This window comes from Melitaea cinxia, chromosome 27, assembly GCF_905220565.1.
Source record: "Melitaea cinxia chromosome 27, ilMelCinx1.1, whole genome shotgun sequence".
Lineage (NCBI taxonomy): Eukaryota > Metazoa > Arthropoda > Insecta > Lepidoptera > Nymphalidae > Melitaea > Melitaea cinxia.
In genome coordinates, this window is record NC_059420.1 from 3,232,584 (window position 1) to 3,376,762 (window position 144,179).

The following is a 144,179-nucleotide window of genomic DNA, read 5'->3' on the forward strand; positions in this document are numbered from 1 at the left end:
TGCGATAGTTCTGGCAAACGTCTATAAGCTACGGTAATCGCTTATCCTAGCTTATACTTGATCAAATTAGCCGCACGCTTGTTTGCCGACCTAGTTATAATATAAAAAATATATTTATTATTTTATTTACAACTACTGTGCGTTAGAACACCGAAAGATGTATATTTATGATTATATTACTTCACATTTCCTTACTTCCGTAAACTTGCCATGATTGTCACTTACCTTCCGTCAATATTGAGAAGTCGGAATTTAGATTTCAGAATAATTCTATGTATATTTATATTAAGAAATCCTACTAATATTACGAGTATAATGTGAAGGTTTGTGAGGATGGATGTACGAGTATGTTTGTATAAATAAATAAATGTCTTATAACATACACACACGGTCGTCTGTTCCTATGGTAAGCAACTTATTGCTTGTGTTACAGGTAACAGCCGACAGTTATAGCTACTTTTTTTTATAAAAATACATAGAAATAATACATATATAAATATAAATACATATATCACACCCAGACTCAGGCGGGAATCGAACCCGCAACCCACGGAACAGAAAGGGCCAGTACAAACTACGCCAATGGGCTAGTCATATATGTTTATCACTTTATCACGCACGTCAAACTACTGGATCGATTTTAATATATCTTGGTACATAGCTAGAAGTCTAAGATAACATATATGCTCGACAATCTTTTTTTATTTGAAAACTCGCTTGTCATGTGTCATTTAAATTTGATCTAACGAGTTGCTTTCGAGTTACACTTAATAATGTGTATTGTACTATACTCGTCGATATTAATTGAAGTCAGTTTGTTTGGTACTAAGGAACCACGACAAATTTATATATGTATACATATAAAGCCTAACGAGCTGTTAACTAAATGTTAGACTTTCTCATTTTAAAACAAGTAAATGTACTGAATAGCTGAACCTAAACCTGTTGGTTATCTCACTATGATATAAGCCAAGTGCTTGTAGTCTTTGGAAATCTTTATAAAAAGCCATGCGTCGTGGGACACCAGAAAGGAACAAAGTTCCTTATCATAAAATGCTAATTACAAGTTCTATTCGAGGCATAAAGAACATAATTATTCGGGTATACATTTTTTATAATTGTTTATCGATAAAAATAAAAAAACCACCTTACAAAATTATCTTAACACTTTTATTTTATTTACAATGATTTATAAAAAGATATAATAATTATCGAATGGTATAATAATAATAGCAAACTGCGATAATAATAACAGTCATCACGTAGACTATACATTAGACATTATAGCCATTATACATGACTATAGATAAAAATCTTACGCTTTTTTTAACGTTACGAACGAGTTTTGCCGGCTAGGGTACCCCTCCGCAACGCCCCATAAAGAACTTCTTTCCAATAAAAACGCCAAAACTATGTACGCACTTAACAACTGCGTCACGTACTTCGGAATGACAGCATAAAATGAGGAGTTCTAGTTCTGTTCTGTTCTGTTCTCATTTCGATCATTGTACGCTTGCGCCGTATTTATATCTCTTCCAATCGATTGGCCAATGCGTCCGAGCAGATGTTTTGTTATGACATTGTCACGGTCAACTATCGTCCGTAAACCAACTTTACAGACAACCAATTTTTTTCATGCAGAACCTAGCAAAATTAAAACACAAAAATAATCTCGTATCGTATTTATAACTCTGAAGGATAACAATTTAGAACCAAAAGGAAAAAAAAAACAAAATAAAAAGTAAAAAAGTTCGTTTTTGTCTAAAAATGTACATCCCCGACATTGGATTTTCCGTTACATGATAAAATGCAAAAAAATTCTTATCGTTTTCCTTGTCTGAATGTTTTTCCTTGAAATAATTAAATAAATAAATTATCTTATATTCTTTTAGTATGTTTGATCTAATATATAAAATTCTCGTGTCGTGGTGTTTGTAGTTAAACTCCTCCGAAACGGCTTGACCAATGCTTATGAAATCTTGTGTGCATATCGGGTAGGTCTGAGAATCGGCCAACATCTATTTTTCATACCCATAAGAGGGTTAATAAAATATTATAAATTTAGTGTGCATATCGGGGAGGTCTGAGATTCGGCCAACATCTATTTTTCACTCCCGTAAGTTATAAGGGGGGTTGAGAAGGTTAATAAAATATATGGCAATACAACGTTTGCGGGGTCAGCTAGTATTTATAAAATATTGGTTTAATGTACGTGAAAATTTAGAAACCAGAATACTTTATAACTAAATACCTTTTAATTATAGAATGCAATATTACGCTTCTACGTTTCAGCCTGTAACATCCCACTGCTGGCACAGGCGTCATTCTCCATGTAGTAAAAGGATCTGAGCTTAATCCACCACACTGCTCCACTGCGGGTTGGTGGATAATTATATTCCTTACTATGAGTAACGATCGCTATCAGATGTATATGGTATCAACCGGGAGCGACAGCTTAAGATCCTCTCTGAGGCACAGTGGGGAGACTCACAAGGACAGACATCCAAACCGGAAAGAAATACAAATACAAATATCCATCCCGAGCGTGAATCGAATCCGCTAACCGACGGTGTTTTAGGCACCTACATGCACCACTACACCAGACCGGTTGTTTACTTAGCGAGCATTTTAGTAAACACGTATTAATTATAGAATGCATAATTATGTGTGATAAAAATGTTACAAAGTTTTGAAAAAATAATAACAATATTAAGATTAAATTAATATTTAGCATTAATACTGTATTTAATTTTTCATTTCCATTTATTAATTTAAGTTTAAAGTATTGTATTATATAAAGTAGGGAATAGTGGAAAACATTTTGCTAAACATATGGAACAGACCGAATAGAGATGGACTGGACAAAATTTGACCTTAACCACATATTACATCACACATCATAGCAAAATAACCCCAAAGTAGTGTTGTGTGTGTGAGAAAGGTAGAGAATTCCTGGACAGGGACGAGGATAGGGTCAGCAACGCGCTTAGAATGCTTCTGGTGTTGCAGGCGTGTAATCGTATGCTTTTTGCCACCCAAATATTGCAAAACAGGGCATTCTTCAACTACTCAACACAAATACGACGTTCTAATTTTTTTTTTTTATAAATCTAGGTCGGCAAACAGCGTACGGCTCACCTGATGGTAAGAGATTACCGTAGCTTATAAACGCCTGCAACACCGGGAGCATCGCAAACGCTTTGCCGACCCAATCCCCAATCCCCCCCCCCCAGGAGATCTGGTCACCTTACTCACCAACAGGAACACAATACTGCTTGAAAACAGTATTATTTAGCTGTGGTCTTCTGTAAGGTCGAGGTACTACCCCAGTCGGGCTGCTCCATATTTTGAGCAGGAAATTCCTGCTGTGCCCTACCTCAGTTATTTTATTATTTTGATGACTCACTATTTCCTTAATGCGAATATATTACAGCGTTTAGTTTATCTTGCAGATTTAATTAGGGAAGGCAATTGTAAACGAACGAAGTCGGAAGTACCTATTTCTGGAAATTAATTTAAAACTAACACTCAGAACTGACACGTGAAGAGAAGTATGACGTCATCAGAGGTCAAGACAACCGGTTACCTGTTTTCATTGATTCCATAAAGTTATTGTCATTTGACCTTTTAATTTGGGTTTCTGGGTTAAGCAAAAGATTATATTCATATCGACATCTATAAGAAATACTTCATCAGCTGATTTTTTTTTTTGGAGTTTAATTTTGTTCCTATTTAGATAGTCGATCTGCAGGAGTAAATTTCAGTTGTGCGTCGGAGCTGACGCACAAACTTTTTTTATACAACTACATAGGTCAGCAAACAAGCATACGGCTCACCTGATAGTACGATTACCGTAGCTTATAGATATCTGCAACATTAGGAACATCGCAAGCGCCTTGCCGCCCCTATTCCCTATTCCCCCAGGAGTTCTGGTCACCTCACTCACTAACAATAACACAACACTACTTGAAAACAGTATTATTTAGCCGTGATCTTCTGTAAGGTCGAGGTATTACCTCAGTCGGGCTGCTCCATATTTTGAGCGGGAAATTTCCGGGTGTTTGAATATGCGGGTTTTACAAAGACACGAGTATTTAAATTACAACCGCAAATGCAACTTAAGTTAATATCATCATTACAGCCTATACAGTCCACTGCTGGACATAGGCCTCCACAAGTTTACGCCAAAAATAACGTGAACTCATGTGTGTTGCCCATAGTCACCACGATGGGCTGGCGGGTTGGTGACCGCAGGGCTGGCTTTGTCGCACCGAAGACGTCTTCGGCCTGTGTATTTCAAAGCCAGCAGTCGGATGGCTATCCCGCCACCGGTCGGCTTTTTAAGTTCCAAGGTGGTAGTGGAACCTTGTTATCCCTTAGTCGCCTCTTACGACACCCACTATACTGTGTGGCTACGGTACTAAAGAATATAGCCACCCCCTCTCTAAGTTAATATAAATCAAGTTAATTTTTAAATACAATAAATTTATCTAAAATGTTTGATAACTTGACAACAGTGAAATAGATTCACGCGATATCATGTATCTTTCTAATTATATACTAGTGACATCTGTCCGTCCATATTTTTTACACGATAAGTGATCACCAACATATCATATACTAAAATCTTTTCCAAAACACGCTGCATCTTATGGTATAAGTATCATTCCGATTGGTTCAATAATTTTCGCAGTATAACCGAACAATAAAACCGGCTCTCTATTTATTACCCGACTGCCAAGGAAGGGTTATGTTTTTCGCGCGTATCTTGTATGTATGTATGTATGTTTTTATGTAATATTCTTTACTACCTCATATTTCCAGAACCACTGAACGGATTTATATAATTGAGGTATCGTTAGGTTCGCCTTAGCTGCCCAAGTGTTCTTAGATAGGTGATATTAAACAAAAATCAAACGTGGCGGCTGCGCGAAGCCATTGTAGTTAATGAAAAAAAAATTTTTTTCTCGAATACTACAATATGGGTATCAAATTGAAGGACACAATACAAGGATTTTAAAAAGGTATATCATGATTATTAGTATAGATGTACAAAATAACTTAATTACCATTTAATTTACAATAGTTTATAGAGTTATTATACGTGTTCTAAATGGTGTATCAAGATGAAACCTACACCAGTCTTTAATTATAACTACAGTATCATAAAAAGGTAGTTTAAATTCTGATTAAATATAACTAAGGCTGGACTCAGCACGAAATGAGCACGGTGCTCAAAAGCTAAAGCTCGACTAGTGAATTACCTCCCTCTCCACCTTACAGAAGACAAACAATATTGCTCTTAATAAGTGTTGAGTTCCTTTAATGTGTACGGGCTTGGACTTTGAGGGTAAAGTCTTGGTGTAACAGATGTTGATAGGCTATTCGCTTCAGCCTGTAATATCCCACTAGTGGGCCTATAGGCCTCTTTCCCCATGCAGGTGAAGGATCAGAGCTTAATCCACCACGCTGCTCCAATGCGGGTTGGCGGATATATTTCCTACTACATATATTCCCTATTATGAGTAACGATCGCTATCAGGTGTGCATGGTAACAACCGGGACCGACGGCTTAACATGCTCTCCGAGGCACGGTGGGGAGGACCAAAGACTGCACAAACACCCAGACCACGGCAAACACCTGTATGGCCAATACAAATGTTTGTCATGTGCGGGGATTGAACCCGCAACCGCCAGCGCAACAGTCACAATCCAGGGCTATGACCGTTGCGCCAACGCGGCGATAGGCTATGGTTTACCCTTATTCCGACCGTACGCTTGTTTGCCACAATAATGATGTACAAAAAATCACCAAGAGACCACACGACTGAAGTAAAACTCCTTCAAAATGGGTCTGGACTCTATCTTAGATATACGAAACGCAAATGGCTATAATAAAAAGAGAGAAAGAAAATGTGTGCTCGCACCTCTCTCTCTTGCTCCGTTCGCCTTGCCTGATCACACTTTTCGTAATTCTCTTATGACGCATTCATCAGCTTACTCCCAAGTCTAGCGAGCGTAAAAAAACTATCTCATAATCGTCATCGTTTATCTCAATCGTTTCGCTTAAACCGAATATAAAAATCATCATATCAAAAATTTCGATCTAGCGGGTACATCGTTCCATAGCTTAATTGGCTAGAGTGCCGACACGGTCAATCGGAGACGCGGGTTCGAATCCCGCTGGAGCGGTCAATTTTTGATATGATATTCAAAAATGTTTAGAACTATCTCATTTTAAGCTAAAGAATAGAACTTAATCCACTAAGCTAATCTTCAGCGAGGCGGATAAACATACCAACACTTCAATCTCTTTCTCTTTCTCTCATACACGCTCACCTAGTTTTCCGTATTTGTTTTTCTCATGACATATTCTTCTACAAACATAAACAAATGTATGACTGTATGTAGCGAACGAAATAAAACCACACGGTCATTCTCAAGGTCAGCTAACCGGACTCGTCAGAGTTTTAAATCATAACATTAAAATTGTTTGCCTATAATTTTGTTGTCTTTTTTTTTGTTTTTTATCAAAAAGGTTCGATTGTTTTATATGTGTTACCTTATTTTTCGTTTACAAGCGAACGTAATTTAAAATTAAAGATGATATACAGAATCAAATTATGATGAAGACTAAAATTTGTCGCATTATAAATAGTGGCAGTGCGAATTTATATATATGAACAAAAAGAGCAAACGTAATTATTTTTTCGTATGAACGTTCTACAAAGTATTACGCTTCAGCCTGTAATATCCCACTACTAGGCATAGGCCTCTTTCCCGATGTAGGAGAAGGATCAGAGCTTAATCCACCACGCTGCTCCAATGCGGGTTGGCGGATTCCCAACAAAAAGTTCTACAAAGTATTGGAAAAGAAAATAAAAAAAATATGTGGTGTCTAGGGACACCAGGTAGGAACTAGTTCCTTCGGATAGTATAGAAGCAACATAATTTGAAAAAAATATGTTGAATTTTATATATATTTTCTAGTTCTTGATTTTTTTTGTTTTTTTTTTTTATATAAAAGTATTTAGAAAATTTAGTATTTTAAAAAATAACAAATACCGTAAAATAAAATAAATCAAACAAAATAATAATAATAATATGGTTCGCTCACAGCCAGGATGCAGAAGGCGGTGTTACTTGCCTCGGCTAGGATTGTTCGCCGGTTTCTCAACCTACAGCCCTAAGCCCCGGCCGTTTGATCTCCCTGCCGGGGCGAGGCGTATTCCTCCACCCGCTTATATTTATATACGTAAGTATAAGTAAATTTACTATATTATTTATATAAGTAGTTATTATAATATATGTATCTATTATGTATTGGGCGGGCGGAATGACATTCAGTAAAATAATAATAATTCAAACTATGAAGTGAAATAAAAAACATGTGTCTTTATTTATTTTTATCGACAGTATAAAATTACATAAATAATTAAAAAAAAAGTTTAATAGTATTATTTTAGTTTTACAAACATATATTATATATTTTTCTTACGGTTTCAGTCTCACATTTTTCTCAGTTCGGTCGCCCAGCCAAATGACAAGCCTGCCGTAAGGAACTTAGTTCCAATAAACAGCATGTGGTTATTGTTCGAGTTTTTAACCGAATTCCAAAAAAGGAGGAGTTTCTCAATTCGACTGTATTTTTTTTTTTTTTTTTATGTATGTTACATCAGAACTTTTGACTGGGTGGAACGATTTCGACAAATTTTCTTTTAATCGAAAGGTGGTGTGTGCCAATTGGTCCCATTTAAATTTATTTGAGATCTAACAACTACTTTTCGAGCTATATCGAATAATGCGTTTTTACTTGACGCTTTTTTCGTCGACCTACGTTGTATTATACCGCATAACTTTCTACTGGATGTATCGATTTTGATAATTCTTTTTTTGTTGAAAAGGAGATATCCCAAGTTTAGTACCATGATAAGGAAATCAGGATCTGATGATGGGATCCCAGAGAAATTGATGGAAATTCTTGAAAATCCGCAATAACTTTTTACTGGGTGTACCGATTTTGATAATTATTTTTTTGTTGGAAAGGGGATATCCCTAGTTTGGTACCATGATAAGGAAATCAGGATTTGATGATGGGATCCAAGAGAAATCGAGGGATTTTCTTGAAAATCCGCAATAACTTTTTACTGTGTGTACCGATTTTAATAATTTTTAATTTAATCGAAAGCTGATGTTTGTCATGTGGTCACATATAAATTTTATTGAGATCTGATAACTACTTTTTGAGTAATCTTTGATAACGCTCAGTTACTTGACTATTTTTTCGTCGATCTACGTTATACTACTCGTCGATGTAATTGAAGTCGGTTTTTTTTCGTTTGCGAGCAAACACAATTATGCATTTAGCAAGTTATTAAATGAGTTGCTAAACGCGATTAATTTTTTTTAACTGACCTAAAAAAGAAGGAGTTTTTCAATTTGACTGTATCTTTTTTAACCGACTTCCAAAAAAGGAGGAGGTTCTCAATTCGACTGTATTTTTTTTATGTATGTTACATCAGAACTTTTGACCGGGTAGAACAATTTCGACAATTTTTTTTTTAAATCGAAATGTGGTGTGTGTCAATTAAAATTTATATTATTTCCCATTATTACCCATTTAAATTTCTTTGAGATCTAACAACTACTTTTCGAGTTATATCTAATAATGCGTTTTTACTTGACACTTTTTTCTTCGACCTACGTTGTATTATACCGCATAACTTTCTACTAGATATACCGATTTTGATAATTCTTTTTTGTTGGAAAGGGGATATCCCTAGTTTGGTACCATGATAAGGAAACCAGGATCTGATGATAGGATCCTAGAGAAATCGAGGGAAACTCTCGAAAATTCGCAATAACTTTTTACCGGGTGTACCGATTTCGATAATTTTTAATTTTATCGAAAGCTGATGTTTATCATTTGGTCACATATAAATTTTATCGAGATCTGATAACTACTTTTTGAGTAATCTTTGATAACGCGTTGTTACTTGACTATTTTTTCGTCGATGTAATTGAAGTCGGTTTTTTTTTCGTTTGCGAGCAAACACAATTATGTGTTTTGTACCTCATAACGTTGTATGACAGGTCGATGTAATTAAAGACGTGTTTTTTTTTCTTCGTATGTACTTAAGCAATTATTTATATAGATAAATAAATATCATCATACGTCAAGAATTGTATGCTAAGTCATCTATATATGATATATGTACATTAGGATTTATATTATAATATGACATATACATGTTAGAATGATAATAACGTTGTCTTAGATTTCTATACGATACGGACAGAATTATCTCTATAATTTTCCTTGTACTACACTAATTGTGCTATGTATGTATATATGAAAATAGCTATGACTATTCACTTATTATAGAGCGTACTTGGGGAAACTTGACGGCTATAGGCCCGTGGGGCGCCCCAAGTACCGCTGGGAAGACGAGGTACAGAGAGACCTGCGCGAGTTGGTGACAGCGGATTGGCGTGAGATAGCTTTGGGCCGGGATCACTGGAGACTTTTGGTATCGGAGGCAAAGATCCACTACGGATCGCTGAGCCAGAGGAGTAAGTAAGTAAGTATTCACTTATTATAGCTATTAGTATATATATTTACAAGATAGCTACTTAGTCTTCCTTTATTATATGACATAGTCCATGGCCGCGTGGAATGTCTCGAGCTTGTAAGAGCAATATCATATTGTGCACCCATGAATCGTACCCGACTCTTGGGTGCACAATACACCACTCCTATATGCGACCAAATGTAGTACCAATTACTCAGCCAATTCTGTTCTGTCTAGACTGTCGCGTCTATTCAATGAGATGTGTAAGGGCATAGATATATTTGTAAACTCAAAATCTCTGTTAAAAAATTGTTTAATCGAAGTTTTTAAAAAAAGTAAATTAGGATTCTCATAAGCAATCATTATGAGCGAAATAAATGTAATAAGTACATACAAGTTATATGTCTGCATGTGTATGTTGTTGTGTTTGTTATATAACTACGACAAAATTTTATTATCTATACAAATAAATAAAATTGGAGTGTCTGTTTGTAATTAAATATAAAAATTATGTTACAATGGCTATTTGTATACGTTTGGACTCGCTGTACTTATTCTACGTCTTGTTGTTAGTCTGTAGTGTTTAATGTGATGAGTCACGTATCTATTATGTTATTCAAGTGTTTCTTTTATGTTGTTTTTCAAGTCATTTTAATATTGGCTCTCAATACTGCCCTTTTGTAACAGTACTAACATGTATAGATAGGAATACCTATTATTGGCCTTATTATTGTTAATATTATGTTAAATTTTATATACCTATGTACGAAACGTAACGCTGTTGGTTTTCAAATAAATAAATGAAAGCTTTAAGGAATTTTAATACATCCCGTAAGTTATGCTATACCACAAGAGCCGTGTCACTACTAAAAATACGATCGCCTTTGCACTTTATTAAATTTAAAGAAAAAAATCATGATTGTATTTATATATGTGTTATAAAGCATTTAAACAAATATGATTTTGGAGTATGTACTCTTCGGATTCCGATTTTTTAGCAATTAGGTCCGCAAACAAGCGTACGGCATAACTAAAGGTACGCTGTTACGGCCATCCCCAAGAGCTCTCTACCTTACTCAGCAACAGGAACACACCATTGCTTGTGAGCAGTATTATTTGGCTTTGATCTTCTGTAGTTGGGGTATTTTCCAAATCGGGCTGCTCCAGACTTTGAGCAGAATACTTCCTGCTTTGCCCTACCTCATTTATAATCTGTTTTCTGAATCTAAATTCAGAAAAATGATATATTCTAAATTTAACTGAGCTAGGGCTCAGCAGGAAATTTCACGCTCTAAATATGGGACAGCCCGACTGGGGAAGTACCTCGACCTTACAGAAGAACAATATTGTTTTCAAGCAGTGTTGTGTTCCTGTTGGTGAGTAAGGTGACCAGAGCTCCTGAGGGGAATTGGGGTTAGGGTAGACAACGCGCTTGCAATTCTTCTGTTGGTTGGAATTAACCACCAGATCACTTAAAATCAGGTGAGCCGTACGCTTGTTTACCGACCTAGTTGACAAAGATACTAACGATTTATAAGCAAAGCGGGCTGTTTTCTGATAAAAGCGGGCTTAAATCAAAATAAAAAATAAATGCAGATTTATTAAGGCAGAGTTATTAGGCTCGGGTGGATTTTTAACGAAAATAAATTATAAAAAAAACTGTAGTAGTACGGGTTTTCACACGCGACCTTTCAAGACTTGTTCATTGGGCCTTTCCGTTTATTTATATAATGTTAGTGTTGTACATATCTTGAGAACTGCAGCAAATATAGACCTAAATACCAGTTAATCGCCGATATAATTTATCTGTGCCTCCTTTGATAAGTGACATATGTCGAATCCCTTTTTGCTATGTGATCATGGGTATTATCAGAAAAAATAAATTTTTTTTCACAAGTCACGTTCTAAGTGATGTAACTGTGTGAAAAAAATTGTGAATATCGATATTTGTCTAGTTATACTCTTTTGTCAGTAAACAATCAATCTAATATTAAAGTAATATTTGTAATGATGTAATGTTTTCGTGCTTTGTGATTTTAATGCGATTGTATTTAGTTTTCCACGTTTTTTAAGAATACCTTCAGTATATAGAAAAGAAACGGCAAGAAACTACTTTGTTACTCTTTTAGAAGAAAAAAATTTAGAAGAAAGGCTCGGAGCGAACATCGCACCCAGTAAAAAAACAGTGGAAAACAATATCTACGATTTTATTTTTGTGTTACCAACACATTAGGAATTCTAAACATTTTTGAATATCATATCAAAAATTGACCGCTCCAGCGGGGTTCGAACCTGCGTCTCCGACTGACCGTGTCGGCGCTCTAGCTAATTAACCCAACAAACATTTACGACGTTGAGTAGACGTTTTGGTGACAACTTAATGTTATTTAGTATAATCGTATAAACGACATTAGAACGTTTACTCGACGGCATTAGGGCCCATTTTATTCAACTTAAGGCGCTAAAAGTTTCGTGTAACAGTCATATAAATACCTATATAGTCGCATAGGAGTCATATACACGTTGGCGATTTGACTACATGTCATGTAATGATAGCTGTCGCGGCGTGTATTCGACTTCATGTCGAGTAATAGCACACAATATGACGTTTATCTAACGTATTCGTTGTATTATTGTCATTTAAAAATGTTACTTTTATATTGAACGAATGAAAAATTGTAACAGATTATAAACATAATACACACTAATTGAATTTGGCAGTTTTGACAGCTGAGTTAAAATATTGTATTTTTTACTTTGTTGAGGTGATAAAACCATTTCATCAGTTACAAACCATTGTGCAATCAAATTTACTGAATAATGTGAGGTAACTTTGTAACAAATTTTTCATGCGCTTTTAAAATTTTAATGTTTTCGTATATTTTTATTAATAATTTATTAAGTGACTGCGTTATATGACAACTATATAACTTCCCGACGTATATACTGCGTACATATTGTAAATGTGTACGCCATGACAGTTGATTTAGGGATCAATAATAAAATAATAAAACGCCTAGCTAACTTATTTCAAATAATTTATATTTTCAGAACAGAAGAATTTACGAGACATATAACTTAGTTAAGTCTGAATAATACTTTTTTTTTAGGTATACCCCACAATTATGATCCATATTTATGTGGATGTTGATAAGTTTTTATCGAAGATGGACTTCATCGAAATGATATGCGCACATTTGAAATGGCCGTGGTCATTATCATTTTTGTAATACTTTAGGATGTATACAAGTTACACTAGTACACTTATTCGACTTATATATAATGGTTACAAGTACTACGTGTAAACAATTACTATTCGTTTAGCAGATGTTTAAAAGGTAATTATATGACAAAATTAATAGTATTATGACGTTTACACTACGAAAACGTTTACACGACGAAAAGTTGTATATGTAAGTTTTATAGATGTCTTCATAGACGCTATTATATGACGATTGTAAAGAAATGTCGAAATAACGTCTATACGACAATGTTATACGACAAAAAATCTATACGTCTATTTGGACACATAATGCACCATAACATGACGTAGAGTTAAAAAAATACTGTAATATAACTTTAATAAGACTCAAAGTCATATAATTGTTTGATTATATGACAAAAATGTTTGTTGGGTAAGCTATGGTACGATGTATCCGCTAGATCGAAAGTCAAGAGTGGAAAACAAGATCACCACCAATTGTAGGTACTTACGGGCCAGTCAAATACTAACTACAACCTAAACGTCATAAACTAACCACGAACTTGTCAATAAATACTTCAAACAGCTTCGTAGCTCTAAAACAAACTCAGGTACACGGATTTCCCCGGTGACCAAGTAAATACTAGACTAATTACGTCACCATTTTAGTTACGTACAGAAATGTTAACCGGTTTTGCCGGATATTACTTAGTTCGGAAAATCTGATGAAAGTCCGGATTAAGTGATTTGTGTGATTTAAAGATTATACTTGCGTTGTCTGAGAATAAATTTAATTTTACATTTGTATTTTATTTCAAAAGGAATTGATGGCTAAAGCTTATTATTATACGGTGTAGGATTTTTTTTCTCTCAATTATAATTGGATGAAATGAATGATATAGATGTGTGGACTTAACAGCGCTGTATTTTATGCAGGATGTTACCAATATTGTGTTAAAACATAGTTATTTTTTTAAAGAGTAACCGAGGAGTTTCTTGCCGATTCTGTTCTGCAGAATCTACACTCCGAATCGGTGGTAGCTTCACTTATAAAATTTTAACAACATAACATAACAATACACTTTATTATACACTAAAACAGAAAAAATACATATCAGATTGATTTTAACAGAGCATCATAGGGTACAAAGGGCAGCCTTATCGCTGAAAAGCGAAAATATAATTTGTTTTTTGAATTTATATAAAGTTATATTTATTTTGATTTGGAATAAAAATAAATAAAATAAATAAGTTTAAAAAACTTTATTTTTAAGACCTTAGATATATAGCAATTTCCTAGTTTTTTTTTTCTAACTCAGCTATTGTTAAAAGATAATAACGCGCTAATACAATTCTATTGTTATAAATGAATGATGTTTTAATTAAAAACGAGGAAATTAATAACAATTAATTATACGTTTAGTACAAAATTTTAATTGCATAACTCAGTAATGAATAAGTTCGAGTATAAATGGTCAAGTTTGTTTTTTCTATAATTTCCAATGACGAATCGAGGATAAGTAAAATTAGATATTAATTCAATAAATACTGATTAAACTTTGGGAAAATTCCAGAATTTATATGTGAAACTAGCTGACCCGGCGAACTTCGTATCGCCTAAAACAAACTTTATCGTATGGTATTAAAGTTCAAATTGACTTTTAAGTATTATCACAAATCTTTTGTATGGGAGTATAGAAAAGTGTTGTTTTTAGACTTTTCAGGAAATTTCAATTTTTTTTTTTTTTAGAATTTTTCTCTCCGTAAGAACCATCCTCGTACTTCAAGGAATATTTTAAAAAAAGAATTAGCGAAATCGGTCCAACCGTTCTCGAGTTTTGCGCTTAGCAACACATTCAGCGACTCGTTTTTATATTATAGATGGTATACGATAACAACATTTATATAAATTTTAATACTTTTACTCATACGGGACTTTCCTATGACAAGAATTTGACTAGCCCGTTGGCGCAGCTTGTAGTGACCCTGCTTTCTGCTCCGAGGGTTGTGGGTTCGATTCCCACCCCGAGTCTGGGTGTAATATAAATATTTATTTATATATTTATATATGTATTATTTATAAGTATGTTTATCGAAAAAAAAAAAATATGTAGCTATATGTACAGTCGGCTGTTACCTATAACACAAGCATTAAGTTGCTTACTTTAGGAACAGACGACCGTGTGTGTATTGTGTAAATATTTATTTATTATTATTTATTTATAAAAAAAAAAAAAAAAAAAAGAATCTCGTTAACCGTATAAAAACATGGACAAATGCACACCAAATACTAACAACGAGTAATGAGAGGCTATGAGAACTAATTATGATTTTTTTCTCTTTATATTCCGGCGACGTTGCAGACGCCATATTGTAAGCGCATTTGGAAAATCTCTGGACTCTTGGGGATCCTATGGAAGCTTATTTAAAGGAAACTACGTTCATTCGTTTATAGCTTTAATCAGGGACTGACTTACACAAGATTTGTCTTACCCTCAAAATGACTAATTAATTAAATATAATATACTACCTACATTACAGCATTAAAAACAGTTATTTTTTTAGAACTAAGTTGGCAAACGAGCCTTCGACCTGGTGGTAAGTAATTACCGTAGCCTGCAACACTACACGCAACGCAAGCACGTTCCCGACCCTACCCCCCAGGAGTTCTGGTCACCTTACTTACTACAAGAATACAACACTAAAAAACATTTTGGGTCACTAAGCTGATATATCTTATATATAAAATTCTCGTGTCATGTTTGTTAAAATACTCTTTCGAAACGGGTGGACCGATTTTTATGAAATTTTGTGTGCCTATCGGGTAGGTCTGAGAATCGGCTAACATCTATTTTTCATACCCCTAACTTATAAGGGGGATTAAGGGGGTTAATAGCATATATGGCAAAATAACGTTTGCGGGGTCAGCTAGTAAAACTATAAAATGGTAACGATTTTAATGATTTTGATGGCATGTATGACGAAATCATAATACTAATGAATGAAATGATGATTATAATATCCGGTATACAAAGTTTGTGCTGTCATGATTTAACCTGTATATCAAAGATTTTAGGTATAGTTACTATTTTTAATTTTTTTCTAATAAACGGTAAGTAAATAAAACCTTTAGGCTTATGTGCCACCACAGATGTACATATAAAAAATACTGTACCCTTCTCTTAAAAATTAATCTTTATTGTGCAAAAGACTCGTAAATATCAGACAAGTGGATGTCAAAATAACCGGATTCATATAGTTTCTGTTTTTCATATTAGTGACTAACAGACCCAGACAATCTTCGTAACAGTGGCATAACTATAGGGTGGCAGGACTGGCAAAATGACACGGCCCTTGACCCGAGAAGCTTTGAGCTCAGAAGTGACCGTAACATTTTAATAAGATTTAAAATATAAAAGAATATAAATTTTTATAAGTAAGATTTTTCTGAATTTGCTACGAGCCTCAGATGGTATAGTTACGCCACTGCTTCATACCGCTTTTTTGTATTACTTTTAATAAATAGATATATTTTTTTTTCTACAAAACTTGAAAAAAAAACCTAACAACGCCCACAAAAAACTATCTAATTCAGTGTAGTAATTAGGAAACTAGAAACGTTCCATTATTATTGCATTTAAGTGAAAGTATTGATAACGAATAAACAAAAAACGGATAAACTGACTCCCCGGAAATGTATTTAGTTTGTGTAATATTGTTGTATAACAAGTATCAATAACGCCATTGAGCAAATTTAGGTTGGTCCAGAATGGGTGTGGCTTGTAGACGGTGTGGCTCCGACTTAATGTTTTTTTTAATCATTTATCGCGTTCACTAATTTAGCCTAAATTAGCAAGTTGAGGTAGCAGTGGGCTGGTCACCTGTGTCGCAAGACCGATGACCACTGAAGCATACGTGTCCTGGAGTGAAGCCGAGATTTTTTTTTTATTTTTTTTTTTATATTATTTATAAAGAAAGCATACAGTTTGTAATTATACGTATGAATCTTACAAACTAGAAAATACATAAGCCAATTAAGTTTTCAACATTAAAGTTGTACAAATTAATAACACAAATTGTTTTTTTTTAATGATTAATTTTGTGATGAGTGATTGCCAGCGATGGCTAAATGAAGATTGCGAAAAACCGGGATATTTGGCGCGAACTTGGGAAGGTCTAGCAGTGGACTGCGATTGGCTAAAGTGGTCGTGTTCACAATGAAGATATAATATAATTGTAACTAAAAACTATTAAGGTTCCACTTGTGCTACCACATCGTAAAATAATGTTTTTATTCATCATCATCATCATCATCATTACAGCCTATACAGTCCACTGCTGGACATAGGCCTCCACAAGTTTACGCCAAAAATAACGTGAACTCATGTGTTTTGCCCATAGTCACCACGCTGGGCAGGCGGGTTGATGACCGCAGTAGTGGCCTTGTCGCACCGAAGACGCTGCTGCCCGTCTTCGGTCTGTGTATTTCAAAGCCAGCAGTTGGATGGTTATCCCGCCATCGGTCGGCTTCTTAAGTTCCAAGGTGGTTGTGGAACCTTGTTATCCCTTAGTCGCCTCTTACGACACCCACGGGAAGAGAGGGGGTGGCTAAATTCTTTAGTGCCGTAGCCACACAGCACATGTTTTTATTATTTATTACTAACTTCTTAAATGTCAATAGTTTTATGTCTCATTGTTAAAAATTCAAAAACATAATAAGTACTTAAATACAACGACTGCCCCCTTGCAATATTTTGTTATGTAGGTATGCTAATATCAAAATATACATAACACATTAAGTAATGTTATATTCACTTTGTAATTAAAATCTTTAACATAATATACACTCGTCGTCTGCTTCTACAATAGGCAATTTAATCTCTGTGTTAAATGTAATAGCAATAGGTAATTTTCGTCAATGTATCTATAAATAAATATATAAATTACATTCATAGATGGGCTGGAAATCGAGATGAACTCCTGGAGCAGAAAGGTAGTTACCAACGCCAGAAGGCTAGTCTATATAATTAATATTATTAACCTAAATATGAACTACATTTTTCCTTTGTAATAAAATATACAGCAATTTGCAAGCCACGAGACAATTGTATTTGCACATTTTTTGTAGCCATCGTGTACCTCCAAGTAGGAAATCTTATATCTCTAGATTTTTGGATTCCAACTTACTGGTCAGTTGACATTGTTAGTCTTATTACTTTTATTTCACAAGGGTGGCAATCAAACGTACTTTTTGTCCTATGGTAAGCAGTTACCGTAGTATAAACGCCTGCAACACCAGAAGCATCGCAATCACGTTACGGACTCTAGCCCAAACCCTGTCCAGGAACTCTCTACCTTACTCACACAGTATCACAACACTACTTGAGAATAGTGCTATTTAGCTGTGATCTTCTAAGGTCGAGGCAGTCTTGGATTAACCGTTAGGCTATTTAAGCGATTGCTTAGGACATCCCGTCTAGGGGGAGAGAGACGACTGAGACAAAAAACCAGCACACGAAAGTTAAAGCAATTTCAATTAATTATTTGTAGTTCACTTAAGAATAGGGGGCACACAGGGGAAGATTGCTTAGGGCATCATGTTGCTTTAATTCAGCACTGGGTCGAGGTACTACACTAAACCTTGATCAAAGTATCGCCTGGTGTGCCCTACCTCAATAAGTTTTTGATTTTTATGAAATTATCCTATATCATTACATAGTATGAAACAAAGTCGCTTCCCGCTGTCTTTATGCTTAGATCTTTAAAACTAGGCAAAGGATTTTGATGCGGTTTTCTTTAGTAAATGTATTGATTCTAAACGAAGGTTTATATGTATAATAAATGCAATATATATAGTAGAGGAACACAGATAGTTTTGCAACCGCGCGAAGCCGGGACGGGTCGCTAGTTTAAAATAACCTTCAAACAATTCTGTGTTATTGTTTACTATCAAACCCGATTGAATTTTTCGGCCTCAAAGCCAAGGATAATATGTAAACTTATTTTATATATTTTAAGCTTTTATAAAATTATAATTTACAACGGGTTGGCGGGGTGCTCACAGCACTGGCTATTGCACTTGCGGTCGCGGGTTCGATTCCGCCTATGACAAACATTGCATTCGTCTTAAAGATGTTCGTTGTAATCTGGGCGTTTGTGCTCGTGTGTATTGGGTGTGTTTTCGGACCACCGACCCAATAAAACAATTTTTTTAAATCATATTCCACTAGCTTTTAAGTTCTTCAGTCATCATCAATTCAGCCTAATACAGTCCACTGCTGGACATAGGCCTACACAAGTTCGCACAACAATGGAGTGGACTCATGTGTTTTGCCCATAGTCACCACGCTGGGCAGGCGGGTTGGTGACCGCAGGGCTAGCTTTGTCGCACCAAAGACGCTGCTGCCCGTCTTTGGCCTGTGTATTTCAAAGCCAGCAGTTGGATAGTTATCCCGCCATCAATCGGCTTCTCCAGTTACAAGGTGGTAGTGTGGATTATTATATTACACTACAAACAAAAAAAAATCTTTACCTTATTTTTTTTTATAGTATTATAGGTATAGTATTTAAATCAATGAAATTGTATTTACTTACATAATATAGGTGATGGCTACAAAAAATCATTTTTTAATTTGACTTCTATTTTATTTACTAGTAAACAAAGATTTTTTTTTCAGATATAACAAGTCCCGCACAACTATGTAATATTTAATATAGTTATTGTATATTCCTCGGAAGCCTTAATGAAACTTCTAAGTACATAGTATTTGCCCGCTATGTCAACTTAATAGTTTCCGTAACATATGCTGAAGTCTTACACAATAACTAAAACAAATATGATATATACAAATGTTCTTAACAACGACCTCTGTCCGTCCATATGTTTTTACACGACACGTCACGTCACTAACATGTCATATAATAAAACCTTCTCCGAAACACGCTGCATCTTATAAATATCAATATATAAGTATTATTCCGATCGGTTCAGTAATTTTTGCAGTATAGCCGAACAAAAGAACCGGCTCTTCATTTATTAGTATAGATGTACAAAATCACTTAATTACCATTTAATTTACAATAGTTTATAGAGTTATTATACGTGTTCTAAATGGTGTATCAAGATGAAACCTACACCAGTTTTTAATTATAACTACAGTATCATAAAACGGTAGTTTAAATTCTGATTAAATATAACTAAGGCTGGACTCAGCGCGAAATGAGCACGATGCTCAAAAGCTACAGCTCTTCCTGATTATTATTCCGATCGGTTCAGTAGTTTTCGCAGTATAAACGAACAAAAAAAAACCGGCTTTCCATTTATTAGTACAGATATATTACTAAGATCATATTCAGTATACACCCTCAATTTCCATAACCATCTTCAATAAAAACTGTATTCAGAATTTTTTTTACATACTCGTAGTACTTAAAAAAATATCAAAGCCATCGCTTTCATGGGATCCGCTCAGAATGGACGAACAACTTTTTTTTTTAAATTGTTATATAATATAATATATCAATTAATACATTTAATAACAATATGTTAATCTTTAAATTGTTAACAAAATTATTTTTATTCAAAAATAGTTTTTAATAACACTAATAATTCTTAAAAAATATAATAATTAAACAAATATACCTACATTTTGAAAATAACTACAAAATAAAACTTTAACACGTAATGTGATAACTTATGATGAATTATTGAATTATATTAGACAAAGTATATATAAAAACTCATTTTTTTATTAATAAAAAAATCATTAAAATTAACTCACGATTTCCATTCTTTCCCGATCCTGTTCCCAATAACTGAACTAAATGAACACAAACACACAAAAAAATAAAACAAAATAACTTCATTTTGAAATAAATCACAGTTCAAATACCGCCAAAAATTTTCTCTTAAATTTCTTAATACTTATTTTTTATTAACACTAAAGTACAAAACTATACAGCCAAAATGTTACATTAATATGTTTTTTTTTTTTTTTTTATTCGCGTTTTTCACATATATTCAATGCCGTCTTACGACATATCGCGCTACAGACCAGCTTCATACTAATGCGTCAAGGCAAATTAGTAGTTATTATAATATACTTGAATACCGACTTATTTCGAAAGACGCGCTAAAATAAATCTAGTATATATGATAATAATAATTATCTTTACAAATAACAGGACAACGAAAACAGACTTCCTGAGACGGAACAGGTTTAATGGAAATAAAAACAAAAAACTTGGACTCATTACATTCTCGTCTTTGTCTTAATATATGAGGGACTTTTTTAAGAAAAATAAAACTTGAATCATGGCTTAAAAATGTAGGTTCTCTATCAATATGCAAAATCGACATAATACAAAATTTGTTTAAATTAATATTATTAACACATTTAAAAACTTACTATGTACCTAGTTAAGTTTACATTGTGATACTGGACAATAATCAAAAACCTATTAACTTAAAACCTATATAACCTAACTTTTATCGCAAAAATAAGAAATCTACTTGCGATCCGGAAGAGCGTCGAATTAAAAATTACCTCATGTTTTATTATTTATCCCCAACTATTTACCTGCTAAGTCGCATTTAAATCGATTCAATAGTTTTTTGCGGAAAATAGCAAAATATCCATACACACTTTCGCATTTATAATACTAGCAAGAACAGAACAAAACGCTTAAACTAACAATAGTAAGTAGTGCTCAAGTTATTTTAATTAATTTCAATATTTTTTTTCATTCATTCAGTTCAGCCTATTGCAGTCCACTGCTGAACATAGGCCTCCCCAAGTTCGCGCCAGACGGTTTTCCGCAATTCTAATCCAGCCCACACCGACAATCTTACGTAGATCGTCGGTCCAACGGGCCGGAGAACATCCCACACTCCGTTTACCAAGACGCGATCTCCACTCCAGGACCCGTCTGTTCCAACAATATTCGATGCTATAATAAATGTATTTCTACGTAAAGATTAAAAGAATAATAATTGTGTTTCCTCTCAAACGAAAATAAAAACTGACTACAACTTTCTTCGACAAGTAATACAACGTAGGTAGAAATAGTAGATTATTAACCACGGGGATAAAGAGTGTCTTCTGTCGCGGGTGACGATTTAAATCGCGAGCGTAAGACTGAAAGAGCGAAGGACTGGAGGTTTTGCTCCCGAGCGTAGCGAGGGTGTTAAAAACTTAAATCACGAGCGAAGCGAGGGATTTAAGACCAGTCCTGAGTGTAGCGAGGGATTTAAGTTCCTTTTCGTACCATTTGCGAAAAATTAACACAATAATAATATGAGATAAGCATTTATTAAAAATAATGACAATTAAAAGTAAAAGTTAACATTCGAAAGATTGGTCCAATTATTGATACAGAGAGTTTGTTTGGTACAGTTATTGTTGATGAGTTGATTTGAGTATTTCGCAGGTCTTGTGTCTGAGGAACTTGCGTTTCATTGTAGATAGTATACGTCGGAGATAGTGGTGGTGGTGCATCGTGAGTTACGGACGAAGATAAGATGCCGGAATTTGATGGTTGTGGCTCTGATGGTTTAAATTTTATATTTTTGTTAATTTGACTGTTTTTTGTTTAATATGCTTTTATTCGCCATTGAGCTTTCGATATAACCCTCAGCTACTCCATCAGAGCTCCAACCACTGTGTCTTTTTATTGACGTAATATCCGCCCCTGAATCCGATTCCTGATCCGATGAATTTTATTTAATAATCATAACTGTATAATAAATGCGTATTCCTTTTTCAAAAAGATGTATAATGCTTTATATATAAACTCAATGGTGTAAACACAGAAGTAGTTCAGTATAAATTTCGGTAATTTTAAATTTGGAATAAATTTAAATCACATTCTCCCCCTAGAGGATGAATGAAATTCAGTACAATTTTCTTTCCCTGTTTTTAACAGATTAAAAATGACTATTGTTATGTTCGCTTTTTGTGGCATAGAATGTCACTTTTTTGAGCAAGTGGTACGAAAAAAATATTAAAGACCCATTACTGGGGATTAATCTCCAATCCTTCTCCTACGTGGAGAAAGAGGCCTACGCCCAACAGTGGGATGTTACAGGCTGAATGTTTTTTTTTAGGATAACTAAAAAATTATGTGGTGTCATGGGACACCAGGTAGGAACGAAGTCCTTTAGATAGTATAGAAGCAACACAATTTGAAAAAAAAATGTTGAATTTTATATATAAGTATATGAGTAACGATCGCTATCAGGTGTACATGATTGTTACTCATAGTAGGGAATATATCCGCCAACCCGCATTGGAGCAGCGTGGTGGATTAAGCTCTGATCCTTCTCCTACACGGGGAAAGAGGCCTATGCCCAGTAGTGGGATATTACAGGCAGAAGCATATATATAATCTAGTTCTTGATTTTTTTTTAATTTTGTTGATTGGTTTTTATTAAGTACATAAAAGTATTTAGGAAATTTAGTATTTTAGACAATAAAAAATACCGTAAAATAAAATAAATCAAACATAATAATAATAATAATAATTCAAACTATTGAGTGAGATAAAAAACATGTGTCTTTATTTATTTTTGTCGACAGTATAAAATTACATTAATAATTTAAAAAAAAGTTTACTATTAATATTGTAGTTTAACAAACGTCATATTATAACAGTCGTGTGACTGATATTACGTCACTTCCGTTATATATTTAACTTACGGTTTTAGTATCACATTTTTTTCAGTTCGGTCACCCAGCCAAATGTCAAGCCTGCCGTAAGGAACTTCGTTCCAAAAAGTAGTCATCAGATCTTTAAATGGGAAAACACGACTGGCAGCTTTGGATTAATAAACAATCATCAAAATCAGTTAACCCAGCAAATCAAGTAAGAAATATGAAAACAATACATTCCAATTGAGAATTTGTGAATTGAGAATGAATGAAATGAATTATGAATTTTATAATATAATATGAATGTTTTTGTGCGCCCGTGTGGTTGTTCCCACCGTTTCTTGAGGAACACGGTAATGACGTAACGCTATCGCTCGTGGTTGTTATCATAGACAGACGATAGCGATCTTTGCTCGTTGTAGGGAAAATAGAGACTAGGATAAATTATAAATATGCTGTGTGGCTACGGCACCAAAGAATATAGCCACCCCCTCTCTTCCCATAGGTGTCTTAAGAGGCGACTAAGGGATAACAAGGTTCCACTACCACCTTGGAACTTAAGAAGCCGACCGATGGCGGGATAACCATCTAACCACTGGCTTTGATACACACAGGCTGAAGACGGGCAGCAACGTCTAAGGTGCGAGAAAGCCAGCCCTGCGGTCACCAACCCGCCTGACCAGCGTGGTGACTATGGGCAACACAGATGAGTTCACGCATTTTTGGCGTGAACTTGTGGAGACCTATGTCCAGCAGTGGACTGCAATAGGCTGGGATGATGATGATGATGAAATATTAATGTTTGGAATGATTTAAATATATCTATTTTATTTTTTGAATTCGTATTATTTGACTCAACTTGACTCTCTCAACTGCATATACACCTAGAACACGGGAAACATCTGTATGGCCATTACAAATGTTTGTCATTTGCGGGGATCGAACCCGCAACCGTCAGCGCAGCAGCCACAAACCAGTGCTGTGACCGTTGCGACAACGCGTCGTCTGTATCGTATATTAATAATCAATTTCATGCACACATCGAAAATATAGGAAGCAAAACAACTCGGTTTATAAAATTAACTAAGCATGTAAAATGGAGGAAGCGTTGTTTCTGTAACTGTTTATACAAAAACGAATCTTTGAAATGTATGCTCGCGTTTAACTTCCGAACAAAGCACCAAATTGCAGTATTCTTTTTTTGTTGTATTCGTAATTTATAAAGGAATATTTATAAAAATCGAATTATTCACAACAAAGAGATTACGGTAATAAGTTCACGATACCAAGATATTATTTGGACAAATATATCTTTCCGGTTTGTGTCCTTGTGAGTCTCCCCCACCGTGCCTTGGAGAACTGGATTCATGAATTCCAGATAGCGATCGTTACTCATAAGTACTACATAAGACTACTATGTGACTACGATAGTAAAGAATATAGCCACCCCCTCTCTTCCCGTGGGTGTCATAAAAGGCGACTAAGGGATAACACAGTGCCACTACCACCTTGGAACTTGAAAAGCCGACCGATGACGGGATAACCACCAAACTGCTGGTTTTGAAATACACAGGCCGAAGACGGGCAGCAGCGTCTTCGGTGCGACAAAGCCAGCCCTGCGGTCACCAACCCGCCTGCTCAGCGTGGTGACTATGGGCAGAACACGTGAGTTTATGCCATTTTTGGCACGAGCTTGTGGTGGCCTGTGTCCAGCGGTGGACTGTGATAGGCTGAAATGATGATGATGATGATGACTCATAAGTCATAATTGAGAATATATCCGCCACCCCGCAGTGGAGCAGCGTAGTGGCTTAAGCTCCGATGCTTCTTCTACGACGAGAAAGAGACCTATGCCCAGTAGTGGGATGTTACAGGCTGAATCATCGTTGTCGTCATGCGCTGTGTGGACAAGGCTTTTTTTTTTATTTAAAAATTTACATCCACGGGCTCAAAATGCCCATGCATTTTGTTAAACATGCATTATAATTATATTATTACCACAGGCGATTTATCATACAAACTGCAGATTGACAGTCCTGTGACTGCGCTGACGGTTTTTTTTCCCCTTACAAGTACTCTTTGATCACTCATTATTCATTCATTCATAATTTCTGAACATTTTGTACAGGGGTTGTAGGGTCTTGGGTGTTGAAGGCGTCCATTAATAATTATTTACCAACAGCCGGACTCTGTACCTACTTGCCGCCATAGTAGTGTAATAACAGTGACTAATGTAACCCAGTGATTAATGTATGACAATTTAGATAATCATTTTGATTATATTTGACATCGTGTACCTTTTCCAAAGAAACGTAAAAATAATAAGTAAACTTAAGTTATGTAAATATTTTATTAAATTACCTAAATAACAAAATGCTTTATGTTATTTAATTTAATAAGACATTTACTAAATAAAATTATTGAATGTGTGCGATGTGTATGCTTTGTGTGCGGCGGTGTGTGCGGCGGTGTGTGAGCGGTGCGTGAGCGGTGTGTGAGCGATGTGTATGCTGTGTGTGAGCAGTCTGTGAGCGGTGTGTATGCTGTGTGTGAGCGGTCTGTGAGCGGTGTGTATGCTGTGTGTGAGCGGTGTATGCTGTGTGTGAGCGGTGTGTGTGCGGTGTGTGAGCGGTGTGTGAGCGGTGTGTGAGCGGTGTGTGTGCGGTGTGTGAGCGATGTGTGAGCGGTGTGTGAGCGGTGTGAATGCTGTGTGTGATCGGTGTGTATGCTGTGTGTGAGTGGTGTGTGTGCGGTGTGTGAGAGGTGTGTATGCTGTGTGTGAGCGGTGTGTGAGCGGTGTGTGAGCGGTGTGTGAGCGGTGTGTGAGCGGTGTGTGAGAGGTGTATGAGCGGTGTGTATGCTGTGTGTGAGTGGTCTGTGAGCGGTGTGTATGCTGTTTGTGAGTGGCTTGTATGCTGTGTGAGCGGTGTATGTGCGGTATGATTAATTTGAAAATATTAAATTTGAAACATAATTAATTTGAAAAAAGAAAGACAATATACAAAAACAATAAATAATTCATCGTTACGTTTCAAAAAAAAGGAAATATATTTTACTATTTATATATTTTTCGAAAAATATAAAAACAGTACCAATTATGACGGTGCTTTTATAAAATATTTTTGTAGTTTCTTATTTTAGCGCAAATGACAGGAATCATCTATATTTTTTTTTTGTAATGATTTCAGTTATTTTAGCAAAAATAAGGTACTTTTATACCCAAGCATCTATGTAGTCTGTACATGGGCATTATGCAAAAATCGACTGCACAAAATTAGATACAGTATTCACATTTATTCTTGATTCAAAATCTAGAAGTAGATTTTTTTAACAAGTTTTTTTTTTCTATTTCTCTTCATTCTTCTGTTACTCTATAAACAATTGTAATTAAATCGTAACGTGTTCGTTTTGTACATATACATAAAACGGGTGAAACCAAGGGCTAAAGCTAATTTTCTTTAAGTCAATCCATAGACACCATGGGCTCATGGTCCATAGAAGCAAACGTGTTATAACTTGTTACTGACGGGTTACTTGTATCCGGACTGTTAAGTGTATGTACTGAATTTGTAACACTCTCATTATACCTAACTTTTTCTGTATTACTTTGAGGCTTAATCATTATTTTCTTTTCAATAAATCCATCGTTAAAACTACTAATATCATCCATTCCTGTGTACTCATCTTTAACTTGAACACGGCAATGTGTCGGTAATTTTCGTCTTGAATGAGGTTTTATTCGATTATTTCTGGACCGTTTTTTTACACGAGATTTGGTCTCTCGTTCGTATTTTTTCTTTGTAGTTCTCGATTTGCACTTAGGCCTGATGTTTAGTTTCTGGAGTTCAGCCAGCTGTTTTAGTTTTACGCATGCTTTGCATTTAGGTTCGTATTTACAATTTCTATTTGCCTTTATCGCTTTCACCTGAAAATACATTTCCTTTTAAACAACCCTATGAAAAAAAAAACACATAAGCGGCATAGAAGCATCAAACTATCAGACTGAGTTATAAGAGGCTATAAGATCTATGAGAATGGTCTACGTTCATGTTTTTATGTCTCAGAATTTTTTTCATCTTTCAATCTGACGAGATCTAAATAGTATTAAGTAACTACTCATTATTAGTCGTAATTGTTTTAAATAGTATAACGAACTCGAGATATAGATCGCCGTCTGTCCATTTCATCCCTCAGTTTGGGATAAGCGGAGTTGTGGTTTTCCACCCTATCCGTCCAGTCAACGCTCGCTTTACCCATATCCTCATAACCAGCCTGATGTTCTTGCCAAAATTGATCAGCACTGTTGGGTATTTTCTATAGAAAAAAAAACAAATTAAATGAAGTGAAAAAAAATCAGGAAACTATGGTCTTTTAACGAAACTATTTAACACTTTTAATAAATTAAGTACTTTCAAAAATCCTGAAACTGGAAAAAAGTTCACAATTAATTTTAACTTGACATAATGTCCAGCTAATATTATTTCTCTGAAGGATTAGAAGTATAGCTCCAATACAGATTCGAGGAAATAAGTAGATGTAAGAAAATTTTTGACATCATGGAATCGGAGGGCGGTTATCATTTAATTACATGATCAAAAAACAAGAGATACATATTTATTGCATTATTAATTCGAAAATATATTCAAAAAAGAAATTACTTTTGTTGGTTTCAGATCTTTCATCGGTTTTGGGCCATCGTCCATTATATAATTTTATCCTTTGCGATATAAAGGAGGGTATATTTTAACGAGAGAAAACAGAATAGCTAAAACACACGGAACAGTCAAAAGGCCGATATATTTAGTCAGGAGTTTGTAATTATTAATATATATGCTAATTTTGTGACAGTGATCATAAGTTTAAATGTACTTCTTTTATATTATTTTCTGATGTTTACGCGAATTTCACTAATTATAATGAAACAACTTTTTAGGACACTTTTTTTTAAACGCCCGACATTTAGTCCTCTCGTGGCCATGGTTGATGTAAAGTATCCGAAACTTCGGGCATTTAAAAAACTTAATAAGCCGCGACAAAATGCGAAAATGTTGTTTCATTATGATGCTTCTTTTATTCCGTGCAGTCTAATTATTATATTGACGTACGGCACAGCAAGAAATATCTTCAGTGCGCTCGCAATGCTTTTCGTGTTGCAGGCGTCTATATAGGTTACGGTAACTCCTTGCCATAAAACATACCTACAGTATGCTTGTTTCACACCCTTGTACTTTGTTAATGCTGGGATATCCGCTTACCATCAAGCGTTCTACATCAATAGTTTTATTAAAAACAAGTTAAATACTATATTCTACTTTCTTTGCAGATCGTAAGATAGACTACTAATTGCATTAAAAATACAATTTAAATAACTACAAATATTACTTTGTAATCTTTGCTTTTTGTTTTTGCTTCACTATTTTTATTTCACTTATAAATTTTGAATATGATTTTTATACATTTTCAAATTTTTCTGTCAATCGATGGTCTTGTCAACAAGACTTAGATTTAGTTGTTTATATTCTTTATTTAGTTTCTCTACTTAAATATATATAAACTTTTTTGTTTCAAAATCCTCACTAAATCTATACAAATAAATAAAATTGGAGTGTGTTTGTAATATTAAAATAACCGCTTTTTACTAAATACATATGCATGTATACACCTATACACAGTACCTACATATGCCAAAATAATATTTTTTACAATTTTTGCCTGTGTCTGTTTGTTTGTTCCGGCTAGTCTCTGAAATGGGTGCACCGATTTTGACGGAACTACAATAATCTTTTGTATACTAACAATTATTTTTTATTAAAGTCCACGCGCACGAAGTCGCGGGCACAGCTAGTCTTATATATAAAACTAGCTATACCCGTGCGAAAAATTCGCACTAAATAAGTAACTACCGACCGTCAATCATGTGGACGTTGTTTCAAAATTAAATCCGTCATATATGTATATAATTTTAATAATTAATTAATTTACAAAAACAAAAGCAATAATAAATAGTTGTTGATGTCGGTAGAGCAAGCAATTATCTATAAAATGATATTATATAATTAGATATTTGGAGTAATTGTAGTTTTTTTTTTTTTTTAAAGGAGACACATGTCTTAATCTTAGCATATTAATATATATTATGATTCTCGTATCACAATGCTAGTAACCGGTACTAGGTAGGTAGGTAGTAATAGGTACTCTTCCAAAACGGCTGGACCGAATGTTATAAAATTTTGTGTGCGTATCTATCGGGTAGGTCTGAGAATCGGCCATCATTTATTTTTCAAACCCCTAATTTATAAGGGGGCAAGACATATATGGCAAAACAACCTTTGCGGGGTCAGCTAGTAACTTTATAATAATTTAAAATAAATTTTGTAAGGACTAACAAATTTTTTTAACAATTTTGGTTTTTTTTAAGCCAATTTAGTTTTGCTTCACCAGTTGGACATAACGCTATTTGACGGATACACATGATTCTTTTTTAGCATCGAATTCTTCTATATCAATGAGATATTTCTATTTGCATATAGAGTAAGCCTAAAGTTGTAGTTTATTAATTGAAAGTATCAGGTTCTACTGACCTACCGTCTCCTCCCCGGGATGGGTGTCATTTGCTACGCGGATGACACTCTCGTTTACTCCCGGGGACGAGACTATAAGGAGGCGGCGCGGCTGGCTGAGGTCGGACTCGACCTCGTGATCAGCCGCATAAAGAGTTTGGGGCTTCGTGTCAGAATTGAAAAGACCGAAGCCCTCCTCTTTCGCGGGACCGGACGCAAGGGACTCCCACCGGGGGCTACCCTGCAGACCGGAGAGGGGAGGGTCAGGATGAGCTCCCAAATGAAATATTTGGGGCTCATCCTTGACGGAGGGTGGACCTTCGGTCCACACTTCGCTATGGTGGGACCGAAGGTCGTGAAGGTGGCGAGTGCACTGGGCAGACTCCTCCCGAACCTCGGAGGACCCAGCGCCGCCTGCAGACAGCTATATTCCGGAGTCTGCCGGAGTATGGCGACGTACGGTGCCCCGGTTTGGGCGGATCGCCTCACTGCGAAGAATAAGGCCGCACTGCGGTCGGCGCAGAAGATCATCGCGGTGAGGGTGATTCGGGGGTATCGTACGGTATCGTAGGCTGCAGCTACTGCTCTAGCTGGCGACCCCCCGTGGGAGCTCGTGGCGGAGGTCCTTGCCGAGACCTACTCATACGTCTCGGGTAGGAGGGCTCTCGGTGAGAGCCTCACGTTGGACGGGATCCTACGGGTGCGCCGGATGAGGCAAGAAGCATTAATGCGGAGGTGGGGGGAGGACCTGGTGGAGCAGCCGTATGGCACACGCGTAACGGCTGCCTTGCGCCCGGTCCTTGAGCGGTGGATGCGCCGTAAGCGCAAACCCCTCACCTTCCGTCTGACGCAGGTTCTCACCGGGCACGGCTGCTTTGGTGAATACTTGTGTCGGACGGTCCAAAGGGAGCCGACGACTGAATGTCACGATTGTGGCGCGGCGGTGGACTCTGCCCAGCACACCCTCGAGGTGTGCCCGAGATGGGCGGCGCTACGTCGCGATCTGACGACAGTCCTCGGAGGGGACTTGTCACTGCCGAGCGTTATCACCGCGATGCTCGGTGACGACGAGTCCTGGAAGGCGATGGTCTCCTTCTGCGAGACAGTAATGTCCCAGAAGGAGAACGACGAGCGGATGAGAGAGGGGGCCGCCGACGAGGCCTCCGTCCGCAGGCGACGAACGGGGGTGCGTAGGAGGCGCTACTTAATGCGTCTCCAGTAACGCCCCTGTGCCCATGTCGGGCCGGGATGGGAACCCGGTCCTGCTAGACATGGCGTCGTCGGGATTGTTCAGAGGTGAGCCGGACAGTCCCATGGAGGAGAAGTCTGGTCTTTTCGCCGAGGCCAGCCTGTCGCTGGAGGGATCCTGTTGCCTGCAGTTCCGGGACCCTCCAATTAAAGCGGCTGAAGGCTCCCGCAGGGGTTTTGGTCGGTAGTGCACCCCCAAGTGCTAAGCCGACATACGGTCTAGGAATGCCTACCCGGGCATCCTGGATATCACCCGTAAATGGGTTACCCTGCGATATCAAAAAAAAAAAAAAAAAAGAAGGTTCTACTGACCTACGCTACCTCCCGTTGTCAGTCTATTTGTATCATCGTCACAGGACATATAGCATCATCAGATAGTTGAAACTTCACATCTTTTGTTAAATGAATTTTCCAAGTTGGTCAATTAGTGCTCAGAGTTTAACCATATATAATAGTCTTTATAATATTAGTATTTGATTTATTAATTGATATAATTCAGCTTGTGACATCCCACTGTAGGAGATCTCTTTCTCTATGTAGAAGTTTAACTAAAGAAGGGGACAGCTAGAAATATCCTACTCAAAATTTGGAGCTGAACGACTAGGGAAGTACGTCGATATTACAAAAGATCAAAGCTAAATAATACTGCTTTCAAGCAGTGTTGTTTCTCTGATTAGTATGGTGACCAGAGCTCCTGGGGGGATTTGGGGTAGGGTCGGCTTAGGTAGACATGCTTGCGATGGTTCTGGTGTTGCAAGTGTTTATAAGCTACCATAACCGCTTACCATCAAGTGAGCCATACACTTGTTTGCTGTCCTAGTTAAATAATAATTGTGTTTGCAGGCAAACGAAAAAAAACCAACTTCAATTATGTCGACAAGTAAAACAACGGTAGATGAAAAAATAGTCAAGTAAATACGCATTATCAAAGATTACTCTAAAAGTCGTAATCAGATCTCAATAAAATTTATATGTGACCACATGACAAACATCAGCTTTCGATTAAATTAAAAATTATTACAATCGGTACACCCAGTAAAAAAGTTATTGCGGATTTTCAAGAAGTTCCCTCGATTTCTCTGGGATCCCATCATCAGATCCTGGTTTCCTTATCATGGTACTAAACTAGGGATATCTTCTTTCCAACAAAAAAAGAATTATCAAAAGCGGTAAACCCAGTAAAAAGTTATTGCAGATTTTCAAGAATTTCCCTCAATTTCTCTGGGATCCCATCATCAGATCCTGGTTTCCTTATCATGGTACTAAATATTGGATATCTTGATATATCAAAATCGGTACATCCAGTAGAATGTTATGTAGTATAATACAACGTAGGTCGACAAAAATGGCGTCAAGTAAAAACGCATTATTAGATATAACTCGAAAAGTAGTTGTTAGATCTCAAATAAATTTAAATGGGACAATTGACACCTACCACCTTTCGATTAAAAAAAATTTGTCGAAATCGGTCCACACGGTCAAAAGTTCTGATGTAACATAAATAAAAAAAATAAAAATAAATGAATTGAGAACCTCCTCCTTTTTTGGAAGTCGGTTAACAAAAGGCGGGCTTAATGTTTAAAATGTAGTTGTGGTGTACAATAAAGTATTAATCAATAAATAAATAAAACAACACAAATAATTTGGCCAATGTCACATAGAATAGAGAAGTCGCAAATTACATTGATTGGTTATGTCGAGTTGATTCCATTTGAATTAATGGTTTTTGTGTGAAAAACAGAAAAACTTGATTGTTTTGTAATCATTTTATTTTATTTTTTTATGCCTAACACTCAACATCTATCATTAGAATTTACTTATGTGTCAGGGATTCGAAGACACAGCACAAGTAAGATACAAGCACAAATGCCCATTTTGTTGGATCTCATGAAAACTGAACTAAATGAAAATACAATATATTATCATATAATGTCAAATTTGTTTCATTTATTTTCAAATATAATAATTTATGACAAATATTCAGAAAGTAAAAAGTACACTTTAATATTTTCCATAGTAGGTTTTATAAGATTTGGTTAAAAGAAATAACCTTTAAATTTACATGAATTTAACCAGTCGTTTTTACCAAAATGTAACAAAAATAAAAACGTTTTCATTGATTTTTGTTAACACAAATCATTAATAAATGTATTCATTTCAGTATGTATGAGAAAATCATCTTAAATTTACGGATACTTGAATAAAAATTTTATCTTTTAACATCTTTAATATGGTAATCTAATTATAAAGTTTAAATAAATTCAAACAACTCTCCATTGTTGAGTTTTCTCATTAGAAGTTACCTTAAGAATCGAACTTGATTTTGTACACTGAATTTAAAATAAAACACTCTAGGTAGAAACATACTGTAATCACATATAAACTTATAGCTAGAGAAACACTGGAAATTATCGACGACCACGACCACGGCCTCCACGACCACCTCTTGGGCCTCCGCGGCCTCCCCGGCCTCTTCCTCTTCCACCTCTTGTAGTCCCGCGCGGGAATCCTTCTCTCTTACCCTTACCTTTAGGCGCATCATCAATAAGTAACGTTTCCAAAGGCAAGCTGTCGGGGAGTAGGTAATATCTTATATTGTTCCCGCGTATAGTCATCGTTTCTAATTGAAGTTCTTCCTTGTTTTTTAATGTAACTTTGACTGCTTTTAAATGTGTATTCATCGCTACATCGACACCGGTTATCGTTCCGTGAACGACGCTTCCGTTCTTCAACTCAATTGTAACCGTCTCATGACTTAATTTCATCAAAAATCTTACTAGTTTCATGTTTATTGTTTATTGGTTTTATCTATTTTAGTGAAAAATAGGCACCGTTAGAGAGATGTTAACCTCAAAATGCCGCACAAACAAAATATGGCGGTTTATTAGAGTTGCCAAGCTTGATGGATTGCAACATGGAGCATAGAGTATAGAAAGGTAGTCGATTGAGCTTTATAAGCACAGACAAAAATATCAGTAATATAACTTATTAGATACTGGCTGAAAACTTTTTTGATAATTATTGAATTAGATATTTTATATGAAATGAAAGAATATTAATTTGTACTATTATTTGTTGTCACATTTAATAATTATGAATCTAGAATTAACTGATGAAACTGAAGCAGACGTAGACGACGAGGAAGTTCAAGAACAGACTGTCTGCGCTCGACTCATTTTTACAAAGGAGCAGGTTACAATTATCATTCAATATTATACTTTTCGATTTCGATAGATTCACTGTTTGAAATTATTATAAATTTTTATTTCAGAAATAAAAGAAGAAGTTAACATTAAAATTGTTGTCAAAATAAAATAAAATTTAATAGTTCTATATTTTTGTTAAAAATGTAATATAAGCTAAGACATTAATAAATGTGCTCAAAATTATAAGCTACTAACTGACCCGGCGAACTTCGTATCGCCTAACACAAACTTTATCGTATGGTATTAAAGTTCAAATTGACTTTTAAGTATTATCACAAATCTTTTGTATGGGAGTATAGAAAAGTGTTGTTTTTAGACTTTTTCAGGAAATTTAAATTTTTTTTTTTTTTAGAATTTTTCTCTCCGTAAGAACCATCCTCGTACTTCAAGGAATATTTAAAAAAAGAATTAGCGAAATCGGTCCAACCGTTCTCGAGTTTTGCGCTTAGCAACACATTCAGCGACTCATTTTTATATTATAGATGAGTATAAGAAACTCCAAACAATCGCGTTGGCTCAGTTGTTATTGTAAGCAATGCAATCAATACTGTTGTTAAGGTAATATAATATAAAACATTAACGGTTATAATGGATAACGCATTATTAGACTTATCAGCCACGGCTGAAATATCTGAGAAAGAAATAGAAGAGTTGCAGACAAATATTGATCATAAAGAAATTCAGGCACGATTTGTTTTAACTGAGGCTCAGGTAGATCCAGAAAATATAAGTAAATAACAATTAAATTTAAACATTGTTGACTGTGTTGAAAATAGGTACTAAGGGTTTTAAATACAGTAAAAAAAAGTAAAAAAAAAAAACATAACACTGTGTCTTGAGATCTTCTAAAATTAACAAAAAAATAAATAAATTTGAAGCTCTTAATAACGCATAATATCATAGTCATGAAAATATGTTTTGTATGCATAAATATGTATATTACGATGAACATCAAATTTTTTCATTAGAGTCAATCCAGAGTTGAAACCAGGGATATTCCGGTATGGGTTATTTACCTTTATAAAACGGTACTTATCGAATCAAAATAACGGTAAGAGAATCATTCGGTAACCGAATCATATCGGTAATACAGTATCGAAATAAACCGGTAGTAGGCATAACGTTCGCGTCGTAAGTTTAAGCGGGCAATTCCCGTTCTTGTAGCTGCGCTGCGCTAGCTCGGATTGCGGTCCGAACGTACACCATATCTCTATCTCATTCGCTCCCGTGTGTTGCGTGATTTTACTTAAAACTTATTTATTTTTGATAGACGACAGGCCCCGGGCGTGACGCGAGCAAGTTTTCATCTCTTTTTCGCGTTAATGTTTATATTGCATATAACGAATGATTCAAAACAAAAAACTTAATTACTTTCATAGTTAAAGAAGCCAGTCTTATGAAAAACCAAGCATTATCAATAAAAGCAAAGGAACATTACAGATTCTTCATTTTAAACGATGGCTCACAGATTTTGTCACCCTCTGTTACTTCTCCGAATCATTTAAAACCGAAATATATAACGTTATATTTCGGTATTACAGTTTAATCGGTAACCGTTTTATGACGGTTTTGAAACCGAAATAAAACGGTAACCTTTTCAATCGGTATCCGATTCATACGGTAACCGTTTCAAACGGTTACCTTTATGAATCGGTTTGGCGAACCCTGGTTGAAACAGCTAAATTAAAAAAGTTCAATGGTACCTTTTTGTGTCTTTTTTCAGAAACAAGACCTTCACGAAGCTTTTGACCTACTCGATTATAACGGCGAAGGTAAAATAAGAGCAGAAGACTTTCGTGTAGCTATAAAAGCTTTGGGTAAATATTTAATATTTATATAAATAAGTAAAAACGAGTGTGCTTTAGATCACACGATGGAAGTAAAACTTCTATACAATAGGCCTGCACTGTTTCTTAGATATAAGAAACGTAACTAGCAGTGAGAGAAAGAGAGAAAGAAAATGTGTGCTCGCACTTCTCTCTCTTGCTTCGTTCACCTCGTCTGATCACACTTTTCGTATCGCTCTCGTCACGCAGTCACTAGCTTACTCCCCAAGTCAAGCGTGCCTAAAGAAGTTTTACTTCGATAAACCCCATTTAGTAGCCCCGAGTAGAGTAATCATTTCAGTATGTCAGAAATCAGTCAACATAAACTTAATTGCTTAGACCACGACAACCGAGTGTATAGCTTATGCAAATATTTATTATTAGCTAGGATTCTAGCCTGTAACTATTAGTGCAACAATTAGTTGTAGCATGTAACCGTCAAGTTTTTTTCTGCAGTGTTTCACAGTTGCTTACAGCGCCACTGGTGGCGGAGCGAGGGTGGGCTTCAAATTTATAGCTCTTTTAGGGCTCAGGATGGAATCGTCTGAGTGATATCGTAACCCAGCTTAATAAAGCGTTGTGAGACCGGAGGGAAGCGTGTACAAAATGGAGACCTCGTTTCCGCCGTCGAAAATCTTTTGCCCAAACCGTAATCCTGTAGTTTAAACCGCTGTAAACTGCCATAACTGTAGCGAAACGTTAAAATCTTTTTTAACGACTTTAAATTCCGTTATTAGACCAAAATTTTGTGGGACGTTGTTAAACATCATACTTTGGAAAATGCCTTTACCATGTGCATCAAATGCAATTTGTTCTATTGCTTGGTTTTTAAACACTTGTCTTCTTTATTAAATGGTCCTTATTATCTAATTTTTTTAATAGGATATGAACCAACGAAGGAAGAACTACAGAACATGATAAATGGCGTCGATAAGGGACAGACGGGGAAGTTGAGTTTTGAAAATTTCGAAACGGCAATCATGAGAAAGGTCATGTATCTGGACTGTGATGGAGATATAATGAAGAGTTTTCGTCTCTTCGATATGGATGATACTGGTAAGTATCGATAGTAGATAACAATAATTTCCTCTATGGTTCATACTGGAAACTTTTTTTAGGTTACAAAAAAACACTAAGGTTACACGCAGTACAATCGAGATTATAAGCTTCATTAAAATTTATCAAAGAAGAATATTAGTATAGTATCAAAAATCTTATTTAAATTAGAATGATAAGTAAATTAATATTAGTAACTTAGTTAAAATCAACCAACACAAAAATTCACTGATTTAGCGATAAGGCCGCCTCTTTAGTACCTATATCTCCATTTGTTAGTATTGTTCAGTAGCCTATTTCAGCATAAAATGAAGAATAAAAAAAATCATGGTAAAACGAACACGACGTGTATTTATCTGTTTTCAACAGGTTTCATAAGTTTTGAAAACTTGAAGCGCGTCACTCAAATACTCGGCGAAAATTTAACTGATGAAGAAATTGAAGAAATGATAGATGACGCTGATAAAGATTTTGATGGATATGTAAGCTTCAAGGATAACATAAAACTAAGCTTTTTTTATTGAGAAGAATATCCATAGGCTCTAAAATCGATGTTTATTTTAATTAACCATCATTATTTCATTTTCACGAAGTACTTTGTCCTTATTTTCTGTGTACATAAAATTATTAACAAACTATTTGAAGCTTATATGAGTAAAAACGTGTAAAAAAAAAAAAATAACTCATTAGGGTCGAAATTATTTATAACGAATTGAATATTGTTAACTTTAACATTTTTTTTTTTAATTTCTGCTTAAGACGCAGTGACCTCTATTTTCTCATTGCCTAATTAGGACAAATATTTTAATTTATACTTTTCTTGCCACTTTTTACAACAAAATAAATATTTTAGACCATTTATGATGTAAATTAGATATTCAGAATTTTTATGTTATTATTCGTTCTTTTTTCTATTCTTGTTATTATATTTTTATTTTAGTTTTTATAATTATGTGATTAAAATGGTCTTATTTTCAGGTCTCGGTACAAGAATTTATGAAAATGATAAAAAACTCCGTCAATATTGTAACTCCATGAACATAAGAAAAGTAATAAATGCGGCTATAAAACAATAATTAACTTGCTTGTATTGTCATTTATTGCATTTGTCGCTCAAATGCGTATAGTAATTCCTTCATTCCTAAAATGATCAACCTTTGTAGAATTGCCAGCTCATTGGTTTGCAAAATACTATCTATCCCTACCTACCCCACCCCAGCCTGAAAAATAATGAAAGTTGTAGTTAAAAAAAATACTCATCGATTAGTATTTTTTTATTATAAATATCATTATTTTGCAGGCTGGGATGGGGTAGGTTCTATCTATGTTCTATCCCTCACATTGTTTTTAAATATAATTATGATGATAAATTGTATCTATGTGTATGTATTTATTTATATTGTATCTGGATCACCGAGCTTTGCTCGGTATTTTTTTTTTGTAAATCGTGTTATTTGGAAATTATATTTAAATACGAATTACACACTGATGAAATATTGAATAATATTTTTTGATCTTACCGACATCATAATAAAAAATATAAACTCATTATCTATCTCCTTTAGATCAATACGTGAAGCTATGACTTTGTACCGCTTTTTACGAAAATTGCGCGGACGGAAGAGCGTGAAATTTCACATACTTATAGTTTATATAAAGAAGGCGTGGAGAATCTTAATATATTTTTTTAATTACGCATAAAAGTACATTAAATCAATAAAACAAAGCATTATGCACACTCCTTTGTTATAGAAGTATAGTCTTTGACAGAATCTTAATAATATTCAAGCTTATAATTTATATTAATTATGGTCGAACTTCGATCAAATACCTAGCTTAATAAGCATTTAAATTTGATCGAGATTTGATAAGTGCCTTTTCAGTCATCCCTATTAGTACGTACTTAAATGAATATTTTTCAACTACCTACGCGATTTTGTATATCGATATAAATTGAATAAATATTTTAATTTCTTTGTTACAGATAAAACAAAATTATCAAAAAATCCTAGAAACTATTTTTACATTTACACTCCGACAAGACCTACCCCACCTCAGCCTGCAAAATAATGATACTTGTAATAAAAAAAATACTAATCGATAAATTTTCAATAGCTCAATTCAACTACGTTGGCCTTTTAAATTGCTCACTTCAAATTATTTAATTAAAAATCAAAAAAGTCGTTGAAAAATACTCTTTTATCAATATTTTCAAACTCCTATATCTTTTGATGTATACAATATTTTAAAATGCTCAATGTGTTAAAAAACTGCTCGAGTTGCATTTATAATTGCTCAAGTACAGTTTGGAACAGCTCCACTTTCCTTAATTTTTAAATAAATAAAAATAGTTTGAACAAATTTAACGTTTATATCATAAGACAGGTGAACGCTGCGCGTGCGCATAGACAATGATGCGAAGCAAAACAATTGCGGATATTCGTAATGAAAAAGATACTAATCGATAGATTTTCAATAGCTCAATTCAACTACGTTGTCCTTTTAAATTGCTCACCTCAAATTATTTAATTGAAAATCAAAAACTATTTATACTATATAACTATTTATATTTATTTAAAAATTAAGGAAAGTGAATCTGTTCCAAACTGTACTTGAGCAATTATAAATGCAACTTGAGCAGTTATTTAACACTTTGAGCAATTTAAAATATTGTATACATCAAAAGATATAGGAGTTTGAAAATATTGATAAATTATTATTTTTTCAACGACTTTATTGATTTTTAATTAAATAGTTTAAGGTGAGCAATTTAAAAGGACAACGTAGTTAAATTGAGCTCTTGAAAATCTATCTATTAGTATTTTTTTTTACAAAATCATTATTTTATTTGTTCAAACTATTTATATTTGTTTAAAAATTAAGGAAAGTGGATCTGTTCGAATCTATACTTGAGCAATTATAAATGCAACTTGAGCAATTTTTTAACACTTTGAGCAATTTAAAATATTAGTACCTGGGTGACCGAGCCTAGCTCGGTATTTTTAGTAAATCGTGTTTTTTGGAATTCATCTTTAAATTCGAATTACATATTTATAAAATATGAATAATATATTTTTTTAAAATAATGAGTGCAATTAAAAAAAAGGAAAAAAATAATTGATCAGAGACATTGGGATTTGAACCATGATCTCCTCGGTTGATCCCGACCGGCCGATTTCCCACCGAGCTATTACAACTTTAATGACAGTTGCGAAATTTACCTTCGTATTCTAACGATATTGTAGCTATTTTTTCACTCCCTAAAAACAGGGATAAAACATCATTTTCTAAAAATGAATCCTAGTTAGATGGATTTATCTCCCCCGAAACCTCCTATATACTAAATTTTATGGAAATCGTTGGAGCTGTTTCCGAGATTCAGATTATATATATATATATATATATATACAAGAATTGCTCGTTTAATAGTATAAGATATACATCAAAAGATATAGGAGTTTGAAATTATTGATAAATGAATATTTTTCAACGACTTTTTTGATTTTTAATGAAATAATTTAAGGTGAGCAATTTAAAAGGACAACGTAGTTGAATTGAGCTATTGAAAATTTATCGATTAGTATTTTTTTTATTACAAGTATCATTATTTTGCAGGCTGGGGTGGGGTAGGTTCCGACAAGTCAAATAAACACAAATAAACGATGATAAATAGTAGTTCAGCATTTTGTGTAATCTGTGCTTTATAAATCTATTTTTGTCTATGGTATGTTTTCATTTTAATCTTTAAGTTCGAAAAATGTCGGTTTTAATCGAAAACATTATTTATTGAGTGTTTGTATCAATATTTAAAGCTTAAAAGTTGCTTAAAAGTTATATTACGCACAAGTAACTGCTAAAAGACACAGCTATCATAGTTTTAACGCTATTATCGTTATCGATCGGACATAATTATCAATAACATGGGTATGTTTGGAACTTTCATCTTCTAAGAAAAATTCTAATTTATACGCAAATTAGACGTAATGTAGGTAATAATATTCCTTCCCTAAAATGGAACAGAAACTAGTTCCAATTATAATTGTGGACAAGTTATAAAAAATCTGTATCAATCAATTATACATAATAAAAGCATCCCTATGGAAAATAATCTCATAAAACCTCTTAAAACAGACAAATGTAGATTAAATTTTCTTCTCATAGATCCATGTTTATGAGGTTTTATTAAAATTTATCCGTAGGCCTTGGGTTTAAGATATCTAATAATTAAAGCTATAATATTATTTAAAAATAATGTATAAGACATTTAATGAATCAACGTCTGATTAAAGACTGTGAGAAGGTTCATTGGCCTGAAGCCTTAACTACCGACGGCCTGGCCCTCAACCTTCCACTGGAGGACTAATGTTTTTTATATTTTTAAACTTTACCAATTTTGTTTACGAAGATACTGAAAAATTGTTTGCACGCTACATTAGGAAAATAAGAAGCTTATCAAAGCTTTAGGCATACTTACACAAACTCTGTTTGTTAAAATCTATGTTTGTAAGATTTAGAAGACTATCAAAATAAAATTAAACAGGATACAAACGTAAATAGTTACAATATAAAACAGTGGATCAAGATAATTATTTAAAGTTTATATGGTATTTAATACTGTTCTACACGGAGATAAAGTCCTATACCCAGCAGTGATAAGTTACACGCTGAAACAATCAATCTCATACAAAAATACCACAAAGAAAATGCAAAAGCACTGTTAATTACATTCTTACATTCATTTCAATAATATTTCATTTCAATTTAAAATATTATATTTATTTAATGTATAAATTTAAAATTTCTTTTAAAGACCAATAGCCAAAGTATATTATTCGGAACAAGATAATATAAAATAACAAAGGTGTGTGGATTTTCAAGCAGAACATATGACTGAGTTTATAATTTTTTTTTTTTTTTTTAATATATAACTAGATCAACAAACAAGCGTACAGTTCACCTGATGGTTAGCGATTACCACAGCATATAGACACCTGCATCACCAGAAGCATCACAAGGGCATTGTCGACCCAACTTTCAATCCCCTCCTAGGAGCTCTGGTCACTTTACACATCACAGGAACACTACACTACTTGAAAGCAATATTATTTAGCTGTGATCTTCACACCATGCCTTGAAGAGCATGTAAAGCTGTTGGTCCCGTTTCTTATCATAAATGCCTGATAGCGAATGTTACTCGTAGTAGGGAACATATCTGCCAACCCGGAGTAGAGATTAAGCTCGAATCCTTCTCCTACATGCAGCAGTGGAATGTTACAGATTGAATGCGAATGCATGTATAAAGATATATTTTTATTTATCATTATTTTGATAAATGTGACTTAAACTAATTCACTCTTGTAACTAATTATATATTGAATAGCCAGTTGCAGTTTGTTGTGACTCGCATTCTGCTCCGAGGATTCTAGATTCGTATCCCGCCCCAAGCCTGGCTGTTATATATACTTCTAATTATAACTCTCATTAAATGTATATTTATATAAATACTATGTATCTATATTCTACATCAATTTATCTAGATCAATTTTAGTGATAAGACCGTCTTTGCACTTTGTTTAAGTTATAATATTGTTTTTTCTTATAATTTCGAACATAAATAATAATAACTGGTTGTTACCTATAACAGAAGCATTAAATTACTTATCTTAGTAACAGACAACTGGGTTTGTTAAATTTATTTATTTAAATATTCTTTCAGAAGTAGAAGAAATGACACTAGAAGATAAATGTGAGCATCTCATGAACATAGTCGTTGAGTCAAGAAAGAGGTTCGGTAAGATGTGCATCGATTACGAACAGAAGACTTCTCTGGTAGAAAATAAAATGCTCAACTTGCAAATAGAAACAATCTCAAATTACCGTTTCAAGTCAAAAACGACCGTACCTTGTATAGATTTTGACGAAATGGAAAAAGATTTAGATGAGTTTAAAGATGCACTCATTAGTAATCAGAAGAGGATTGATGAGTTAAAACGGAATTTATCGAATACGGAAAATGTTGTAATGCAATTGAAATTGGATGCTGTTGGTCAGAAGTTGAAAAAGCCGCTAACAGCTGAAGCTATGTTAGCTGATGCTAAGAAAAAAATTAAATCATAAATTGATTAGTACATAATTGTTTTATTTTTTTATGTAAATATATGGCAAAGTAGTTTTCAAGTTAATAAATAATAAGGCTAAATAGTTTTTAAACAAATAATATAAAATAAAATGTAATATATTCTTCTATGTATTATGTTTTCTTGTAAATATATTTTCAGCCCCCTAAGTAAATAAAAATGAATTTAAAAAATATAGTTTAGCTATATTTAAAAAAAAACAATATAATACTTTAAAAAACAAAGTTCATACTAGAGTACCAAAAAAATATTTTATTACTGATTACCATAAACAATGTCTACAAAAACCGAAAAAATTACTTTTTTTATGATAATTTTTTATCTGTGTCCAAACATCCTGATTATTTTTTTTACGATATTAAGATGTAAGATTTAAAATTAAATGAGTTTTCATTAGTATATTAACATAAGAGGTTAATATCAAACTGTTTATTAGTAGCGAATAATTATTCCTGCTAATTAGTAGGAATCTGAAAAAGGTCTGTGGTTGCCTAGTAACCGAATTAAATGATGTTACTTTCGATTTTGTCACAAGAAAGCATATCTTTTTAGTTATCATTAGTCAGGTCATTTATTTTACATAAAAAGTGATTTTATAATGACTAATATTCAAACTGCATTTAAAAAGCACTGCATTGTGCCAGATATATTATCTATTGCACCGTCCGAACTTGTTGATGTTCAGTATCCAGGTGGAGTTATTGTCGATCTAGGAAAAGAACTAACTCCTACACAAGTTAAGGACAAACCCTCAGTAAAATGGGTGTCAAAAGATACTTTATATTACACGTTAGCTTTAGTCGATCCTGATGCTCCAAGCCGCGAAAATCCTAAGTTTCGAGAATGGCACCATTGGCTCATAGGAAACATTTACGGTGGAGATATAAATAAAGGTGACGTTCTTTCTGATTACATTGGATCTGGACCGCCAAAGGGCACTGGTTTACATCGTTACGTATTTTTAGTTTATAAGCAACCTGAAAAATGTGACTTTTCAAAAGTTATAAAACTTCCAAACAATTCAGGAGCGAACAGAGGAAAATTTTCAATTTCAAAATTTGCTCAACAATTTAAATTAGGTCCTCCGATCGCTGGTAATTTTTTCGTTGCCAAATATGATGATTACGTACCAAAACTTTACGCACAATTAAAAAGTTAAATCATTTTTATAAATTTAACAAAACCGGTTATATGCAATCAAAGTATATGGCAAACTTTATTTCAAAACGAAGATTGTCTATGGTTTCGATCGATAATTATTTCCGCCTCCGCGTGACATTCTCATTTTTTGATCCAGTCGCCATATCATCCGCCATTACATTTTGGAGTTTGCGTAAATTGGTCGTTCCATTGTCACCGCGTCAAACCACAGAGACTTATCAGTGACATTTATAGTGTTCGTGCGTCGCATCGCAGCGTTTCATTACAACAAAGAGTAGAGACGTTCAATCGTATGTCCATCCAGAATCTCAACACATTCGACCCATTCGCCGATGCTATCAAAAGCTCGGAAGACGACGTTCAAGATGGATTAGTCCACGTCCGGATTCAGCAGCGGAACGGGCGTAAGACGTTGACAACGGTGCAAGGACTATCGTCGGAATATGACCTGAAGAAGATCGTCCGGGCATGCAAGAAGGAGTTCGCGTGCAACGGAACGGTCGTGGAGCACCCGGAGTACGGCGAGGTCTTGCAGTTGCAAGGCGATCAGCGCGAGAATATTTGTCAGTGGCTCACCAAATCGGGACTCGTGAAGCCCGAGCAACTTAAAGTTCACGGCTTCTAAGCCTCGACACGTAACATGTGCTATGCCGTGACATCATCATAGTTCTTCTAATATTATGAGAGCGTGCGCGTTATAACCCTATCGAATATGTATTTAGAAAGTACCGACGTTTACAGAGAGCATTGCATCTAGGCCGCCCGGCCTTCGCGCCCTGTGCCTTGCTGTCTCCCTTAACTTAATTGTAACATAAATGTATTTTTGAATATCGACGCCGTCTCCGACTCGGACAGCCTTAGTTGCAATCAAAGCCGAACGAAATAGTAAATAATGTTCTTTTTTGTTTTTTTTTTACGACATAATTATAAATTGCTGTAATTATTATAATATGATGTCTCAATTATTAAACATGTTTTTGTATGCGTGTCTTTTATTTGCTTCGCTGGCGGCAGATAACGGCGTCCTATAACGGGACCCCGATTAATAGTGAAAGTAGGCGGGGCGTCCATTGGTAAAATTCTTTGCGGATATGTCACGCAGTTTGAGACGAGTTGTCTTCCGTCATACTTATTATAGTAACGTTATCACGAGGCCAACAATCATTTGTACACGTACTTATAATGCCGTATCTTGTAACCTCGAACGACTAAACATTACTAAATCTCATAGGTCATTATTAAATTGTATTTTTATAAATTAAATATAGAATATTAACAAAAAAAAAAGAAATAGTAATGAAAATATAAATTTTCGGAACAATTATCTAATTGACATTCAAAGTTAGGTTATTCTGACGTTTAAGATTCCGCGGTAATAATCTGTCAAATCTTATCTACTGTATATTTTCTTTCTAGAACATTTTTTTATAGGTAGCTACATATTAGGAAATTAGTTATCTAAATAAGGAAGTTTTTTAAAATTAATATTATTTAAACCATTTTCATAATTATTAAGGACACGAGGAGGATTAGAGCTTAATCCACCACGCTGCTCCAATGCGGGTTGGCGGATATATTCCCTACTATGAGTAACGATCGCTATCAAGTGTACACGATAACAATCGGGACCGACGGCTTAACGTGCTCTCTGAGGCACAGTACGGAGACCCACGAGGACTGCACAAACACCCAGACCACGGCAAACATCTGTATGGCTAATACAATACAAATGTATTGTCATATGCGGGGATCGAATCCGCAACAGCCACAAACCTACTGTACTAACTGTGACCGTTGTGCCAATGCGTCGTTTATTAGCTAAGGTATTTTCCATAGGTCTGTTATAAATCTACTATAAATTATCTTAATGTAAGTATCAGTTCTTTTTTAGTGTCATCGTTGCGCAGTCTACACTAAAGGCATTCATAATTCTTTTAGGTGGGCGCAAATGGCAATGTCTACTTTTGCCACGACTTACCCTAGCCACTCAATTGCAAGTTTTGTAATAATTTATATTTTACTTTAACAATTAAATTTAAGTTATATACAAATGAAATGTTAATAATACTAAAATTATTAATTAAAAATGTCCATCTGTAATATTATAATTGCGCAATTTTGCGAGGATTAATAATTTATTTTTGTATTTGTAATGTTTGTTACTCTCACGCATAAATTATTTTACTAATTGTAACAAAACTTGGTACTTAGCTGGAGATCTAGTATAAAATATAGGCTTTTTAACCCAACAATCCCATGGCATAGGACATTACTTTTTAATCGATTAAAAATAATTAAGAGGTTTTCAATATGATTATGTTTTTCTTTGTTGCCTCAAAATGATTTTGAAACTTCTTTTTTAAATTAAAAGCTAGTGCTTGTAGTGTGGTTTAAATTACATCGCGATCTGACAAGTAGTTAGGTTTTTTTTTGAGTTGTCCCTCCTAACAAGTTTTTGATTATTCTTTCCACTCCCTACGTTCTACTACTTGTGGGTGTAAATTGAAGTCAGTTTTTTTACTTATTTAAGTACAAACAATTATTAACCGCAGTTAGCGTACGTGAGCTTATGGAAACTGCATATGTACATGAGTGTGAGTCACGTATTATGATTACAAGGCTGAGGTCAGCTATTTCAATATAGAAGTTAGCGTTTAAACATTTCGACGTTATGAAATTATGCGTCATTGTATTCAAAGATTCTATGACTAATATATTGATTAATATAGCTTATTTTTGATAAATTAGGACATTTATATTAATACCTATACTAATATTATAAAGAGGTAAAGTTTCTAACTTTGTAGAGGGTAATCTTCGCAATTAATGACCCGATCATGAAAATTCTTTCACTAAAGGTGATATCAGACGGTTCATTTTTTGTTCATTTTCACCTTTCATTCGGTACATTTCACTCGAAATGAAATGTCTGAACAAAAAATGAAACACGAGTGCCGAATGAATTCATTAGTGAACCGATCCAACAGTGTTGGATATTGGCATCCGGTATCTTTCATTCCCACTCCGAATGAACGAGAAATGAACGGTCTGAACACTGAGAGAACGTTCATTCGGATTCGGCCATTTTGTTTCGAGTCCTGTAGCCGACGGACATCACGTTGTCGACGAAGTTATATTTTTTTCTGTGTAAGACGTACGACTTCATTCGATGACATATTTAAAAGAAAGAACAATGAATGTTCATTTCTGTATCATTTCGTCTAAGCCGTGTGAACATAGAATGAAAAAAAAATGAAGCATTCACTCGAGTGAACAATCATTCGAGTGAACCGTCTGATATCACCTTAACAGAAACCTACAATGTTCAGAAGTGACATAGACTATATTTAATTGAGATTGAACGAAAAATTCGGTGAAAAATCTTATATATAAAATTCTCGTGTCACAATGTTAGTTAGGTACAATACTCCTCCGAAACGGCTGGACCGATTTTTATGTTTATGATATTTTGTGTGCATATCGGGTAGTTCTGAGAATCGGCCAACATCTGTTTTTCATACAGCTAAGTTATAAGGGGGGAGGATTAAGGGAGGTTAATAACATATATGATAAAACAACGTTTGCCGGGTCAGCTAATTATATATAAACCTGAAGAGATTGTTTCTTTTTTTGAACGCGCTTATTCAGAAACTACTAGCTAGAATTGATAATCTATAATATAAAAATTAGTCGCTGAATGTGTTGCTAAGCGCAAAACTCGAGAACGGTTGGACCGATTTCGCTAATTCTTTTTTTAAAATATTCCTTGAAGTACGAGGATGGTTCTTATGGAGAGAAAAATTCTAAAAAAAAAAAAGTTAATAAAATTAAAGAATCGATTGTTAGGCGATACGAAGTTCGCCGGGTCAGCTAGTAGGCTATATACCTAATATTTTTGTAAGTTTTTCTTCAAATTAATGCAGGTGAAGCCGCGGGTCACATCTAGTTTCTATAATATAAAAGTTGATTATTCTATTTATAATATAACTACAATGCACTGGTAATTACTAGGTACTTTAATGTTTATAAAATAAGTATAAACACGAGGCAGATTTATATAAACAGGCCATAGAACTAGTAATAAGTTACATAAGTTCAGAACTATAAGCGTATGTTCGGGTTATGGCCAGAGTGCAGACCAAATACATAGGAGTTCAGGCTCAAGAGGGTTCTTATCGATTGGTGGATGGAGGATCTGGGGTCTGTAACGGCGGATGTTATACGCCCCAACCTCAATCGCTGGGCCAAAAGGCGGCACGGGGTGCTGATCTTCAGGCTGACACAGGCACATGGCTGCTTAGGACAGTCGCAAATCGCTAGGAGGGAAGTTACCCCTGATTGCCATGAGTGAGGCGCTGCGATGGATACTGAGCGTCACACTAGAGGAATGCGCCGCTTGGGGACCACAGCGGTACCACGGCGCCCCACTATGACGATGAGGGTACTTAGGGGCTTAGATAGTAGTCCGTGCGCGTTCTACCTGTGACGAGAGCCCCGCACTCGCTCGTTGCCTTTGAGCCGTGGTCTTGTACGTAATGCATTTCCCAATGTTAAAAAGGTACGGACGTACGTAAAGGTACGGACTATGGCCCACCTCATTGTAAGCGATTACCGTAGCCAGTAGACGCCGGCAGTACCAGGAGCATCGCAAGTGCGTTGCCGACCGTACCCCCGATCATTCCCAGGAGCTCTGGCTACCTTACCACAAAAACACAACCGTACTTGTAAGCAGTATTATTTGTCTGTGTACTTCTCTCTCATGTTCTGTCCAGAAGCAAAAAGTTTTGATAACAATGACACTAAAAAATACCTTTGACCGTTTATTTTGGTTTTGGACCGTTTATATCCTTCCTTCCGATTTTCTTTTAATTAAAACCTGACTTCCTCACCAGTGATGGAATTTTAAACAATTGAGTCATAGTTAATTAGCGTTTTCAAAATATTTATTCCATTACTTAAGTACTGTAACCTTTTAAACCAAAACTGTTAAAGGTTATCATGGAATATGTTTAAAATATTTATTTACTCTGCATTTTACAAAAAAAAAAAATGTACAAATTACTTATAAAGTCCTACGCAATACATTAAATATTTTAAGGTATTCATAACATCGTCGTATTATACTGTACTTTTCCAATACAAGTATACTGGTGAGATCTGCTAAGATAGACAACTGAATCACACCTACGTCATTACTAAAATTGTATCACCGATGCGTAGACATTTTTTATACTACATGACATTTGTGAAATTATATTTGCTATTAGCTGTTGCTCGCGACTTCGTCCGCGTGGAATAACTACATGTTAACCATTTTTCAATTGTTCAAATTGGCAATTTTTTTATTTATGAACCGATTGACATGAAATGAACACGTTAAGTGAAGCTTACCACAATATATTAGTGAAAACCGCATCTAAATCGGATAAGCTGTTTCTGAGATTAACGCGTTGGCGCAGCGGTCACAGCCATGGATTGTACCTGTTGCGCTGGCGGTTGCGGGTTCAATCCCCGCACAAGGCAAACATTTGTATTGGCCATACAGTTGTTTGCCGTGGTCTGGGTGTTTGTGCGGTCTAGTCAACTAGCAACAAGTCTTTTCCATAACTCCTATTTTTTGAGATTTATATTTCGCAATGGGGAATAAGTATTGAATGTCGCCAAAAACTATGACTGCTCTATAAAGAGACAGTAAAAAAATAGTTAACTAGTATTAATTTAATATGTTAATCGCATAAATTTTAAAAATTTTAAATAGATGTCTGAATAATAAAAGTAAATAAAAAATAATCTATAAGTAAATAAAAGTTAATCTGACTTTATTTAACAGTTTTTCATACATTCAGATTGAGAATATTTGTCATTTTTAGAGTTAGCAGATTTACAGAATTATAATTTTGTTTTAAAATTCTTATGCAGTTACGAAAGCTTTGAATAAAAAATTTCAAACTAATATTTCCACCAGAGGGGCTGAAAAGTACAACAAGCAAAATCGTAGACGCATGTTTTAACACGTGCAGTGTTATTACAGAATTGCATGTCACGTGTAAAAGTCAGTAGCTATTATTTGCTTGAAATTATATGTACCTACGTTGTATTTAATATTATCTTAAGTCACAACGCCTAAGCATTACACTCATATATTAGTAGAAACACGCTATTTCATCTGTTTCCTTTTCTACAAGAATAAAACATTTTAAGTTCCGTCTTAAAAACTAAATTATCAGAAGCAACTTCACTAATATTATAAAGCTGGCGAGTTTTTTGTATGTATATCTACTGGTACGAATTGATTTTTTTCCTCTCTTTGTTTTCATAGTCCATTTATTAAGAAAGGCTAGATTACATAATATTTTAGTAATTTTTTTCTCAAATAAACGCGGGTGGAAACGCAGATCAGTTACCATCTTTATGGAGATGAATTCCTAAAAAAGCTTTCTTAAAACTTCTTTTATATAGGTAATCTTATGTATATATATATATACACATTAATATATACGGATACACTACAAATACACAGTTTCACACACATATTAATACGAACACATTAAAATACATTTATTACATTATAATATACACATACATTCTACACATAAAACTGTAATTTCTGACGTAGGGCTGCACGCATGGCTGGAAATAACCTGCACAAAATCTGCAGCACCCCGTCTGGAAAAGTACCTCGATCTAACAGAAGATCGCTTCAGCCTGTATATTCCTGTATATTCCACTGTTGGACATAGGCATAGAGTAGGATAAATATTAAAATAAAGGCATAGGCCTCTTTCCCCATGTAGGAGAAGGATCAGAGCTTAATCCACCACGCTGCACGGGGATATATTCCCTACTATGAGTAATGATCGTTACCAGGTGTACCTACACGATAACAACCGGGTCCGACAGCTTAATGTACTCTCCGAAGCACGGTGGGGAGACCCACAAGGACTAACAACCAAACTGGAAATAAATCTTTGTATAAAAATAAATATATCCACTCCGAGCGGGAATCGAACCCGCGATCGTCGATGTTTAGGCGCCGCCGATACGGCACACGCAGCATTACACCAAAACAGTAATATTTTGATCTAAACTAATTTAAAACCCTATATTATAGATCTATACTTATGTATTATGTTATTTTGTCCTACTCTCTATTTTAAGATTTATAATATAAATCTTTTGTTGAAATAAATGGCGTATCAGCGCAATATGCGCTAACAAAGTAATGCAGTATGGTGCAATGCACTGAAAAGCGGTACCTACTAGTGTGCACTGCAGACAAGCTTACCCTACAATGTGTACATTCCAATTTTGCAATATTTATTAATTGTAGTTGCAATAATAATCGTATTATACAGACTTTAAATAATGAGGCTTATAATTTTTTACTATTTTATCAAGCGGGTGGGTGAAGTTAGGAAATAGAAGGTTTACTTTTTTTATTTGTACCTAGTTATTTTCATATCTGTAAAAAAATATCAGTCCGTAACAATTTTTTTTTATAAATCGTATCTGTCGGTAATCTCTAATTACTATCTGTAAGAAAAATAAGACAAAACGAATTTTTCATTTCGAATCAGTAGCTCATGAGATTGGCGCATTTAAACAATCTATTTTAGCAAACTTTTCAGCTCTATACTATAATTACCTAGTAAAGATTATAGCAATAACGTATGTTAGTACATATGTATACTATGAATTTTATGTGTTGTATGTTTTTTAATGTCAAATTTATAAGTAATTTTATATATAAAATTTTCGTGTCACAATGTTAGTTACAATACTCCTCCGAAACGGGTGGACAGATTTTTATAAAATTTTATGTGCATAGCGGGTAGGTCTGGATTCGGCCAACATTTATTTTCATACCCCTATGTTATAAAAAAAAAAAAAAAAAATGTTATAAGGGGCCGATTAAGGTGGGTTTAAACATATATGGCAAAACAACGTTTGCGGGGTCAGCTAGTAGGTATATTGATAAGATAGTTACTTTGTCCTGATTTATTTGTCATTACAAAGCGTAAACTAACTTATAATTAGAACCATGAAATTTGGGTAAGAGGATCACTTTTTTGAGTAAAAACCCACTAACAAAGGTTTGTTTTTTAAATTCTACCCTTAAAGTACATATTTAAATATGGTTTACAAGTTTGTGACAAATTTCGTTATTTTTGATAGAAACATTAACCTTAGGGTTTTTATTACAAATAAATACATATTACAGGATTCGTTGACTGAATTTTATTACTTTTTATTTTTATATCAGTGGGTGTAAAAATTAAAGGCGATATTAAAAAGTATTATCATTATCACTTGCACCTTAAAAACCCGTAGAATAAAATAACAAGTAACGAGTGCAATATTTGATCGGGTCAAGCTTTATGAAGAATAAAATGATAATAGATATTATAGACCTGAAATGATGGCTTATTTTGATTATTATTTTATTTCTTGAATACTAATCTGTATTTTAATAATGAGACATGTTTCACTAAATGATTTCTATAATCAAAATAATTACCTTCTTTAAATTTATCAACCATAAGCCTTCGTCCAGTATTTAAGGAGCAAAAGAAAAATACTTTTTTTTTTAATTTAAAAGTAGCATTTTTTATCATTTTATTCTCCTGGGACGTTGACATATTTATTTTACACCAGTCGGCTGTTAGGTACCTATAATAACAAGCATTAAGTTGCTTACTTTAGGAACAGACGATCGTGTGCGTGTGTTGTGTTAGTGAGATAAAGATATTTATATATTTATTTATTCTTTTATTATTAATTTATTTACTCAACTTAAAAAATATCTTCTGTTGTAATTTTATTGAAGGAACCGAACGTACTTATCGATGATTTCATATTTTGACATTGACTTTACGTTGACGTATTTCTTAAATTTTCAATATAATTTATTTGTTCGTCGCTAAAATATTACTTTTTTCGATGTACAAAATCTTATAATATATATGTTAAGATACATTATACGCAATTGTTATGTAATAATTTATTAAATAAATAAAATTGCGTATTCAACTCTTACTTTCTAAATAAGGTGTCTATTTACCATAATTTTATATTGTCGAAAAGTAGTCCCATAAAGGGCTTATGAGGTAATTTTGACTGAACTTTTTGTATTTATTTAGCAGTAAATAGGCTAATAAAGATGTCGGACAAGCACTTTACTCTGGGCCAACGTGTAATGGTCGTAGGCAAAGAAGTCAAAGGTTCTATTGCTTATGTCGGGTACCCTACCTTTGCGACCGGGAAGTGGATAGGAATAATATTAGATGAGCCTAAAGGAAAGAACAACGGAACTGTCAGAGGACATTCTTATTTTCGTGTAAGTTTCAAGCAAAATAATACTCTTTTTTCATGTTTTACAGAATTTGAAATGGTAACTTTAAGTTCATTCAACTTATAGTTAACATTTAATACATGGAAATTGTATACTTATGTTATCGTAAATATATATTTATAATTTTGAAACATACAAACAGTATCAATTTTAATTAATTTAGCAATTAAATAAGAAGTGTTCTAAAAAGAAGTAGTTAGAAACACAATCATAACGGGACATCGATTAATTATGTGAGCTCAGAATAGGTAGGGGAGGGGTCCAATGAAATCTCACCAAATATCATTTAAACGGACAAGGGATAATCGAAAATCTCACATCAACTTCAAAAAAATATAAAATATTACAGATATTACAAAAAAAAATTGTATATCTTGAGTTTTCATTTTGCCCATTAAAATGAATCTAATGGCTATTAATATAATTTAGCTTTTGCTTTGAATTTCATTTAATTTAAATAAATTAAATATAATATACTTGACCAGTTTATTATTTCCTGTCAATTTCTATCATATTCAGCGTCAATCTCACGTACAGGAAAATCTCACCTAAAGGGGGGAGAGGTCTAAACTAATCGAAAAATAGCGCTATTCGTTGGGTCTAGTTTTAAAAATATTGAAAGATATATCAAAATAAAATCTATAATTTTCAAATCAGAAGGACAGACAAATAGATATAAAATAATGTTCAATTTTCTGTAAACCAAAACAATATAAAATAAAAATTGTTTCTAGAACAGATTATTAAATCTTTAACAGTTAACTTTAAAAATATTTATTGCAGATATGGTTTAACACACTTATGTTAATTTATTTTATTGATTAAACTGGAAGTAGCACAAATTATTTTATAAAACAAAAATATGTTTAAGACTATGTGAACTTTTACTTGTTAAATTTTTTTGGAGTCAACAAATTCCATTTTCTCAATTACAGTGCGATGAAAACTATGGAGTGTTCGTACGACAGACACAAATCCAACTACTTGATGCAGAGGACAACCCCATGGAGACCTCCATGACTGCGTCTATCGAGGAGAAACCTTCATCTAACAGGCGATTGAGCAGGTATCCAAGCTTACTGAATAATTATCAATTCGATGGTATTATGAAACAATGTGAAAGTATTAGTAAAATGTGCTTTGACTGTCTTAAATTAAATGAAATAATTTCTAGAAACTTCTTATTTATAATTAAAGTGTTTCTTTAAGAGAAAGCTTACACTAATTATTAAAAGTGTCACAAATATTTATAGACTAAAACGAAGGCTGCTTCTAACCGTATAAAGTATAACATATTTGTTTATATATATTCGCAATAAAGTAAATTTGAATTACCTTAAGTTATTCACACAGACTGCATATTACAAAATATTGATTGCAGATATGTTTTAATTTTATTTAAAAATTATAAAATTAATAGGTAAATTTATTTACCATTTTTTACTAAATAATGTTATTATCGTATTTAATGAATATAAGGTTTTAATATACAGAAATTTTTTATAATTATAAAAGAATAATTATTACATATAGTATCAAAAACTGTTTATGAATATGTCACCTTATGAGTCCCATTCTTTTTTTTTTTAATTTTAGCTCCCTTGTCCCCTTGGTGATCATCGATAGAATATACCTTAATGTACCTAACAAATGTTAAATTTGTCTTTATCTTTCATATTGTTGACATAATACCTTTTGTTGTTGTTTTAGAAAATTAATAATGTTTGGTTTTTTTTTTTATGATAACAGGTGTTGACTTACTAATAATAACAAAAAAAGTTATAAGCTAATATTATCTATGATAATCAATAAAATTTTGTCAACTAGTCTTTCTTATTCACAAAAAACTGTAGGTTTATTTCGAAAGTAATATAGAAATTATTTATTTAAATGCCACCAAAGGCTGGTAACACCAAGCCTGGATGCTGGCAACGCTAACAAGAATAAAATTAAACGGTACTACAATTTTTTTTCCTAATAATAATCACAAGCTTACGAAATTATAAGCTTTGAGACAAATGCGTGCTGTCATATTATTTATATATATAAAAAAAAAAAAACATAATTTGAACATAATAATAATTATTAACTTATAAACTCATACATATGGCTTTTTTAAAATTCATTGTTAAGAATATATTTTTTAGAATAGAAACTTTTATGACTGTTTAAAAAAAATCAGCAGTTCAAAACAGCTCACTCAAAATTAGTTATTTATTCTGTATTAAAATTGTTGTTATTTTATTAATTACTTTGATCGCTTTTTATTCAATGATTTAATATATAGTTATTTTGATAAAATTTGATGTGTTTAGGTACTAACATTTTCAGTATATGTGATAAGTAGCCTCATTATATATTTGATATAACATAATATATAGTTAACATCTTAATTATCATTGTCGTTTTTTTTTTTTTTTTTTTTTTTTTTTTTTTTTTTTTATTTATAATGTATTAACAATTAGCGGCCGTTTTCAATAACCTATCTCTGGTTTTGCCTACTAGCAATAGGTTTTTGACACATTTGTATAGAGCTTACGTCAAAATACTATATCTAGTAAGCAAATTCAGAGATTGAATATTGAAACTGACCGTTAGTCATTGGAATGTTTCATTATTAAAAACAAAAATTAACAGGAAATCGAAAAACCGCTTGTAAAATAAATTAATCTAGGCAGAATATTATATAAATACCATGAAAATAAAAATAATAATAATACGTATTTTTTTTTTTAATAAGTAATGATTGTAGTTTTATACAATATTAGAAATTGCCTCATGCTTAATTTCAATATTTAAATAGTTGATTATTATACATTGAATCATTGTAAGCTGTTTGATAGCGGCACAAACCTTGAAAACAGATCAATAGCTGATAAATCTGTTTTTATCTCAAAATCTTTAACAATTGTGTATTATTAATATACTTTTGTACTTTACTATAATAAAACAGCGACATTGTTGACGAGAAGCAATTAAACCACATACATCACATATTTCTAAATGTAAGCAGTAGTTTAGGCACAAGATAGATTTTTTGTTATGCCGCATGGTTTTAATCCTGACCCTTCTCCTACACGGAGAAAGAGGCCCAGCCGTGGGATGTTACACGCTGAATCGTGATCAAATCCATGATTTTAAATGCTAGTCAGGTGTTTATAAAAAACTTTGGTCATATGTACCTATGATATTCATCATTACAGCCTAAACAGTCCACTGCTGGACATAGGCCTCCACAAGTTTACGCCAAAAATAACGTGAACTCATGTGTTTTGCCCATAGTCACCACGCTGGGCAGGCGGGTTGGTGACCGCAGTACTGGCTTTGTCGCACCGAAGACGCTGCTGCCCGTCTTCGGCCTGTGTATTTCAAAGCCAGCAGTTGGATGGTTATCCCGCCATCGGTCGGCTTCTTAAGTTCCAAGGTGGTTGTGGAACCTTGTTATCCCTTAGTCGCCTCTTACGACACCCACGGGAAGAGAGGGGGTGGCTAAATTCTTTGGTGCCGTAGCCACACAGCACATGATATGATATTAATTTCATAGTATTAAACTGTATTACATTTCAAGCAGTTTACAGTCAATAATTTTCAAGAAAATCATTCAAATTAAATTATTTCTGAATTACCAGAGCTCTTCCAGGTTCACTTGTGTGCGTTAGTCTATATATTAATATTTAATAGTCTATATAATAATATGCGTTTTTCGATTTCCAAAAACAAACCATTAGAAATTTTAACTGATAGAGTGTGTTTCTTTCTCGCTAGTATAACAGTGGCCCAGAGGTCTAGACCGACTACGTAAGTACTAGATGCAGTAGATATGCACTCGCTTAGCTTCGCACACAACGCTTTCGATACAGTCTAAACGCGTTTACCTGCGCAAGTTGTTTTTTTTTTTGCGTGATTTTGCACGTGTAAACTCTCGCATGATTTTGCGCGTGTAAATTCTTGCGTGATATTGCGCGGGTAAACTCCCGCGTGTCTTCGTGTAGCCGATTTATTAATATTAATTATTAATTGAATTAATAATGAACCTCTTGATTTCCCGCTTATAGGTATACATTTAATAATCTAAACGCTTTTTTTTATAGATGTTCTATGTTTGTATAGGAATAATACATTGTTATAATGGTAAATTAACATGTATGTTTATTTATCACCCGAGTATCTTTCGTGTATTGGTCGATAATATGTGAGAAAGAATAGGTATAGTAAATGTGATAGGGGTACAAAATAGAATATATTTATAGTAATGTGTGCTTAAGGCCTTTCACATCCTATCACAGTCCACTGCTGGACATAGGCCTCCTCAAGTTTGCGCCAAAAATGGCATGAACTTGTGTGTTTTGCCCGTAGTCACCACGCTAAGTGGGTTATTTAAAATGATGGAAGTCAGTTATTCAATAATAACAATTTTGCTAATGGCAATAGTTACATATTTAATTATTGACTAGGCAACACCGCGTACCAAAGAATGCCTTGCCATAGTTAAAAAAATATTTTGAGTCAATTGTTCAGAAAAATATAGAAATAATAAGTATTTATTAAAATAATAGTATTAAACACTTTTTTGATTTAATTATTATTGTGTAAGACTGGTCGGTAAGAAAAAATAATGAAAAAAAAAATAGCAATCAACCAGTACTACATTATACTTAAACACGTAATAAATCTGCCTGTGTTGCGTACATTTACGCATCACCGCTTCTTTACTAATAAAACATTGTTAGTTTTAATTCTTAAAATACTGTTCCATAACTTTTTCATACGTTTACATAGATACTAATAAAATATCAGTAAGTTTGACATTTAATTTTTTAATTTAGAATCTGCAAAGGTTTTATATATTATATTTATTTATAGTCAAACTTTTGATGATACCAACAGTTATATAAGTATTTATGAAATAGTTTCTATTATATGTAACACTTTGTACTCGTGTAGTCAATATTAATTTTTTTAAGCTATAACGGCAGCAGGTTTGACGAAATTTTAACTTAAATTTTATTCAATTTTAGATTTAAAAATTATTGGCTTTTATACAATTATAGTTATAATGTATATTAAATCATGTAATTTTTTTGCTATACATAATTTAAAATTGGGTTTTGAAGATTAATTAATTAGGGGACGGTGGGGGGGAGGGGGTCGGTCTCATCGTCTATTTAATGATACATGATAAATTTTAAACAGGCTTACCTCGATTTTAAACCCGCAATATTGATAAAAATTTGAATTTATTTATACATAGAGTATTTAAATTGACAAGTTTAGTAAATATTTTTATATAAAAAAAATATATACTAAAGGTGTTCGAGAATAGGATTTTGTAGGTAACTTTGTTGTTGTTATTGATATCTTAGAAATAAAAAATATTTCGGAAGCTTTAGTATATTATGGGGTACTCATTAATTTAGGAAGACATGCTTTAGTATACTAAGGTTCCACTCGTCCTTGACTTCTTAGATAACTTTGAGGGATCTTCGAAAGTCATACGACATACGAAATATATATTTCTTTTTTATAAATTATTATATTCAACTAGCTCATTGACGCAGTATATAGTGATCTTTTTTTCTGCTACAGGGTTTGTGGGTTCGACTCCCGTCTCGAGTCTGAGTGTAATATATATTTAGTTATGTATATGTAGGTGATATAGGCATTGAGTTAACTTAGGAACTGCGACCGTGTGTTTGTGTGTTTTAATTTTATTTTATATATATATTGCCCTGGCTTTTGGCTACGTCAATGTTTTAATAACATAGTCTTGTATATAGTATAGTAACATATAAAACTAACATATCATATTAAAAATAAGGGTGCGGAGGAAGGCGTCGCCCGCGCAGACCAAAACCGGAAGTTTGTCAATGTCGAGGTAAAAATTAATGTTTGATTAAACGCACTTGTATAAGTCTGTACAGCACTGTTACATGTGATATTATTTATATCTGAATAAACTGCTATGTTTTAAGTTATTTGCTTGGATATGTCTAAGGATCGGTTTCACGGGTTGTGGGTATTTATCCTGCACATAAGTTACGAATAGACTTCAACAGCAGGAGTAGACAGGCCGGAAATAAGCTCTCCTCAATTAATTATTTACAACTTTTTGATTCATATTTGTGTAATAATAATACCTCAGTAACTTTTATCTGTTGGATACCGTCATCCGTCTAACAGTGTTATCCACAGCTGGTGTAACAGGCCCTAAGACTTAGTCTTGTGGAATGATAAAAAATGTAACTTTCAATTTTTATTAAATAGCAAAAAAAAATTATTTGCGGTGTTATGTAATACTGTTAATTTTGTTATTTTTGTTGTTAGAAGCACTAGTACACGTTTCAAGCACTTTTCATTTTTATTTATATGGAATGTTTTTTTTTTGATACAAGCGAAAGGCATTAAATAAATAACACATATACTATATACTACTAAGGTGGGTCACAGCAAGAAATTTCCTGCTCAAAATCTTGAGCAGCCCGACTGGGAAAGTACCTCTCGACCTTACAGAAGATCACAGCTAAATAATACTGTTTTCAAGCAGTGTTGTGTTCCGTTGGTGAGTAAGGTGATCAGAGCTCCTGGGGGAATTGGGGATAGGATCGGCAAGGCGCTTGCTATGCTTGTAGTGTTGCAGGCGTCTATAAGCTACGGTAATCGCTTACCATCAGGTGAGCCGTACGCTTGTTTGCCGACCTAGTTGTATAAAAAAAAAAACTAATACATCCATAAGTTGTATACCTATCTTGTGCCCTAATGTTTCTATTTGATTGATCTTTTATATTTTTTATGAAGCTTATAAATGGTATGTAGTTTATGTAGTTTCATTTAATGCATCACGCTTGTATCCACCCTGTATGTGATAGGAACTTATGTATCATGTATGAGTATAAACTAATTTGTAAATATAAAAATAATTTATGTATATTTTAAATATTATACAAAAAAATATTTTTTATAATATTTTAAAGAATTGGCAATTTTATATATTTGAACAAATAATTTGCCAGTTGCTAGCTTAAGTTTGAGTGTAAAATGTCACTAATGTGACCATGACGAAACATTACAAAATGTTATCATTGTTGCTATTTAAAAATTTAATATGAATATTTTTTTAATAAATTGGAGATTAGTTTGTTTTACGAATTTGTACAAATTAATTTTAAAGATATAATCAATATCGCGTAATTATAAGTTGCCAGTCAACGTGTAAAATGTTACCAATATGCAATTGGCAACTCGCTTGTAATACTTCTGCTATTGTATGCTTCTTTTAGTCAACGGTAATCGCTTACCATCAACATGTTATTTTTAGTGGTTATTGTTGGAACAGTGAGCGGTGGTGGAGTCACCCAAAAATATATATGCCTTTTTGACGTTGACATACACACAAAACAAAACTATTTACTGCTTAATATTATTAATAGTATAGAATAGTTGTATAGTTAAGTCTTTTTTTCTAACGCACTTTTATAATAGAATTTGTACAAATTTTACTACAGCACTTAATGCTCAATATCTTGGAAGTGTAACTTGGGTCTCCCATCTCTTAGAGGGCCTTAGCTCTCAAGTCTCCCTTGAACATGGGGCATTCTTGACTATCTATTTTATTTTTTAATGCACTTTGATAATAGGGTCACTGCTTTAACATAGTACCGAATTTATAGAATTTTGGAAGTGTAAGTTGGGTCCCCCATTCCTCAGAGGGTTTTAGCTCTCAGGCTCCCTTCGAACGAGGGGCCTCAATGGGATACACTGCTCACAATTTAATCGAATTACTATTTTTAGCTTTTACAAATCAATGGGTCGCAATTGAAGGGCTCTAAATCCATTCATCATTTTGTGTAACTGTATATAGTGATGCTTGGTTATATTATTTAAATGTTATTTTATATGGGTTTAAAGTCAAAGTTTATGTTATAAGCTTAGAGTTATTTTCAACAAGTGGCGTGCATACTTTACACAGACAATTCCAACAGAAATATGAAGTTATAAAAATAATAATAATCATAAACGCTTCACACTCGACGGCCCCCAGTAGGTTTTTCTTCAGTGTCGGGGGTCCAGAAACACACAATATACAAGCACAAACGCCCAGACCAAGACAAACATCTGTATGGTCAATGCAAATGATTGTCATGTGTGGGGAGCGAATCCGCGACCACTAGCGCAACAACCAGCGATGTTACCACTTCGCCAACGTGTCGTCATTAAAAAAGATCTGCCTGTAATTTTTTTTTGTGTTGTCTTACAAATGTATAGTAACAATTTTTATTTAAAACAATAGTAATGTTATATATTTAAAAACTAGATTTAAATCTACATCGCTTTTTTTGATTTGGTGTTATTTTTTTTTGCGAGACTGTCTTCAATTGGTTTATATTAAAACTTACCAAACAGTTACACAATTATACATTATTTAATACATACAAAGTTGTACATCATATAAGTAGTACTAATATGTTATAAGATTGTTTACATTTGTACCAATTAGTATTATAATCACCTCTGGTTGCAGACACAAAAAAGTGTGTGCGTACAAAGTACACATGTCAGAAGTGAAACTTCTTTCTCAAACTAATTTTTAAGTCTCGTTTATATTTATACAAATCTAAAGCTTTAGATTTCCGTTCCAGCGCCATCGACAAAAACGTTGCCGTTTCATCCGTAAAAATTTTACCCTTCTAAAAAAATAAACTTAAAAAAAAACTTAATAAAAAAAGTTAACTTTTAACTTCAAAAATTAGAATATTCTTTTTTTTAAACATTATATTTTCGTATGGTCAAAAATAATATGTCAACATTTTTGCAATATTTACACAACCAGAGTCCAAAATTTAATTTTGTATACAGTTGCAGGTACGAATTTAGACTGTTAAACGAGATGAATTTAAACAATGTCGATTGCAACTAATTCAGTTGTATTTTTTTAAGACATGTACACTGCAGCGGGTTCATCTTTTGTGCAGAAAAAATTAATGTTGACATTTAATTGAAAATAAATAAATAAAATAAAATAAATAAAATAAAATAAATTTCTACAGTCCATCTGTAAATAGTTAATCGTTTAAGTAAATGGGTATTATCTTATCCCTTTAGCATAAAGGTTGGGGATTAGCGAACTTGGGTAGAGGGTAGGCTATCTGCTTTGTATAAGATGCACGCCACTGTAAATTCAAGTAAGTTTATTCAAGTAGGTAATAATATTACTGGTAGTTCCAGGACGTCTCTCGCGAGCAGCCGCCAGTCTTTGACGTCGTATGTTTCACCTACTACCGAGAGGGCTACCTCGCCAGATCTCACTGGGAAGAGGGCATCTTTTGTTGAGGTAAAAATTATTTTATTACGCTTACATTAATTTGTATTAATTCCTTTGTAATTGTAGTGTACAATAAAGTACTCTTCCCCCCTCTTCCCCCCTCTCACCCTCTCTCTTTCGTTCCTCCCTCTCACTCCTATTTCTTTCTACTTTCAACGGAGATGGAATGAAGAAAATTACCCAGGTTTTGTAGGATAATAATAGTTGTGTGTATAGATACCTTCATAATTTAAAAAAATTCCCTCTCATTGCCCAGAAAATTGGAATCTTATAATTTTGGGCTCCATCTGTTGGGTGAATAATATTTGCTTTTCCAATTATTAATGGTATATGCCATTGTTCCAGACTGGTTTCGTGGAGACCCTGACTCCTCAGTTCACTCCAGGACAAAGTTTGACTTCGCCGCAGCCAGTTTCCACAGCGGTTGAAGATAAACTGGCTAACATGCAGGCACAACAGGAGGTTAGTAGGCTTAAATAATACCTCCCCACTTACAATGAGCCCTACAGCTGGAAATATCCTTGTATATACGATATACTAGCTGACCCCACCCAGTAATTATAATTTATTAAAATTTATGTACATTCTATATTCAAACGGAGGAGAACCAAGGTAACCGACAATGTTTGAAGGATCTCACAGCTGAAGTGGCAATGGGTAGGTCACATAGCTCGAAGAACAGATGGTCGATGGGGCGGAAAGGTTCTCGAGTGGCGACCACGTACCGGGCGCCGCAGCGTTGGCAGGCCCCCAACGAGGTAGACCGACGATCTAGTCAGGGTCGCGGGAAGCCGATGGATGCGTGCTGCGCAGGACCAATCGTCGTGGATAACATTAGGGAAGGCTTATGCCCAGCGGTGGGCGTCCATAAGCTGATGTGATGATATTCAAATGCGCCATCTATAATCTAGAAATAGAAATACGGTGCCATCTACCGGATATCTGTGCAACTTAGATGCTAAACCGCTGGATTTTATAGAACTAACCGAGAAATACACACTAAATTCGTTTAATAAACATTTAATTTGCAATAAACAAATGTTGAGATCAACAAATGAGATAGAAACTACTCAATCTCGCAAGTCGGACCAAATTACAGATGCTTACAAAATTTAATAAAAAAATTGGTCCAGTAGTTTCGGAGTTTATCGCTAACATACATCGTGACGCGAATTTTTTATATATATAGATGTTAAAATATATAAAAGATATACTTCTACTTCAACTAATGATATCTTTAACATCTATATTCAAAATAAAATTGATTCCAATTTGAATTTTAATTTATAACTTCAGTTATATATGCCACATAATATCCAAAAAATAGTTCTGGCTAAACCCAAACATCTTTGCTATTTATCTAAAACTGCTAAATATCAATTTTTTTTTTTTTGTTCTAGATTATAGCCCTTAAATCTGAAGTCGAAGATCTCAAGGAGAAGTTGGAAACGCTGAAGGTCCGTCGCGCCGAAGACCGAGACAAGATCCGGGAGCTGGAGAGGGTCCGTCTCCAGCTGGATCAGGCGAACGAGTTCAAATCCAAGATTATGGAGTCGCAGGCTCAGTTACAGCGGGATTTGCAGAGGGCCAAACAGGAGGTAGGTGGAGAAATAGGGACTTAAGTTTAGTTATGTTGGAAGAGAGAGTGGAAAGTGAGCCGACGGTCGACTGGCCAAGTACGACTGGTCAACCTTGAAGATGATCACAACTAAATAACACTACTCTCAATTAGAATACAACAGTGTTCCTGTAGTCAGTAAGGTGGTCAGAGCTGCTGGGTGGGGTAGGGTTGGCAACGGGCTTACAATGCTTCTCGTGTTGCAGCCGTATTTAAGCTACGGTAACCGATTACCATCGGGTGGACCGAACGCTTGTTTGTAGTATTATACAGTTTTATAAAAAAAAAAAATAATCATGATTACTTTTTCGGGTGGCGAGTATATGAGCAAGCAGTGATACTTAATATCGTCAGATATTAAGTTTCACTAACCCTGGTAGTATCGAAGGATAAAAAAGTTCCTCGCTCACTTAAAGAAATATAAGGCTATGAGGATATGAGAGAGAAACCAATAGTCTATTAGCCACTTATCTTCTCCTTGAGTGAAAGTTTTCGTTTTTTCCAAAAGATAGGTAGTATCAAAATTCTCATAGTATTTAATGTTGGCAGCTCCGAGAGGCTCAAGAGGCACTCGAACTACACAACGATGAGACAGCCGAACTTCAAGAGGCGGCAGAAATGGCAGCCCTTGACAAGGAAATGGCCGAAGAAAGGGCAGAAGCGCTACAACTGGAGCTGGAACAGTGTCGAGACAAACTGGAGGAGGCTACGCTCGACCTGCAGCTCATGCGCGCCGAGATGGAGGCCGGCGGGAACATACGTGAGTGTCTCGCGTCACGCGTCACACATCACACGTTACGCAATACAGCTTACACGGGCGTCGGCGGTAATACCGCGACTAGCTGAAGTCGCGTCACACATAACAAGTCACACGTAACACATCATACGTCACACTTCACACGTCATACGGGACGTCAGTGTTAACATACGTGACTGTAGCGTATCACACATCACGCGTCACAGCCATAGTGACAAAAGAACTCTTAGAGATTTGAATACTATTAATTAAAATGTTTGTAAAAAACTTCTAATCAACTGGTTGTTCGTACTTACGTATTCTTATGCTAATATAATTATATCCTTCTGCTATAACTTTTCTTGTAATTTTCTTTGTATATACTGATTTCAGACACGACCGCTTTACTCAAAATACAAAATATATATGTTGCAAATATATTTCTATACGATTACCACATATTAGGGGACTCCTTTGAAAAACTTATTTGTTTCATTTATTATGAATTTTTTAAATATTTTCTTGTCTTTCAAAAGTTTTATTTATTAAAATTATTATATATGTATCTATTTATTTATTTATTTAAGTATATATTTTTTTATTTTATAGAATTTAAAGAACAACTAATGCATGTACGTACAATAAGATAAATTATTTTGGCATGAGTTTTTTTTTTTGTCTCTGTGTGCTGTATGATTATAATTCTTTTTTATATTTTTTGTAATTGTGATTTTATTTTTGTTGTTTGATGTCACACATTCGTTGGATAGGGTCACATTAACCTAATTGTTTTACTGATGGTACACTTTAAATTATTTTCTCTAAAGAAATGATAAAATTAACATGTTTCTCTCTGACGCGTCTTATGACGTATCTTAATATATATAAATCTCGTGTCACAATGTTTGTCCTCAATGGACTCCTAAACTACTTAACCGATTTTAGTCAAATTTGCACACCGTGTGCAGTTTGATCCAACTTAAAAGATAGGCTATATTTTATTTTGATATATTATGTTATTATTATATTTCAGGAAAAAATAAGGTGATACGAAGTTCGCCAGGTCAGCTAGTTTATTATAAAAAAATTTATGCTAAACAATTTTAAAAACGATTTTTTTATGTGAAATTTCTTTAGAACCGTTGTGATTTGAAATTCGATGCGTCACGATAAAGAAAGTAACACATAAATGTACGGGAGAGAATGAGATAGAATGCATTAGTGCTCGAAACGTAAGCGACGCGTTGTGCGTGGCGCTAGTGGGCTCGTCGATAGAACAAATCAAAACCTACCTACCTATGACTTTTAAGAAGTTTCACTTCTGCCATGTGTGAATTGCACACACACGCACACACTTTTCTCATACTCCACTTTTACTAATTAAGATTGATATGGAAAAACAAATTAAAATAAAGAAAAATAATTACGGTTATAAACTTAAAGCGAATGTGTGACTTTGTTTTTACTAATATAAGCATGTTTTACCAGTTTTCTTTTCTACATACACCTTCACCTTGCGACTGACTATGACTTAAATTTCTTCCCCAGTACCCATTCGAATTAAATTTTGGTAAATATCATGACCAAAAACGACCTACTTTCCTATTTAACTACATGGCGAATTTTAAAATTTTAAGGCAAAAAAGCAGGCCTTATTTATACCTTTATATAGAAATTTTTCATATGAATCTTCCCTCAAAATTATTTTATGTCCTCCAAGATTAGAAACGTTTTGATTACATCTAAGGCTACAAAAATTAACCAGAAAAAAATGGCTACTTTTCCCTCAATTGACCAATGCAAAACAAAATTTTGAAATTTGTTTTAAGACCCAAGCACATATACTCCTGTCCAGAGCTTACTAAGAACTGCTTCCCAAATATAATACAAGTGAAGATAAAATTCATTTAAGGTGCTCGAAAGATCTCGTCTTTTGTCATTCATTTCTACCCCGGTAATATATAATACAAGCGAGTAGAGCGTCAACGACTTTGACTAGAACTACTCAACCCACTTCAAGTCTTTCTACCACTGACACTAAGTAGACAAGCGCACCGTTCTCACCTTTCCACCAGTATATTATTTATTACCCCCCCCCCCCCCTCCCTCTGACAGTAAAGACTTTGACTAGAAAGCACTACCTAACCCAACTCCACTCCTCTAACTGAGATTGATCAAACAAGCCCATCGTCCCTACCTACCAGACTGATATGCAGAATCCCTCCTCCCTGTAATCATTTCCTTCTCCCACTGAGACTACGCAGACAAGCGCGGTCTGTATATCCTTCAATCCGTTCCATTGACTTTGAATAGCATCCAAGCCCCGAATTACACAATCCCTCGTCGAGCTGACCGGACAAGCACCCCCCCCCACCTCCCCGGTATCATAAGCGGGTAGAGCGCGTGTACATAGCGGCGTGTCTGAGCAGAGCACCCGTACGCAGCGGGCGAGGGCGCGACGGGCTACGAGCTGCGCCAGCTGCAGCAGCAGAACGTGCGCCTGCGGGACACGCTGGTGCGCCTGCGCGACCTGTCCGCGCACGACAAGCACGCCATGCAGAAGATGGCCAAGGTGAGCGCCGCCGCATGGCCATTGGACAGGTGGTGCAGCTGGTGACGCTGGTGGCACCTTGCCGGGAGACCAAGGACGTCACCGAAAACCCTAGTGTAGGGCTACGACAGAAGGTGCAGAGGGTGACACCTTGCCAGGAGACCAAGGACGTCACCGAAAACCCTAGTGTAGGGCTACGACAGAAGATGTAGAAGGTGAGCCAGCTCGATCGAAGAATGGTCTCATGATCGAGGACTCACGTAGATCTGCATCCTAATTTTTTTTTATCAATAAGAAAGTTTCGAAACTTTTCCTTTGTTAGAGTCTGTTATTATTTTTCTTTATGATTCTAGGATTTGGAGCAGTATAAGTCTGAGATAGCTGAACTTAGCCGGACAAAGGAGAAGCTGTCAGCCCGCGTTGAAGAGTTGGAAGCGCAAGTTGCTGATCTAAGGGAACAGGTGAGTTCTAATTAAAATTATTTTGGACATTAATAGCTAGTCTCCCGTGTTTGAGGTGACTTTAAATCAAGGACTTGAACTGTATTCTCATTTTCTTACAGTAAATTATTTTTAAAAATATTTTAATAATTAAAATTACGAAAAAATTATTTAAGATATCCAAAAGCATAGAGCGTTGTTTGATGACAAATAAGTAGAGAATTTTACTTATATTTGCTTAATACATCGAAGTGATCGACGTTTTAAAGTGATTTTCTTGACACTAGTGCGTATTAAAACTATGTTTACCGTTAGTAGTTTTTGTCATTCTGAATCATCAACACTATTCAATTTTCATCGCTTACAAATAACTGGATTTTGTGGGAAAAACAACAAAAAACTGTGCATGACCGTAATAGTAACTTCCTAAGTATAGGTTTTTTTTTTTGCACTTGTTTTTAGGTCGACGCAGCTCTTGGTGCCGAAGAGATGGTCGAACAGCTCGCTGAGAAGAAAATGGGCTTAGAAGATCAGGTTGGTATTAGGAATACATGCCGAATTTTATTTCAATGACTAAAAACTGCAATTCGTCTGGGTAACTTTATCGTTTACCTAATTTAAATGACTATTCAATAAATATTGTACAGAAAAGAATTTCTTTCAAATGTGGTCAGAAAACAAAACGAAAAATGAGAATTTAAATTATTCTTGTACTTGTACTTTTTTGTTTGTCTAAGAAGTTGAAACAAATGCAAAAAAGCATTAATCTCTGTTAAACACACAGAAAAGGCAGAACCTATAAATTAGGCAAAATATTCCAAAAAACAATAATAATAATAATCGAAACTAAAAATATGGTAACCCATCAGGTTGAACAACTAAAACAAGACGTCCAAGAGTTAGAAGCGCTGCAGGAAGTACACGAACAGCTGGTGGAGTCCAACCGAGAGTTAGAGATGGACCTTCGTGAGGAATTGGAAATGGCTCATGCTGCTACAAGGGAGGTGAGTTGTAGTTCCATGAGGTTTCAGGAATATTGCTTTTTAGGCTTGCGATCAAGCCCGACCGATGTCTGGAAACAAGCTGTTCATAATTTTTGTATTATTGAGCCTTTGTTTTCTAATGGATTGAGGTAAGGCCGAGCCAGAAATATCTTGCTCGAAATCTAGACCCTGGCTAGGACAATTTCTTAACCTTCATCATTATCATCACTTCAGCCTAATACAGTCCACTGCTGGCCTCCACAAGTTCGCGCCAAAAATGGCGTGAACTCATGTGTTTTACCCGTAGTCACCACACTAGGCAGGCGGGTTGGTAACCGCAGAGCCAGCTTTGTCGCACCGAAGACGCTACTGCCCGTCTTCGGCCTTCGGTGTATTTCAAAGCCAGCAGTTGGATGGTTATCCCGCCATCGGTCGACTTTTTAAGTTTCAAGGTGATAGTGGAATTGTGTTATCCCTTTGTCGCCTCTTACGACACCCATGGAAAGAGAGGGGGTGGCTTAGCAACCTTACACAAGATCAATACTAATAATAACTCAATTAATGTTGTGCTCCTGTGGTTAGTAAGGTAACCAGAGCTGGGGAGGGTCGTGAGTAGGGTTGGCAGCGCGCTTGTAATGGTTCTGTAACTGCTTATCATCAGATGGGCCGTATGTTTCTTTTCCACTTTGCCGTTTCTAGTACTCAAAAAAAAACTTGCCATCTAATAAAAATTGGTATTACATTTAGGCTATAAGAGAACGGGAAGCGGCCCTGGAGACAATACTGGATAGAGATCTGACAATAGTTAAATTCAGAGAACTCGTCCAACGGATGACCGAACAACACAACGAATTGAGGAGTCAGTTGGAATCCAAGCAAGGTGAGATCCATAAAATACACAACACACATACTGTATAAGAAAAACAATGATGAAAACGTTTCAAAGTCTAGGTCCATCTTCATTTTTCTTTTATATAAATGTTTGTAACACAACATTATATTGCGTAGATATTACTCTTTTTGTTTATTCGCTTAATACCGGAACAGTACAAAGATGTCGACAACATCTTCCGGATGGTTGATATTCATTTACGATTAGTTAGTCGCCATCTTCATTATCTGTTTTGCAGGGTAGTTGCCCAATAAATACTGATATTATTATTATGCTTCTAATAATTTTATAAGATTGTAGTGCTCTTACTGTGTGTTATTATTGGTTGAAGTACCGGAATAACATAAAGATGGCGACACCATCTTCCGAATAGTTAATACCTATTTTCTGATTGGTCATTGATATCTTTGTAATCTATTGGCGGTATGTTGTCCTATAAATATGATAATTTGTAAGTGAAGAGGCAGTTATTATTTAATTATACTGCGGCTAACGTTGTAATGTAGTTAAAGTGTGTATTGTGAATAAATACCTATAGATTTGAAATGAGAAATAAGTGTCACGTTGAGCGTTTTCCAGTTTTGCTTTACATGTTAGTACTATATTCAAAAATGTCTGACTTAATTAGGAAATGGGTAACTGCTTCACAATCAATAACTGTCAACAGAATTAAATCTTGTGTGGGTACCAACATAACATGAAGGACATCTATATGTCGCGATTGCGCCAAACCATAACTTTAAAGTGATAGTTGGGTGGTGTTTTGAAGAGACAAAGATTTTCAGAATAATCTCCAGAAAATTTGAAAGTTAGAATTATAGTTCAATTACCTCGCTTAAGGTAGCTTAGGCAAAGCACAATGACGTATTCGCAAAATTTTGTAGGTAATGCTATCTATACTATGCATTACTGACTATGCACATTGAAAAAATCAAGAATAGTAAAGATTATGTTTTTTTTTTGTTTTGGCTTGTCCTGGACGTTTTGGTAACATCAGATTGAATTAAAAAAAATGACGTTTTCGCAAAATTTTGTAGGTAATGCTACTATGCATTATTGAGTATGCACATTTAAAAAAATCAAAAATAATAAAGATTATGATTTTGTTTTGTTTTGGCTTGTCCTGGACGTTTTGGTAACATCAGATTGAATTAAAAAAAAGTTTTACTAGCTTTTGTAAGTCAACACTACAATCGTACTGTCCCCAGCGGGAACAGCGGTGGTGTCCAGCGGTACGGAGGCGACCACCAGCCCCGAGGTGCGCGCGTCGCCCCCCGAGCTGGGCTCGCTGGTGCAGCAGTCGCGCGCCTCCACGCGCTCCGTGGACCTGCAGCTGCGCGCGCTGGAGCTGGCGCAGGCGCGGGCGCGCGCCGACATGCTGGCCGCCTGCCTGCCCGACCACTTCATGGCGCCCACCGGTGAGTGAGGCCGTGAGCACAATGTGATTTATTGATCTGTGTGATCCGGATGGTAATATCATATTATGGAAGGTAAAGTTAATACAAATTTAAAAATAAAATTTGCTAATAGTAGTTTATGCAACTGTCATATAATGAAGGGTATTAAAACACGAGTGTGAGTTTATGAAACGAGCGCAGCGAGTTTCATAATAGTAACGAGTGTTTTAATACCCGTGTTATATGCAGTTGCATACACTACTTTATCTTCACTAATGCAATTAATCAAACAACAAGAGTAAAAGCTGACAATAGTTTATTTATAATAATTGTTCAAATTTTGGATGGTACAATTCTGAAAGTTAATGTTAATTTTCATATAATTTTCTAGATTTTTCTGGCAAAAGATTGTGAGTTAATTTTGTTGCCAATTCTAGAATATCCGGAGGCGTACAAATATCATCGTCGCTATCCATTTTTAACTTTTAATTTATTAAATTAAATTCACGCGTACGTGTATTGTCACAGTGATTTTGCCGCCATTAAAATCTAACCAATGAGAGCGCAACTGCGCGCATGCGCGCGATGTTATAATGAGATTTTACGATATCGATGTGGATATTATACCATCATGTGAAATTGATTAAATTGAGTGTTTTGTTGTCTGCGCTATAACAGTAGTAATTATAAGTCAAGTATTGGAAACATAAGTAGAATGTTACAACATTAGTGTAGATAAACAAATATTTTGTAATTATGATAAACTTAGGCTCAAGAACCATTTTGCTAATGTCTAAATTTGACTTGCAGGTGACCACGACGCCATAATGTTCATCCTGCTGTTGCAGCGATTGAACACTAAGGCCGAGATCATAATGGGACAGATTAGGGAAAAGTAAGATTTTATTTTTTTTATAATGATTTTTTTTTTTTACTTTTAACTATTATTTATTATTTATCTCATGATGATATTGTGTTTGTTACGTTTTAAAGCACACTTTCCTATATATCCAAGGCAATTTGTTAATTGCAGTTTACTCTTTTTTTATGTTTAGAAAACCAACAACTTTACAAACCTTACAGCCATGTATATGCTATATAGTATTGCCAATAACAGATTTACCTTAAATTAACAAATAACACTGTAACAATCAAACTTTCAATGCTAAAGTGAAATAACAAAATAATAAACTTAGAAATTCAAGGATGCTATCAACTTAAACCTATCTATACAAATAAATAAAATTGGACTGTCCGTTTGTAATATTAAAATAACCGCTTTTTACTAAATGCGTATAGATGTATGATAATTGTATACACGGTACATATACCACAATAACATTTTTTACAATTTTTTTCTGTCTGTCTGTCTGTCTGTCCGTCTGTCTGTCTGTCTGTCTGTCTGTCTGTCTGTCTGTCTGTCCGTCCGTCCGTCCGTCCGTCCGTCCGTCCGTCCGTCCGTCCGTCCGTCCGTCCGTCCGTCCGTCCGTCCGTCTGTCTGTCTGTCGACAAATCGAGAGAAACCCTTGAAAATAAATAAAAATAAAATAAAATATTTTGATGATTTTTACTTTAATCGAAAGTCGGTGTGTATCATGTGGTCACATTTCAATTTCACCGAGATCTGATTACAACTTTTGGAGTAATCTTTGATAACGCGTAGTTACTTGAATATTTTTTCGTCTACCTACGTTGTATTACTTGTCGATGTAATTGAAGTCGGTTTTTTTCGTTTGCCTGTAAAGACAATTATGGTCTATTATATTTCTATTCTTCTATTTATTTATTTTTTGTTAAAGTACATAAACAAATACGACTTTTGTATAAAGATGATGAATTCTTTGTTACATAGATTCCCAGCTGTGAACGTGTGGGACAAGGAGTCCATAATGAGGACTCACACTGCGGTGCAATACAGCTTCAGATGTCAACTGGAGTATCAGCTACATATGATACAGGTAAGAAAAATATCAACTAATTAGTCTGAGATCCGTCTTGATATGTATACCAGCGCCCAATGGTTCTTAATTTGTTTACTTAATTAACTTTGTCAGGGCTCGATAGGCAACCTATTACATGTGTATTATCTTGCACATGCACTGGATCATTTTCATTAAACACACGAGGGTATATATTCCTAAGACCGGATCTTAGACTATTACATCAAATAAGTTCATGCATCATCATACAGCACGTTCTTGAGCTCACAAATAACACTTAATATTGTAAAATATATTTAGAAAGAAAGAAAGAAAGAAACACATTTATTCGGAGCATCACTCAAACTCAGTAACGCAGACAGTTTTTATACAAAAAAAAATCACAGTTAAATAGACATAATAATTAATACATAAAATATTTATACCTTAATTTTTATTTCTTTTATTAATATCATTCATCATCATCATCATTATTACAGCCTATACAGTCCACTGCTGGACATAGGCCTCCACAAGTTTACGCCAAAAATAACGTGAACTCATGTGCTTTGCCCATAGTCACCACGCTTGGCAGGCGGGTTGGTGACCGCAGTACTGGCTTTGTCGCACTGAAGACGCTGCTGCCCGTCTTCGGCCTGTGTATTTTAAAGCCAGCAGTTGGATGGTTATCCCGCCATCGGTCGGCTTCTTAAGTTCCAAGGTGGTTGTGGAACCTTGTTATCCCTTAGTCGCCTCTTACGACACCCACGGGAAGAGAGGGGGTGGCTAAATTCTTTAGTGCCGTAGCCACACAGCACAATTTATTAATAAAAAATTGTAAATGGTATCGATATGGTGCAGTGTATGGTGTGCATGTGGAGCGGCGCTCTGGAGCGCTGCAGCCCCGAGCTGCTGCTGCGCGCCGCCTCCGCGCTGCCGGACGCCGCGGCGCAGGAGAGGGCGCTGGACGCCGCCGCGCAGCTGCTCAAGACCAACGAGCTGGACGAGAACTGCTCGCTGGATGGTGAGCTCCCACTCCACCTACCACCTCTAGACAGATTGCGATTCAGCCTCTGTCATCCCACTGCTGGGCCTGGGGCTGGATAGGCCTCTATTTCCATTCAGTCTCCTATATAGAAATTGAGACAAAATCGGAGCTTAATCCGCCACACTGTTTCACTGCAAGTTGGCGGATTAGACAAAACGACGTTCCTAAATTGAAATTCCTATTTTTTTTTTCAAATAGTAGTAGGGGCTAGCACAAAAGAGTGGGTGAAAGTGACCGATATATTTTTATTGCTGTGCATATAGAATGAATTATTTTCATTTTATACACAAGGGTATTATATTCCTTAAGCCGGATCTCGGACTATTACTCATACAGTAGGCTGTATTCACTGCGAGCTTTTGCCCGTAGGCATGGAGCGGTGCTGGACGTACCTGGCGGCGATGTGGAGCGCGCTCAACATGGCGGCGGTGGAGGGGGCGGGGAGCGCGCGGGAGGTCGTGCTGCACGCCTGCGCCGCGCTCGACGCGCTGGCGCGGGCGCTCGCGGCCGACGCGAACGCGCTCACGCACGTGCTGCAGGTGAGTGTGCGAGTGTTGGTTTGGGAGCATGTGTGCGTGCAAGTGTGGGTGTGTGCGAGCGAGAACGCATGCGTGCGTTCGTGCGAACGTACTTGCGTGCGTGTTGCTGCTCTTCAACGTTATATAATACAATATTTAATTGTACACATGGTTGTTTACAGCCGTCCGATCATCAGCAAGAGTTAGGTTTGCTGCACGAGTCGATCCAGTCGAGCTGCGCGTCGTTACAGCAACAGCTGAAGAGCGTCCGGAGGCGACTGCCGCCCGGTGTGCAATTACACGCGCTACCCATCGATTTACAGGTATGGGGAGGGTCTAAACTTATCAATAACGAGTTGGATGAATCGTTTCATGCCATAGTGTATATATATAATTAGGATGAAAAATTTAATTTTATGTATGATTATGTGAATGCTACCTACATAAAGAAGTTTTAAGTTAGTGTACGATAGATTCGTAAACAGAACAGTTGATAGAATCAGCAACGCGCTTGCGATGCTTCTGGTGTATAAACTACGCTAATTGTACGCTCGTTTGCGAATCTAGCAGTATAAAAAATGTTTATTTATGTATTGTTAACGTGTACAGCTGGTGGAGAGGCTGCGCGGTGAGAGCGCCGTGCGATTGTGGCGCTGCGCACGCGCCGCATCGTTGGCGGCCCGCGCCGCGCTGGCGTGCGCCGCCACGGCGGGCGAGCGGGGCGACCCCGCGCCGCTGGCGCACGCGCCGCTGGCCGCCGTCTGGGCCGCCGCGCTCGACAAGGTCTACCAGCAGGTGCGCTCACGTGGACGTATCGTCTGTGTATCTAGCTGGCGGGCGAGCGGGGCGACCCCGCGCCGCTGAAAACTTATTTAGAATCGTGATTTGAAACTCAATGAAACGAAAATTCGTCACGATAAATAAACGAACATAAATGTGTAGGACTGAACAAGATAGAAAAAATTACACAGTATTGTATATTCTCGGTAAAAAAAAATGTCTCGTAGGCTGTAGGTCTGTTTAAAAATATTATTGGAAATAAGGTTTGAATTGCACACTTTAATCCAATAATATTTCAAAAATTTTATTCACTTCAATTTAGTTTGAAAATCATTATATATTGTTGTTTTATTATAAAAGTACTATTAAATTCATCTACCCCCCCCCCCCCCCCCCTTCCAGGACGACCACGGCGCAGTTAAAACTATCAAGCACGCATTATCCACCGTTGCGGCGGATGTGGGCAAACTGGCTGCCTTTACCCAGGACAAGGAGTACGATGTCATGTCTCTCACTAATGTGGCCTCGGAGAAGGTGTGACTTGTTTTTAAATTTTCTTTCTTGTATTGCTAATTTAATTAATTTGGTGGGTTAAGCTTTTATCCTTTTCCTAATTGGCTAATATTCTACATATTATTTCTGTAACTCAACTTGAGGATCAGGGTGTTGCAGGCGTCCATAGTACCGTCAGGCGGGCCGTATGCTTGTTTGTTACTATTGCGGTATAAAGGATATAGTACTAAAAAAAATATATTTATTTTCCAGCCTACGCCACCGATAGTGCTGCGCGCTCAGCTGGTTAAGAAGCAGCTGGAGGAGACCAAGACCTTGACGATCAGACTCGAGAACAAAGAGGCGGATATCAAGGAGCTGAGGAAGGCTTTGAAGGTGGGACAAAGATGTCAAAAAGTTCTATACAAACCGTACCCGCTACTTCATTTGTGAATACAGTTTTTATCTTTTACATTGCAAATTTGAGTTATCGTAGATGTCAGAGAACTTCCAAAAAAAAAAAAAAAATATTGACATCGTGCAATCGATCGCGCGATTATTGTTTGGTATATTTCATCTTGCTAAAGTTTTGCTAATATCGTGTACAGTAGCCAAAATCGGTCGAAGATTTATCGAATGTACTCGCCCAGCGTTTTACCCGAATAACTAAATAACTAAAACTTATACAATAATGACTTAATTGTATAGTAAAGCATTATGTCGGCAGGCGAAACAAGAAGAACTGTCTGAGATGCAAATACGCCGTGAACTCGGCGAGAGGAAACTCGCCTCAGCAGCGAGGGATGCGGAGGTGCGCGCTCAGCAGCTGCAGCGACGACTGGACGACGCGCAAAACCAGCTCAAGAGGTGCGTGGGATTGTTGCAGCGCTGCAGCTATTACATTGTATACACAATTTATTTGGTGTGTGTTACCTTTCAGCCGCTGCAGCGGTTGCATAGTCACCTAGAACTAGAGCGGTTACTGTATCGTTTAAAGCAATGTTTTTAATAATTCCAAGCAACATTATATATACAGTTCTGTAATATGTGTATTTATCTTAGATTGATTTCAATTTTTTATTTTTTTCAGAAAAGAGAAAGAATTCGAGGAAACAATGGATCATCTTCAACAAGATATCGACTCGCTCGAAAGCGAGCGAGGCGCGTTACGCGACAAACTTAAGTTGTACGCCAAGAGAGGCACGCACCACGGTGAGTACTGCTATTTTTATTTTGACGAAGTTATACGTGTATATATTGATTACGGATACTATTCAAATTGATTGGAAATATGTTAAATTTAAAAAAAAAAAAACTCAATTTTTGCGGGCTTAATGTTTTAGTGCAGAATTACTTCTTAATTTTATCGGATTATATTTGTTAGTGATGGAATTTTGTTATCTGATTTAATTACTTCTTAATTTGTTCGAGCTATCCTAAGCATTTGTGAATTTAAAGACATCTGACATTTTTATTTGATAGGTTTATTGAGTACTTTTATAATTCGTTCTTACATGGATAGGGTTATATGCGTTTTCTACATGGGCGGGTTATACGTTGTCGAAAAATTCTACAACTTAATTTAGTCAAGTTATCTATAGACTTTAATAAGGTTTTATTGAGAAAGAGCACAGCAGTATAATAATAGCATCTTACACAAAATCTGAAGCAGCCTGTCTAGAGAAGTACCTCAAGCTTTCAGTAGATCACAACTAAATAACATTATTCTCAAGTTATGGTGTGTGTCTATGGTAAGTGTAGTAAAGTAAGGTAGAGAGTTCCTGGACAGGATCGGGGTTAATCTACGGTAACCGGTTAACATCAGGTGTGCCGTACGTTTATTTGCCGACCTGGCTGTCAAAAAGGTTTTCAAGTGTATAAAGTATTTATTTGAGTGTGTGAGTGACATACGCTAACATGTGCCTGTGTGCAGCCATGGCGTCGCCAGTCGCGGTCCGGGATTACACACGTAAGATAAATGTGCTTCACCGCATGTTTGTTTTGTGTTTTAATATCGATTCTTTATCATAATGTGCTATGTTACTCAATATGTATGTATAATAGCTGGCCTGGCGAACTTCGTTCTGCCATTTTTTTTCCTGAATATAATAATCATATATATCGAAATAAAATATCCGGCTCGAAGGACCAAAAAAAAAACTGTATGGCCCTGTCCGTGTGAGTAGGAGACGACATGTGAGGGAAGGTTATGAGGGAAACCAAACCCAATGAAAGTCGATCTAACACTAAGTTTATTAAGATTATTTTGAGTATATATAGGCAGAAGTACAGACGTCATTCGACGTCATTCGTAGCAAACAAATAACAATTTCATTAGAAATCTGCATCAGTAAAATAACAATTTCGTAATAAATCAGCTAAATTAAGGAGGTTATTAATTTGCAAGACAATCATTGCTCGATGTGCGTTAACCCCTACAAGCCTATATCCTATATTTTGGGTTGGACAAAGTTATATATCTGTGCAAAATTTCTTTAAAATCTGTCCAGCAGTTTCGGAGATTAGCCGATTAGCACAAACATAGTGAAACGAGATATATAATATGTCAAACAAAGTATATGTTAATTTTTCAACACCTATTATCATTTAACTTAAGGAGACTATCTTTTGTTCCTTATAAATTTACTAGCTGACTCGCCCAACGTTGTCTTGCCGCTAAACGCTATTTAAAAATAGAGGTTGGTGGTAGAAGGGCGAAAATTTAGGGTTGTATGTATTTTTAAATACCAAATCATAATAAAATAAAAAATGAATAATTTATATTAAAAAAAAAATTAGGGGTGGACAACCCTTAACATTTAGGGGGATGAAAAATAGATGTTCGATTCTCAGACCTACCCAATATGTACAAATTTCATGATAATCGGTCAAGCCGTTTTGGAGGAGTTTAACTACAAACACCGAATCACGCGAGAATTTTATATATTAGATTAACTTGCTGATCCGGTGAGCAGAACATTCACAATGAAAAATTGAGACCCGGGCCCGGCTTTTCATTGTAATTTCATTGTGTATAACCGTGCTTACACCCTCATTGGACGGTTTGTGCAGAACTAACTTACCATCTTAATTTATTTACTTTATTGATAAATCGACGTTATCTGGGCGCGATTTCATTATAACCCATGGCATTAAACACATGATGGTATGCATTTTTTTAAGCCGGATCTCAAGTCAACTAAGATGGCCATATAAATAAAATTGAGATTTTTGAGTAATATAGCACATTTTCAAATATAATTTTTTTTTAATCATCAATAACAAATAACGCATTTTCAATAATTACGACCACGTAAAGCTTAAAATATTAATTCGCAAATTAATCATCTGTATTTTTTCATTATAGTACAAAAAAAACCTAAAAATATAAATTTCGGTAAAATATAATATCTATTTCCCAGCTGACCCCGCAAACGTTGTTTTGCCATATATCTTATCAACCCCCTTAATCCCCCCCCTACAACTTAGGGGTATGAAAAATAGATGTTGTTCGATTCTCAGACCTAGACCTGCACACAAATATTCATGAGAATCGGTCAAGCCGTTTCGGAAGAGTTTAACTACAAACACCGCGACACGAGAATTTTATATATCAGATTTAATTTTAAATTCATTGATGTTTTTTTAATACGAAATATAGCATTTTATTTTGATTTGAAAGTTTTTTTCTTTCTCAAAATAAAAATAAATAAAATTCTTTTAACATATATATTTTTAATTTAAATATGGCGGTGAACTGTTCGCGCCTTTTCACCTTTTTACCTTTACACCTTTACTTAACATAAAAATGCGTAATTGTCCAGCATATAAATACTTGAATGAAGTAAATATTGTAATAATAGAATTTTTCTTTTTTTTCTTCAACAAGTTTATACATATAAAAAATATTTAATTTTCTAGCGGTGGTGACAACGCCTACACCAAAAGATGCACCGCGTAAGATCATCTATTTGATCGATGTTGCAAATAGCATGGTTTTATTTAAGTTGCGACCATACGTTTTCCCAAAAGATTTTTGTACTATTTCTTTTGTTCCAATTAAAAAAAAACATTTTGTACGCTTCTTATAACTATTGCTTATCTGTGGCTGATGTTGCATGATTGTTATATCTTTGTTAATTATCTAATAGTGTTAGCGCCAAAAATAAAAGTAAAATATAAAAAAATAGAAATAGAAAAGTCGATGTGTATATCTTTTACTATTTTATAATTTATTAACTTACGATAAAATATTTGAACTATATTTAACTTATTTTCAAAATGAAACAGCTTAAAATCAAAGCTGTCAATTATTTAAAAATAAAAATGTAATAAAAATAAAAATTTGGAATTTATTGGACTAAATATATGCTATCTATAATCTATAATCTATAATAATATATATAAAAGCGAAAGGTCACTCACTCATCACGAAATCTCCGAAACTATAACACCTACAAACTTGAAATTTGGCAGGTAGACTCCTTATAGGACGTAGACATTTGCTAAGAACGGGTTTTACGAAATTCGACCCCTAAAGGGGTAAAAGGGGAGTTGAGAGTTTGTAGGAAAGTCCTATGTTTTTGAAGTAAGAGACTTGAAATTTAAAATGTACGCTCTTTAGATGGTGAGAAGATGTCCAAATAATGCATCGTAATCAATATATATAGAATAGAAAGGTCACTGACTCATCATGAGAACTCAAAAACCGCTGGATGGTCCATCCATCCAGGATGGACAAAGACGAAATTTAGCAAGGAGGTAGATTATAGTTAGTAGACGTCCGCTAAGAACGGATTTTGCGATATTCCACCGCTAAAGGGGTTTAATTGGGGTTGATAGTTTGTATGAAACATATACAGCAGCTATAGGTTCGCCTGATAGGTTATTTATACTGCAGCCTAAAAATAAAACTAAAAATGTGGTGTATAGAGAGGTTTTATAAAAAAAAAACTATTAAATTATACTAAATTGTGCCTTTTAAAAAGTTACTCAGTGTGAAAAGCATTTAAAGTGACTAAAATAAATAAATAATTTGCGTTAAACATCTTAATAGTAAAGCATATCTTCATAACCACGCGGACGTAGTCGCGGGCAACAATTAATGTATTATAAAACAAAGTCCCCAAAAGTGTATGCGATCGATTCCCCCAAAATCTACTGAACGGATTTTCACGCGGTTTCACCAATGGAGAGAGAGCTTCAAGAGGAAGGTTTACGGAACGGCTAAGCCGATTTTGATGAGAGTTTCACTGGAAGTTTGGCGAGAAAACTTTGTGACACACTAATTTCACGCGGGCGAAGCCGCGGGCACAGCTAGTAATAATATAAATATAAGTTTAATGATACATTATAAAATTGTAATCATAAACGAAATTTAAAAAAGCAGTCAATAAAGCTTTTACATAAGCGCGGCAATTTAGCTGCTGAGACTAGGTTAATTCTCTACGGACATCAGTTGTACACTTTTTGCCTTTATGCTGCCTGCCATATTAGTTGCTGTTAAATTTATATTAATTATATTATTGCAGTAATATTTTTAAAACATTTTAATTCGGCATGAAAAAAGTAAAATCTTGTTTTTTTTTTTAAGATTTTTCATAACATACAGATGACATTTTTTTTTCGAATTTGTGATATTACATAATAGTGTGTAAAATAAAGTAATTATTAGGATTTTTTCCCTATTGATCCAAATCTTCAACTAATAACTTTATTCTAATTACATTTTAAAAATAACGAAAATATGTGATTAATGAACTTATAGAAAACAATTTAAATTCATTTCATTATTAACCAAATTAATACCAAAATTGTTAATAAAAACATGTCACTAACGAAGGTGAAATAAAAATAATAATCTAAAATCTTTTAAAACTAGATTTTCACGGTAAATTGGATGAAACAAACTTACGATTAATTTTCCTCTATGAATTGTCCTGAATTTTGGTTTAAATTTGTAAATAATAAATAAAAAATATTATACAAGTACTTTTTAAATTTTTTATTTAAATTGTTTTTAAATCATTAACTGAATTATTAATTTTAATTTTTATTATTAGTTTAAATTTTTATTACTATTGAATTAGAAAAAAATAATAAATAAATATAAAAATATACATATAATTTTTCTTTTTAATTTACTAAGAACTCATTGATAATGTTTGTTCATCCAATTTTCTAAACTAGTATAATTGTTATTATATAATAAATAACGTTTTTAGAGGAGGCGCCGGTAAAGGTAGCTTCGGGCATCGCAGCTGGAGAGGTGAACGAAGCTCTGCAGCATCAGCTCAAAGTACTCAGCTGGTGAGTATTCATAAATATATTCAGATTCAGCCTGTAATATTTCACTGCTGGGCATAGGTTTCTTTCTTTAGGTTTCTGTAGAAGAAGAATCACAGCTTAATCCACCACGCTGCCCCACTGCGGGTTAGCGGATATATTCCCTACCAACACAACCATAGGTCGCTGGTTCAGATCCGGCTCGAAGGATCACAATGTAGGGTGCCTGAGCCTTAGCGAAATGTTTTATGTTTAAATGTTAAAATTAGAAATAACTATACGCTCAAGATGTTTATTAAATTTAAATGTTAATAATGTTAATGAATGTTAATGAGCGCATCCGATTAAAGACACGGTGAACTATGCACTGAAGTAACATGCACGGCGTTGGCCTAATTTATTTAGTGCGGCGCCATGCATGTGCAATGTTGTTTTGCTGAACAACACCTAAATGCTCGGTAATTGATTGAACAATGGGTATCAGTATCAGGTATACACGATAACAATCGGGACCGATAGCTCAACATGCTCTCTGAGGCACATTGGGGGGTAAATATGGATTATCTGACCGGAAATAAATATTTGTATAAGGGGATATCAATTATTATGTCAGCTCATAATAAGGGGAGGGGAGGGGTCCAATAAAATGTCACTAAATCTCACCTAAGCGGGGAGGGGTCTAAATTGATCGAAAAATAGCTCACGTTCCATCCATTATTTAATTAATGGATGCCCTCCCGCCTCCCCAGGACGGTGGAGCGCGAGCGCAGCGCCCGCGCGGCGGCGTGCGCCCGCGCCGAGCGCGCCGCCCTGCGCGCGCTGCGGCCGCTGCACCACCCCGCCGCGCCCGCCGCCGCGCTGCGCCGCCGCGCCGCCGCCGCGCTGGAGCTGCGCCTGGCGCGGCTGCACGCCGTGAGTGTAACGTACAGGTGTACTAGTACGTGCGGCCGCTGCACCACCCCGCCGCGCTGGAGCTGCGCCTGGCGCGGCTGCACGCCGTGAGTGTAACGTACAGGTGTACTAGTACGTGCGGCCGCTGCACCACCCCGCCGCGCTGGAGCTGCGCCTGGCGCGGCTGCACGCCGTGAGTGTAACGTACAGGTGTACTAGTACGTGCGGCCGCTGCACCACCCCGCCGCGCCCGCCGCCGCGCTGCGCCGCCGCGCCGCCGCCGCGCTGGAGCTGCGCCTGGCGCGGCTGCACGCCGTGAGTGTAACGTACAGGTGTACTAGTACGTGCGGCCGCTGCACCACCCCGCCGCGCTGGAGCTGCGCCTGGCGCGGCTGCACGCCGTGAGTGTAACGTACAGGTGTACTAGTACGTGCGGCCGCTGCACCACCCCGCCGCGCCCGCCGCCGCGCTGCGCCGCCGCGCCGCCGCCGCGCTGGAGCTGCGCCTGGCGCGGCTGCACGCCGTGAGTGTAACGTACAGGTGTACTAGTACGTGCGGCCGCTGCACCACCCCGCCGCGCCCGCCGCCGCGCTGCGCCGCCGCGCCGCCGCCGCGCTGGAGCTGCGCCTGGCGCGGCTGCACGCCGTGAGTGTAACGTACAGGTGTACTAGTACGTGCGGCCGCTGCACCACCCCGCCGCGCCCGCCGCCGCGCTGCGCCGCCGCGCCGCCGCCGCGCTGGAGCTGCGCCTGGCGCGGCTGCACGCCGTGAGTGTAACGTACAGGTGTACTAGTACGTGCGGCCGCTGCACCACCCCGCCGCGCCCGCCGCCGCGCTGCGCCGCCGCGCCGCCGCCGCGCTGGAGCTGCGCCTGGCGCGGCTGCACGCCGTGAGTGTAACGTACAGGTGTACTAGTACGTGCGGCCGCTGCACCACCCCGCCGCGCTGGAGCTGCGCCTGGCGCGGCTGCACGCCGTGAGTGTAACGTACAGGTGTACTAGTACGTGCGGCCGCTGCACCACCCCGCCGCGCCCGCCGCCGCGCTGCGCCGCCGCGCCGCCGCCGCGCTGGAGCTGCGCCTGGCGCGGCTGCACGCCGTGAGTGTAACGTACAGGTGTACTAGTACGTGCGGCCGCTGCACCACCCCGCCGCGCCCGCCGCCGCGCTGCGCCGCCGCGCCGCCGCCGCGCTGGAGCTGCGCCTGGCGCGGCTGCACGCCGTGAGTGTAACGTACAGGTGTACTAGTACGTGCGGCCGCTGCACCACCCCGCCGCGCTGGAGCTGCGCCTGGCGCGGCTGCACGCCGTGAGTGTAACGTACAGGTGTACTAGTACGTGCGGCCGCTGCACCACCCCGCCGCGCTGGAGCTGCGCCTGGCGCGGCTGCACGCCGTGAGTGTAACGTACAGGTGTACTAGTACGTGCGGCCGCTGCACCACCCCGCCGCGCCCGCCGCCGCGCTGCGCCGCCGCGCCGCCGCCGCGCTGGAGCTGCGCCTGGCGCGGCTGCACGCCGTGAGTGTAACGTACAGGTGTACTAGTACGTGCGGCCGCTGCACCACCCCGCCGCGCTGGAGCTGCGCCTGGCGCGGCTGCACGCCGTGAGTGTAACGTACAGGTGTACTAGTACGTGCGGCCGCTGCACCACCCCGCCGCGCCCGCCGCCGCGCTGCGCCGCCGCGCCGCCGCCGCGCTGGAGCTGCGCCTGGCGCGGCTGCACGCCGTGAGTGTAACGTACAGGTGTACTAGTACGTGCGGCCGCTGCACCACCCCGCCGCGCTGGAGCTGCGCCTGGCGCGGCTGCACGCCGTGAGTGTAACGTACAGGTGTACTAGTACGTGCGGCCGCTGCACCACCCCGCCGCGCTGGAGCTGCGCCTGGCGCGGCTGCACGCCGTGAGTGTAACGTACAGGTGTACTAGTACGTGCGGCCGCTGCACCACCCCGCCGCGCTGGAGCTGCGCCTGGCGCGGCTGCACGCCGTGAGTGTAACGTACAGGTGTACTAGTACGTGCGGCCGCTGCACCACCCCGCCGCGCCCGCCGCCGCGCTGCGCCGCCGCGCCGCCGCCGCGCTGGAGCTGCGCCTGGCGCGGCTGCACGCCGTGAGTGTAACGTACAGGTGTACTAGTACGTGCGGCCGCTGCACCACCCCGCCGCGCTGGAGCTGCGCCTGGCGCGGCTGCACGCCGTGAGTGTAACGTACAGGTGTACTAGTACGTGCGGCCGCTGCACCACCCCGCCGCGCTGGAGCTGCGCCTGGCGCGGCTGCACGCCGTGAGTGTAACGTACAGGTGTACTAGTACGTGCGGCCGCTGCACCACCCCGCCGCGCTGGAGCTGCGCCTGGCGCGGCTGCACGCCGTGAGTGTAACGTACAGGTGTACTAGTACGTGCGGCCGCTGCACCACCCCGCCGCGCCCGCCGCCGCGCTGCGCCGCCGCGCCGCCGCCGCGCTGGAGCTGCGCCTGGCGCGGCTGCACGCCGTGAGTGTAACGTACAGGTGTACTAGTACGTGCGGCCGCTGCACCACCCCGCCGCGCTGGAGCTGCGCCTGGCGCGGCTGCACGCCGTGAGTGTAACGTACAGGTGTACTAGTACGTGCGGCCGCTGCACCACCCCGCCGCGCTGGAGCTGCGCCTGGCGCGGCTGCACGCCGTGAGTGTAACGTACAGGTGTACTAGTACGTGCGGCCGCTGCACCACCCCGCCGCGCCCGCCGCCGCGCTGCGCCGCCGCGCCGCCGCCGCGCTGGAGCTGCGCCTGGCGCGGCTGCACGCCGTGAGTGTAACGTACAGGTGTACTAGTACGTGCGGCCGCTGCACCACCCCGCCGCGCTGGAGCTGCGCCTGGCGCGGCTGCACGCCGTGAGTGTAACGTACAGGTGTACTAGTACGTGCGGCCGCTGCACCACCCCGCCGCGCTGGAGCTGCGCCTGGCGCGGCTGCACGCCGTGAGTGTAACGTACAGGTGTACTAGTACGTGCGGCCGCTGCACCACCCCGCCGCGCTGGAGCTGCGCCTGGCGCGGCTGCACGCCGTGAGTGTAACGTACAGGTGTACTAGTACGTGCGGCCGCTGCACCACCCCGCCGCGCTGGAGCTGCGCCTGGCGCGGCTGCACGCCGTGAGTGTAACGTACAGGTGTACTAGTACGTGCGGCCGCTGCACCACCCCGCCGCGCTGGAGCTGCGCCTGGCGCGGCTGCACGCCGTGAGTGTAACGTACAGGTGTACTAGTACGTGCGGCCGCTGCACCACCCCGCCGCGCCCGCCGCCGCGCTGCGCCGCCGCGCCGCCGCCGCGCTGGAGCTGCGCCTGGCGCGGCTGCACGCCGTGAGTGTAACGTACAGGTGTACTAGTACGTGCGGCCGCTGCACCACCCCGCCGCGCTGGAGCTGCGCCTGGCGCGGCTGCACGCCGTGAGTGTAACGTACAGGTGTACTAGTACGTGCGGCCGCTGCACCACCCCGCCGCGATGGTAACTGTTTGGTGGTCTAGCGCCGGTGTAATTCATCACAGCTTCTTACCAAACGGCATGAGCATTACTGCAGATGTGTACTGTGAAGAACTAAACACAATAATGGGGAAGCTCATACCTCCAACCAGCTTTGGTCAATCGCTCGGCTCCGCTGCTCCTGCACGACAACACGCGACGCCACACTGCACAGTAGACGATCTCCCAGTTACAAGAACTGGGGTCGGAAGTTCTCCGTCATCCACCGTACTCACCAGATCATGCCCCTACAGACTTCCACTTTTTCCAGAATTTGGATATCTTTTTGGCGGGAAAAAAATTCAATACCCGAGAGGAAGTACAAAATGCCTTTGAAGCGTTTGTTGCCTCCCGTCCAGCAGAGTTTTTAACCGACTTCAAAAAAAAGGAGGAGGTTACTCAATTCGACCGTCTATATATATATATATATATATATATATATATATATATTTTTTTTTTTTATGTATGTTCGGGGATAACTCCGTCGTTTATGAACCGATTTTGATAATTATTTGTTGTTGGAAAGGAGATATTTTTTGTTTGGTACCATGATAAGGAAACCAGGATCTGATGATGGGATCCCAGAGAAGTCGAGGGAAACTCTCGAAAATCCACATATCTTTTTACAGGTTTTACCGATTTTAATGATTTTTTATTTAATCGACAGCCGATATTTATCATGTGGTCGCATTTAAATTTCATCGAGATCTGATTATAACTTTTGGAGTAATCTTTGATAATGCGTATTTACGTGACTAATTTTTCGTCTACCTACGTTGTATTACTTGTCGATATAATTGGAGTCGGTTTTTCTTCGTTTGCCTGCAAACAATTATTCAAGAAAGGCATCAATAAGCTACCACTACGTTGTTAAAAATGCATTGATGAATGGGTAATAAGTTTGAATACTAAAAATAGAAAATATAGCAAAAAAGTGCGTTAACTTATTTCATCAAAAACGGCAATTTCATAGGTAAGACCTATTATACACACGAAATTTCAACCAAATTGATTCGGCCGATTATTAGAAATTAGGTGACATTCGACGAGATTCGACTTTTAAAGTTCCAAGGTGCTAGTGGAACTGTGTTATCCCTTAGTCGCCTCTTACGACACCCATGTAAAGAGAGGGGGTGGCTGTATTATTTACTGCCGTAGCCACACAGACTAGTATATGTATATTAATATTGTTTTGTTTTCTATAACAGGAATGGACCCTATTCGTCGCCAAGTCCGGTCTGGTCAAGTTCCCCGAAGAGCCGAGTAAATACGCGAAAGCGCTGGAACAACACAAGGAAAAGCAGAAAGAGATTAGACGGCAGTTGGAAGTGAGTTATTGTAGACTTTTTACTGAGGTAGGGCACAGCAGGATATTTCCTGCTCAAATATGGAGCAGCCCGACTGGGATACCTCGACCTTACAGAAGATCACAACTACATAATACTGTTTTCCAGCAGTGTTGTGTTCCTGTTGGTGAGTAAGGTGACCAGAGCTCCTGGGGGAATTGGGGATTGGGTCGGCAACGCGCTTGCGATGCTTCTGGTGTTACAGACGTATATAAGCTACGGTAATCGCTTACCATCAGGTCGCTTATCGTCGCTCGGTTGTCAATCTAGTTACATAAAAAAAAGCCTAACATACTGTCAGATAGGATTAAATTATATTCATAAAAATACTATATTAAATAATATATTAAATGATATTTTTGTTCTTGAACTCCAGTAATGGTTTTCGGTTCAAAATTATATTAATGACTAGCTCCTGCCCTCGACTTCGTCCGCGTGGAATAGTTATTTTTAAACATTCTTCATTGGTGCTCCGCTTCCATGGATCTTAGCGTGATTATATATAGCCTGTAGCCTTCCTCGATAAATGGGCTATCTAACACTGAAATAGTTTTTCAAATCGGACCAGTAGTTCTTGAGATTAGCGCGTTTATGTAAACAAACAAACTCTTCAGCTTTATAATAGACTACCTGTGCCCGCGCCTTCGTCCGCGTGGAATTTAATTAAAAAGTTATTGTTCAGTTCGCAGAGTAATAAAATAAATAAATTTTTAAAATAAAAAGTAGCCTAAGTTACTCCTTAGTATATCAGCTATCTGCCAGTAAAAGTCACGTCACAATCGGTGCAGCCGTTTCAGAGATTAGCCGAAACAAACAGACAGACAGACAAAAATTGTAAAATTGTGAATTTTGGTATATGTACCGTGTATACGTCCATACGCACTTAGTAAAAAGCGGTTATTTTAATATTACAAACAGACACTCCAATTTTATTTATTTGTATAGATAAAAATGTGTGGGTGTAGTGGCTCTGTATTTTACAAGACATGACAATGTTTGTAACAAAAGAAAGGTTTTCTCAAAGTGTAACTGCCGTGTGAGAGAGTTTCTTGCCGATTTTTCTCTGCCTAAGCTACATTATGATTCTGTGGTAGCTACACTTCAAATATAATAAGATTACTATATTGAACTTATTAAAGTAAAATGGTGATCCAAGCTGTGCAGTGCTTTTTTTAATCCTACTTGAATAATGTAATTTGTGATTTTGATATTGAAACGAAAGAAAACTTTTACATTTGCCATATTTTAGTTTACAAATTATAAAAATTAAGTAGTAATATTTTTTTTTTTTAATAAATATAATAATAATAGAAACATAAAAGAGTACAATGAATAAAAGGATAAGTAACACAAAAATAACAAAAAGAAAGGAAATGTCAACTAGGTTTCTGCAATGGTTTTTGGCAGCAAAAATGTATTGCCAAAAACACTATTTTTTGGCAGAATTTAGGTTTTCGATATAATTTTGTAATAGATCCATCAATCTAATATACAATATTTACATTGCCAATGATAGAAATAAGGTAATGGATGTATGGGGACGAAGAATGAACAAAAATATGTATCAATATTGTTTTGTAATGTTTACGCGAATTTCAATCATTATAAAGAAAACAACTTTTTCGGATTTTATCGTGGCTTAAGTTTTTTAGATGCCCGACGTTTCGGACACTTTACAGCAACCATGGCCACGGGAAGACTACCGAAAAATTTGTTTAATTATAATATGGTACTATTATATTTCCCGTTTCCAGGAGAAGCTAGTGGCCATCCAGGCGGAGGTCCGGGGTCTGGTGGCTGTACATCGTCCCTGGCGCTGTGTGGAGGCAGACTTCACGGAGTTCCCCGCTCCAGAACTGACAGCGGTCAGTTGCCTGTTAACCTTCAAACTGATGAGCTAAACTTTAGGATTTGCATTCAGCCTGTAACATACCACTGGGGCCCTCTTTCTCCGTATAATTGGAGAAGGATCAGAGCTTAATCCACCACGCTACTCCACTGCAGGTTGCCGGATATGTTCCCTGCCATGATTAACGATTGCTATCAGGTATTTACTAGTATGATAACGACTGGGACCGACGGCATAACGTGCCCACAAGGACAGACATCCCCCGACTGGGACTCGAACCCGCAAACCGTCGGTGTTTTAGGGGACTCCTCGCACCGCTTCACCAGAGCGGTTGTTAGGATTTAGCTTTAATGAAACTTTAGGATTCAGGGTTCCTAAATAGGGGGAATAGTTCAGAGAGTTTTCCAGCTTAGCAGTATGTTCGTATATATATAATTAATCTATGCAAACCGAACTAAATCAAATTATAAGTACTGGATACAGTCTGATAGTTGCAACACATTAAACTTGAAATACTTAAATAAATATTTCGACATAATTCGCTTCATAATCTAGCAACACCATTACACATGTTTATACATTATTAAGAGTAAATTTTTGTCCAGCAAACACTATCGCTTTAGCTTGTCATATGCCCACAGCTGGGTATAGGCCTCTTTCCCCGTGTAGGAGAAGAATCACTGTCCACCACGCTGCTCCAATGCGGGTTAATGGCGGATATATTCCCTACTATGAGTAACGATCACTGTCAGGTGTACATGATAACAACCGGGACCGACACTATAATATCGATTTGCATCGGCAAGTAATATAATGTAAAAAAAATAATTATATTTGTATGTAAGGACTGTTTTTTTTTTTTTTTTTTTTAATTCACCGACCAAATTGCCCTAAACTTTATACCACCTTTATAAAATAAAACAAGACCTACTTTATAAAAAAAATTAAAAAAAAAATGACATAACGCTTTATTGTACACCAAAACAGAAATAATACATATTAGATTGATTTTAACAGAGTATCGGCCTTATCGCTGAACAGCAATATCTTCCAGGCAACCTAGGGGCAGAGGATGGTTTAGGTGTAAAAATTGTGGTTATAACATTTAAAGCGAGATATAAACGTGTATATATACATACATAAACACATACAAATACATACATACATATGTACATATAACATCATTAAAAACTATTCACAATTGACGGAATATCGATTTGAGAACCGCATTTTGATCCATTTTTAACCTCTTCACAACTTGTTAATTTGTTAATCTGCATACATAAAATTTTGCACATTAACTTACATTTATTAAATGATAAATTTTCAGGCACTAACCGGTAAAGCGATCGACATTGGTACAATAAAGTATCCAGCATCTGAATCCGTTCAAGATGACACCATCTACGTCACTCCGACACAGCTGGCAAAGTAAGTTCAATAGATTAAAAAAATCTTATCCCCCTCTATGTACCCCCCTCTCATGTGCCGCCCAGGGCCATAGCTCCCCCAGGACTACCAACGGTACGCCACTGGCAAAATATTAATCTATACAAATAAATAAAATTGGAGTGTCTGTTTGTAATATTAAAATAACCGTATTTTACTAAATGCATATGGATGTATACACGGTACATTTACCAAAATAACACTTTTTTTTACGAGTTTTGTGTGTCTGTCTGTTTGTTTGTTCCGGTTAATCTCTGAAGCGGCTGGACCAATTTTGACGGGACTTTCACTGGCAGATAGCTGATGTAGTAAGGAGTAACTCAAGCTACTTTTATTTTATAATTTACTTTATAACTCGGCGATCTGAACAATAACTTTTTTCTTGAATTTCACGTGGATGAAGTCGCGGGGACAGCTAGTTATTTAATATATTAAGCATTATATATATCATTATATAATTCTCTCTTGATGAAAAAATATATTGTTTTTTTTTTTAATTACAGATTACGTGAAATCGTCTCTGAACTACAATCAGACGATGTTCAGCTAGATTTGAAACCGCTCGATCAAACTGTCTGCGCGGCCTGAGGAGAGAAGTAAAGTAGGAGAAATAGAGAGAGAGTGAGAAGAGAATGTAAGGGAGATGAGAGAGATCGTATTAGCTTTATTTATAGAGCTGCAAACAAAAATGACAGCTGTGTCCGAGTTTAATTGATTAAAATTAGTAGTGAAATATAATCTTTTAATTTATTTTTTATTGTCTATTTGCATGAATTATATTAATAGCTTAAATTCGATTAGGTTAAAAAAAGAACATCCTTAGTTTTTTTTAAATTAATTTAAGAGAGATCTTGATGGAAAAATATATTTAATTTTGAATATTTTTAATACAATACGTCCCTGGTGGAGACACTTGTTTGATTTTTTTTTTAAATTCTTTATAACTTCATAATACTTTTAAAATAACAAGTCTTTGTAACTCTGTACAACTCTGATAAAGTTAAATACAGAAATTTCGACGGTTATTAAATAGTTTTTTTTACCGCGGCGTTTCTTCGTTAGTGGAACGGCAATTTCAGCGGTCGTGGCCGATGACGTGGCGGGCTTTTAGTGGAACGCACCCAATGTGCAGCCGTTGGGTTGTCTATTGTTATAAACAGGTATGTCGATGCCAGTTATCTTCTATATACCTGGCAACCCAGTGGTTCTTCAAGCTAAATAATAGGCAACCCAACGGCTGCGCATTCTATACGTTTCACACTATCAAGTCTGATTTTTTTTTACATAATTAAAAACAGTCAGTCCAGATTTTTTAGGCAACCCATTTTCAATATATAATCTAATATACTAAATTTATTATAAAGCTAGTTTCATTCTATTATCAGCTCGGTAAAGATCGACTTAGGTTCGAATCTTAGACCATCATTAAATTTGTAATGCTAAAGTTCTTTTAATATGAACGGAATAATTTAATACTTACCACTTTAGAATATGCGTAAAATGTATGTTTTAATTTAACAAACGAAAACAAACTAACTCCAGAATTATTTAATGATTAGGATCTGTTGTTATTTATCATCATCATCATGTCAGCTTAATACAGTCCACTGCTGGACATAGTCCTCCACAAGTTCGCGCCAAAAATGGCGTGAACTCATGTGTGTTGCCCATAGTCACCACGCTGGGCAGGCGGGTTGGTGACCGCGGGGCTGGCTTTGTCGCACTGAAGACGCTGCTGCCCGTCTTCGGCCTGTGTATTTCAAAGCCAGCAGTTGGATGATTATCCCGTCATCGGTCGGCTTTTTAAGCCCCAAGGTGGTAGTGGAACTGTATGTGTTGTTATTATTTATATTTGAAATAAAGTTAAATTTACTATAAATCATTTGGCAGCTTCGTTTGATAGATGTCACTGTATTGGCAAACTATTACTATTCGCTAAAATATATATTCTTTTTAATATTCATTATGTACATATATAAAAATTAATTAATATATAACATTTAATTAATTATAATAATTTCTGAATTTAATTTTAAAAGCAAATGCAAAAAAGAACAAATTTAACATCTATAATATACCTACCCTAATAATATTTATTTTGAAATAATAAAAATTAAATTATAATTAGCAATAAAATTGACTGATTTTTTTGGTACTAAAATTTGTTGTGGAACGAACTTATTCTAAACTCAGCTAACAATAAAAATAATGCTAACAATAATAATAATAATAATAAAATATTATCTTAGATGTACGTTTTTCTTTAAAATAAATAGTATACTTTTGTATATGTACTCAGTCAGCATCCAAATCATAAAGATTTCAGTATAAACTCTTTTAAGAGACCTCTTATAGAAGTTCTGAATTGACGTCTTTATTATAGTAGCTCATTTTTATGAGCTCAGAATTCAGAGTTATTTAATGTATTTATAAATGTGAAGTCAATTTTTTGACGTCAAAATGAATATCTTTTATCTCTTTATGTGTTAATTTTTGCATATTCTAAAGTGTACGTTAGGTGGCGCATTCAACTTCTTAAAGAGGTTCTCGAGGAAGTCCAAATAATAAATCTGAGAACTAAAACCGACCTAAAACGTAATTTTGCTATCTGGGTAATTTTTGTATTCGTTATAAAAACGAAATCGAAACTTAATTTATAGTCTACTGTATAATAAAAAAATAAATAAATAAATAGGATCTCTTTGGTATTAATTTTTGCAGCTATGTTTTTCTTTTTTATCTTCCTTAGAAATTAGTTTTAAATTAAAAAGTATGAATAATTACTATTTTCCCATATAGTAAATTCATAAAAATAACGCTTATAAGTAGTTTCAATATATGTATTAATAATATTCTCGAGTTTGTTTTATTAAGTTATTATTTTTATTTATTATTTATTAATGAATTATAATGTGAATATATTGTATATAAGGTATATTATATATACTTATTATCATACAATATGTCTAGACTAAAAAATATATATATAAATTTGAAATTAGTAACTAAAATTAACATATAAAAATTTTTCATCAAAACTCATAATTACGAATTAAAAATTATTTATATTATAAGGATAAGGATTATATATATTTTTTTTTATAGTTATTTAAAGTTCTAACAGCGCGTGTCAACATTAACCGACTTTTCAGAAGAAAAAATAAACTATAATTTTTTTGAGCCATCGTTATATTTATTGTTAGTTAATTCATCTTTATCTTGCAAGTTATTGGACAATGCTTGTTTTTTATCAGCTTAACGAGACTCTCTAATTTCTAAATGTTATCAAAATGTCAAAACTAAAATAATTGTTTGTTCTGGAAAATTAAAAAGAAATTCCAATGAACATCAACAAGTAATAAGACTAAAACATCATTACCTTAGTTAAAGTCAATTAACTACATATTGGTAGGGACACGTAAGATTGCCGGTGTAGGCTGGATGAGGATTGGGAAGACCGGGATGTCTGGCGCGAACTTGGGGAGGCCTACGTCCAACAGCGGACTGCAATAGGCTAAATTGACTGACTGAATAGGGATAGTTGAGAAACTACTCCTCAGATGTCGTTCAAATCTAAACGGCTCACGACAAGCATCAGCCTTCGATAAAAAGTCGATATATAATCAAAATTGGTACATCCGGAAATAAGTTTAAAAAAATCGAATTCAGAATCTTATTTAATTGAAGTCGGTTAAAAATGACTAATGTGGTGTTAGAACTTTAATAATAAAATTTTAGGGAAGTTTTTTTTAAATGTAAGAGTGAGATAGATATATACAAAATATATGTCTGTGAAAAAGACAACTGCATTGAGAAAGGGTTGGCATTAATTTACGTAAAGGTACGTCCACAGTGCTGTTACTTTTTGTTAGACAATATTTTGAAAATATTAACCTGCTTGTTGCCGATAAAACTATCTGGAATATAATTATATTGAAAATACTAACTTGATAAAGAGTTATTACACGTATAACGTTATCCAACAGATAAATCATTGATGTTTGTCTTTTCTTCAACTGACTACAAAAAAAGGAGGAGATTAACAATTCGGCTGCATTTTTTGTGTGTTATGGGGTAACTCATAACATTTAGTGGATGTACCGTTTCTGATGACTGCTTATTCAAAAGCTGGTGTTTATCGTACGGTCTCATTATTTTTTTGTTTTCTACGTTCTCTATTTGAAGGAGACCTCACCTGAGTAGTTTTTGAGTTATACTTAATAATCCGTATTGAAATGACTACTTTTTTGACTATCTAAATTTAAGATGTTCTCGGTTTATTACTTTATTGTATTCATTAATTGAAGTGGGTTTTTTTATTGCATTTCATAACTTTGTAAAACAAAAACTAACAGCAGTGTATGCGTCGGTCATTTTACAGTTTAATGTATTTGTTTAGACTTTGAACTTAGCTTAGTGTACACTTCTCTTTAGATATAATGCTAAAGAGAGGGTGTATCTTCGTTTACTCTTCTGTTGTGTACTTAGTACTGCATGGAAATAAATGCTTATTTATTACAACTGATTTTTTTATTTATAATCTGTTTATCTTAATGGAAAACCCTTTAAAAATGAAATGTTTAATCAAAAATTGATATACCAGTAGAATATGATTTTGTAAAATTTAAATTGTGAAATTAACTAGAGTAGGTGTACTAATAAAACTTTTTTTAATATTTATAATAAAAAGGCAAGATAAATTTATTAATACATAATAAAATATGTATTTTTTTTTTGTTTTATTTTTCGGGCATGGCAGTAAGATTAGGTATGTTAAAGTTATCCCATTTTTGTAATCTCTAATAGATTAAGACAACTTAAACAAATACTATTAATATATTAAATAATAAAAAAATAAGGTAAAAATCATCTTAAAATAATAAAAAGTGTGTGCGTACTGATGATGTACGCATGTAAGAAGTTATACTTCTGAGGCTAGCTAACTTCAAGTTGCTAACTTCTTCGTTGACTAGATAACTTCAGGGTTTCGGTTTTTTGTGACGGTGTGCGCGCGCATCGTAACAATTTCATCATTTTTTCCAAACGCGCCAAATCAAGTAAATGATAAATCGAAATTTTTATATTTGCTGCAAAGGTTAAAAATAAACTTCAAATAATACCATTATACTGTTTTTATTGTGTATATTTTGACATTTATTTACAATTTACATTAATTACGGATGTGACAGAGGTACGTGTACAAAAAATAAAAATAAAACAAGTTTACATTGCGCCTACCTTTTATAATCCAAATATTTCAAACGCGAATCTTACAAAAAGACTATATACGTCGCGGTATAATATATGTCTTTATATTATTTACTATTTCCATTAAAAATCGTGATAAATATTAATATTGTGTATTTACATATTTTAGTTGGTAACAAAGTAAAATTTTTAAAATTTGAAAATTTTATGTAGTTTTTTGAACGATAGCGTATGGATAGCGTTCTAGCAAAATATTTTGATTTTGATATTTGTAAAAAAAAAAAACTAAATCAATAAATTCTGATTAGAATTGATAACTATATTGTAAACTTATATGTATAACTAATTTAAAACAATTACATAATACATAAAATAAAAAAAGTTAAAATAAAAAACAGTTATTTTTTTGGTATTTTCAACTATTATGATACCTATATCAATTTAATAAATTCTCTAAGCAATTTTTTTAAGTAAACGCTTAAAAGTTTACTTTAACATAATAAGATAAATTTATTAAAACGTATCAATACTATAGTGTTTGGTCATTTTTTTAAATAAATATTTGAAGCAAAATAAACTATTTTTTATATTAAGCAGCACCAGTTGTGGATAACGTTATTTGGTGGAAGGCAATACCAATCACGCGGCACGCATGTTGAGCATAAGCACTCGGCGACAGAATAGGAATCGATTTGCGCATCGTACAAGTCACAAATAAAAAAATTGTTTCATTTACAAATATAAATAAATAAAATATAAAAGTATTTAGTACGTTAAATATAAACATAAATTGTTTATTAAAAGTTGAAAGTTCAATATGCGTGCCGATAATTATATTAAAATATTAATACCGTATCGCTAATACCGACAAAATATGAATAACGTAGTGTTAGAACTTTATCGACAATATAACGAAACAGCTTTTTCAGGTTTTATCGTGGTTTATTATACTTTTTTTAGATGCTATGCGTTTCGGATACTTTACAGCAACCTTGGTCACGGGAGGACTCAAAAACGGAGGACGAAAAAGTTGTTTCATTATAATGAGTGAAATTCGCGTAAACATTAGAAAACAGTTTATTCGTAACTTAAAGTTTACGAAAAAGCGGTTTCATTTACCGACAATATTTTAATATTACCTACCTAGTTAAGTATTTTTTGTGCGAAATTTGTAAATTAGATGAACATAAAATATAACAATAGACATATTGATAAACATTGACATTTTAATTAATTGAAATAAATATCAAACTAAAAAAAAAAAAACATGTAAGAAGAAAATTTTTCCATAGGTACCTCACGATATGTCCACACACCAGCTGTGCCCCACAGTTTTATCCGCATTCATTTGAATATTAAATAGCCATCAGTAAATGGGCAACACAAAAGTATTTTTTTATTCCGAGCCAGTAGATCTCGAGATTAACACGTTTAAACAAACTCTTCAGCTTTATAATATTAGTATAGATACAGCAAAAAGTACCTACTCAAAGTTCACCAATTTTTTTTTTATTAATTTTCAGCCAGATTTATGTATACACGTGTAATTAAATTATTATACAAGGAATAGTGTATAAGACAAATTGATTTATTAAGAAATATGTATTAACATGTAAAGAATTAACTTAAGGCTTCTAAACGCACCATTTCATTTTTCTATTTAAAAACAATACTTCAAAATCATCTAAAATAAACAAAATAAACTTAATTACTACTAAATTAATTTTTTTCCATACGAATGAAAAAATATTTAAATTCTATTATCGATTCAATATTTGTCAAAAAATTGTGTGTGTGCTTATGGACGCCCATAAGAAATTATACTTCTTTGGCTAGGTAACTTGACGTTGCTAACTTCTTCGTTGACTAGCTAACTTCAGGGTGTCGGTTTTTTTTTCATGACGGTGTGCGCGCGTATCTTAAAAATGTACTCTCATAATTTTTCCCTAGCGTGCCAAAAGAAGTATAACTTCAAATAAAAACTATATGAACAACCCTGCAGAAATTTCCAGATGGGAAGTTATTGTAAACTATTGTGTGTTTGAAACGGGGATTCCCAATACTTTATTCAAATTTGATACGTTATAATACAATTTTTATCTGGACATTTTTCGATCCAGATAGATCTATCAGGATGCCCAATGGAACTTAACATTTTATATCGGAGTTTTTCCACAGGGAACAAATGTCATCTTCAAGTAAAAACCATTTTTATTAACGATTAAAAATTTGAACAATTTAGGTGTATAAAATAATGTAAAGTGAGGGTTAACTAATAGTGAGAATTGAAAATAAGTCGCTTTTAACAAACCGTTACAAATAAGTTAAAATAGTAACTTCCAAACAAGTAAAATACATGATATTAGCCTATGAATCGAAATGTAAATGATATTAGGTATGATATACGCCATGTTACTTCTTGATATGTCAACTCATTTACCCATACGGGATTGGGACTTACCGCCAGGGGCTGCCATAAAATATGGTAAACTTGGTGGATTGACACTAGGTGGGATTGACAGTTTATAAAAAAGAGTAAGTGATGTTTTTTGACGATTATTCTCTGCGGAATCTACATTCTGAATCGGTGGTAGCTTCATTTACAACTTATAAAATAATGGTTTGAAAGTGCTTTCGATTTATTATTTTATTTTCAGATAATTCCGCCATCGAAGCGGTCCATCACTATAAATAACTAGTTTTAATATTTATTAACCTACTTAGCATGTAAAATTACAAAAATTACAAAGCCAAGCCGTTCTAAGCATTTCAATAATTTATAATCTATGTTAGCTCGCTACGGCGTGTGTTAGCAACACTGAAATGAGATATGTCACTAAAATATTCGCGGAGACGGATTTCCGGTGTGCCGTGTTGCAAGCATCGGCGTCGTTGCAGCTCTGAAGACAGCCGTGGACGTATCTAGAAAAAATAATAAATAAGATTTATTATAAAACATAATTTGATATAACTAATGATACTCCTTTTCTGTATTAAGGAACATCGTAATTACATTTTGTGTGATGATTTTAACATTATAAATGGAACAATGTCTTCTAAATCTGTGCTAAAAACGGGCGTTCTACATTGATTGATTCTAGGTCCGTTTCTTTTTAGCCGACTTAAAAAAAGGAGGAGGTTACTCAATTCCGAAATTGACCCGTTTTTAATAATTTTTTTTTTTTTTTGGAAAGGAGATATCCAAGTGTGGTACCATGATAAAGAAACCAGAATCTGATGATGGAATCCCAGAGAAATCGAGGGAAACCCTCGAAAATCGTAGCGACGACTAGTGCGTTTTTTAATTTTTAATTGTCGATGTAATTGAAGTTGGTTTTTTTCGTTTGCGATCAAATACAATTATTCTAATATACATAAATGGTCTACCATTTTAAGTTAAGGTACAGAAGATGCAAAACTGTCATGAGATAATAATGACATCTTATTTACCTGTCCATTTGAAACTTACCTATCATTATAATAAAATCTACCGCAGTGAGACATGCGTATGATCTCGGTGTCGGTGGTCGCTGTGCCGGAGTCCAGACCGCAGCCTCTCACTGTTATCGACTCTCCGGTATCATCTAGATATATATTTACAATCCATTTATTTGTTTCTCTCTCAATTTTTCATATTAATAATGTCTATTGAGGTATAGAAGAAGTTCAGCAAGAAATTTATTGATCAAGTTCTGGAGCAGCCCAACTGGGGTAGTACCTCGACCTTACAGAAGGTCACAGATAAATAATACTGTTTTCAAGCAGTGTTGTGTTCCTGTAGTGAGTAAGGTGACCAGAGCTCCTGGGAAGGGTCGGGCGTGGGTCGGCATCGACGCTTTTGGTGTTGCAGGCATAACCGCTTACTATCAGGTGGGCCGAATTATTTTTCGCCAGCCTTTTAGTATAAAAATTGTTTGACTGTTTGTTGTAGTGAGAATCATAGAACCAGATAAATTTGTGATACGTAGCCAGACGATTTTTGACCTGTATTTAATACATTTTGACTCTAAATCCTACAAGATAGGAACTAACGCACAGTAGAGATTATATATAGCATAATTTCTCACCAAAAACTCCAGCTATCTTGATACACGACGTGGCTGGAAATAGTCCATCCCTCCCCTTTCTGCCCCCCATGCAGGGGGACTCCAGCATGTTGAGAGAGTGGTTGTTGTGGAAAGGATCGTCACACGGCGAGAAATGGCCGTTCATTGAGACGCATTTGAAACAGTCGATGGATTGGGCTGAAAAATAAAAACTTAATAAAACTAATGCTCGACGTCGCTCTGGTTTAACGTAACGCTCCACGCGTTTGCCACGTGGGCGCCTAAACACGACTTAAACGGCACGGGTACGGTTCCTGCTTGGGATGTTTCTATTTGTACAAATATTATTTCCTGGTCTAGGTATAGGCTCAATCAAACAATCCGCGAACTAATAACAAATGCCCAACACTAGCATATTAGGCTACTATAAATACTACTTTTGTAAAGCCTTTTTATTGACGAAAACTGTAGGCTTTAAAATATATAAAATGTCAAAACTATAAAACTAGGAGGGGTGCGGAGCAGTAACCAATGTGCTGTTCTTGAAAATAAATCTAGTATTACATATATATTACCAGCAGATATCCAGGTCAACAGGACAATTGTTCCAAGGATGAGATTCTTACATACTTGCATCGCCATTACATATATATCTGAAAATAAAATATTTTGCATTACTTTTTTTTTGTATCCCATATATGTAAACTATCTAACTACCATTTTAGTGCAAGCTTTTTTCATGAATGTATTGTTTTTTTTTTTATACAAACTTTATTCTGACAATAGCAAAAAAAAATTTTAGTTTAGTATTATTTGTGAATTAATTTTTATATAGTATATATTAATGTTCTAAGGGCCTGTTTCACCGGGTCGACCGACGGTCGCGGGTTCTATTCCCGTTCAGAGTGGATTGTATGGTTACGGCAGCAAAGAATATAGCAACCCCCTCTCTCGCAAATTCTCGAGTGAAAAAATAGTAAATAATTTTTAAATGTCACAGTAACCAACAGCGCGTCGGAGATGAGATGTGTGAATATAACTGAGGTAAGACAGGAGGCCTAAGTAGGGGAGGAGTAGCAGGAAATTTCCTGCTCAAAATATGGAGCAACCCGACTGGGGTAGTATACCTCAACCTTACAGAATATTATAGCTAAATAATACTGCTTTCAAGCAGCGTTGTGTACTGTGGCGAGTAAGGTAGAGTTTCTGGGGAGGTCGGCAACGTGCTTGCAGGTGTATACAGCCTATGGTAATCGCTTACCAACAGGAAAGCCGTACGCTTGTTTGCCGACCTAAGTGTATAAAAAAAAGTGCGTGCATACAAAGTACACGCGTCAGAAGTGAAACTTCTTTGGCCTACTAATTTTTAAGTCTCGTTTGTATTTATACAAATCTGAAGCTTTAGATTTCCGTTCCAGCGCCATCGACAAAGACGTTGCCGTTTCATCCGTAAAAAAATTTACTCTCATGCGCTTAAAGAAGTGTCACTTCAGAAAACATCAAAACGAACCTGTGAATTTCAAATATCTCGAGTGTACTTGTGGTTTGGTTCAAGATAACTTTTAGGTGACGTTTTGGTCTAAAACCACGCAACACTCAACGATAGAGCCATATTGTAGGCCGATAAATCGTAAATTGAATACAACCGAAAACAAAAACACTAGCTCGATTTGACTAGCACCGGTGGTGCAGTTTGTAGTGGCCCTGCTTTCTCTTCCGCGGGTTGCGGATTCGATTCCCGCCTGAGTCTGGGTGTAATATTTGTATTTATAGATTTATATATATAGAGATCTCTTACAGAGATAAGTTTATAGTTAATATGTATTATTTCTATGTATCTTTATCAAAAAAAAAAATTAAGCTATAACAGTCGGATGTTACTTGTAACACAAGCGTTCAGTTGCTTAACATGGGAACAGATGACCGTGTGTGTATGTTATAAGATATTTATTATTTATTTATTTATTACAATCGCCTGACTATTCCTTTTTTCGATTATTATTACTTAAATAAATATTATTTTATTCGTTAGGCGACATTGATGATATTAAAATCGCACCTGTGATTTTAGTTTTTATTGATATTTATGTCGATACGAATTTTGTACGATGATCTTCACTTTAATTTTATAGGTGAGGTTGAATATGAATGATAAACATTTAATGAATACCAAATACTCCTATACTCATATATCCGTTACTCATAGTAGGGAATATATCGGCCAACCCGCATTGGAGCAGCGTGTTGGATACAGGCTGAAGCGTAAGCGTAAATACTCCTAGATTTTATTTCATTTTATTTTAATACTGGGAAACACTATTTTCAGTTCAAGGCGCATAAGATGCGCAAAGCGATCCCCACTCCGAGGTAAGCGCTCAATATCCGGGACGATACCTTTACTAGGATGAAATCTTATTTCAACCGTGTCCAATAGAAAATTACTGACATCAACATGACATAACATTATTAAATCATCATATATATTATAATACGCTTATGTTTGCATCCCTTTTTAGAAAAAACCTCACAATTACTCCACATAAATTATATATCATTTTACAGATAATTGCTTGCTCTACCGGCATCCACAACTAGAAACTTTTTAAGTAATATATACTCCTCCCGGCCGATTACGGCCACGGCGACTGCATTCAACTCCGTTTTTTTCTTTGGTGTGCTCGTGCGTGGCTTATGTAGCCAATTTTGTGTGTAAAAGTCCTCGCACACAGCGGGCACGCTAGCACACCGTTAACATAGTTATAGCTAAAGGTCGCTGGTGGTCGAACCTTTAGTTCATCTCGCTTGGCGTCCAGCTCATAGAGCCGCCTATCCTCAAAGTTCTGGACGCTAGCTTTAACTAGCGCCCTCCACTCTGGCCGTCCGGCTGCCTGCTGCTCCCATTGCAGCGGGTCGATGCTGCAATTTTTCATGTGTCGCTTGAGCACATCTTTGTACCTGAGGAGTTGACCGCCATGCTTACGCTTGCCTTCCTCAAGTTCCGAGTAGAAGATGCGCTTAGCGACTCTTTGCTCCGCCATGCGCGACACGTGTCCGCACCACCGAAGCTGACGCCGCATAAGATAAGCCTCAATGCCATCCACATTGGCTCTTCGCAGCACTTCAGTGTTCCGTACACGATCAGACCATCGAATATTGAGTATTTTACGAAGACAATTGAGGTGGAATCGGTCGAGCGTTTGTATATGACGGCGGTACACGGTCCATGTTTCGGCAGCGTAAAGGATATTGGGCAGCACAACAGCCATGTAGACGGAGATCTTAGTCGCCAGCCTCAGATCATGGGAGCTGAAGACTTTCGCATCCAACTTGCCGAACGATGCAGCAGCAGCGCCGATTCTGCTGTTGATTTCCGCATCTAGGTCACATTTAGATGAAATTGTGCTCCCCAGATAACGGAACTTGTCGACCTGCTTCAGCTCCTCCCCACCGAGTTTTATAACCAGTGTCTCGTGACCTTGTATATCTAAAGACATTATTTCCGTCTTTTTGACACTGATTTTTAAGCCGAATTTTCGGCACGACTCGTCGAAAACGGACATCAGCAGCTGCAGGCCGTCTGGGGACTCTGCAACAAAGCATAGGTCATCGGCGTACATCATTTCGGTGATCAGAGCATGCGACACTTTGGTGCGGGCCTTCAGTCGAGTCAGATTAAATATACCGCCGTCCGTACGGAAACGGATGCGGACCCCTTCAGAGGTTACTTGTATGACCTCCTGTACTACAGCTGCAAAGTACAGCGCAAACAGTGTGGGTGCTAAGACGCATCCCTGTTTCACCCCACAGGTAACTGTGAAAAAATCGGACTGGTCATCGTTGACAGCGACACAGCACTCCATGTCGTCATGTAGAAGTCTCAGGAGCCTCACAAACTTCTCTGTACACCCGATCTTCGCAAGTACAATCCAGAGGGCTTCTCGAGGCACACTGTCAAAGGCCTTCTCAAGGTCAACGAAGCAGAGGTATAAATTACGACCTTGCTCTCTGCTCTTCTCCTGCAGTTGACGTACAGAGAAAATGGCTTCACACGTACCTCGTTCAGGTCGGAAGCCAAACTGGGTCTCGGGCAAAAGTTGTTCAGAAAGCTTCATAAGACGGTTAAGTAGTACACGGGCAAAAACCTTTCCGGGGACCGACAGAAGTGAAACACCACGGTACGAATCGCAATCGGACCTGTCACCCTTGTTCTTATATATGGCCCTTATGCGTGATACTTTAAAAGTAGATGGGACCTGTTCTTCTTTCCACATACGATCAAAGTGTTCCCAGATAGCCAATTGCAACTCATCACCACCGTGCTTAAGCAGTTCTCCTGGTATAAAGTCAATGCCCACCGCACGCCTATTTTGCTGTTGATTAATGGCAAGAGCAATCTCCTCACACGATAATGGCTTATCCAGCTCAGTAAATATTGGGAGTTGAGGTAACGAACGAATGTGTTCTAAGTCAGCAGCCCTGTCTACATTCAGCAGAGTGCTGAAGTGTGCCGCCCAACGTTCGAGTATTTCCCCTTTGCTTTTGAGAAGACCTTTGCCACTAGCAGGCTTAATAGGTACTTTTGCAAAAGGGGTCTTACCTATTAGCTTTCGAACCTCACCATAAAACTCTCCAACCTGGTTAGTGTCAGCGAGCCACTGAATGTGATAAGCCTTCTCCCGCCACCATTTATCCTTTGTTTCCCGAGATAGTCGCCTAAGCTCCAGGTCACTTTGTCTGATCTCCTTAGTGCTCGCACATCGGTTTGCTCCACGGTGTTGTCGGAGAAAACGTCGGTGTTTGCCGATCGCCGCCATCAGGACTCCGTCATTCTCATCAAACCAGTCCTCGGACTTTCGGACTTTTTGACCTAAAGTAGATGTAGCGGTATCTAGAATATGAGAAGACAGAGCATTCCAGTCATAATCAACTCGGCGAACATCTTTGCTGAGAGATGGTAATCCAGCGGCCAAAGTGCGAGCATACTTCTCCCTCGTCACAGGATCCTTTAGCCCGTCCACGTTAAAACTCGCATACGGCTTAGGTTTTCCAGATCGACGAGGATGCTGGAGTCGGAGACGCAGCTTAGTAACAACAAGCCTATGATCAGTCCAGCAGTGGGCACCACGCATTGCGCGGGTGACTTGGACCTGGGAAACATCTCGCTGCCGCACGATAGCGTAATCAATTAGATGCCAGTGTTTAGACCTTGGGTGCATCCAGGTGTTCTTATATTTAGCGGGAAGCCTGAACATTGTACTAGTGATGGCAAGTTGGAATTGTGCGCAAAGACTCAGTAATAGCTGTCCGTTGCTGTTCATGCACCCGACCCCATGCCTACCCAAAACCTTGGGCCATGCATCGTAGTCCCGTCCGACTCTGGCATTAAAGTCGCCCAACAGAAGAATCTGCTCTCTAGGCCTTACGCTTTTGATGCATTTTGCAAGTTCCTCATAAAACTTATCTTTAATATCATCAGACTTGTCTAAGGTAGGTGCATAGACGCTGATGACATTCAGATATTTGTTATTTCTAAGATGTAGACGCAGTGTGGTAACGCGATCCGAGATGTGAATAGGACATTCTTCGAGTTGCTTGACAAGCCTGTTTTTGATCGCAAATCCAACGCCTGACCGTCTCGGTTCTGAGGCAGCGAGTCCTTTCCAGAAGAAAGTGTACCCGCCACCGTGTTCCACCAGTTCCCCTTCTTCCGCTAAATGTGTCTCGCTGAGGGCTGCCACATCTACATCGTAGCGAAGAAGTTCTCGGGCAACAATTGCGGTTTTCCGTTCTGGGCAGATATTTATATCGCGATCAAGGAGTGTACGCACGTTCCACGCGCCGAAAGTCATATTTGCTGTTTTTATATTCTGGTTGCGACGTCGACCGCGAATTTATCGATGCGGAGGCAGCCACGGCTGCTGCCGTCCTCAAGTGGTAGGGAGAGCAATTTTTAGGGCACCTTTTCTAGCCCCCTCCCAGGCTGAGCAGGGAAAGCAGTGCTTCCCTGAATAGGGCTGCTTTGTCACTCCAGGTGCTGCCGAGCTTCCTCTGTCTCCCTAAGTCAGAAGCAGAGCGACCACGATGTTTTAGAAACACCCCTGGAGCCGCCCATGTGCAGGTCTCAGACAAAGCCCGCTCTGCATCAAACCGGACCTCTCTACTTCGACCCATCGCCATGGGACTTTACGAAAATCAGAGTCCTTACTTCCGGAAGCAGTCAAGTGCGCAGGAGATATTTAGGTGCACAAACGTTTGCGCAAACGCAGGTGCACACACTCGTCTTCCCCCTTCTTTGTCCGGTGGAACGGAGAGACCGATACGACCGGAGAAGGGTTCCGATGATGTGTCTGGCCAATGGTAACTCTACGCCCTCTACCATCGCCCTAAGCCGTCCACCAGGCTTTGCTATCCCGCCGGGTCCACCTGTCTCGTTGCATATCTGCTGTAAGTTGCGTTCCCCACCGAGATAGTCTTTGTATGTCGAGCGGGAGGGAGCCGCTGCAAGGAAATCAGGAAGGAACGGTTTGGATCTTTGTAGTGGATAAAGGAAGGGATACTACTGCCTCGGATGAATGCGATTAAGACAGTAGCAGCTCGGGGAGCCGGGGTCGCGTACCCGTATAACATACCACAACTGCCGGGCAGGCCAATTGGGATGAGTATCCCCTGACTACACGTTTAAGTAATAAGTAATTTAATTAATACATAAAGTGACTAAATTTAACATTTTCATTATACCTACAGCTTAAAGTGTACGGTACGATTGTGTGTTAGGAATACAAAAGGTTATGAATATAGGCTGTTCGATTACTAACTGTTTTCGTTCTTATGGGCGTTTCTGTAGGTGTTAAAGATCATGTTTCGTGTAAAAAAAATCTCAGGCATCTTTTAAATTTTACTTTGTCTATATACGAGCTACTCTGGCCACCTACTTCTGCATAACCGTCCAATACTATTTTTCTTAGCCCTAAGAAACGTCGAAGTGAAATATTATTACCAACTGCTGCATACAACCAAAGTAACGTATATGAAAACGAATTATTTTTCTCGTAGAAGTTTCATTGTAAATTATAGTCGTGCTTACGCGCTCACGGAAGGTATGATACGGCACAAATCTATCAAAAGTAGCTTGCTGCTTATTTAAACAAAGTCAAATTAAAAAATGGGCAAGGAGTTTTTTTTTTATGTCACTAGGTCGGCAAACAAGCGTACGGCTCACCTGATGGTAAGCGATTACCGTAGCTTATAGACGCCTGCAACACCAGAAGCGTCGCAAAGCGCGTTACCGACCCAATCCCCAATCCCACTAGGAGCTCTGGTCACCTTATTCACCAACAGGAACACAATACTGCTTGAAAACAGTATTATTTTGCTGTGGTCTTCTGTAAGGTCGAGGTACTACCCCACTCGGGCTGCTCCATATTTTGAGCAGGAAATTCCTGCTGTGCTCTACCAGTTTTTTGTGCCCAGTAGTTTTTTTTTTCACTCTGAATATGTTCTGAAATAGATAAGTCCCATTTAAGGGATCATTTAAAGGAATGCAGTTAGGAATCCAACACCTTAACTGAGGTAGGGTATAGCAGACCCTCCTTAAAATATAAAGCAGCCCGACTGGGGTAGTACCTTGACCTTACAGATCACAGCTAAATATACCTACTGCTTTCAAGAAGTGCTGTATTCTTGTTGGTGAGTAAGGTGACCAGAGCTCCTGGGGGATACGGTTGGCAACACGTTTGCTTTTGGTGTTGAAGGAGTCTATAAGCTATGGTCGTTTACCATCAGGTGAGCCGTACGCTTGTTTGCCGACCTAGTTATGTAAAAAAATATCATCGATACAAAAGTATAAGTGTGCTTATTTATTCCTAAAAGAGATTACAACCAATATATTCAAAATGATCAAATTAAGAATAGAAAGTAGTTTTCTTTTAGTCCACACGACTGGAGTAAAACTTAAACGAACGTAACTTCCAACAACTTCCGTTCGCCTCACCCGATCACACTTCTCGTAACGCTCTTATCACGCATTCACCAGCTTACTCCCCAAGTTAAGCGTGAGTAAAGAAGTTTTACTTTATGTATACTTTATTGCACTTAAGAACAGAATATACAGAAAATTACATATATAGTTGATGGCAAAGGTGGACTTATCCCTAGAAGAGATCTCTTCCAGTCAACCAATGGTCATGAGAGAGAGTGTCATATAGCGGGGGACACAGTGCAAGAAATAACAATATTGAGAAAATATTTGAATAATTGTAATGTATTACAAACTTATAAGTATAAATACATACACACATACATATCATACATATATATACATACCTTACATTTATACATACATACATATACATGTATATATACATACACACATAAATACATACAAATACATAACATAATAGATAGGTAATTATATACTTACATACTCACTAAGTAGATGATTGTAAATTGACTTGAGAAATAAAGTGCTCCTTTAATTTTCGTTTGAAGGAGACAAGGGAAGGACTTTTTTGGATACTTTCTGGGAGTTTGTTCCACAGTATAGAGGCGCGTACCGTAAATGAATTAAGTTTGAATTTTGTATTGCACTTTGGTACATCCAGCTTTGTTGTAATGCCAGGGCGCCTGGAACGATTAGGAGAGGGTAAGAAGTGAAAACGGGATCGAAGATAAGAAGGAGAGTTAGGATCACGTAGGATATTAAAGAGAGTAGATAGGATATGCATATCACGGCGAAGGCGAATAGGGAGCCATTTGATCTGAGCACGGAAGTGAGAAATACGATCAAACTTTCGCAAGCCAAAAATGAAGCGTACTGCGAGATTCTGAAGTCGCTCCAACTACTTTAAGTTTAATTAAAACATCTTTTTTCAAGAAGATTTCAAAAGCATTTTTAAATCGTAATTTTACAATGTATGTAATACTAGCGACCTCTGTCCGTCCATATTTCTCTATACGATAAGTGATCACCAACATATCACATACTAAAACCTTCTCCGAAACACGCTGCATCTTATGGTATAAGTATCATTCCGATTATTTCTGTGGTTTTCGCAGATAGCCGAACAAAAAAACCGGCTTACCATTTATTAATATAGATTATTAAATAATAATTTTTTAACAGTTAAAATGAAACTATACAGCTGATTTGAAATTTAGACTCAGCGGAAAAAAATCGGTATAAAAAATGAATATTTATATTTATAAACATTACTACATTACTCAAACATAAACTCGGCGAAAACATATCGCTATATATTGCTATATCGCTTTAAGCTCACAAATAATGTTGAAAGAAATATTAAACACTAGCTACGTCACGCGCTTTCAATCGCGTAATTTCCGATCCCGTGGGAATGTCGGGATAAAAAGTAGCCTATGTGTTATTCTAGATCTCGAACTATCTACGTGCCAAGTGTTAGAATATTATCAAAATATAAGTCAAATAAGATAGTAGCTCCACCTAATATCATCATCATCATTATCATTACAACCTATACAGTCCACTGCTGGACATAGGCCTCCACAAGTTTACGCCAAAAATAACGTGAACTCATGTGTTTTACCCATAGTCACCACGCTGGGCAGGCGGGTTGGTGACCGCAGTACTGGCTTTGTCGCACCGAAGACGCTGCTGCCCGTCTTCGGCCTGTGTATTTCAAAGCCAGCAGTTGGATGGTTATCCCGCCATCGGTCGGCTTCTTAAGTTCCAAGGTGTTTGTGGAACCTTGTTATCCCGTAGTCGCCTCTTACGACACCCACGGGAAGAGAGGGGGTGGCTAAATTCTTTAGTGCCGTAGCCACACAGCACATCTTGTGCTAACGAGAACATATTTTAGATTGATTATCTATGGACTTGTAAAAGTAGTGTGGTTTGTAAAATTGAATAAAATTAACCGTCAGTCTTGTCGCTACAACTATTGTGTATTATTACCAAGTTTCATTAAAATCGGTAAAAGTAATAAACGTACATACACACCCATCATCACAATCTCGCATTTATATATTGCTTTCTATATTTATATATTCAATTCGAACCAGCAGTCCCCTGAGATTAGAGCGTTTAAACAAACAAACAAACACCCTCTTCAGATTTATAATATTAATATAGATATATGCTTTTAAATATAATATAGATACATAAATATATATTACGTGAGAAAATTCTCAAATATGTACTTATATTATAAAGCTAAAGAGTTTGTTTTTTTGTTTGCTTGAACGCGCTAATCTCAGGAACTACTGGTCCTATTTGAAAAATTCTCTCAGTGTTGGATAGCCCATTTATCGAGATACCAAAACCAGGAACTCTTGTCATGCTTGAAAGCAGAATTATTTAGCTACTGCTTTAAAGCAGAATTATTTAGCTGTAATCTTCTGTACGGTCGAGGTACTTCCCCAGTCAGGCTGCTCCAGATTTTGAGCAGGCCATTACCACTATGCCCGACCAGCACAAAAAGAGTCATCAAAATTGTTACATCCAGCAAAAAGTTCTACGGTAAGAGATAAAAAAATATAATCGAATTGAAAATTTACTCCATTTTTAAGTCGGTTAAAAATATTTCGCGAATGTTAAATTTCGTTCTTTTATAATCTGCAGCAATATATTCGTATGGTTATTCTTATTATGAAAAATAGTATAATAACATCTGCGTCAGAATCGTTTGTTTGTTTTTGTAAGAACGCTACTCCCTACCAGACGGGATCTTATTTATTCTTATTATTACATATTTTAAAATGAAACCATATAATGTGTAATGTAAATTTAGTTTTTTGCTCTTTTTCCGTTAATGGGTAATAGTGTTAATTGCCGTTTTGTTTAGCTTAGTATGTTGTTATATGTTATAAAGCTATCATCATATGAATTGTATATTATTGTTTTATTCATAATTAAAATATTGTTTTATTGTTTTCTTTTTAGAGTTTTTGCCTTAAGAGACGGGACAAGGCTCGTGGTACAAAAATATATGGGAAGTAAAATCATGTGAAACAATGGACGACCAGTGACGTGTGCTGATTTTACAGCGCTTTTAGCTGTTGCAGTAAAATAGGGGTATGATATACCAGCATTTATTGTATTACTGTACCGTTTCGAATACTAAGCGTCAATGTTTTAATATAAGAGTTTTATTAATTTAATTAATTTTAATTTTTGAAGAAAAACTTCTTTACGTACGCTTGACTTGGGAGTAAGCTGGTGAATGCGTGACGAGAGTTACGAAAAGTCGCATCGAGCGAGGCGAACGGAGTTAAAGAGGTGCGAGCACACATTTTCTTTGTCTCTTTCTCACATAGCCAGTTACGTTTCGTATATCTAAGACACAGAGCAGGCCCGTTGATCAGAGGTGGCGAATACTAGCGCGACCCCATCTCGCCCCACCGAGGCGGATGACTGCTCACACGTGGTGGTTTTTAGTCAGTAGGAGTCTGACATAACCCTCTGGCGCCCCCGCACTGGAGGGTATCCATGATGGATTTTAAAGGCCCATTGTGCAAGCCTATTGCTAAAGAAGTTGTACTTCAGTCGTGTGGTCTAAGCCATACTCGTTTTTATTTAATTAATTTTAATTTGTAACATTTAATAGAACATTTTAATGTTTAAATATGAGGGCAATCGTTTTTAAGGAGAATCTGAACTCCAGTTGCATGTCAGAGTTGACACACACACTATTGTAATTATGTGTCTAACTCCTCTATTTTTTCTCTATAAATGTTGTTCAGATCCCCATTGTCAGATTCCCGTGTCAGCAAGTGTTAACGACTATTTCTACCACTACACCGAAATAGGAAAAAAAATAATATTCGAATGTAATATAGGTATATTTGTCTACCTACTTGAACTAAAAGGCTTATTAGCGACGCTAATCTCAAAAGCTAGAGATTTAGATAATCTGATTAGTTGTTCATATTTTACGCTGAAAATGATGTACCGATGGACATAAAGATAATGGGTTGACAAAGTAGTCGCAGTAACTGTTTGCTGTGATAAAACTGTTCAATTAAACATTTTTTTTTTTTTTTGTTTAGGCGTTTGTGTTTATGTTGTTTGACCCCGAAACAAGATGATACCTACTATGACTAAAATATATATGATTCGAAAACCAGCCTTAGACCTCGCTTAAGTTTTCATTTTCTTTTTCAAATAGAAACACTCGACAATCTCCAGCTTTGAAATAAAAAAAAAGAATTATCAAAATCAATACAATATGTACCTAAAAACCTTTTCTGTATTCCGATTCTGTATGATATGTGGTGTTGGTGCGACCGTGTTGTCACCCGACGGCTCAAGCGGAAGATCGGCGCTGACAGCTCTGCCAGCATATGCCGAGCTTGAGACCGGGTTTGCGATATCTTTATTGTATAATTTAATTGTTTAGTTTAATGGATATGTAAATATTGATTTGTGTGGATGTTGCAAATAAAAAAGTATTATTATTATTATTAAAAGGTAACACATACAAAATACAATCGAATTGAGAACTTCCCTGTTTTTTTGAAGTCGGAGTAAAAAAGTCAAATAAGTAATACACATCTTCTGATAAATTAAAAAAAAAAATAGCTAAAACCTCAATGTTATTTCTCTCGAGAGTTTTACGAAAAAATATAAAAATATGAAAGACTCGAGCAGTTGTCGACCTGAATACAAATTGCAGATGAACCCTGTCTTCTATAGATTGTAATTTATAGCAAAGATAGTGAAAGATTGCCCACATTTTAATTGACTTCAACATAAGGATGAGGTTCACAGTTCGACTATATTTTTTATGTAGGTATATATTGGGTGTATTAAAACTGATGATTTTTTTTTTTATTTTTATTATTTAGCTTTTATATCTTATAAATTGTGTAACGACGTTGTATGTTTATAGTATAAGTTTATTTTATTCTTTTTAGAGTATTTCAATGTCATTTAATTTTTTAATTATTTTTTTTTTCACTTAAATTTATTAAGCGTCCATTTTGTAAAATTTGACATAGTTTTTTTTTTTAATTTTCGTAATTCCGTAGTTGTCTGCGGTCACATCACATATGTCCTATTTTTTTTTAATTGTTTATATCATACATTAAATTCACACGGGTTCGCAATGGACATATGTTTAAGCTATTTATAGTATTAATATTGTACCTATAACATATATGTATAGAAGTTAATTACAAAAGTTACTGCGCAAAAACCAGTGTTTATTATGACAAAGCTTATTAGTTTCATATTACTGACATTAGGCCGCCATATTGCCGTCAATATTATTAAAGTTGTTTACTAAGGGAGCATGGGAACAAATATAGGTAATCACTAATTCTACTCTGCTAAGATTGTATCTGCTGTTTACAGATGAAGACTATATAGAAAAATTGGAGCATTGTTTGCGACGGGATACAGTAATAAATATCTTGCTAAAAAAATCTGTAGCAGTCCTCTCCCCCGAAAGCCCTCAGCCTAATCTGTGATCTAGGTTAGGGTTCATTCAAGTACCTATTATCATTCAAGTATAAACACCGAAGGGGGATGGGAGGCCATTGTTTTGCTTATTTTAATGACATGAGGGCCGAGGGCGTCTAGACAGTGGTTACGCTAACAATATTTATTTATTATTTCTAAATGAATTAAAATTATAGGTACACAGTCTGGCCATAAATACTGTTACAATTAAAAATAAACAAAATATTACATTTGAATTTGGGATCTGTCATTTTTATATGATTATTCGTTGTGTTTTCTCATTTTCGCGCCAATACATTATAAAATATTTTGTGATATTAAATTGGAGTGGGGTGATAAAGAGAACCGGATCACTGTGGTTGCATTACATAAAGTAAGTATAGAGCTAAATACAAATTTTAAAACTCTCCATAGGCTTGTGTAATTAAATATTTGTCTAGCGCTGTTTGGCTATTGATAGGTATAATGAAACGTTCTCTGTTTGTGACAGAAAAAGATCTGGCCGTCCACGTAGTGCTCGTACGAAAAAGCCGATCAAAGCAGTAAGAGAAAGAGTTTGAAGAAATCCTGTCCGAAAGCAAAAGATTTTAAAAGAAGAAGAAGCACTCAGAACCATGTCGTGTATTTTAAAAGATCACTTAGGACTTGCAGCCCATAAGAGACGCACTGGTCATTTCTTAACTAATAATTTAAAAAGAATAGGGTGGTAAACTAAAAAAAATATATATACTTAGGCGCTACGCAAAGGGAGGTCACGGAAAATTTTTCTTTACGGATGATAAAATTTTTACAATTGAGCAATATTTTACCAAACAAAATAACCGTATTTATGGTCAAAGCTTGAAAGCTTCCCAATTAGTCAACAGCCCTGTGGAAATATTCCGATAATGTAAAGTTAACAATAACTTCCCATCAATATATATATAATGTTTAAGGTTATATTATTTTTTTTTTTCTTATAAAAATTTGCTTGGCGCGTTTTTATTTTTTAATTACTTTTTACTTGCTATACTCTGCGGTTTTATCTGTTTTAATTTTAGAAAATAAGATATCTACTAAAATAATATATAGCTTGAGGCCTAAAGCCTTCCACGATAAAGGTATGAAATAATTTGCTGAATAATTATTTTTAATCTATTATCAAGTACGCTTGTTTAGCGCTTTTTTGACTTTTTTAATTTTTTTTTTTTTTTTACTGAATAAAGTCACCAATCATTCATCCTTTGTAACTATTATTTACTCAAAATTAAAAATTACAGCTGTATATAAACATATATACTAGCTTTGACTAGCAGTTTTACTCGCTAAGTTCAAATACAAAAATTAAATATCTATAACAAGAATAAAAGTAGTCTATTTGTTTCTGCAGATTTCTATACTACATTTACTACTCACTACAATTACAATATTAAGTTTCGAACCAATTGGTTTAGCAGCTTATGCGTGAAAGACGAACAAACATACATCCAAAATTTCGCTGTTGAAATTGGAATGCGATATAAAAAGATTGACTGTTTGTTTGCGTTAAACGGAGGAGTTATTGATCAAAATTTAATACGAGTTAAAATAAGGTGACTGTCTAGCTAAAATTAAACAAAAGCTTTTAATATCTAATATGAAACTTATAATCTCTTCATAAGTATTATCTTTTTTATTTTTGTCAAATTTGGAAAAAAAGTATCGATACAGGTAACTAAGGTAACGGCAAACGTAGCAATAATAATATTATATATTAAAAATATGTTCATCACCAAAAAAAAATTTTTTATGTATAAAAACATTTTAAATATATATATATATATACAACATTTAATTAATTTATTTAGTATGTACATACCTTTTTAGATCAGCCAATCAATACTCGTGCACTTAGAAAAAAACTTAAATTACAATGAATAAAGGAAAATAAAATCTTTACAGTAATACCAAAAACCCATAAAAATGTGTACCGCCCACGAAAATAGAACAGTTTACGCTCCGCGATAATTTACTGGCCGAAAATATTGACTAAAAACTCGCAGTATGTACTCGATGAAATATTTTCTTAAGTGTTGCCAGTTCTATTAATTTTCTTTCCTATGTTTTTAGGGAGATTTTCCAAGTATTAGTGGAGATATGTTTATTAATTTAAAATAAATAATTTAAATTTCCCTATCTGCGTCTCTGAAGCATCGTAGCTCTGAATCGGATGGACCGTGCCGTTTTTTTTTTTTTTTTCGTAAAGGCGAGTTTCTTTATGGTGGTTCTAAGCTATGTTTGGTAAAAATCGATTCAGCAGTTTGAAGAGTATCAGCGCTATCCCAAAATTATGTAAGCGGTGTGGCTACGACATTAAAGAATAAGGGCAACACACATGAGTTCGCGCCATTTTTGTCACGAACTTAGAGGTCTATGTCCAGCAGTGGACTGCGATAGACTGAAATGATGATGATGATGTTTTCAAAATAAAATTTAGATTATTGTATTACATGTCTATGTCAATTCAAGCCCGTTTTTCTTTTTTCTTTTTTTTTGTTTCTAAGCAAATAATAATTATTTCCTTTATTTTTTAAATATTTGTGATGTTAAGGATGGTGCTAAATAAACAAAAAAGTTAGTTTACTTAAATTCATTGTCATTTATTTTTTTAATACAACACATTCATATTTACAAACATTTATATATAATTTATGTTTCTCAAATTGTAACATTTTATATGGCCTATAAAGTTTAAAAATTGCATCTTTTGCCATAGTATTGCTTTTAACATATGAATTACTAATAAAAACTAAACAAAGTTCGTTATTTATATCTAAAACGTCAAGTAAGTAACAACCATATTTGAAAGAAACATTTTCAATTCGAAATGCAACAAAATCTTCCCTAGGAACAATAAAGTTTGAATTTGCTGCCAAATATCTTTCATGATACCATAGAGAATTGCTTGCATTTTGTTTTTTTAATAACGCATTTAAACGAAACGCTAATCCATCTTTTTTGTACTTAACCTTTTTTGTTTTATGTACGTAGCTATCATTATAACATTTTAAGCTATCCGATGATTGATCGGATCGGTTTTCTAGTTTAACATTTAGTGGCTTTTCGTCTGTCAAAGAATTGATGATTTCAATATCGTCATTGCTTTTCGAACTGTTCTTTGAGTCATATTCACTTATTGAATTTTGTGATTGTGACGTAGAGCTGAAATGACTGTCAAAGTATGATTTAATTTTATCTTTTAATGCTACACTTTTCATTTTATTATCTATACTTATATTTATGTCTTGAGTTGAATTATGTAATTCGTGTTGTTTATTTCTATGACTACTTAAAACCTGTGATTCTAGCTTTGTTTGATGATTATTAATTTTACATTCTTCGTATGGCACGTCTTTAGGTATATTAGTATTAGTAACTTTTTTATTTATTATTATATCTGTACTAAATTTGTCATTGTTGTTTTTAATACTGTTGGGTATTTTTGGGTTGTCGCTTGTCTTAGATTTCTTTAATACATTTTCCGTACACGTTAAAACTGGTGATACGCTTCTTTCTCGATGTTTCTCTATATTTATACTATTGTGATCAAATAGTTTTTTCCTTACTTTAGGTAAACTTTTCTGTGGACCATTTTTGAGAAATAATACAGGACTTACTTGTTTATTTTCTTTACTATTTAGATTAATTACTGGCGATTTAATACTTTTAAATGGCGCGAATCGTTGAGAACTCGTCAAAATAGGAGATTTGCAACCTAAATTAACACCATCAGGAAATTTTTGAATTTTCTTTCCATTAGTGGTTTTAGTACCGTCAACAATAGTTACATCAAGATTAGAAGTATTATTAGATACATTTTTCTTGATCTTCACTGGTTTTCTTTTCCTCTTGCCTGGTTTTAAGTTAATTTCATTATAAGAATAATTTTCGTAGTCACTTGAATCACTGCACGACCAAATAATTTCTTCTGAGCTCTCTTGCGAATTTAGTAGATGAAATTTGGATTTAAAATAATTTTCTTGTTGCTGTTTCATAATTATACATATCTAAAATAATGCGTTTTATTATTTAAAATTAAAAATAAAGGACTACAGAAATTTTAGAATCACAATAACAATTTAATAAATGTCAACAAGCAAAACGACAGACACAGATAAAGTTAACAACCATAGACAACTATAACATACAAACTACAATATCGCTACAACAAATTTATTAATTATAGGCTGACAGTGTTGAGACTAAATACAATATTTTCTTGCTATTCTTCTAAACGTTTTTTTTCATACTAAACTCATTTTATATCTACACAACAGTTTACATACGTACTTGTTTTGTAATTTTTTTTTTTAATAGGTATCACCTTGACCTATAACTATTTATTGGTGAGGGTTGGTAAACTTGTTATTGGTATTATGTTATTTTGCTAACTTCACGTCAATGTGCTCTCAAAACAAATAGGTAGAGTGCATGCTGTACATAAATACGTTCGCTTTATAAGCCTCTATTGTTTATGAATCTAACTTGCAACTACTAAAGCTCCTATCCAACAGGGATCCAATTGGATTCGCTTTAGATTGCGATACAACATATTTTATACAAGTTATCCCTCCGGGAGCCGGTCTCTGGACATAATGGAAGTAGATCGAGTCGCGTCTGATTCGGAAAACGTGGCGGTGGACGAAAATGCGGTGGAGAAACAAGTCGCGGACGGGGCCGGAGACGCCGCTACCTCCCACACGGAGAAGTTGCGTCGCAAGCATAAGAAGTACGCTCGCAGTAATAGCAAGGAAGGCCCGAGTCCGGTAACGACACCGCTCCCGAAATATCGTAGTTGGAAAAACAGCCGACGTCCCCGCAACGGTCATGGCAGAGGGCTGCCTAAGAAAGGTAAGCGCTATTTTCAGCCAATACGATAATATTTATATCATATCGAACCGGAGAAAGTTCTGGAACGTAACTAATGTACATCTCAGAGTTCGTTCAGGTTATAACATAACATTAGTTTAGAACGCACCGGTATAATAATATTATGGTGTGTTATGTATTTACGTTGCGGCATTTTTAGCGTCGTTTACAAGGTCACGCAAACGCAGTCAGCTTTTGCGCAGTTACGATTAAATTTTAAAATCTAAAAGGGTGCCGTTTCGATTGCCGTAGGTCACTAATCAGACGGTATGATAGTTGAATGACTTGTTATGCAATAGCCGCTTGTAAACAACTTTCGTCGTCCAAGGCTATTTTGAACATATTTATCTAACGCGGTTTGTAGATAGAAATAAATTATTAGCGATGTATTTTTTTTAATAAAAAAGTGAATTTTATATGAATTAAAAAAAATAATCAATTTTTTTTTAAATATATTCTACTATTAAAAAAATTCTTACCCCAGTATAATGTTACGATATCTTTGAGTGACATCGAAATTGTGTAATCGATACGAGCGATGTCGCGGACGAAAAGCTAGTTATTACAATTTCGTAAACAAGTTTTATAGTAAATTTAACGCGCCTCTAATCATGATGTGTTTGTTATTTTGCATTTGTCCTTGACAATTTTTGTATTTTTATACGACGGAAATAGATATCTTCAATAATAATCGAATTTAAGTCGTAACATATATTTGTTTATTGATTTTTACGTAAATTAATTTATTTTTATTATACTTTTATTACAGTATGGCACTACTTTAACACATTTTTAAATTACGATTATTTGCTTGCAAACGAAAACACACCGACTTCAATTTATTTGACCAGAAAATGAGAAGTCGGATACAGATGAATGATGAAATACAGATTTCGATCAAAATTAAATGGCAAAAAATTGACAATCAGCAGCTTTAGAATAAAAAAAATAGGGTCAAAATCTCGACACCTGGTAAAAATTTATTAATTAAGACTTAGGCTTATTATTTATCATTAAAACAAAACCAGTGCGCTTTACCGCACGACTGAAGTAAAACTTCTTTAATTATCTCTACAGTAATATATGTAACATAACTCTCTCTTTCTATCTTCTAACTTATAACATTCACCCGCTTACTCTCTAAGTCAAGCGTGCCTAAAGAAGTTGTACTTCCAAAAATATGTAGCTATATTAGCCGGCTGTTACCTATAACAAGTCTTAAGTTGCTTATCGTGGGGGCAGACGATCGTGTGTACCTATATGCTATAAAATAAAATAACAATAATAATAATAAGTAGATAGTTACGAAATTATCAAATATACACAATTTGTAACAAATGTTACGAAGTTTTAAAAATTATATAATAAGACACTACTTATCAAATAAACAATATTTAACAAGGACGAAATTAACATACATTATAAATAAATAATGTAATAATAATATATTATATAATAGATAAAAAATACTGAAAAGCCAAGTAATTTATTTACATAAATAATGTAATACATACTATATATAGAACGAACGATGGCAAGCCTCGACGCATAGAGAGGGCCTGATAAACCAGCTTGACGACCTGGACCATGCCGTCAGATTTACAGCAGGAGGCGGCTAGGCGAGACGTGCCGTGGGAAACAACCTTAGCCATTAGAACGCGTTCAAAGTTTTACAGCATACCTCGGTAGTGTCGTGTCGGATTCTGGAGGAATTGCCAAAGCGAGGGCAGCCTTCTCTCAGTTACGACCCGTATGGAAGTCAGGGAAGCTGACACTAAGAGTGAAACTCGAAATCTTTCGTTCCAACGTTAAGACCGTTCTTCTGTACGGATGCGAGACATCGAAGGTTACTAAATTCATCACACAGCCAATCCAGGTCTTCATCAACCGATGCCTACGACAGATCATTGGCATCGGGGGTCCGAGATAAATATCAAACGACCACCTAATGAAACTGCAAAGAGACCCCTATCAACCACCACATAAAGCGGTGTAAATGTGTATGGATCGGTCACACCCTCCGAAGGGATCACGTAACCCACCTGTACATACATATATTTCCAAAGCGATTTTACATCTTACTTATTATAATCTGCGGATAATTTGCCGATAATGTCTTTAGATAGTGTAACGTTACTGCGCAGTTACTACACAATGTTTGAATAAATAAATGTTACACTATGTACTTTTAATATAATTATCGCTAATTAACTGTGCCCCGCGGCTTACCCCGCGTTAATTTTAAGAAAAAAAAAGCGTACTATAATATTATATAGCCTTATAGCCTTCCTCGGTAAGTGGCCTATGTATAATATATATATATATATATATATATTAATGTATGTTCGGGGATAACTTCGTCGTTTATGAAACGATTTTGAATAATTTTTTTTTTGTTGGAAAGGAGATATCCTAAGTGTGGTACCATCATAAGGAAACCAGGATCTGATGATGGGATCCCAGAAAAATCGAGGGACACCCGCGAAAATTCGCATAACTGGGTGTATATAGTGTATAATCACGGTCGGGTAGGAGTAAAATAAGTAGTCGTGATTTTTAAGCTCTTTAATAATTAAATAGTTTAAAAGGTTTTTAAGTGTATTTTTTGAAATAATTATGCATATATAGAGTGTTTTACCTACCAGCTGTACATTTCCTTATATATTCACTATTCTAATATAACAAAGAACGCAATGGAGTCAGTAAAAGATACACTGTCTGAGATGGCTGATATGTTTAAAGCAAGAATGAGTGAATTCCAGCAGGAATTACAAAAATTGACATCGCCAGTCACCGCAGTCTCTCTAGCAGCAGAATTCAACAGCTTTAAAGAATTTATATTTACTACATTATCTGCACTACACCGCCAGGTTGAGTTTCTTAGCAGGGAAATGGATCGCCTGGAAATGAAAAAACGGCGTAATATGATTCTCTTGCACGGTGTTAAAGAAGAAAAATCTGAAGATACCACTGCTCGAGTAACCTCTCTAATCGCAGAATACTTGGATCTGCCTAACTTTTCCAGTTCAAGCATCAAACTCTCGTATCGTCTTGGCAGACCCTCTGATAACAGAAGCCGACCGATTGTCGTAAAGTTTACAGATATCAGTGTCCGGGATAAAGTATGGTTCGCCAAAACCAAATTCAAGGGCACTGGTATAACGCAGTCGGAGTTTCTCACCAAGGCTAGGCACGATATATTTTTAACTGCACGACAGCGCTACGGTATTGGAAAGTGCTGGACCCGTGAAGGCCGCATCTATGTGGTGACTGCAGATGGATCGAGACACCAGGTGGAATCATCTTGTGACCTGAAAGCTATTTCTCATTCACCGAATAGGACACTAAGCGGGGATAAAGTGGATGCCGGTTCCAAAAGTGCGGACAGTAAAACGATCCCTCCTCGCACAAAGCGAATAACAAGAAAATAGTGTATAATGCTTTTGTTTATATGTCTGCTTACCTTGATTTCATTGTCAGTTGTATTACTAATCTACCCACATTACATTTTTTTTTTTTTTTATCTCAACTGAAATACATAACAAATTGTAGTATTGTATTACAATATAAAACCACTGTTACTCTTTTTTATTTAATTAGGAAAGCTAAATATTGGTGTAATTTAGTTTGAATTAAGTAATGTTTTATTGTTATTTATTCTTATTTTTTATGATTTCATTGTCAGTTTTATTACTAATCTACCCACATTACATTTTTTTTTTTTCTCTCAATTCAAATGCATAACTAGTTGTAGTTTCGATTACTGTATTTTTATCAATATTGTACTACAATATAAAACCACTTTTACTCTTTTTATTTGATTAGGAGGGCTAAATGTTGATGTGGTTTGGTTTTAAGTTTTAATGAGGTAATGTCTTATTGTTATTTATTTTCTTTTTTTATGATTTCATTGTCACTTTTATTACTAATCTACCCGCGTTACATTGTTTATTTTTTTCTTCTTCTCAATTCAAATACATAGCAAGTTGTAGTCTCAATTACTGTATTTTATCCATTTTGTATTACAATATAAACCACTTTTACTCTTTTGTATTTAATTAGGAAAGTTAAATATTGATGTAATTTAGTTATAATTAAGTAATGTCGTATTGTTATTTATTTTTATTTTAGTCAATATTTGATCACTAATTTAACTTTTGTTTTTTAACAAGTACAACATTTTAATTTTAAAAATGTTTTTAAAAAGAATGTTTTTGGTAGTGCAATATTCATGTTTTATGAACTTATCTTTTAATATTTTTTTTTGTGTTTTTTTTTCTATTTTTTGAGGTAGGCAGGACCTATTTTTAATTTTTTATTTATTATTTTATTATTGAAATAGTTTAGTGTATTAAATTCATTTCCTAATTTATTTACTCAAATGAACAAAATGTATTATGTTTTCTCCACAGCTGGCGGGTAAGACTAATAATTATATTATAATATATATTTTGTTTATTATTATTTTATTAATATTATTATTATTTGCTGTTATTATTTTAGATATACTTTATATATAATACCTATATTTGTTACGTGTTACATTAAATTACGATGAATAACAGTAATTTATATGATGACAATGATGCGTTTCTGTCTTTCTCTTCTTCTACAGAAACAAATAGTGAAGACAGTTTTCAAAGTATCCCAACACTCAACGAATGTCTTAATTCTAATTTTTCACTTTTTCCAAAGAATTTTAATGTTGTTCATATAAACGCTCAGAGTATTCCTGCACATTATCCTGACCTTTTGGCCTCATTTGATAACATAAATCTACACGCTATCCTTGTCTCTGAGTCGTGGCTTAAACCTTGTTTACCTTCAACTTCTTATTCTCTACCGGGTTTTCAGTTAATTCGAAATGACCGCATACATCGAGTTGGTGGGGGTGTTGCCATATATTTGCGTTCCTATATACCTTATAACATTGTCAGTATGTCAGCACCTCAAAACAATCCTTGTGCGGAACATCTATTCTTAGAATTAACTCTTTCTCACTCTAAGATTCTTTTATGTGTTTTTTATAATCCTTCTCTCTCTATTGACTACTTTTCTCATCTTGAAAGCCTTTTAGAACAATTTACTCCTCAGTACAGTCACACTATTTTAATGGGAGATTTTAACACATGCTTGTTGAAAAATGATTACAAATCTTTAAAACTTAATACTATTATTTCTAGGTCTAATTTAAATATCCTTCCACTTGCTGCCACGCACTCTTCTCCAAATTCTACTCCCTCTCTTCTAGACTTAATTATAGTTTCTTCCACTGACCATGTAGAAAATCATGGACAGTGTAATGCTTGTGCATTTTCTTATCATGATCTTCTTTTCCTTTCGTACAAAATAAAACCTCCGAAGGCTAAGTCAAGGATCCTTCTGCTTCGTAACTTTGGTGGTATGGACCTTAACAGCTTGCGTGAAGATGCAAACAGGATCGATTGGTCTGTGATTCAATCTGTTGATACAATCGATCAACGAGTTGCTATTTTTAATTCACTTATGACTGATTTGTACAACATGCATGCTCCAGTTCGTCCAGTTCGAATAAAGCATTTGCCAGCACCCTGGCTTACCGAAGACATTAAATCTCTACAACATAAAAAGAATAAAGCGAAGGCTAAATATAGGGCTAACCCCAATATAAGAAATTGCGAGAATTATAAAAAAATAAGGAATCGCTGCAATACAATTTGTAGGGATAAGCAACGACGCTACATTCACGAACGCTTAAATGAAGAGTCTGATACTTCTAAAATTTGGAAGTTCCTACAGAAACTTGGAGTTGGAAAAACACACCAAAGTATTGATCTAAATAAATTAAATTTAGACCAGCTTAATCGGCACTTTTTATCTCCTGCTACCATAGATGATTTAACTAAATCAAATACTTTAAATCAACTTTCAGCCTTACCCACTCCAAATTTTCCTGCTTTTACTTTTTGTCAATTCACTGTAAGTGACGTTAAGAAAAACGTTTTAAACATCAGCTCTGATGCCGTCGGTTCTGACAGTATTAGCCGTAGAATGATTCTTCCCATTATTGACATTATAGCTCCAATAATTACGTCTATTTTTAACTTTTCTATCCAGTCCTCTAAATTTCCTGCCGTGTGGAAAAATGTTCAAATTATCCCTTTACCTAAAAAATCAAATCCCTGTGCTTATTCCGATTTTCGACCAATTTCTATTCTTCCATTTCTGTCAAAAGTCTTTGAACGTCTTATTTATCAACAATTGACTCCTTTCCTTTCTAGACACAACCTTCTTAATCCTTTTCAGTCTGGTTTCCGCCGTGGTCATAGTACGGCTACTGCTTTAATTAAAATAACGGACGACATCAGAGCTGGTATGGACAATCAACTTGTCACGGTGTTAACATTACTAGACTTCAGTAATGCTTTTAATACTGTTGATTTTGACATACTACTTGCCGTACTTCGTTCTCTGAACATGTCTGCTGAGGTGACTGACTGGTTCCAATCTTACTTGTGTGGTCGTCAGCAACGCATACATGTTGAGGGATACTCCTCTAATTATTATACAATTAATGCTGGCGTGCCGCAAGGTGGCGTGTTGTCCCCTGTATTATTTTCTCTTTTTATTTCTTCTGTCACTAAGCACATTAACTCTCTCTACCATTTGTATGCGGACCCTATTGACCTCCAAATCTACTCGCAAACTTCTCTTAGTGATCTGCCTAAATGTATTAATTTACTGAATGAGGATCTTATGAATATACAAAATTGGAGTAAATCATTTAGTTTAAAAATCAATCCTTTAAAGACGCAAGTTATTGTCATTGGTAGCCAGAAATTAATATCACGCATTATCTGGTCACAGGTCCCGTCAGTGATTGTTGACGAAATACGTATACCGATAAGCGATCAAGTGAAAAATCTTGGTATTATTTTTGACAAACACCTATCTTGGATACACCAAATAAACTTTATAAGCAAAAAACTGTTTGCAGCAATTGGGTCTCTGAGAAGGTTAAGCAACTTTCTTCCCATTCCCACTAAAGTTATGCTTGCACAGACTCTCCTTTTACCGATTCTTGACTATGCTGATACTAGTTTTGTTAATTTAAATGAGGAACAATTAAATAAACTGGAGCGCTTACAAAATCTCTGTATTCGGTTCATATTTGGTTTACGTAAATATGACCATGTTTCAGAATTTCGCAAACAGCTCAAGTGGCTACCTATCCGACTTCGCAGGAATACTCACATTCTGTCTCTCCTTTACTCAATCCTATTTAATCCTCTAACACCTTCCTATCTAAAAAATCGTTTCGAATTTCTTAGTGATACTCACGAAAGATCTCTCCGCTCTGATAATAACCTCATCCTAAAGATTCCATATCATTCTTCAACCTTTTACTCTAAATCTTTCACTGTTGAAGCCTGTCGTCTCTGGAATTCGTTGCCGCTAACTATAAGACGAGCTCAAACATTGGAATCATTCAAGAGGCTAACTAAGGCAATGTACTTGTCATCGTAATATTATTTTATTTTTATTTTTTACTTATTTATTCGTTTATCAATTTATTTTTTTCTCTGTGTATGTATTCTTCTTTGTTATCAAATTATTATGTGTTTTTGTAGGTATTTGTGTACGTGTATATGTGTGTATTTGTGTAGGTGTATTTGTAGGTATATGTATGTATATGTGTATGTATGAATATATATAATATATACTTATGTTTACGTGTATATGTGTGTATTTGTGTAGGTGTATTTGTAGGTATATGTATGTATATGTGTATGTATGAATACATATAATATATACTTATGTTTATGACTGATAGCACTTATTTTGCGCCCATATCCCCAATAACAATCAATTCTAGTCCTCTGCCCAAAGGTTGCCTGGAAGAAATCGCTGCTTTAGCGATAAGGCCGCCTGTTGCAACTAATGCAAATTTATTATTTATTTTTTTACCTAATTAAACTTATTTTACTTTTGTGTTGGTGTGCTAAAGTGTATATAAATATAAATAAATACCGATTTTGACCGACCGAATTTGATCGAAAGCCGATATTTTTCATGTGGTCATCCTCAAATTTCATCGAGATCTGATTACAACTTTTTGAGTAATCTTTGATTTTACTTGACTATTTTTTCGTCTACCTATGTTGTATTACTTATCGATGAAATTGAAGTCGGCTTTTTTCGTTTGCCAGCAAACACAATTATTATTTCCCAAACACACTAATTTTTTTGATTTAAAATATTTATTTTTTCCTCTCATTTTGACCTCAATATAAAAAAAGCCCTCATTTTCAATCGAATATTCTCACGTCAAAATACCTATCAGCTTTAAAGAAAAAAGTCGGTGACTTTTTTTGTTCGTTGAAATCTCTACTTTCTGATGGTGTTAAAAAAATATACATTACTATGGTAAATGCTCTCATAAAATGCAAAGATATAACAATTAGTAAGGCCCAGACCCTCCTATCCCATTTCCCACTTCTCTATGTGTAAATATCTTTTGATGGGCTAAAATCTTCCGCAGGTCACTCAGGTATAATTATGTTATCTTAAAACAGCAATAAATAAGCATCTACGCTCATAATCAAAAGAGGATTCTACAACTTTCTCAAAATATTGTAAATGTCTTATTCATCATTACAGCCTATACAGTCCACTGCTGGACATAGGCCTCCACAAGTTTACGCCAAAAATAACGTGAACTCGTGTGTTTTGCCCATAGTCACCACGCTGGGCAGGCGGGTTGGTGACCGCAGTACTGGCTTTGTCGCACCGAAGACGCTGCTGCCCGTCTTCGGCCTGTGTATTTCAAAGCCAGCAGTTGGATGGTTATCCCGCCATCGGTCGGCTTCTTAAGTTCCAATGTGGTTGTGGAACCTTGTTATCCCTTAGTCGCCTCTTACGACACCCACGGGAAGAGAGGGGGTGGCTAAATTCTTTAGTGCCGTAGCCACACAGCACAAATGTCTTATTAAAATATTAAATATTCTTTACATTTTCTGAGCATTTCTAACATAACAGAATTATTCTCCATTAAATTATCTTCACAATGATATGTAAACTATACTGGTTCCGTAAACTAAAAACCGTACAATGACAAAATTAAGAAGGAGACAAAAAAAATCTATCGTAAAGCACTCTAATGCTTCTCATTATGAGCCGTGCGTTATTTGGTTCAATTGAATAATGTTGTGGTGGATTGAAGGCGCATGTGGGACATTTCATCACATTGGAGGCGTGCACTTTTGGATTTACAAATGTATGTCCGTGCCGATAACTACAGAGTCTTGCCTTAAATATTGTTATAAAGAAAAAAAAAATATTTTGTCTGTTGCACGTAATATTTATTAGTATTACAGTGCGCTAGTTTAATAAATTAATATAAAACCATTAAAATATATAAAGCTTGTTCGAAGTGGTCTCCATTGGCTGCAATACAGTCCTTTAAACGTTGAGGCCAGTTATCAATAGATCACCCCACTCCATTGACGATTAACGACAAAATATTTTACAATGTATTGGCGCAAAAATGAAAAAGAAACACAAAGTTGTGTCAGTTTGACACATATCATTTCGCCAATGTCACGTGGGATGAAAAAACAATGCACAATCATATTAAAAAAAATGACGCGTTCCAAATTCAAATGTAATATTTTGTTTATTTTTAATTGTGACAGTATTTATGGCCAGACTATGTATATATACAAATAAGTGTATTATTATTATTATTAATAACGTGTCTTTATCAGTTGTATAGAAAAACAAAGTTCTTATCAGTGACTCACGTAATATCGCTCCTCAGTAAGCTCTTAATAACACGACGTTTATTTAAAATAATAATACATTAATACGATATGAAAAAGTGTTCTGGTGTAGTGGTGCGTGTTTTTGCCTTACTGCTGTCGCGGGTTCGATACCTGCTCGAGATATCCATTTGCATCGATACTAATATTTGTTTCCGGTATGGGTGTCTGTCCTTGTGGGTATCCCCACCGTGCCTCGAAGAACATGTTAAGCTGTCGGTCGCGGTTGTTATCATGTAATCCTGATAGCGATCGTTACTCATAGTAACACGCAATGAAACAGCGTGGAGGATTAAGCTTTGCTGTCTAGCTACAAATCTTTATCTATCATCGATTTACTTACTTGACGTATATGTAGCTTACTTGTTAAGACGAATCTATGATCTTTAACAAAAATAAATAAATTAACTTTTCACACTCAACGGCCCCCAGTAGGATTATCTCCTGTGTCGGGGATCCGGAAACACACATTACACAAGCACAAACGCCCAGACCACAACAAACATCTATATGTCCAATACAAATGTTTGTAGTGATCGGATATCGAACTCGCGAGCACAACAGCCAGTGCTGTGACCATTGCGCCGATGCGTTGTCAATATTAAAATGTAGTAAATGTTGTAAACAAAGAGGCTTTGAGGCAAATTAAAGCCATGGTTAGATTATTACAAAATGATCACTACTGTATTGGCCTTGTAAACTACACGTGTTCATTGAACTCTTGAAGCGGGTTTTGTACTCACAAGAGACAAACAGCCATACAAACCTCTTTTTAACCGACTTCCAAAAAAGGAGGAGGTTCTCAATTCGACCGTATTTTTTATTTTTTTATTTTTTTATGTATGTTACATCAGAACTTTTGACCGGGTAGACCGATTTCGACAAATTTTGTTTTAATCGAAAGGTTGTGTGTGCCAATTGGTCCCATTTAAATTTATTTGAGATCTAACAACTACTTTTCGAGCTATATCTAATAATGCGTTTTTACTTGACGCTTTTTTCGTCGACCTACGTTGTATTATACCGCATAACTTTCTACTGGATGTACCGATTTTGATAATTCTTTTTTTGTTGGAAAGGGGATATCCCTAGTTTGGTACCGTGATAAGGAAACCAGGATCTGATGATGGGATCCCAGAGAAATCGAGGAAAACTCTCGAAAATCCGTAATAACTTTTTACTTGGTGTACCGATTTTGATAATTTTTAATTTAATCGAAAGCTGGTGCTTATCATGTGGTCACATATAAATTTTATCGAGATCGGATAACTAATTTTTGAGTAATCTTTGATAACGCGTAGTTGCTTGACTATTTTTTCGTCGATCTACGTTGTATTACTTGTCGATGTAATTGAAGTCGGTTTTTTTTTCGTTTGCGAGCAAACACAATTATTTGTTTGTTTTTGTAGTAGAGACGAAAAAATTAAAAAAAATATTTATTCAAGTAAGTCTACTTATATTAGTATTAATAACATAGTTTAATAACGTGTGTACAAATCGACATCCTTCTATATTAATTTTTAAACTTTTATATTATCCAATACTAAGATTTAATATGTATAACAGGATGGCCTATGTTAGTCTGAACCATATAATTATTATTTAGTTCATTTTATCAGATTCTTCTTCTTCTTCTTCTTTTACTTTGGCTCCCTGAAGGATTTGCCAATATCTGAGTGGAGCTTAGTTTATGTTATGAGAATCGTTAAGTTAGGGCAGGAAACTTTGCTTTGTGTAAGGCTTTGTGGGATGGGTGCATGTCGTAAGATCAAAAATAAAGACTAAGAAGTTTTATCAGATTTACTTTTGATAGATTTATATAAGTTTGTCAAATTTGACACTAATATATGAGTGTATATAATGTATGAGGGCAGCCGCAAAAAAAAATTATACTACTAGGTCGACAAACTAGCTTACAGCTCTTGTGATGGTAACCAATATACCGTAGCCTATAGATGCCTGCAACACCAGAAGCATCGTAAACGCGTTACTACCCTTGACGCTCCCCAGAAGCTCTGACTACGTTACTCGCCACAGAAACACAACACCGCTTGAAAGCAGTATTTTTAAGCTATGTTCTTCTGTAAGATTGAGGTTTTTCCCTGGACGGTCTGCTCCACATTTATTTAAATTTCTTTTCAGGCGGTGCCGGAGGAAAGGGTGTGTGGGGAGCTCCCGGGTCGGAACTCCTCGAGGAGTACGTTGAGGACGCGAACGACCCCAACTACGACTCGGAGGCCATTACCAACGGCGACGTCGAGTTCAAGCAGGTGATCATCGAAGCCGATCCTGAGGAAATTGTGGTGAGTTTGTATTATTAGTTTTACAGGTTTTTTTTATACAAAACAGGTGACAAACAGGCATACAGTGTGCCTGATGGTAAGTATATATCGTAGCGTATGGACACCTGCGGTACCATTGCAAGCACGTTTCAGACCCCACCCACCCTTGGCTCTAATTATCTTACACACAACAGAAACACAGCACTACTTTGATAGCATAGCTATTTAGCTATGATCTTCTGTAAGATTGTGGTACCTCTGCAGTTGGACCGCTCCAAATTTTGGGAAATGTTTTTTGCTGTACTTTACCTGCATGCAAATCTGGAGTGTTACAAAATTATTGGTGCATTGGACCAGTAGATACATGGTAGGATTCTTGGGCCAAAGTGGTTTTTCAATAAACAAAAGGTTGTAATATAAAAATTGTCATATCCCCTTCGTAATCAAGTTTACCTTTTCTTGTTTTTTAAACAGGTTTTTAGTTTATTTTTGTAAAATATTTTGCGTACCTTTAATTTAAATACACACTTAAATGGTATTATTAATGTTTTATATTGTAAAAATAATAAATTAAGGGTTAGCTAAATGAATAAATGAAAGTGCTAACATTCAAGCCGACTTGTCGTTAATTTGCGTAATTATGTGAAGCGATGCTTTAGTAAGTAGTAAGCGATGCTTTATTAGGTAGACTAGGGATGGGCTTCAATATTTTATAAAATACATATATCTTCACTAGAAGATAAGGGTATTATCGCCATTTTCAAGTACTGCAAAAAAATTATCTTGTTCGGCCGTGAATAAAAATAAATAATCAAATCCAATGCGCCGGAAGAAATTTTGCGATATTGCGAATCTGCGATAAGTTATATTATATTTTGTTAAATATTTATTTTGTATAAAAATTAGCTGACCCCGCAAACGTTGTTTTGCCATATATGTTATTAACCCCCTTAATCCCACCCTTATAACTTAGGGGTATGAAAAATAGTTGTTGGCCGATTCTCAGACCTACCCAAAATGCACAAAAAACTTTATAAAAATCGGTCCAGCCGTTTCGGAGGAATATTGTAACTAACATTGTGACACGAGAATTTTATATATAAGATATAATTTAGCACATGGGGACAAAATGATACAAGTTTTGAATGTTAGGACTGTGTATACAGTGAAATAGACAACATAAAGTTTTTTATCCTTGTTTTCAACTCCGGTGTCATAACATGATTTTATAAAGCCCATATTATTATTTAATGACTGTTTGACGTAAATATAACGTTGACCTTAATTAAGTTTTGATATTTACCGTATTTTGATAAGTTTTAACTTTTCAACCGACTTCCAAAAAGAAGGTTCTCAATTCGACTGTGTTTTTGTATTGTCGCCTCAGTACTTTTTACTGGATGGGCCACTCTAGATGATTCTTAGACAGATGGTGCTTATTGTCGTGTACTTGACTATTTTTCCGTCGACCTACGTTGTATTATAAAACCTCATAACTTTATACTGATACTTACATCTGACTAATTTTTGAGTTATCTTTGATAACGCGTATTTGGCTATTTTTTCGTCTATTATTATTATTAATAACATTTAGCGAGTTCCGATAAGTTTTAACTTTTCAAATTCAGATAAGGAATGTCATATCACACTAGGGTAAGAGGGTAGGGGGGTATTTAGCGCAATGTTGTCACGTCTAAGGGTGTGTGTCATATTTATTTTTAGATGTCTTAAGTTGGAACATCGCCAGCTGCATAGTGCATAGTGGGGTAGGTCAGGCGTTTACGTAAGTATTTATAATTGCATCTAGCCTAGTTGGCGCGTGTTATCCGACTGCGTTGTTGGGGTAGGTTGTGTGTTTGTTCTTGTTATCTCATTGTGTGTGAAACTCGAAGAACATATTATAATTTCGATGCGATTAGTTATGACGTTTTATGTATAGAGATTAGAAATATGTTTAACTTAATTATAAAATCAATGTTAAGTATGTAACAAAAATATGATAAAACCGGATAAACTTCGTGGCGCCTTTTTGTCGTGAATCGCCCGCGTATTCTCGTTTAGAGCAAATTTTTATACATTTAACCGACTTCAAAAAAGGAGGAGGTTTCTCAATTCGACCGTATTTTTTTGTTTGCGGATAACATTGCCGTTTATGAACCGATTTTAATGATTCTTTTTTTTGTTGGAAAGAAGATACCCACCAGAAGGAAACCATGATCTGATGATGGCATTCCAAAGAAATCGAGGGAGACCTTTAAAATTCCTAGTTGCGACTAGTGCGTTTGTTAATTTTTTTTTAGTCTACTTACGTTGTATTGCTCGTCGATGTAATTGAAGTCGGTCTATTTCGTTTTCTAGCAAACACAATTATTACAAATATTTTTCTCTAGACCGTGTGTTTTCCTCGTGGAACCCCACCGCGACTTGACGAGAATATACAAACCTTCGTTTCTGATCGTTATCGTACACACCTGTTAACGATTACTCGTAGTAGAAATATTTGGTAGATAGCTAAAGCAGCATGGCGGATAAATTATCAACCTTTGATAAATAAAAAAAAAAAAATGGCTGTCTGTAAAGTTGGTTGACGGACGATAGTTTAACGTGACAACGTCATAACAAAACATCTCCTCGGAGGCATAGGCTAATCGAGTGGAAGAGAGATAGATGCGGCGCATGCGTACAATGAGAGTAACGCTACAATGAGTCATCCTTTTCCGTGCATGCAGCCGGCGTTCATCGATTTATGTTAGACGTTGTCACATCAAAAGTGCAAGACCTATTTGAAATATTCTTTTACCAGGAGCTAAGTTCACAAAATGTCGTGTCGTCCATGCGTCGATGCCGCAGACTTGGATGCTAGTAGAGTATGGAACTTGAATAAATTAAAATTTAAAAGTGAATCCTTTTTAATAATAAAAATAAATTCTTTATTTAAACGAAATACGCGTATAATATGTTATATGACGTTACAAATATTCAGTTAATTGTTTGTAATATGAGTTTGTCAAAGTTTTAGTTTAATATGAAAATAAGTCTGTTGTTAGGGTTCCGTACCTCAAAAGGCAAAAGCTTTGTATTTAGTAGTATTAAGTTTAGATCTAGTAATAATTTAGTATTGTAATTTAGTTTATTTAAAAATGTTAAAATTGTTAGTTTTAGTATAGGATAAGTATAGTATAAGACTGCCATGTACATATGTATAAAAGTCCTTAATAAAGATATATCACTATTATCCGTCTGTCTGTCAAGACCCTTTTTCTCAGGAACACGTGGAGGTATCAAACTGAAATTCATATCAAATACTCAGACCTTCCGTGTTACGGCAGTAAAGAATATAGCCTCCCCCTCTTTTCCCGTGGGTGTCGTAAGAGGAGACTAAGGGATAACAAAGTTCCACTACCACCTTGGAACTTGAAAAGCCGGCTGTCTTTTTAATACACAGCCCGAAGACGGGCAGAAGCGTCTTCGGTGCGACAAAGTCAGCCCTGCTGTCACCAACCCGCCTGCCCAGCGTGGTGACTACGGGTAAAACACACGAGTTCACGCCATTTTAGGGCGTGAACTTGTGGAGGCCTGTGTCCAGCAGTGGACTGCGATATGCTGAAGTGACTCAGGTCTACTGTCCCTTTTAGGTGTGAAAAAATCGAACTTTTAAGCCTACGAAACCAAAAGATACAGCCGTTTATTTTTCAAAATTCCGACACTCGCAAGGCAATCAAAACCCACAGGGTACTTCCCGTGAACTCAGAATCTTGAAATTTGGTACCAAGCAACTTCTTTATAGCACAGATAAAGGGAAAATTGCAAAAAGCATAAATTTTTAGTTACATCATATAGTAAAAATATTTTTAATAATTAATGTACGGAACCCTCGGTGCGCGAGTCCTACTCGCACTTGGCCGGTTTTTTTTTTGTTCGGTTATATCGTCTCGTTTGTTTTGTTTTTTATCCATTTCTTATTTGCACGTTTATTAATATATAATTTTAAACGGATGGTTGTAATTTCCCTAATATTATATTTTTATTTTTGTTTCTTTTATAGCCGTGCCGTGTACCAATAATAAATGAATCGTATAAATACATAGTTGTTTTTGTACTTCATGCAGCTAATGTTTATTGTACTCGATATTTTATTCAATAGTCTCATCTCGTTGCGACACTTACGTAAAATATGTCAATAACGCCTGTGACATGTTACATGAGATAGAGATAAGAGGTAGCGATTTTAACGCTTATGATGGTAAGATTTTTTTTAATAAAATGATTAAGTATTACTATATATGTCGTCGCGATAACAATAGCTCGTCAATTGAACTAATTCAGTTTAATAGTTTGATTGTTTTGTTATTAGTTCATAAACTGTTAACACAACTGATTGATCATTATAATGTAAGAATTATTAGTTTAATTTAAAACATTAAATTGTAATTCATGTTTGATTTATTGAAACACTTTTCCTCTATGTTAATGAAATGTGTAATTTGATAAAACAAGGCTCCATTTATCAATTTACCGACGACACTTGTTTGCTTGCGGCACATAGATCTGTATCTGAAGCTGAAAATATTATGCAAAACAACTATAATCTTATTTGTAAATGGCCCATGATGTTGGGCTGGTGATTAACGCTCAAAAAACTAAATTTATACATATACATTCTTCCCATACAGTTGACTTAACAAACAAAGTTTTGGAATTTAATGTGGAGTTTTTCCTTCTAAGATGAGTGTCAACTAAAAAGCCCTGAGTGACGTGATCTATGCTTGTGTCACGCTTTTTAAAAATATGAAAGCTTTTCCTTCTTTATATATTTATTTTACTTCAAAATGTGATATAATTACAAGATTTATGGCAAAGTTGAATTTGGATATCTAATTCTATCAAACCATGATCATGTGAGATTTCGTATAGAGGTGCAAGCAGTGCAAGAAGTTACAATTTAAAATATGTCGCGTTTGTATATATTTTAGTCACAAGATCTGGATTAGTTTCCAATCTTCATATGAATAGCTTTTACGCGTGAATTCATAAAGCGTTACTTCACTTGTTGAATACAATAGTTATTAAATCAACAAACTGAAAATCATATTCAAAATCATGTATCAGATTTCTCGTGTCGACAGTAATGTAATATATTTATCTAATAAAAAAAAAAGCTGAAATGCGCATGTAACTTCGGAAGGACCGCACCATATTCTTTATAATTCTTTTGTTTTATTGTTCGTTTTTGTCGAGACACAGTTTCGTTAAACTAATCGATGTATTCACAAAAAAAAAGTGGCATTACGAAGTTCGCCGGATCAGCTAGTATGTATATATTAATACGTGAAGCAAAAACTTTGTACCCCTTTTACGAAAATTGCGCGGACGGAGTTGCACTAAATTTCGTACACTTATAGTTTATGTAGACAAGGAGTGCAGAATGCTATTTTTTTTTTAATTGTGCATAGAGATATATTAAATCAATAAAAAAAAACATAACACACACTACCATATATTTGGGACACCGCATATTATATTCTTTTGTTGATTGTCAGTCTGTAATCAAATTAAAAAAAAAAAAATACAAAGGTTAAAATAATAGTGTTTTCAAGCAGTATTGTGTTCCTGTTGGTGAGTAAGGTGATCAGAGCTCCTGGGGGGATTGGGGATTGGGTCGACAACGCGCTTGCGATGCTTCTGGTGTTGCAGGCTTCTATAAGCTACGGTAATCGCTTACCATCCGGTGAGCCGTGCGCTTGTTTGCCGACCTAGTGACATAAAAAAAGGTTCTTTATTTTCATATTATAATGTTTCTGGTTTTCTTTAATTTAAATTTTTAATTATGGTTAATTTCGACCCCTGGGCGACCACTAGTTTAAATAAATATAACTACCATAAGTATATAATAATTGTGTTTGCTCGTAAAACGAAAAAAAAACCGACTTCAATTTACATATTATGTCGACAAGTAAATACGCACTATTGAGGATAACACAAAAGTGTTCGACGGATTTCGATCAAATTTTAGTAGGATCACAGACAAGCACCAGCTTTCCATTAAAATAAAAGAATCATCAAAATCGGTACCACCAGTAAAAGTTACGAGGTAACAAACACATAAAACAAACTAAACTAAATAAATATTGGGATGATTTAAAACTTCAGAGCATCTAGTGAGCATTATAAAAATATTTACTGATAAAATCGCTTCTCTTGTCAACGTGACGCGTTATCGGTCATCGACCTCAATGCTGAATGGGGACGTGAGCGCTGAAACGTGCTACGAAAATAGACTTTTTTTTACTTCAGAACGCCTCATTTTAAAGTATAATTTAACTGGACTATGTAATAGTTTTCGTAGACTGCTCTATCATTTTAACCGACTTCAAAAAAGGAGGAGGTTGCTCAAGTCGACCTATATTTTACCTTTCGATATATATTTTTTTATTTTATTATATTACTATCGTAAATATATATCAAGAATCGAATATTGACTAATTAATATTTAGTAGATTTGCTTTGTGGTTACGGCATCGGCAGTAAGAATATAGCCACCCCCTCTCTTCCCGTGGGTGTCGTAACAGGCGACCTAGTGATAACACAGTTCCACTATGCCCTTGGAACTTAAAATGCCGACCGATGGCGGGATAACCATCCAACTGCTGGCTTTGAAATACATAGGCCGAAGACGGGTTGCAGTGTCTTCGGTGCTATAAAGCCAGCCCTGCGGTCACCAACCCGCCTGCCCAGCGTGGTGACTATGGGCAAAACTCATGAGTTCACGCCATTTTTTGCGCCAACTTGTGGAGGCCTGTATCCAGCAGTCGACTGCATTAGGCTGAAATGGTGATGATGATGATGATGCCATCTACCGCTCTTACATTAAATTTGGTAAACTGTCATATAGCTTTTTAATTGTGTCTTGTTTCATATTCTGATACTCGTTAATGCGCACACACCCTTCGACTGTAGTTTTTTATTTTTTCAGTTTTAAATATACATAACTAGGTTGGCAAACAAGCGTACGGCTCACCTGGTACGGTCACGATCATATGGTATAAGTATTATTCCGATCGGTTCAGTAGTTGCAGTGTAAGCGAACAAAAAAACCGGCTCGTCATTTAACGTTAGTATTTACTTATATTTAGTTTTACAGTAAATATAGAAAAATAGAGGGGCGAGTTAAGCTATTTCCGCGGAGTGTATATATTGAAAGGGTAAGAAATTAAAATACGGTCGCCACATGTGTGTGAAAATAATAAAAGAGCATGAGAAAGTTTTTGACATTAAAAGTAATGTGGTACAGTGTTTCCCAAATTAGTTTTATTACATATCCCGGATGAGATTCGGGTTATTTGAGTTCTACTGTCGTATTTTGTAAAATGTTGTTTTGTGTCTTCTTAGTTTTATATTCTTCACTATAAAAGAATTGTATAGGTATGTTTTTATAAGTTAATTGTTCCAAGGGTAGATAAACATTTATTTATTTAAAAAACGAGCAATATTTACGAACCGTTTATAAAATTTTAATGTTCAACTTAGCTGAAAAATGCCGCAAAAATATTAAGAGTTGGCAGTAATTTTTATTTAAAAAGTTAATTAACAGTTGGGTTGAAAAGTTCGTATCGTTTTATAGAAAAACACATTTTTTTGGCAAAATTCAGCATTTTTCATTTCATTTTTTTCATTTCATTCATTCAAAATACACCGATTATAGCGATTTTCCAACTTTTCAATACCATTTTTGTTGTATGATTTGTGTTTAGCCTCAAAAAGGGACTCTGTTTCGGCGATTACTTCCTCATCGGTTTTAAATTTCTTTCCAGCGAACATTCTCTTGAGATCTGAGAACAGGAAAAAGTAGCTGCGAGCCAAATCCGGAGAATACGGTGGATGCGGAAACTATTCTAAGCCCAATTCATGCAATTTTACCATCGTTTTCATCAATTTGTGAAATGGCACATTGTTTTGAAGAAACAACACTTTCTTCTTCTTCAAATGTTTTTTCGCGATTTCGTCTTTCAAACGCTTCCAATAACGCTATCTAATACTTAGTCGCTGTTGATGGTTTTTTCCCTTTCCAAGATAGTCGATGAAAATTATTCCATGTGCATCCCAAAATACCGACGCCACAACCTTACCGCCCGACTGTTGAGTTTTCCACGTTTTCGATTCGGTTCATCGCGTGCAGTCCGCTCAGATGACTGCCGACTGGACTCCGGAGTGTAGTGATGGATCCACGTTTCATCGATTGTCACATATCGACGCAAAAATTTACTTCTATTGCGGTTGAACAGTTCAAATCATTGCTCTGAAGCATCGACACGTTCTTGTTTTTGGTCGATTGTGAGATCGCGCGGCACCCACTTTGCACATAGCTTTCGCATACCCAAATGTACCAAAATCCATTAACGATATGTCCAACACGTTCCTTTGATATCTTTAGAGTGTCAGCTATACAAATCAACCTCAATTTACGATCTTACAAAATCATTTTGTGAATTTTTTTGATTTTATCGTCCGTAACAGCCTCTTTTGGACGTCCACTGCGTTCATCGTCTTCGGTGCTATTATGGCCTGTACGGAATTTAGCAAACCACTTACGAACGGTTACTTCGCCCGGCGCAGAGTCCGGATAACACTTGAGGAGGTTAGGAACAAAAAGTGACATTTACGTATTTTGCTCAATTCGGTTTTTTTTTGTAATCGACTCAAAATGTTAAATTCTATCTGTTACTCTCAAGATTTTGTTCAAAAAATGACTAGTTTCATAGAAAAATCGATCTGAACTTCTGCTTCCGGAACAAAAAGATACATTTTTATTCAATCACAGAGATTATTAAGACTTGAATTCAAAAAGTGACATATTCTTAGGAAATACATTTGAAGAGTCTTTAGTCAGTTCAAACCGGGTAAATTTTCCCAAAAAAAAAATTAATCGATTTAAAATATTGTTGAAAACAATAACATAGACAGCATCCGCGTGTTTTGTGACGGATGTGTTCTGGTTAGCCAGAGTCACCTCCATCTATTAAAGAAATTTTGATTGTATATCCTGTTCATAGGGACACACTGGGACATAGTTTTTTGCCAGCCGATCGTGTTTTTGGGCGAATAGAAAAAGATCTCAGAAAAGTGACAATGATAAACACTAAAGAACATTATCAAAAAATAATATCTCAGCATGGCAAAGTTCATTTTTTCATAATGAAAATCGTTGTGATTGTTTGGAACCTGATTATGGAGAATTACATGTATAAGAATTAAAAATGTTTTGTGTGAATCTATTTTTATTTTCATACAGAATGGTTCATAAGGTAACCTTTTTTAGACAGCGAGTTTCAAAAGGTGACATTTTACAAAATTATTCAATCAAATAGTGACATTTACAAGCTATTGGATCAAAGGGTGTCATTTGATGTGTATTTTATTATTTTTCTTCCAAATTTCAAAACCAGCAAGATAACCTTATAATACATTAAATTTAATACAAGAATTGACACATAAATGGTTAATAAAAAATAATAAAAATTGCTTAGATCAACTTGAATATTTATTTTCTCAATTTACTCAAAAAGTTAAAAACTGTAAATGACACTTTTTGTTCCTAGCCTCCTCACTTATCAAGCCACTTTTTGGTATCAGCAGCACTTTTTTTTAATCAAAAAATAGTGTTTCATTAAACACGAAATTCCTTTTTAACCGACTTCAAAAAAGGGGGAGGTTACTCAATTGATTATTACCGATTTTGATTTTTTTTAATTTAATCGTTGTTTATCAGGTGGTCACATTTAAATTTCATCGAGATCTGATTACAACTTTTGGAGTAATATTTGATCATGCGTATTTACTTGACTATTTTTTCATCTCATATCATCATCATTTCAGCCTATTACAGTCCACTGCTGGACATAGGCCTCCACAAGTTCGCGCCAAAAATGAAGTGAACTCATGTGTTTTGCCTATAGTCACCACGCTGGGCAGGCGGGTTGGTGACCGCAGGGCTGGCTTTGTCGCGCCGAAGACGCTGCTGCCCGTCTTCGGCGCGATTCAAAGCCAGCAGATGGATGGTTATCCCGCCTTCGGTCGGCTTTTTAAGTTCCAAGGTGGTAGTGGAACTGTGTTATCCCTTAGTCGCCTCTTACGATACCCACAGGAAGAGAGGCTATATTCTTAATGCTGTAACCACACAGCGTTTAGTTTTTCGTCTACCTACGTTGTATTACTTGTCGATGTAATTGAAGTCATTTTTTTTTTTTTTTCGTTTGCCAGCAAATACAATTATTATCCGTTTTTTCACAATAGCAAAAGTTGCTTCATTTAAAATGCTGTATCTCACAAACTAATAATCAGACAGCTGTCAATATATATGTTTCTTTTGAAGGTTGGTACTACCTAAAATGATACGGATTTTATTCTAGTGGCGCCATCTCATAGAAACGATACGAACTTTTCAGCCCAACTTATTTTAAAAATAATCCGTCACACTCTTCGATCAATATCTTGAAGGTCTAAGATCTTTCAAACACTTTTTTAAATATCGTCTGGATAAAAAACAAAATGTCGAATTTTTTTTTAATATTAGTATTTTTTATTAGCATTGTCTTTTAATGGAATTGTCTTCTATTATATATTTGCTATAGTTACTAACTGACACCTCAAACGACCACAAATAATTTTGCTCTTCAACCTAAATTACTGGAAAAAGTCCATTAAACTTAAAAATACTTTTTTATTACAACACATTCAACAAAAACCTTATTTGTCAAAGATAACAAACAAAACGGCAACTAAACAAAGGTAAAATTTAATATTTTATGTAGAATGCATTTGCGGCCATGCTTGGTCGCGCGCATGCTTTGAATAATCAATTCAACGGGTCAATGACTATTGGTAAAACAATACAACTTTGTGATATCAAATCGCAAGAAAGACACATATACTTTAGACTTTGTACGAAGTTTAAATTTTAAGTCAGTGTTTGTCAAAATGTAGGACTTCATCATTACAGCCTATACAGTCCACTGCTGGACATAGGCCTCCACAAGTTTACGCCAAAAATAACGTGAACTCGTGTGTTTTGCCCATAGTCACCACGCTGGGCAGGCGGGTTGGTGACCGTAGGACTTAATCTAATGTAATGTAATGTAATGTAGGACTTAACCTAAGCTATTCATAAAAATTTAACTTCGACTGAACATTGGCATTGACAGTTGCAGAAAGTTTGCTTTAAGCTCCTGGGTCATTTATTCGTCTCTCGCCCCAAATATGGGGGTAATATATAGCTATTTAAAAAAATAATATATAAATACTAGCTGACTCGGCAAACGTTGTCTTGCCGCTAAACGCTATTTAAAAATAAAAAATAGGGGTTGGTGGTAAAAGGGTGAAAATTTAGCGTTGTATGTATTTTTCAACGCCAAATCATAATAAAATAAAAAATAAATAATTAATCTAAAAATAATCTTTAAAAAATGAGGCGTGGACTACCCTTAACATTTAGGGGCATGAAAAATAGATGTTGTTCGATTCTCAGACCTACCCAATATGCACACAAAATCCCATGAGAATTGGTCAAGCCGTTTCGGAGGAGTTTAACTACAAACACCGCGACACGAGAATTTTATAATATATTAGATTTATATAAGGAATAACTGGTATTAAGTTGATCACCTTAGAGACAATTGTGTGATGAGCAGATATTGATATCAAACATAGTAAAATTAGTAAAAGAATAATAATAATAATTGAATTACGCATAACATTGTATTAAACCCGAAAAGAAAGATCTATATTATTATTTTAAATTTTGAAATGGTTATGTAATATTTATTTCTGTTTAAATAGGCACACTCCATACTAACTATTTTAACTCAAACTAATTTTTAAGTCTCGTTTATATTTATACAAATCTAAAGCTTTAGACTTCCGTTCCAGCGCCATCTAGTTAGTTTGCAATGTAATACTATCGATATTAATGTATGTAATGATTTGTAGTTTCTATAGTACACGCTAGGTGGCTCTGTTGCTCGACAAAAGCGTTGCACATCTTCGTGACGCTATTATTATTATTGCGTTTCATCCGTAAAATGTTACCCTCATGCGCCCAAAGTTTCACTTCAAAAAACTGAAAAATTAACATTTTTTGTTACAGCGAAAATCCGAACCGGTGATATTAGAATACTTCGAGCATGGTGACACTAACGCTGCGGCCGAGGACTTCCTGGAATTCGTTACTTCGATGAGGAGTCATTTGGTAAAGAACTAAAATTACTTTTTTTTAACACTAGGATGGCAAACAAATGCCCGTCTAAAATATTACGGTATTATCGGTTACTGAGGGCCTAAAGACGTCTACAACACCAGGATCATCGCTATCCATACAGTGCATCTTCAGGAGTTCTTGCTCTACCTTACCATAAGAATATAAACACAATACTAATTGAAAGCATTGTTATTTGTCTGTAATCTTCTGTAATGTTGATGTACTAGGTATTTCGCAGTCGGACTGTTCCTGATTTTGGGCAGTTACTATCCTGCTGTGCCCGACTTCATAAGACTTGA

The 144,179-nt window shown here is 35.9% G+C and overlaps 9 protein-coding genes and 1 long non-coding RNA gene across 10 annotated transcripts in view; 6 read left to right on the forward strand and 4 right to left on the reverse strand.

Moving 5' to 3' along the window:
• Positions 1-33,586: 33,586 nt before the first annotated feature.
• LOC123666763 (small nuclear ribonucleoprotein Sm D1) lies at positions 33,587-34,163 on the reverse strand. Its single transcript, XM_045600817.1, has one exon. The coding sequence runs from the start codon at positions 34,015-34,017 to the stop codon at positions 33,640-33,642; it is 378 nt and encodes a 125-aa protein (XP_045456773.1). The 5' UTR covers positions 34,018-34,163; the 3' UTR covers positions 33,587-33,639.
• A 51-nt stretch (positions 34,164-34,214) lies between these two features.
• On the forward strand, positions 34,215-38,399 carry LOC123667159 (caltractin-like). Its single transcript, XM_045601129.1, has 5 exons — positions 34,215-34,423; positions 36,161-36,254; positions 37,146-37,319; positions 37,689-37,801; positions 38,298-38,399. Exons 1-5 carry the CDS (start codon positions 34,325-34,327, stop codon positions 38,355-38,357), a joined length of 540 nt encoding a protein of 179 aa, XP_045457085.1. The 5' UTR covers positions 34,215-34,324; the 3' UTR covers positions 38,358-38,399.
• A 2,618-nt stretch (positions 38,400-41,017) lies between these two features.
• Positions 41,018-43,447, forward strand: LOC123667178. The gene is made up of 2 exons (XM_045601147.1): positions 41,018-41,243; positions 43,036-43,447. The coding sequence occupies exons 1-2, from the start codon at positions 41,240-41,242 to the stop codon at positions 43,434-43,436; spliced, it is 405 nt and encodes a 134-aa protein (XP_045457103.1). The 5' UTR covers positions 41,018-41,239; the 3' UTR covers positions 43,437-43,447.
• A 607-nt stretch (positions 43,448-44,054) lies between these two features.
• LOC123667177 (protein D2-like) lies at positions 44,055-44,615 on the forward strand. Its single transcript, XM_045601145.1, has one exon. The coding sequence runs from the start codon at positions 44,055-44,057 to the stop codon at positions 44,613-44,615; it is 561 nt and encodes a 186-aa protein (XP_045457101.1).
• Positions 44,616-44,707: 92 nt separating this feature from the next.
• Positions 44,708-45,599, forward strand: LOC123667179 (eukaryotic translation initiation factor eIF1). Its single transcript, XM_045601148.1, has one exon. It carries the CDS (start codon positions 44,910-44,912, stop codon positions 45,240-45,242), a length of 333 nt encoding a protein of 110 aa, XP_045457104.1. The 5' UTR covers positions 44,708-44,909; the 3' UTR covers positions 45,243-45,599.
• An 8,145-nt stretch (positions 45,600-53,744) lies between these two features.
• LOC123667284 (dynactin subunit 1) lies at positions 53,745-92,702 on the forward strand. Its single transcript, XM_045601240.1, has 30 exons — positions 53,745-53,954; positions 54,905-55,035; positions 59,788-59,844; positions 63,186-63,297; positions 63,634-63,750; positions 64,689-64,886; positions 65,456-65,666; positions 68,072-68,214; positions 68,547-68,654; positions 69,096-69,167; positions 69,503-69,637; positions 70,364-70,496; positions 71,690-71,926; positions 72,716-72,800; positions 73,758-73,863; positions 74,686-74,848; positions 75,242-75,411; positions 75,573-75,713; positions 76,000-76,185; positions 76,573-76,704; positions 76,936-77,058; positions 77,390-77,529; positions 77,753-77,874; positions 78,596-78,631; positions 82,887-82,971; positions 83,697-83,859; positions 88,534-88,653; positions 90,426-90,536; positions 91,851-91,951; positions 92,473-92,702. The coding sequence occupies exons 1-30, from the start codon at positions 53,778-53,780 to the stop codon at positions 92,555-92,557; spliced, it is 3,900 nt and encodes a 1,299-aa protein (XP_045457196.1). The 5' UTR covers positions 53,745-53,777; the 3' UTR covers positions 92,558-92,702.
• A 7,104-nt stretch (positions 92,703-99,806) lies between these two features.
• On the reverse strand, positions 99,807-101,865 carry LOC123667285. The gene is made up of 4 exons (XM_045601241.1): positions 101,799-101,865; positions 101,245-101,463; positions 100,647-100,761; positions 99,807-100,099 (listed from the first exon to the last, which is right to left on the reverse strand). The coding sequence occupies exons 1-4, from the start codon at positions 101,863-101,865 to the stop codon at positions 99,967-99,969; spliced, it is 534 nt and encodes a 177-aa protein (XP_045457197.1). The 3' UTR covers positions 99,807-99,966.
• A 15,414-nt stretch (positions 101,866-117,279) lies between these two features.
• LOC123667286 lies at positions 117,280-118,794 on the reverse strand. The gene has a single exon (XM_045601242.1). It carries the CDS (start codon positions 118,672-118,674, stop codon positions 117,280-117,282), a length of 1,395 nt encoding a protein of 464 aa, XP_045457198.1. The 5' UTR covers positions 118,675-118,794.
• A 480-nt stretch (positions 118,795-119,274) lies between these two features.
• The window catches only part of LOC123667075 (programmed cell death protein 4), a 33,648-nt gene continuing 8,743 nt past the window's right edge, over positions 119,275-144,179 (forward strand). The window contains exons 1-3 of the mRNA XM_045601069.1: positions 119,275-119,530; positions 131,491-131,651; positions 143,770-143,871. Of these exons, the coding sequence (XP_045457025.1) occupies positions 119,275-119,530; positions 131,491-131,651; positions 143,770-143,871 (519 nt within the window). The remainder of the gene's footprint in view (positions 119,531-131,490; positions 131,652-143,769; positions 143,872-144,179) is intronic.
• Positions 127,883-134,070, reverse strand: LOC123667077. Its single transcript, XR_006745381.1, has 4 exons — positions 134,060-134,070; positions 132,654-132,659; positions 129,758-129,765; positions 127,883-127,961 (listed from the first exon to the last, which is right to left on the reverse strand). It is a non-coding gene; the product is annotated as an uncharacterized LOC123667077 (long non-coding RNA).

Bases quoted from the DNA above. Each gene is read 5' to 3' on its own strand.
- LOC123666763 (XM_045600817.1), bottom strand. From the start codon at position 34,017: ATGAAACTAGTAAGATTTTTGATGAAATTAAGTCATGAGACGGTTACA.
- LOC123667159 (XM_045601129.1), top strand. From the start codon at position 34,325: ATGAATCTAGAATTAACTGATGAAACTGAAGCAGACGTAGACGACGAG. The intron at 34,424-36,160 runs GTTACAATTATC...GTCTTTTTTCAG, and splicing joins TCATTTTTACAAAGGAGCAG to AAACAAGACCTTCACGAAGC. The intron at 36,255-37,145 runs GTAAATATTTAA...TTTTTTTAATAG, and splicing joins TGTAGCTATAAAAGCTTTGG to GATATGAACCAACGAAGGAA.
- LOC123667177 (XM_045601145.1), top strand. From the start codon at position 44,055: ATGACTAATATTCAAACTGCATTTAAAAAGCACTGCATTGTGCCAGAT.
- LOC123667179 (XM_045601148.1), top strand. From the start codon at position 44,910: ATGTCCATCCAGAATCTCAACACATTCGACCCATTCGCCGATGCTATC.
- LOC123667284 (XM_045601240.1), top strand. From the start codon at position 53,778: ATGTCGGACAAGCACTTTACTCTGGGCCAACGTGTAATGGTCGTAGGC. The intron at 70,497-71,689 runs GTGAGATCCATA...AGCTTTTGTAAG, and splicing joins TCAGTTGGAATCCAAGCAAG to TCAACACTACAATCGTACTG. The intron at 72,801-73,757 runs GTAAGATTTTAT...TTTGTTACATAG, and splicing joins ATGGGACAGATTAGGGAAAA to ATTCCCAGCTGTGAACGTGT.
- LOC123667285 (XM_045601241.1), bottom strand. From the start codon at position 101,865: ATGGCGATGCAAGTATGTAAGAATCTCATCCTTGGAACAATTGTCCTG. The intron at 100,762-101,244 runs GTGAGAAATTAT...ATATATATCTAG, and splicing joins CAAGATAGCTGGAGTTTTTG to ATGATACCGGAGAGTCGATA. The intron at 100,100-100,646 runs GTAAGTTTCAAA...TATTTTTTCTAG, and splicing joins AGATTTTATTATAATGATAG to ATACGTCCACGGCTGTCTTC.
- LOC123667286 (XM_045601242.1), bottom strand. From the start codon at position 118,674: ATGAAACAGCAACAAGAAAATTATTTTAAATCCAAATTTCATCTACTA.